We start from the raw sequence: 121733 nt of genomic DNA, 5'->3' as shown, positions 1-121733 counted from the left end.
ACCAGCATGAGCCGCCACATGCTATCCAAACATCCCACTCTGTGGGCAAACGCGGCAGGACAGGGTACCAGCAACACTGCCTCCCTTGGGTTCACCAGACTCACCACCAGACCTGCCTCAGCAGCAGCAGTAGCCCAGCCATTGCGTGGTTCACAACATTCACAAACATCAGACGACGCTGACACTGTCACTTTCCGGAGTAGTGCTCTTGAGGTCTCCCAGTCTTCATCAAACACAACAACCAACAGCCCTTCCGTGTGCAGCGCTACGGTTCAGTTGTCTGTGTTGGAGATGTTTGAGCGCAAGAGGAAATTGCCAGCAAATGACCCCCGGGCCGTGGCAGTAACAGCCAGCATAGCCAAGCTTCTGGCCTGCGAAATGCTGCCATATCGAGTGGTGGAGACAAACAGCTTCAAGGGCATGATGTCAGTGGCCATCCCACGTTACGTGGTTCCCAGCCGCTACCACTTTGCGCGATCTGCAGTGCCTGAGTTGCATGAGCACGTGGTCAGCAAAATAACCCGAAGCTTGAAGAATGCCGTTGCCTGCAAGGTTCACCTCACCACTGACACCTGGACGAGTGCGTTCGGCCAGGGTCGATACATCCCCCTTACCGCGCACTGGGTGAACCTTGTGGAGCCTGGCAGCGATTCCTCACCTGCTACGGCGCGAGTGTTGCCCACGCCGCAAACAGCTGCACTGCCGTCCCTCCCACTGGATAACAACAGCAGCACCTACCTCTCTGACTCCTTCTCCTCCAACGCATCTCAAAGCTGTACCTCATCCGGAAACGCTAACCCAGCAGCAGTAGGATCGTGGAAGCAGTGCAGCACAGCTGTTGGCATGCGTCAGCAAGCGTTGCTAAAGCTGATCTGCCTTGGGGATAAGCAGCACACAGGGGAGGAAATTTGGAAGGGAATAAAGGAACAGACGGATTTGTGGCTGGCACCGCTGGACCTGAAACCGGGCATGGTTGTGTGTGATAATGGGAGTAATCTCATTCGCGCTTTAAGGTTGGCTAAGCTGACACACATCCCTTGCCTGGCGCACGTGATGAACCTAGTAGTTCAGCGGTTCCTGAGGACATACCCAGGCGTGGCCGATCTTCTGTTGAAGGTGCGTCGAGTGGCCAAACATTGTAGAAATTCCAGTACTGCTTCGGGGGAACTCGCCAAGATGCAGGAGCGCTTCAATCTCCCCCACCATCGCTTGCTGTGTGATGTCCCTACGCGCTGGAATTCTACGCTGCACATGCTAGCCCGCTTTTGTGAGCAGAAGAGTGCAGTGGTCCAGTACATGACGGCGCAGTACCGAGGCGCATCCGGACAGCTGCCAAGCTTCTGTGGATCCGATTGGGCCAACATGTTGGACCTCTGCCAAGTCCTCCAAAATTTTGAGCAATCCACGTTGCTTGTGAGCAGTGACAACTCTTCAGTCAGCATTACCATACCACTGCTGTGTTTACTGAAGAGGTCAATGTTGAAAATCAAGGAAACAGCTGTCATGATGCAACTGGGGGAATCTGAAGGAGAAAACGATCAGCGTGATGGTACCAACATCAGGCCATCCGCCTCAGGGAACGCTGGCCCCAGCAGCTATGACGAAGAAGAGGAGGAGGAACAGCTGGAGTTGGAGCAGGAATTTCATGCCACCACTGACGAGGGCCAGAGCGGTGCACGTTGGACTTCCACAATTCAGCGCGAATGGTCAGCAGAAGCAGACCAGGAGGAAGGTGACGACTATAATGCATCACAACAACTATCACAACGCTCACAAGAGGATGATGAGGATTCTGGTAGGACTCTGGCACACATGGCTCAATTCATGCTAGACTGCATTGAACGTGACCCACGCATTGTGCGCATTCTGGACAACACCAATTACTGGGTTTATACCCTTCTGGATCCACGGTACAAACACAATGTTCCAAAACTGCTTGAAGAAAGAGTCAGACAGGTCAAAATGGAAGAATACCAGCAGGCCCTTGTGGAGACTTTAGAGAGGAGATTGACATCCTCCCCCTCCTCTAGCCAGTTGTACGCCGACAGACTGACTTCCGCAAACCCAAGACGACCAGGAGGGCAGCAAACAACGCAAGCCGCAGCTAGTGCCCAAAAGGGAATGGTATCAGCAGTGTCCTTGGAGTGGGAAAATTTTCTGACACCCATGCAGCAGCAGCCCACTGAACAGCAAGCGTGCAGATCCACCTCCAACACCGATCGCCTGGAGAAGATGGTCAAGGACTACATGTCAGATGACGTAGCTGTGTCGAACAATCCATCTGCACCCTTCAACTATTGGGTATCGAAGCTAGACACATGGCACGAACTGGCAATGTACGCAATAGAGCTGGCTTGCCCGGCAGCCAGCGTTATGTCGGAACGCTGTTTCAGTGCTGCCGGAGGCATCGTCACAGATCGGCGTATCCGCCTCTCCACAGAAAATGCAGACCGTCTGACTCAAATTAAAATGAATCAATCCTGGATTGGAAATGACTACGCAACACTCCAGGACCCCAACCAAGTAACATGACCAATGAACATCTGGGATGGTGTAGCGTTTCCGGTCCCTGTTTATTGAACCTCTCATCTGTATTACATTTATGACTACATGGTGGCAAAAAGCATTGCTGCTATATCCGCGCGCTTCTTGTCCTCATGCAAGGCCTGGGTTGTTGTGTCTCACAAAGCGTGGCCTTCTCCTCCTGCGCCTCCTCCTGTTCCATCACGTCTGCTGCTGCTGGGTTAGCGTTGCCGCGTGGTCCCTGTTTATTGAACCACTTATCTTTATTACATTTATGACTGCATGGCGGTACAAAGCATGCTATCCGCACGCTTCTTGTCCTCATGCAAGGCCTGGGTTGTTGTGTCTCACAAAGCGTGGCCTTCTCCTCCTGCGCCTCCTCCTGTTCCATCACGTCTGCTGCTGCTGGGTTAGCGTTGCCGCGTGGTCCCTGTTTATTGAACCACTTATCTTTATTACATTTATGACTGCATGGCGGTACAAAGCATGCTCTCCGCACGCTTTTTGTCCTCATGCAAGGCCTGGGTTGTTGTGTCTCACAAAGCGTGGCCTTCTCCTCCTGCGCCTCCTCCTGTTCCATCACGTCTGCTGCTGCTGGGTTAGCGTTGCCGCGTGGTCCCTGTTTATTGAACCACTTATCTTTATTACATTTATGACTGCATGGCGGTACAAAGCATGCTATCCGCACGCTTCTTGTCCTCATGCAAGGCCTGGGTTGTTGTGTCTCACAAAGCGTGGCCTTCTCCTCCTGCGCCTCCTCCTGTTCCATCACGTCTGCTGCTGCTGGTGCTGGGTTAGCGTTACCGGTCCCTTTTCGTGGAACCTCTTCTCTGTATTACATTTATGACTGCATGGCGAAAAAAAGCATGTTACCTGTGCAAAGAAACATGACATTTTCCACATTTAAAAGACAGTTTTTCCTTTGAAACTTTACAATCAATTTTCTCAAAAACTATAAGCTCTTTTTCAAATATTTTTTTCCTCTTGTACCCACTCCCAAGGTGCACATACCCTGATAATTTGGGGTATGTAGCATGTAAGGAAGCTTTACAATGCACGAAAGTTCGGGTCCCCATTGACTTCCATTATGTTCGGAGTTCGGCGCGAACACCCGAACATCGCGGCGATGTTCGGCGAACGTTCGCGAACCCGAACATCTAGGTGTTCGCCCAACACTACTCCCCACCCCCTTTTTATATAAAGCTAGCCTACGCCCATAATAAAGCAGAATTTACATACTTGGACTCACTGTGTCTGTGTGTCTCTTCCTTATTCATGCATCATATATTTGATATATTTCCTGACTAATTGGGGCAAGTGAGGTAAACCACAGAGGAGACTTAGAGTCCACCACGATCAACCACTGCACATGCACAGCCCTGGGTCATGCACTTCCTCGATCGCGCTTCAGTGGTGGGTAGCACCTGCACAGTTACAAGCCCTGAATAACAGCACATGCGTAGCAGCCCCTGGGTCGCAGACTTTCATTTTGCTGCAGCAGGACATTGGATTGGACCAGAAGGATGCTGACAGATTACTGGGGGCTGGAAGAAGCCCCAGGTAGGCTGGTAAGTAAAAATCCTGTAATCTTCCCATCTTAGGTTAACTTTAAACCAGGGGTGTCAAACTCAAAATACAAAGTGGGACAAAATTGGGACCAAGTCGTGGGTCAACGCCTATGTCTATTAGCCACCTCCCTCCCTTATAAAGTTCCCTGGTTTCTAATAGCCCCCCTCCCTTATACAGTTCCCTAGTGTCTAGTAGCCCTCCTCCCTCCCCTATACAGTTCCCTGGTGTCTAGTGGTCCTCCCTCCCTTCCCTTTACAGATCTCTGGTATATCGTGAACCCCCCCTCCCCTTTACTGTCCCCTGGTGTCTAGTGCTTTGTCCCTCCCTCCTCCATATCGCTTCCATGGTCATCTAGGGCTTCACCTCCAATATAGCTTCCCTGGTGATCTAGAGTGGGTCAAACACAAGGCAAAGTGGGGAAACCACTTGGGGGCCAAATTAAATGGCTTTGTTGGCCACATTTGGCTTGCGGGGCGGAGTTTGCAATGCATGCTTTAAGCAGTCTTAATAATAATGAGTTGCACTTTATAAGCAAAATTCTCTTAAGAATAATGTTAAAACAAAGCCCTGTTTTGATGTATAGACTCAACTTGTACTTTAAAGTTATAATTAATGCCCAGTCGTAATTTTCTGTAAATTTGTGGCTGATCTCAAAATTATCTGTTCAATGCAGTGCGATGCTGAAATCTATTAAAAATCTATTTGCCATATGTGTGTGGCAGGACTAGGTCTCTATCTTTTCGGCACGTCGGGTGGCCATTGATTAATGTATGTCCACCTTAATAAATTGTCATTATAAAATTATGGCCATTGTTTACAATGCCTCCCTTGAGCAAAATAAAGTTACAACTCTCAGATACACTGCCAGGCACAGCCATGGCACACCCTTTAGCTGTAGAACGTATAATCCTGACAGGAGCTCTGTACTCACCTAACTGGAATATCGGCTCTCACTCTGTAGAGAGCAGAAGAGCAGAAGATGATCTCTGTAAACACTTTATTGGACTAGTCTGGAGCTTGTTAAGGTGCGTACACACGCCGGACTCTTTCAAACTACGGGTCGTCAGACCCGCCTTGGGGTGGTCGTTCTTACGACAGTTCCACATTAGTACAGGCTGTCGTCAGACTGATTTTGACTGATCCGCTCAGCGAAAGGCACCATGTATGTATTTAGAGAGTATGGCCTGTCTAATTCCCCCTCATCTGTGACTAATCACAACTGTAATCTGATATCTCAGCTGTGTCAGCTGGCTGCCTCAGGAGAGCAGCTAAGCTAATTAGTAAACATGATGTTACTCCTATGCCTGCTTCCATGAAAGCAGGAAATAGACACAGTGCAGATTTATTGCAGGATTGTTATCAGCTGTAAGAAAGAAATGTTATTTAAAGGTTATTATACTGTTGCTTATCTTTTAGAGCAGAGAGAAACTTCTAGGTTCAGGTCCACTTTATAGTGCATATACATGCACAGAGATTCTCTTCAACAGGGATAGTGACTCAGTCCCTCGGGTGATAGTTCAGGGCCCAGTGCCGTATGTTCTGTTGCTATGAAGAGAAAAGGAGGGACAATGGCATGACCCACAGTGGAGCAGCTTCTGGCGAAGATGGGTAAGGAGGGGAACAATATGCTTAGCTAAGATTATCTGGCATTGGCAATCCTGATCTTTCATTGGCACATCAGGGCAGCCATACACAAACGTAATTCTTGGCAAAGAGGGCTTTGACTTGTGTGTACATTCCGGCCTTCAGAAGAGAGACCATTACCTTTAACTGGGAAGAGAGCTTAAAGAAAACCTGTAATTAAAAAAAAACCCACCTGGGGCATACTTACTTCGGGAGGGGGAAGCCTCTGGATCCTGAGGCTTTCCCCATCTTCCTCCATCCCTCCGTTGTGCGCTTGAAGCCCCCGACCACCGGAGAGGTAAATATTTACCGTGCCTGCCTCTAGCGCAGTTGCAGTACCGGCTTTCCACCGGGGCTCAGGCGGAAATAGCCAATCCTGATTGGGTCCACTATACTGTGTAGACGACTCACGCCTGCGCAGTAGAGCGGACCCTATTGGCCTTGGCTATTTTCACCTGAGCCTGATCGAAAAGCCCCTTCTGCACTTGTGCTGGAGCCGGGGAAATTAAATATTTCAGGCGCTACTGTTCCTGCGCCACAGCTGACAGGTGTGTTGGCTGTAGTTTCAGAGGAGCCAGCACTGGAACGGAGGGAGAGAGGAGGATGGTGGAAAGGCTCATTAGGATCCAGTGTGCTTTTTTTTTAGTTCCCGTGTCTCTTTTAAATAAAAGCAACACAGGAGGTGTCATATCTGACGTCCATTCAATAATTACTATTTACAAAGCTATTGTGGTGATCATCTATTTCAGATACATTCTAATCAGTGACCCAGAACAAGTATGTAGATATCAGATGTTTTAAACCAGTCTGACTTAGCGAGCTGCACTTTTATTACAGGTTAGAATTAGAAAATGCTACAACAAACAACATAAAATATATATAAAATCAACGTATAAAAAAATGCAATAGCAATATGGCCCTTTCACTTCAGGCTTGCTTTAAGAATTGTTTTGGGAGATTTTGTGAGAGACCATTGGAATATTTGTGAACTGGCATGCTAATAGGTTGCTTGTTTCTGGAAATGGTGCAAACCTTCTGTGTGTGTCCAAAGAGCGAACAGCTCAGCTGATGACAGTTCCATGCAGCTTCAGATAGTACTCTGACTATTGCCGGCTGTTCAGGATGAGGTGGAGTGGATTCTGTCAGGGTTAAGCTGGCCACTAACGGTCCAATTTCTAGCGAAAAATCGTTTGAGTGATCTGAAATTCTGATCGGATTGGTTGTAAATAATCTCCATTGGTGGACACAATCGATTATGAACGAGTGAAAAAAATGTCGCCCGAATGAATTTTCATTGAACGAAAATTTGGATTTTCTTGGTGGTCGTGATAGATAGGAAGAAATTATTGGTTAGTTGATGGTGTAGTGAACGATTTTTCGTCCGATCAGAATTTCTGATCGCTCTAACGATTTTTCACTAGAATTTGGACCGTTAGTGGCCAGCTTAAGAAGCTACAATTAATGTACATTTTAGACGTTTAAAGGTGGCCACTAACAGTCCAATTTCTAGCGAAAAATCGTTCGAGCGATCAGAAATTCTGATCGGATTGGTTGTAAATGATCTCCATTGGTGGACACAATCGATTATGAACGAGTGAAAAAAATGTCGCCCGAATGAATTTTCGTCGAACGAAAATTTGGATTTTCTTGGTGGTCGTGATAGATAGGAAGCAATGATTGGTTAGTTGATGGTGTAGTGAACGATTTTTCATCCGATCAGAATTTCTGATCGCTCGAACGATTTTTCGCTAGAAATTGGACCGTTAGTGGCCACCTTAACTGTCCAAAGAGATATAAAGGGTTGGCAGTTACAATGTTCTGCTTTTCTGATTCAGAAACGTTGTAGTGTCAAAAATCCAGATTATTGAAGAGAACCAGTAGGTGGCAGCAGAATTCCACAAAGTGTTTGAAGCAGTGAAAGGCGAACTGTGATTTTGAATATATATTCCCTCCTATACATTCTAATAAATCCTAAAATTAATCTGTAACGATCGGTGTCAGCACACAGAGAGAATCTGATTATTGGTGATCTGCAGTATCACCAAGAATACAGATTTATACCTGATTATTGATGATCTGCAGAATCACCAATACTACAAGTATAACTAACCTCTGGACACCTGATAAGTGTAAGTGTTTGGTGCAACAGTATATGAGCCTGCATCACCTGAGGAGCAGGTGACCCTAGACCGTATAATGAGTATCTCCTGGTAGGTTGGAGATACACAGAGAGTCAGTGATTCCCTGAACAGCTGTGAATCAGAATCTACTGCAGTCAAAGGACTCCTATGAGATTGAGTCCCTGACTGGATTGCAGGGAGGTCCCTCTAAGAGACAGGGAGTCCCTGCAGCTACTGGACACCCCACCGGGGGAGTGTCACAGGTAAAAGAGTCGGTCAGGCCAGGTCGGCAACACACGAGCAGATAAAGTACAGAGACAGAAGGCTGATTCGGTAACCAGGGACAGGCAGGGTTGGCAACAGGTAATCAGATATGCAAAGGTACCGAATCAGAGAGCAAGAGCAGAGTCAAGAAGGCAATAGGTCATAACAGATATCAAGCAGAGGCCTAGTCTAGAGTGTGAGGTCCGTGGTCTCAACACTCAGGGACTGATCTACAGAATAACACAGCAATGACACAGTATCCCTAATCTTGGGTGTGAGGTCCGTGGTCTCTACACCCTGGAACTGGTCTAAAGTATAACACAGCAATGACACAGTATCCCTAGTCTTGAGTGTGAGGTCCGTGGTCTCTACACCCTGGAACTGGTCTAAAGTATAACACAGTAATCTGGCTAAGTGTGAATTCCCAGGTCCACCTGGTTCTAACACATTGAAGGATCTGACTATGGTCTGAGTGCTAACACATAAGCATTTGCAACGGCAGACAACCAGCCACTGACAGACGAGAAGTATATATAGCAGAGCACTCCTCAGCGCCGCCCAGTCCCATTCAACCAATCACCTACTGCGCTGGGATCAGCTGATCGTCCTGATCAGCTGATCCCTCTCCTATTGGCATAAAGGGCCTGTCTGTTAGCGCGCGCGCGTAGCTCTCCATCTGTGTGCACTACTAGGCTCAGACAAACCAGACGCATGCCGCTGCGGAGAAACCGCCGGTCTGAACGCGGATTCAGCCGCCCCGCTGTCAGACCGCGCGGCGGTGTCTCAGCAATCCATTACAGTACCCACCCAACCCCCCCCCCCCCCCCCCCCCGATGAGTGGACTCCGGACACTTCCCACCAGACTTCCCAGGATGTAAGTCATGAAACTCCTTTTTTAATTCCTCCGCATGCATGCGGCAATCTGGCACCCAAGATCTTTCCTCTATGCCATTTCCTTTCCAGTGGACCAGATATTGCACAGATTTCTGCACTAAGCGGGAGTCCAGGATCTTTTTAATTTCATACTCTGGTTGGTTATCCACCAACACAGGGGATGGGGGGGGGGGGGGGGGGGGAGGAATCCACGTGTACTACTGGCTTCAAAAGAGACACATGGAATGATCTCACACCTCTCATACTGGCTGGGAGATCAATCGCGTAAGTGACATTATTGATTTTCTTGGACACTGGAAATGGTCCTATAAATCTAGGGCCCAGTTTGGGGGGCAGTTGTTTCAAGGCCAAATGTCGAGTGGACACCCACACCAAATCTCCTGGAGAGAACTTCCACTCCACAGACCGTCTTTTATCTGCCTGTCTCTTCTGGGTTTGGAAAGCTTTCCCCAGATTCCTCTTAACCATTCCCCAAATCTCCTTTAGAGCCCTCTGTCAATCCTCTAGGACTGGGAATGGTGTAGATGCGACTGGCAAAGGAGCAAACTTAGGTGACCTTCCTGTCACTACCTGGAATGGGGAAAACCCAGAAGAGGAGATTTTCAGGTTGTTGTGCGCAAATTCCGCAAACGGCAAAAACTTTACCCAATCGGATTGCGCATCTGCAACGTAACACCTGAGGAACTGCTCCAGGGATTGGTTAACTCTCTCGGTCTGGCCGTTGGTCTGTGGGTGGTAGCCTGATGAAAATGCAAGATCCATGTCCAACTGATGGCAGAAGGCTCTCCAAAACTTTGAAACAAATTGGACTCCCCGATCTGACACTACATTCTCCGGAATGCCATGCAGCCGGAAAATGTGCTGGATGAAGAGATCAGCCAATTCCTGGGCCGAGGGGAGTCCTTTCAAAGGGACAAAATGAGCCATCTTACTGAATCTGTCCACTACCACCCAAATGACCGTCTTGCCCTCAGACCGAGGGAGCTCACCCACAAAATCCATGGAGACATGGGTCCACGGTTCACTTGGAACTGGCAAGGGCTGTAAGGTGCCAACAGGGGCTTGACAAAAGGGTTTACTCCTTGCACACACTGCACACTCTCTTACAAACTCCTTACAATCTGTTGCCAATGTAGGCCACCACGCACATCTGGCCAGTAAATACTGAGTTCTGGTGGCCCCGGGATGACCAGCATTCTTGTGGGAATGAAACATTTGCAAGAGTTGTAAACGGAAAGGCAGTGGTACGAACATGACCCCATCAGGCTTCCCCTCTGGAGCATCCTGTTGGTAAGGACTCAAAGTGACTGTCCAATCCCTCCAGGTCTCAGTGGCTGCCAGAACTACCTTCTGAGGTAGAATGGTCACAGGGACTGAGGGCTGTACTGTTTCAAGTTCAAAACACCTGGATAAGGCATCGGCTTTGATATTTTTACTACCAGTGGTATATGTAATTACAAATCTGAATCTTGCGAAGAACAGGGACCACCGGGCCTGGCGAGGGCTAAGTCTCTTAGCACTTTCTATGTACTCCAGATTCTTATGATCTGTATAAACTGTGATAGTGTGTTCTGCACCTTCTAGCCAGTGTCGCCTTTCCTCAAAAGCTAACTTGATGGCCAAAAGCTCCCGGTTGCCTATGTCGTAGTTTTTCTCTGCGGGTGAAAATCTACGAGAAAAGTAGTCACATGGGTGGAGTTTGCCCTGCAAGCCTGACCTCTGAGACAATACAGCTCCTACCCCCACCTCGGAAGCATCAACCTCCACAATAAAGGGAAAGGTGACATCGACATGTCTCAATATAGGTGCGGAACAGAACAGTTTCTTTAGTGTGGAAAAAGCCGCATGAGCCTCTGGTGACCAGTGATGAGTAGCAGCCCCTTTTTTTGTGAGACTGGTGAGGGGCGAGATGATGGTAGAGTACCCCCTTATGAACCTTCTGTAGTAGTTGGCAAAGCCCAAAAATCTCTGGAGCGCATTCAGTCCAACAGGCTGAGGCCACTTGTACCCCAAGTAGGCAAACAAGGTTACTTCGAAGAGGCATTTCTCCAGTTTGGCATAAAGCAGATTCTGTCTTAAAGTGAACCTCTGGACTAAAAATCGACTCAGCAGCACTGAAAAGGCCTGGTGTTTCTTTAACAGTTTCACAGTATCAGAACTTTGTTTCTCTTATCCAAGCCTCATTTTTAGCTGCACAGAAGAAAACTGCCCGGGCTTTTTTCCCCTGATGCTGTGCAAAGCATGGTGGGATTTCTGATGTTGTTGCTCTCGTTCTGCTGTTTTGGTGCAAATTTTTTTTTTTTACATTTTGAATTTGCCATTTGAAGCCTAGCGTGTGCAGCTGGGAGGGGTGATCAGGACACAGGATAGTTGGAACTGTGTCTCCTGCTCCTTGTCACCTCCTTTCAACCAAAAAGATGGCTGCCCCCATGACAAAGATGGCAGCCCCCATGAATCACAAACATTTGCCTGTTCTTTTAAAACAGGGTGGGTAAAAAATTATATTACCTATCTATTCTAATTAACTGTTAAGCTTGAAGGTGTAATCTCCACAGTCAGCATACAACACATAAGCTGACGTGAAGGAGGTACACACACCAGCACAAGGGATCAGGATATCCCCAGTTTAGTGGAGGAGAGGACTGACTCCAATAGGAGATTGTGGTGCACAGAGCCGGTGCAGATCCGAACAGCCACAAACAACACTTTCGTAATAACGTCTCAGCGCAAAGTAGCGCTGAGCGCATAAACCAGGACTGAGGAGATCAGAACAAGTAGACAGAATGAACGCTTGCTAGCTAGCGGCTACTTAGCGACAGCAAGCGTCCAAAACCAGACAGACTGGAATGAGGCAGCCAATGCGTAGCGGCGATGGCGTGCCTCACAAAGACAGGACAGGATAGTCAGAAAATAGCAGGATCGAGATAGATGAACGTAACACAGATAAATATACAATAAGTATGTTTTCCTAGCGTATTACAATTACAGCTATCAATGAAACTATTTGTAAGGTCTGACTAACATATGTATATATCGGCAATGAACCGATATATGACATAAGCAGGAACGCTGACTAGGACTGGAGTAATACAGGGAACAGGACTCAGAAGGATTCGCTATCTCTTCGCAGAGATGAACGCAATCCACAAACAGGACCAGGAACAGGATAACTAGCTCAGCACGGGTGTTCACGGTACGCGCAAACTACCAAAACGTGCTGGAAACTGACTAACTGAACACAGGAAATAAACAGTTCGTGTACGTATATATCAGCGACACTGATGTATCAACGTAACACGAATACAAGGAAAATAACAAAATGCGCAAGTATGCGTATATATTGGCGATGAACCAATATATGACACAAGACAAGCAAGTAACAACTTCTAGAACAAGAGCAGAACTAGGAGGACTCGCTGACCCCTTCGCAGGAGTCAGCGCAGTCCACACGGACCAGGAACGAGGTGGGGCACGAGCAGAGTAACAGATAGAATCTGAGACTATGGTAGCCCATGAGACATTGCAGGAAGCAGTTCTTTATACTGAGGTCATCCAATGGGAGCAGACCTGCAGATTCCCACACAAGTGAATGGTAATTAATCACAGGCTGATAGCAGGAAAAGGCAGACAATGATATGCAGCCTGCAGGAAAGGGACTGCCCCTCCACTGCAGCAGACAATGTTTGTTTACACAAGAGCATGTTAAACTGTCATTAATTTCAGAGTGACTGCAGATGGAATCAGCAACTAGTTTAAGTGCAAACCAAACTATGCAAGAAAATGCATGTAATGACATCAGAACTGCTTGGGTTACAATACCACTGCAGCCAGCAGTAAACGCTGCAGGCATGATCATAACATTAACATAACTAATGTAACTTAATGACAGTATGTTTGTTTAGGCTGAAGTTCCCCTTTAACTTTTCTAGCACAAACTTAACATGCCTGCGGTGTTCAGAAAGATTGGATGAAAAGATCAGTATGTCGTCCAGATAGACTAAGACGAACTTCCCCAACACCTCCCTGAATACCTCGTTAATTAACTCCTGGAAGACAGCCGGAGCATTACACAACCCGAAGGGCATCACTAGGTACTCGTTATGCCCGTCGGCCATGTTAAAGGCTGTCTTCCATTTGTCACCATCTCTAATACGCACCATATTGTATGCACCTCTCAGATCTAGCTTTGAGAAAATCTTGGCGTTGGTCACCTGCGTGAACAAATCGTCAATTAAAGGTAAAGGGTAGCGATTTTTCACCGTGATCTTATTTAGGCATCTATAATCAATGCAAGGGCGAAGGCCTCCATCTTTTTTCTTTACAAAAAAGAATCCTGCCCCTGCTGGTGAACGGGAGGGACGGATGAACCATTTAGCCAAGTTTTCTCTGATGTATTCCTGCATAGCTAGTTTCTCAGGCCCAGACAGATTATAGAGGTGACCCCTGGGAGGCATACAACCAGATCTCAAATCAATGGGACAATCGAAGGTACGGTGGGGGGGAAGTTTATCTGCCGACTTGGGACAGAAGACGTCAGCAAACTTTGCGTATTGTTTTGGCACACCTTCAACCTGAATGCTGGTATTACCCATGGTTACTTTCGCTAAGCAATGATGATAACAATGGGTCGACCAGCTCATTAGCTGACCTGAAACCCAGTCTGTCTGAGGGGAGTGAAGTTGTAACCAGGGCATGCCAAGAATGATGGTGGAGGTTGCCATACGCAAGACCAGAAATTGCAGATTCTCCTCATGCAGTACCCCAACACTGAACCTCAAATTCGGAGTACGGGACAGAGGAGAGTCATCTACAGCAGTGACCAAAATCGGTTGGTGGTTGGTCCAATGGGAGTATAGGAATTCCCATTTTTTTTGCAAAGTCGTAATCTATGAAGTTAGCCACTGAACCAGAGTCAACGAAAGCTTCAGTGGTAACAGTCTGACCCTTCCATGTGACAGAACATGGAAGGAGCAAACGGCTGTCTAGAGGTAAAGACTGCGCGCCTAGGGTATTACCTCTGACTACACCTAGGCGGCAGCGTTTCTGAAACTGCGTCTGACAACCCTGATAAAAAACAATCTAACAGTGCAAAAGCCCCCCACCTAGCTGACACAGACCACTTTCTGAATTCAGCCGCATAGACTTCTACTGGATCCTTGCCTTGATGCAAGGTTTTTAGCTTCCGCTCAGCAGTAGAGGCAATGTCCGGATCGTCATAAATTATGGCCATGGACGTAAAAAATGCCTCTACTGATGTCAGCGCCTCGTGCCCTGTCTGTAGGCTATATGCCAAGTTTGAGCATCTCCTGACAGCAGGGTCTCAATAAATGTAATTCTCTGTGCCTCTGTTCCTGACAAGTTAGGTCTCAGTTCAAAATGCGACATTATACGATTCTTAAAATTCTGAAAGTCAGATGTATGACCAGAAAACCTTTCGGGTACAGACATACGTAAGTCTGTAACTGGAGGAGATTGCACTGAATTTACAGCCGTCTGAAGGACCTGTAAGGACCCAGATAAGGCAGAGATCTGGGCCTGCTGACCGTCCAGCACTCTGATGAAATTTTCCACTGAGGTGGTGAGTGTCTCAAGACGGCTGTTAAGTGCGTCCATTTTGTTTTTCAGGTCTGCCGTTCTGTAACGATCGGTGTCAGCACACAGAGAGAATCTGATTATTGGTGATCTGCAGTATCACCAAGAATACATATTTATACCTGATTATTGATGATCTGCAGAATCACCAATAATACAAGTATAACTAACATCTGGACTCCTGATAAGTGTAAGTGTTTGGTGCAACAGTATATGAGCCGAGATCACCTGAGGAGCAGGTGACCCTAGACCGTATAATGAGTATCTCCTGGTAGGTTGGAGATACACAGTGAGTCAGTGATTCCCTGAACAGCTGTGAATCAGACTCTACTGCAGTCAAAAGGACTCCTGTGAGATTGAGTCCCTGACTGGATTGCAGGGAGGTCTCTCTAAGAGACAGAGAGTCCCTGCAGCTACTGGACACCCCACCGGGGGGGGGGGTGTCACAGGTAGAAGGGTCGGTCAGGCCGGGTCGGCAACATACGAGCAGATAAAGTACAAAGACAGAAGGCTGATTCGGTAACCAGGGACAGGCAGGGTTGGCAACAGGTAATCAGATATGCAAAGGTACCGAATCAGAGAGCAAGAGCAGAGTCAAGAAGGCAATAGGTCATAACAGATATCAAGCAGAGGCCTAGTCTAGAGTGTGAGGTCCGTGGTCTCAACACTCAGGGACTGATCTACAGAATAATACAGCAATGACACAGTATCCCTAATCTTTGGTGTGAGGGCCGTGGTCTCTACACCCTGGAACTGCTCTAAAGTATAACACAGCAATGACACAGTATCCCTAGTCTTGGGTGTGAGGTCAGTGGTCTCTACACCCTGGAACTGGTCTAAAGTATAACATAGTAATCTGGCTAAGTGTGAATTCCCAGGTCCACCTGGTTCTTACACACTGAAGGATCTGACTATGGTCTGAGTGCTAACACATAAGCATTTGCAACGGCAGACAACCAGCCACTGACAGACGAGAAGTATATATAGCAGAGCGCTCCTCAGCGCCGCCCAGTCCCATTCAACCAATCACCTACTGCGCTGGGATCAGCTGATCATCCTGATCAGCTGATCCCTCTCCTATTGGCATAAAGGGCCTGTCTGTTAGCGCGCGCACGCGTAGCTCTCCATCTGTGTGCACTACTAGGCTCAGACAAACCAGACGCATGCCGCTGCGGAGAAACCGCCGGTCTGAACGCGGATTCAGCCGCCCCGCTGTCGGACCGCGCGGCGGTGTCTTAGCAATCCATTACATAATCTAAAGACAAGTGGGAAAAAAATTTGAATACCTGGCTGAAAGCATAAGGTATCCTACTTACAGGGCCAGCATTCCTGTATAAAAGGGCAAGCTAAACGGTCAACATCTATTTGGCTGCTGGTAGTGGCCATCTTTACTATCTGCTATCCTAATATGTGTAGTATGTGATGTTTACAAATGTCTTTGTTATTTTAGCACTTTTGCACTCTAGCACTTAGCACTATTATTTACCCCTGACAAAGTTTCTAATTAAGAAAACGAAACATGTAGGTTTGTGTATGGAGTTTGTAATGAACTTACAATGGGAGTCTGTTAGGACAGTCTTAAAGACTAGTAATCGTGTATCCCCAACCCATTGTTGTCACTGTGTTCTCTTTGGAGAGTAATTATGTTCCTATTTTAATGTGTTAATTAAAAGTTAATGTACAGTGTGTATGTACAGTGCTAAGCACACAAATAACTAGGCTGAGTTCCTTTTTTTCTTTCCCTACCTGAAAGAGTTAAACATCAACAGTTTCTGTCCGGGTCGGGACTGGGTCAAACTATAGAGTAACTATAAATAAAGAATTACAACCATAAATCATTTTCTGGTAGAAATTGGCTTCTGAGAGCAGGAAAGAAATCAATAGTTCATAGATTTCAGCTCAGGCATACTTCAATGAATGTGTCATTGAGCAAAGAAAATGAAACAGGAAAAACGTAGAAAACTATATTAAAATATAAAATAAAATTGTGGGATATCTAAAAAAGTCAATTTTAGGAGGAGGATAGATGCAATTGTTCATCTCATGAGCTTTTTTTCACCCCATGTTTCATTTAATCAATAAACTTAACAATTTCCACAAGCATAAGTGGATTAGCTTATATTCACCTAGTAAAGCATGAAGTACTGTACAGTTTAATATGCAAAGTTTTTGATAATTTAACCCTCTCCATTAATGACTGATGTCCTTTCATTATAATGCAAAACAAGGTCACCCTTCATACTTCAGTTAGAGTTGTGGCCATTTAATTGACAGTGATCTTTTATAATTTACAAAGTTGTCTCTTAGATGTGTGCATGAAATAGGGGCATGAGGAAAAATGGGCACAGGTGAGTTGATTGACTGTCAATCAACTCATACCCATAGGGTAGGGGCAGGTTGCATTGTTAAAGAGTGCCTAGTTCTTAGGGCCCCATGAAAATGTTGCTATTGGGCCCCATAATTTCTACTGTAGCTACGCCAGAAGGTTTGCCGATACCAGAGGCAGGGGCGTAACTAGACTTAATAGGGCCACCCTGCAAAAATGATAGCATGGGGCACCATGGGTCCCCAAACCCCATGTGGGCCACGTGATCAGGAGCCGGCGAATGGCAGCAGATAGTGTTCTGCTGTGAAGCAGCATCTGGAAGCAGGAAAAAAATTATACACATTCCTGCACAAAGTTTTCGTGAAAAAACAGGGAGGGTGTTTTGCTAGTTTTCAGCACTTTCAGTTGGGGAGAGGGAGGAGGAAGGGCCCCCAAAGCCTCTGGGCCCCCCCTGCGAATGCAGGGGTCGCAGGGGTTATTGCTACGCCCATGACCAGAGGTCAAATGTTTTGGAGAAACGGGGAGCAGGCATATACTATCACCAGAAGTTAGATTGGACCTCTCGGAAATAATCGGTTTTACCCGTCTATCTGAAGGGAAATAGCATAGTGCGTACCACGCATAACTCATGAGGAAAATTGCTTAGTGAATACTAAATCATTCATTACCAAGTTAATAACAAGAAAAACAGCTTAGAACCCTTATTAACCATACGAGGACCAGAGGTTTATACCCCCCCTAGTAACCAGGTCATTTTTTACAATTCAGCACTTCACAACTTTAACAGTTTATTGCTCGTTCATACAGCTTATAACCAAAATTAATTTTACCTCCTTTTCTTCTCACTAATACAGCTTTCTTTTGGAGATATTTGATTGCTGCTGTTATTTGTAGTTTTTTTTAATTAAACAAAAAATACCTACATTAAAAAAAAAAAAAAAAAAAATTATAGGCCCCCCCCCCCAAACTGTCCCTCAATTAAGATACACACACTACACTATACATACATAGACATATGCCTATGGTAGGGATTAGATTGTGAGCCCCTCTGAGGGGCAGTTAAGATATCAGTGCAATATAAATAAATTATCGTTAAATACTGAAAAAAAAACAGCCTACCAGTTTCGATCACTGGCTGGCAGACTGATCGCTGGGATCCCCTGCATGCATTGATGGGAGAGCGCGCTCGTGGGAGCTTCCATCAAATCTCACTCTTCGTGAGATGACACCTATGGCATCGCTGAGACCTGAGAGAGCTGCTGTCCCGCCGCCATCCTGCATTAGGCGGACGGGAAGTGGTTATAAATAGCAAGAAGTTTTGAATCAGGATGATAACATTTACTTATGGTTAACACAGTACAATACTCTACTTTTACTTATTAAAGATTGAAGATAAGTTTAGTGAACTGTAGCCACTAGTCATTGTAAAAGATCCTTGCCACTCGAGCTTCAGAGCTGGTAAACACCTTGTAAACTGAGGAGAGAGAAGACATCACTGCTGCTGCTGCTTGTCGTGTCCAATCCCCTTCCTTGATCAACACGGCTGCCTTTCATGTGTGCAGTCAGGGGCATAACAAGAAATCACTGTGCCCCCCTGCGAAAATTTGGATGCCCCCCCTTTGTAGGTGCCAAATAATCGTAATGCAGCAATGTTTCACTATAAAATAATCATAATGGGGCAGCAGTCACCATAAAATAATTGTAACGTGTGCAGCATTTCACTAGAAATGATTCGTAATGTGGGCAGTATTTCACCAGAAAATAATCGTAAAGTGGGAAGCATTTCACCAAAAAATAATCGTAAAGTGGGCAGCATTTCGCCAGAAATTAATCGTAAATTGGCCAACATTTCACCAGAAAAAAATCATAATGAGGACAGCATTTCACCAGAAAAGAATGCACCTGCAAAAAAAAAATTATCATTTACTCACCTTGCCCATTTGTCCCAGTTATTACAGTGTTTAAATTATGTTTCCTGACACAATTTATGGCGCCAATATTTTTTTTCAATTTGCGTCCATCACTATTTACAAGCTTATAAATGAAAAAAATAATAATAATATACTCTCTTGACATGCATATTTAAAAAGTTCAGACCCTTAGGTAAATATTTATGTTGTTTGTTTTTTTTTATTGTAATTTTTTTAAAATTAAAAATGTGTTTGGGTAGTTTTTGGTGTGGGAGGTAAACAGCTAATTTTAAATGTAAAGTAATGTAATTTATTTAATAAAAAATGTATGTGGGTGCAGTTTACTATTTGGCCACAAGTTGGCCACAGTCAAAAAAGTCCTGGAAGCGTACGATCACATTTCCAGGAATTAGAAAGAGACCTTCGTTTTTTCTGCGGGGGACTTAGATCGGTGAATGGGAACTATATTCCCATTCACTAATCGGGGGGGCTAACGGCAGGTGGCGAGAGTGCGCGCGATCACACGCCTCACGCGGCAGAAGCTGCACAGTCTATCTGCACGGATATATCCGTCCAGATAGAACAAAGTGGTTAATAGCTTGAGGAAGCGGGTGAACACCTAAAAAAGCATTGCCTGTTTGGTGCTTTTGATTAAAAGTTTATTTGTGCTGACTCTTCACTTTTTGGAACAGGAGGACTATAGGATAGCAAAAAACAACCTTAACTGGAAACTGACTGCCGCCAAAAAGGAGTACATCGCTAAGATGAGACAACCTTCGCTCAAATGACCCACAAACTGTCTGTAAAGGGGTAAAGGCCGCCACCAACTACAAGTTCCCCCCCCCCCCATTCCCCCAACATGCAACATCTAGCTCTGAGCTAGCTAAGGAGCTCAGCAGTTTCTATTGTAGTGTTGAAAACCTGGAGGTAACAGAAAGTCCTCTGACATCTACTGCCCACCTTTCAGCCACTGACGATTGTGCATCTGGTCTGAGCTCCCTCCCCCTCTTCAGCTGTATTTGAGACCGACATTCTATATCACTTGTAAACGTTGAACTCCAGGAAAGCCTCTGGTTCTGGCAGCTGGTCACCTTACTGGCTAAAAGAAGGGCAAAGTTCCCAAGTATTTCAAGAGATCCACTTTAATCCCCGTCCCGAAAAAGCAGGGAATCAAGGACCTCAACAACTACAGGCCCGTGGCTCCAATATCCGTTGTCATGACGTCCCTTGAAAGAGTGGTCCTGTCTACTTGTTACCTCCTATTTATCTCTAAGCCTGTATATGCCAAATGCAATTCCGGGCATGACCCAGTCGTGCTTAGTGAATTCAATTTGATTCTGATTCTTTAGCTGAGTTCCAAGCTGCAGGCAAAATAGGAATATATGCATCTTATTAATCATTTCTAAACTACACACGTACAGATTGACCTACGCAGTCTTTTGCAATCAGACGCTGTGACTAATTACCAAAACAACCTGTTGTAGATTTTATGTCAGATTTTAAAGGGATTAACTGGCAAAAAAAAATGGAACTAGGATTATTATGTGTTCTTTGAACTCGATGATGTTAATCATTGCTAATGCTAGGCGCAGCCTTGAAGTTTACAATCGTATTTAATATTAACATGAAACTCACAGCACCTAACAGGTTAACTTTATGGGAGGGAACAGTCCTATGGGGGGAGGGAACTAGAATAAATTCTCTATCACACAGTTGTATTGAGTAAGAAGTTACTCTTGTTGAAGCAGCTCAGGTATGTTAACAGGCTTAACTATAATATATGTTAACTATAAGGCTTAGTTCCAGGGGCGTAGCAAGAGGGGTTGCAGAGGTTGCGACCGCATCGGGGCCCTTGGGCCAGAGGGGCCCCAAGGGGCCCTGCCTCAACTGCAGAATTAGCTCTCTATTGGTCCTGTGTTCATAATAATCACTTCTATAGATACTTTGAATAGTGATAATCATTAACAAGCTATTTCCCATCCCCTTCTTGCACCTCTGACACTGTAGTTGACAACTTGCCATCGGCAGGTTTTAGTGCGCCGTATCAATTGTTATGTATAGAGTGCTTAGGGGGCCCCATGTAAAACTTGCATCAGAGCCCAGAGCTGCTTAGCTACTACACTGCTTGGTTCACATATACAAATGTGTCCAGTCCTGTCAGTTTGACAGTTGGCATTAGTTTTGTATGTGTTTCTATGGTGGTATTCACACATAAATCTATACATTTCCAGTACCGTCCTGTCCTGTCAGTTTTGAATGTGTTAGTATGTGTGTGTTCACACATAAAAGGTGTACATTTCTGGTCCAGTCAGGAAAAAAAAACTGATAGTAAACTGATGCAAAACTGACAGGACAGTACTGGACCAGAATTGTACAGCTATTTTATTGCTCAACATTTCTCTGTAAGCACATTTGTTTAACCTCCCTGGCAGTAAGCCCGAGCTGAGGTCGGGCTATGCCGCCGGGAGGATCCGCTCAGGCCCCGCTGGGCCGATTTGCATAATTTTTTTGTTACAACCTCCGATCGCCGCCGCTACCCGCCGATTCGCCACTATCCGTCGCGCCGCAGCCGCCCTCCCCCCCCCCCGACCCCGTGCACTGCCTGGCCAATCAGTGCCAGGCAGCGCTGTGGGGTGGATCTGATTGCCCTTTGACGTCACGACGTGGATGACGTCGGTGACGTCATCCCGCCCCGTCGCCATGGCGGGGGAAGCCCTCCAAGAGATCCCGTTCTTTGAAGGCAATCAGAGGGGCTGGGGGGATACCGCTGAGCAGCGGCTATCATGTAGCGAGACAAAAAAATAAATAAAAAAAAAACGTATTTGCTGCCCCCTGGCGGATTTTAATAAACCGCCAGGGAGGTTAAAGGACACCTGAAACTAGTTCTGTTTAGAACTTATATATGTTCCGCCCATTTTACATTGCAAAGGGGGTTAATAAACCATCGCTTTATTTATGCAGCCCTCCTGAAAAGTAATTAGAAGCCAAAACACTTGTATCTGGCTGAACAAACACTTCTCCTAACAGGATAGTGCTGAAAAGTTTAAGTTTAGAGGGTATTATTTCTCTGATTTCCAGATTTAACAGCACATCAAACTGATATGGCTGCTGTGCACAGTTCAGATTCACTTCATTAAATAAGAATGTATGACTCCGGGAAAATTCTATTTAACATTACTACTTAAACGACCACTCCAGTGAAAAAAGGAAGCAGTTAAAATCTTTAGAACTGACAGGTTGTGGGCTAGTCCATACACGCTAATGGCGCATAGTGTCTGGCGTCAGACGCTATGCGCCAAACTAGTGACGCTATGCGCCAGTATCGTGTACGGACAGCCGCCCGAAGGTTATGGATACCGCGCGGAGGCTGCTACAGGACAGGTAATGTATAAATGCACGCACTTGGGGGGAACATTTATACATTGGGGCAGCGGCGGTGCTGACTCAGCCGATTCCCTGAAGATTTCATGCTGAAATCGGATGGAAATCGGTCTGTTGTATATGGGCAGAATCAACAAAAATACAAATTTATCTCTAATCAGCTTTTCGATTAGAGATACATTTGGCTCTTTGTTGAATCTGCCCATAATCGTTAGGTCTATGGGCACCTTAACCCTGTCAAAGGTGATTGGTCATACGGGGCTCAGTGGCAAATTCATTTCACGTTTATCAAATTTTTTATTGATCTTTTGACCTCAACATGTCCAATCAATAAATTTCTAATAGCATTTAGAAGGTTTATTGATCTCATGGTAATTAGGAGCCATGGTACATTTTTCATTGATTGGGAAGGTGGATGAGTGATGAAAGATTAATGGCCACATATCCCTGTGCTGAATCAAGTAGTAAAGCAGTAGTTGGAAGGAGTTTGAATGAGTGAGGCAAGGTGGTAAACTATTTGATTTCCTATTAGGAAGAGATCAACCATTTGCCAAGCTGCCATCTACCAGCAAACTTAAAGGGAAACTGAAGAAAGACGTACATGGAGGCTGCCATATTTATTTCCTTTTAAACAATACCAGTTGCCTGGCAGCCCTGTCAATCTATTTGGCTGCAGTAGTGTCTGAATCACACCAGAAACAAGCATTTCAGCTATTCTTGTCAGATTTGACAAAAAGTCAGAAACATCTGATCTGCTGCATGCTTGTTAAGGGTATATGGCTAAAAGTATTAGAGGAAGAGAATCAGCAGGATAGCCAGGCAACTGGTATTGCTTAAAAATAAATAAATATGGCAGCCTCCATATACCTCTTGCTTTGGGTTCCCTTTAAGCTTGGGGTCCCCCTGCCCCTCCCTTCCCTCCCAGAAAGTCAGTTCCCCCAATGGTTTTTCCCCCCTTCACATGTAGATTAATCACTCACCTGTCCCAGGGCTACTCCACCCACGCTGTCTTCAACTATGCTGCTTGTCTCTCCTCCATCAGGAGCATATCATGTGTAACCTGCACAGGGTCATAGAGAAAAGGTAGGCAGTGTGGAAAGAGCATGGACCAAGCAGTGTTGGCAGAGCCGGGAAAAAGACCTCTAGCACCCAAGGGTGAGACACCATAGTGAGCCCCTCCATCCCTCCCACCTCAGCCGTCACACATTGGGCTTGATTCACTAAACCATGATAACTTATATCACGTCCGTTTTCGCGTGCATTTTCACATTTTTGCGCAATTGCGAATTTGCATGCGCAATTGTTTGTGTGATAATTCGCAACTGCACGCGATAATTCGACTTTGCACGCAAAAGCAAAAATGCGCGCAAAAACGGCCATGATATGAGTTATCACGGTTTAGTGAATCAAGCCCCTTCATTGCTATTAGACTAAGAGGCGCCCCAGGGCTCCCAAATGTTCAGCCTTATTTCTTCTATCTTATAAGTTCCCATACCTGTTCTAATGTGGTCTGTCTTACTGCAGCATTTCCTAGTTGCCCAGTGGCTGTATTATCTCTGTTATATAATCTAATTTTCTGTCCTTTGTCAGCTTTGTAGGGCTCAGGCACTCAGGCAGGAATGTGTTGCTCTGCTTATGATAGGATAAAAGTTATACACACCCTCTCCACGCCCCCTGCAGGCTCTGTGTGAGTCACAGACTGAGCTCCTCTCAGCCTATCACAAGCTGGTTAGCAGCCATGTCTTTTGTTTGCAAACTCTGCCTAAAACTGGCAATTACAAGCCAGGATTGCAGCAGGGAGTGTCAGAAACAGCACAGAGGGGCCCAGGAGAACATAATTAATAGAATGGTATGCTTTTTATTGTAAGAATTTTAGAGTACATATTCTGTTTAATGCAATTATCGTTAATACGGCAAAAAAAAAGCAGAGAAAAGGGCGCCCGATAAATATCATTAACAACATTAGAACATTACAGTTTTTGAAGAATGTTATCGTTTTAGAAGCTTGCAATGTTATCGTTTTTGTTGTATTATTTCGTTTGTATGTACAGATTTTACATTATCAAAGATATTATCGTTTGTGTGTAAATGGGTGTTTCTGCAGAGGGAGTGGTTAGGGTTAGGCACCACCGGGGGGAGTGGTTAGGGTTAGGCACCACCCGGGCGGCGGTTAGGATTAGGCGCCACCAGGGGAGTGCTTAGGTTTAGGCACCACCAAGGGAGGGTTCTGTGTGACAGTAGGGTTGGGTTAAGCTGTATTGTTAAATTACGTAATGATTTTTAACTTTAATATCTTTTCATTATATCTGCCGTCTGTTTTTAAAATGGAATGTATCGTTAACCAAGTTCGACAACAATGTTTATCGTTATTAAGATTTCGTTATCCACCGACGCCATTTCATTATTCAGCCCGGACCCTTTTTTCTTGGCGCCCTTTTTTTCATGCACGCGGAAACTGAAAGTTCCTTACTTTTTTACCCATAAGAATATGAAGTAAGAGCCCTTTAGGATTTTAGGGTTGCATTATAAACCTCCTACCCACAGAGGCGTCCCAGCCACCAGGCATGGACAGACGGTGTCCTGGAGCGCCGGGTGGGGGAGGGGCGCCGCCACGGGGGGGGGGGGAGAGAAGTGCCCACCTTCCCCCGCCAAACTGTGCGACCCCTGTGGTGAACCCAGTTTATCCCCGCAGCTCCCTGCTCCAGCCTTCCGGCAGGCAGAGCTACGGCAAGATGGCGTCCGAAGCCCTGTACTGGAGACTATTTGTGTCTCCAGTACAGGGCTTCAGGCGCCATCTTCCCATAGCCCTGTCGGGGGAGGCTGCGCCCAGGGAGAGGACTCTTGTGCAGGTGATTATAAATTTTTAGTGAAACGCTGCCCACATTAGCATAATTTCCTGGTGAACGCTGCTTACATTAGCATAATTTCCTGGTGAACGCTGGCCACATTACGATTTTCTGGTGAACGCTGGCCACATTACGATTATTTCCTGGTGAACGCTGGCCACATTAGCATAATTTCCTGGTGAATGCTGGCCACATTACGATAATTTTCTGGTGAACGCTGGCCACATTACGATTATTTTCTGGTGAACGCTGGCCACGTTACGATTATTTTCTGGTGAACGCTGGCCACATTAGCATAATTTCCTGGTGAATGCTGGCCACATTACGATTATTTTCTGGTGAACGCTGGCCACATTACGATTATTTCCTGGTGAACGCTGGCCACATTAGCATAATTTCCTGGTGAATGCTGGCCACATTACGATAATTTTCTGGTGAACGCTGGCCACATTACGAATTTTTTCTGGTGAACGCTGGCCACGTTACGATTATTTTCTGGTGAACGCTGGCCACATTAGCATAATTTCCTGGTGAATGCTGGCCACATTATGATTATTTTCTGGTGAACGCTGGCCACATTACGATTATTTTCTGGTGAACGCTGGCCACGTTACGATTATTTTCTGGTGAACGCTGGCCACGTTAGCATAATTTCCTGGTGAATGCTGGCCACATTATGATTATTTTCTGGTAAACGCTGGCCACGTTACGATTATTTTCTGGTGAACGCTGGCCACGTTAGCATAATTTCCTGGTGAATGCTGGCCACATTACGATTATTTTCTGGTGAACGCTGGCCACGTTACGATTATTTTCTGGTGAATGCTGGCCACATTAACATAATTTCCTGGTGAACGCTGGCCACATTACAATTATTTTCTGGTGAACGCTGGCTGCATTACGATTATTTTCTGGTGAATGCTGGTCACATTACGATTATTTTCTGGTGAACGCTGGCCGCATTACGATTATTTTCTGGTGATGGCTGGCCACATTACGATTATTTTATGGTGAACGCTGCCCACATTACGATTATTTTATGGTGAATCATTGCTGCATTATTATTTTATGGTGAATCATTGCTGAGTTATGATTATTTTATGGTGAAAGATTGCCGCATTCCGATATATTTTAAGTGAATCATTGCTGTGTTATGAATATTTTCTGTTGAAAGATTGCCGCATTACTTTTATCGTATGGTGAAACATTGCTGCGTTACGATTATTTTCATCAGGGGGCACCACGCCGGGGGGGGGGGGGGGGGCACAGGTTTTCTCGTCTGGAGTGACAAAATGTCAAGAGACGCCCCTGCCTGCCCATTTTTATCAGATGATAATAACCACCAATATTTGATTTGTTCTAGTACACATGACTTATAATATGTTTTTAGATTAGGTAACCCAGGTCCACCCTTGTTTTGCGGTCTGATCATAACTTTTGAAGAGGGCCTATGTCGTTTATTGCCCCATTTGTATTGATTTTGAGATTGTAAAAAGAAACGTTCCAGGACTAAAACGGGTAATGTCCGAAATAAATACATTAGCTTAGGCAATATCATCATTTTAAAGGACGCAATTCATCCAATCCAAGAAATTTCTACTTTAGCAATTTTCTCCAATTCTTTCTTTAAAATTGGAAGCCATGCTTCATAGTTTGCATCATATAATTTAATTGTGGGCTGGGCTGTGTTAACCACAGCGATTAACCATTGAACTGTAGTATTAGGTCAGGGATGCGCAGCCTTTTATCCATAATTTGTTTCCATAATTTTGGAACTACCAGGCTAGCAGCTCCCATTGTGCTTTCCTGTTTGCATGGTAAGTATTTAGTTATGCATATGTTTTGCATCTGTTTGATTACTGAGTGTGTATTTGAGCTGTATAAGTGGTGCACATGAGGTGAGAAGTCATTCAAATGCAGCCCATGTGGTGAGCGCTGGCTTTTTTTTCTGCTGTCCATATTGAATGTAAGTTACACATTTCTGCTTAGCTGCTGCCAGGGTTAGGATATATGCTTTTAACTTAGGTCAGATAGTGTAGGACATCTGCTCCGGAGAATTACCTCAACGTTGGTGCAGATGTCCAGTAAATTGTATTTTGCATTGTACTGTAGTATTAGGTCAGGGATGCGCAGCCTTTTACCCATATTTTGTGTTAACCAGACACCTAGATATTTTATAGCATTCGAGGCTCAGAGAAAATGAACAGAATTTGAAATCTTTTTCTCTTGGAGTCCTTTGAATATTGAAACCTAGCAAAAAGGATTTTTGAACATTTACTTTATAGTAAGACACATCTGCAAATCTGTCTAACTCTTTTTTAAGGGATAATAAAGAAGTGTATGGACTAGTCATAGTGATAAGTAAATCATCAGCGAATATGCCTAATTTATGCTCTACATCACCAACTTGTATACCTTTTATTTGTGGGTTGTTGGGAATAGCTGCAGCTAGAGGCTCTATACCCAAAGCAAAGCAAGCAAATATTATAGGAGACAGAGGGCATCCTTGTCTCGCTCCATTTTTAATTGTAAATTCTTTTGACCTCATTCCATTAACCAAAATATTTGCTGAAGGTCTAGTAGTGTATAATGCCGTAATGGCTGATTTGATAAATCCAACCAAACCAAAGTGTTGTAGTGTCTCTTCTAGATATTTCTGATGCACTGTACTCTATCGAATGCCTTCTCTGCATCCAAAGAGAGATCCAGAGAAGCTGTCCCCTCCAGCTCCACTACTCTGCCTCACTCCATCAGGTGCTTCCTATTTTTAATAAAACCCACTTGAACTCCTACTAAATGAGGGATAATAGATAGCAATCGTAAAGCTATTGTTTTAGCATATATATTTTTAAATAACTATTTAATAGTGAGATTAAACTATAGTTTGATATTACAGTAGCATCTTTATCTGTTTTGGGTATTGCAATTATAGAGGCATTTAACATAGAGTCAGGAAAAGAACCACTTTGCACTTCGTTATTGAAAATCTGAACCATTTAGAGATAACCAAGTCACCAAAGCATCTATAATAATTCATTTTGCTACACCATCAGGTCCAGGTGTCTTCTTATTAGGAAGAGATCAGTAGGAGAAACTGTAGGTAAACTCTATTCCTCAAGAATTCTATTAATGTTATGTGTGGAGGCGGGGGTGTTTCTAGCCTTTTTGTCACTCCAGGCAAGAAGTCCTGTGTCACCTCCACCCGGCAATCCTGTTGCATACTACCTTCCTGCTCTCCCCCAGCTTAGTGTGTAAATGCAGAGTATAGTGCGGCAGAAGCTGTGCTCTCACCTCTCTGCTGGAGACCAGTGCTGTGCTTCACCCTAGTGCCCAGCATCTTCTACCGCATGTAGCATGATTACACGCCAGCACTAGAGGGAGCAGAAAGCAAACAGAATGGTCGCACAGGCACAGCACTGGACTCCAGAGGGGAGGTTAGAGCACAGCTTCTGCTGCGCTATACTGAGCCTTTACACACTGGACTGGGGAAGCACAGGAGGGGGGGTGGAAGCAGATAGTGGGACAAGGGGAAAGAGAGAGGCACAAAGGGGGACAGAAGGAGGCACAGTGGGACAGAGGGAGACACAGAGAGATGAACACAGAGCCAGATCATCCACAAGGGCCTGATGATAGTCTAGGGGCCTAGTTTATGCTAATCCCCCCCAAAACTTGCAAAAAATCTAGGTGGCCATCAAGTGTGGGACCAAAGTTGTTGCTTGCTTAGGGCACCATTTCACTTGAATCCATCTTTGGAAGCACAGGGGGGCAGAGGTAGCACAGGGGGACTGAAGGTGGCACAAAGAGACAGAAGGAGGCACAAAGGGAGACAAAAGGAGGCACTAATAGATATACAAACACCCATGGGGCGGGGCCTCATTTGGGAGGCATGACTTAGTTCAAGGCATGGGGCTTAATCAGGGGCATGGCGCCCCCCAGAACCAATGGCACTCCAGGCAGACCTGTAATGCATATGCCTAAAAACGACCCTGTGTGGAGGGTTAATGAACTGAGTTATCCGCTCCAAAATTATACAAAGAATTATAATATTCACTAAACGTGTCTGCAATGTGCTGAGGGTTATATATCTATTCCATAGAGATAAGATTATTAACATATGGGATCCTGGCTTTAGTTCTTAGCTCCTTTAAATTGTTTGCATAATTTGCAGAAAATTGAGCATGCTCAAGGCTGACACTTGCTCATCCCCAAAAGGCAGCCAGTATCTGCCAGCAGTGATATGTGTCCCCAAAATCTGCCAGCAGTCCCCAATATCCATAAGCATTAATAGGTGACCCCAATATACACCAGCAGTCATATATGTCTCCAATATTTGTCAGCATTAAGATACCCCAAATATATGCCAGCAGTCATAGGTGGCCCCCAATATATACTTGCAGTCATAGGTGGCCCCCAATATATACTTGCAGTCATAGGTGACCCCCAATATATACCTGCAATCATAGGCATACCCCAATATCCACCAACATTCATAGATGGTCACCAATCTGATTTGACACACACATAGGAGGTTCCCAAGAAGAAATTATTGTATTTTTGCATAATTACAAGTGATTGCAAAATGACAGATAATTTTTTTTCGATTATAAGCTAAATTAATCATGAGTTTTCCAGAAATGTTGCATCATAATTGCATAATTTCAGTTATGCGAAATCCGAGCTCAACACCACACACCAAGCCAACATGCATACAGCTGTTTGTTTCTTGCTCCTCATCACTGCATGGCATGATTGATATAGCTTCATTGAATAGGGCTTAGACCAATACTATGGACTGCTATGAAAAATACTACTGTTCTTAAGAAGTACCCGTATTTTTCGGACTATAAGACGCTCCGGACCATAAGGCGCACCCATGTTTAGAGGACAAAAACCAGGGGAAAAAAAAAAACTAAACCTGTGTGCATCCATGGTGCAGTGGCATCTCGGAGTCCTTTTTCCCCCCAAGCTGTCCCCACCAGCTACAATAACCAAGCTTCAGTGCCCAGCTACACTAACCTCTGCTGCCCCCACCAGCAGACAAAGTGCCCTACACTAAAGCCTGATGCCCCACCAGTAACCTTACAGTTCACTACACTACATTACATTACACTAGTCCTCTATTCCCCCACCAGTTTCTACACATACATTACACTAACCCACCCCTGCTGCCCCACCAGTAACAGTAAAATTAAACTAATTTAAATTAAACAGTAACATTAAACTAATACCTGCCTCCCCACCAGATACAATGCGTACGTTAAAAAGGGGCACTGGGAAAAAAGGGCGTGGGGTTTTAAACGATAAGCATAGATAACGTTTAAAAATGAATTGTACTGTATTTCGTTTAAAATTAATGTTTTATAAAGTTATAAATCATTAAATAATGTGCATGAAATCGGCAATTGTAAAAACGTTAATCTTCCGTTTAAATAGTGAAACGTATAATAACGTTTAAAAAAAAAATTACTAACTAACCCTCCCTGCACCTACCCCTAACCCCTAGACCCCCCTGTTGGTGCCTAAACCTAAGACCCCCCTGTTGGTGCCGAAACCTAAGACCCCCCTGTTGGTGCCGAAACCTAAGACCCCCCTGTTGGTGCCGAAACCTAAGACCCCCCTGTTGGTGCCTAAACCTAAGACCCCCCTGTTGGTGCCTAAACCTAAGACCCCCCTGTTGGTGCCTAAACCTAAGACCCCCCTGTTGGTGCCTAAACCTAAGACCCCCCTGTTGGTGCCTGAACCTAAGACCCCCCTGATGGTGCCTAACCTAAGACCCTCCTTAGAGATCACTGTATTGTGTGTAGAATAATGTTTTAAAAACAGTAAGGGATAAAATATAGTACAATTTACGTTACATACTGATCGCTTTGTTTCGTGAATAATAATGTTTTACAAACACTAAGGGATAACTTTTAAAATAATGTTTTATTGAAATAGGAAACGTAAATCATCACAAGCAGTTATAAAACATGAAAAATCTTCGGGCGCCGTTGGTAAACGTTATTATTCTCGGGCGCCCTTTTTTCCTGTTCGGCGCCCAGTAAACGATAATTATTATGGAAGTGAATGGCGGCGCCCGATTTGTTCACTAGCCACCTGCGCCCTTTTTTACTGTTTCCAGCTACAATAACTAAGCACTTGTGATCTCACCTATCAGCTGTCCATCCATGCACTCCTTTCCTTTGATGTCAGCTGTGACGCGGCGGGGGAGCAGTTGCACAATCCCAGCATGCCTTTATGAGGGGCGATCTCAACAGGGGCTGCAGCGGCTGTCCTCCATGTATTGCGGCGGGGGGCCCAGAAAAAGAATGACCCAGGGCTAATTGCAGCAAATCATCTATTTGTAAATTAATCCGCCTCTGGCCAGCTCTCTGTGACGCCTGCATGCCCGTTCTCCATGTTGCTGAAATAATCCACCTCTGGCCAGCTCTCCAATGTGCTTCCAGGCCCGCTGTCCGAGTTCCTGCATGGCGGCGGCGGCGGCAGCGTGGCATTACACGGGAGATCGTAGCGGTAGTTATGACTTCTGATGCCTCAGTACTTCCTTATTTACTAGCGCCTCCTTATGACGTGTGACGCTCGTACGAAACTTGGACAGCGGGCATGGAAGCACATTGGAGAGCTGGCTAGAGGCGGATTATTTCAGAGGCTCGGAGAGCGGGCATAGAGGCGTCACAGAGAGCTGGCCAGAGGCGGATTATTACAGCGGCACATAGAGCGGGCATGGAGGCGGATAATTGGCAGCGTGGAACCGGACTGAGTGGCCGTGGAATTTAAATGACTACAGTGGGGGCACCTAATGAGGCTGGCGGAAGAGCGAGAAGGAAAGCTGATTGACATGCAGCAAACCACATGCACACAAATAGTAAGAAACTGTTTTGTGTTTTCTTTTCAAATCTGTGTACTACTTTTTTGCTGCCTTCGGACCATAAGACGCAGGGACTTTTTCTCCCCACTTTTGGGGGAGAAAAAGTGCGTCTTATGGTCCGAAAAATACGGTACTCAGAAATGTCCTAGGGATTTAAAAAAACAGCGTTTGATTTGAACATTGTAGAATGTTGAAAACAACTAAAGTTCATATGAGTGCAGTGAGTTTATAAATCACCTTTTTCCTGAACTGTGGACTATGAACTAAGCAGACACAACTTTACAAATGTTGTTTTCCTTTGACAGATACATTTTTCCATGTATTGGTATTTATTTACTGAATATCTGTATAATTCTAACAGTACATGTAAATTGTACTGGATATTATTATTATTGATTTAAATAACACCATCATCTTCCATGGCTCTGTACAGAGTGAAAACAAACATGCATACATAAAGATATAGACAATGGTGTACAGGAAACTACAGACACTGGTACAAAATATAGGAATGGTAGGCAATATATAACCAGGGGAGGACCTACCAAAAACCACCTGATTCACGTGATGCAGGCGGCTCAATCAGGGGGGAAGGGGGGGCATTTGGACATACAGTTTAGCCGCCTGGCGCCTGCCTCCCCTTCGCTCTACCGCCTGCTTTCCTGCCATTTCTAGCCTTTGTCACTCCAGGCAAGAAGTCCTGTGTCACCCCCACTGGGAGGGCAGAAGAAGGCACAGGAGGACAGGAGGAGCCACGCTGGTGGACTGAAGGGGGCACATAGGGGAACAGAAGGAGGAACAATGGGGGACAGAATGAGGCACAAAAGTGGGACAGAAGAAGGCACAAAGGGGGACAGAAGGAGCTACAAAATGGGGCAGAGGAAGACTGAAGGAGGCACAGGGGGACAGAAGGAGGAATAGGTAGATGGAAGGAGGCACAGGGAGACAGAAGGTGGAACAAAGGGGACAGAAGGAGGCACGAGGGGCCGAGGGAGTGTTGCTACTGCTGTGTTCCTACTGATGTGAGATCTGGTACTAGAACAAAGACGGCGGCGGCGGGGACTGCACCTGGAGAGTCGGGGAGACAGCACAGTGATGAGGACTGGTCGTCGCTGATCTAAGGTCTGCAATAGCACCCTGCCCCAGCCCTCAGCCCAGCCTCCACCATGAGTCTGACCCAGCCTGCACCCTGCCCACAGCCATCACCCTGCACCATGCCCCAGCCAGCACCCTGCCCCAGCCTGTACCCTGCCCACAGCCAGCACCATGCACCATGCCCACAGCCAACGCCTTGCACCATGCCCCAGCCAGCACCCTGCACCAGCCTGCACCCTGCCCCCAGTCCAGCCTGCACCATGCCCATAGCCAGCCCCCTGTACCCTGCCCATAGCCAGCACCCTGTACCCTGCCCCAGCCAGCACCTTGCCCCAACCTGCACCCAACCTCATACCTCCCAACTTTTGGAGCCAGGAAAAAGGGGACAAAGACATGCCCCTGCCACACCTTTAACCAAGCCCCAATTTTTCAAAACCACGCCGCTCCCCTATACAGTTTTCCGATGTCTTGTGGTTTCCCCCTCCCTCCTATGCTGAGATTGGCACAGCAAAGGGACGATAGGCAAGTTATTTAAAGAATAATCACAGCACACATATGTATCATATGTTTTAAAGGATATAAATGAGAGTAAACAGCACTACATGAAGAGTTATGAATATAATAAATAAGAAAATAAAGAATGAAATGTCCAGAATATTAACCACTTGAGGACCCACCCTTTACCCCCCCTTAAGGACCAGCGTTATTTTTTGTGATCTGTGCTGGGTGGGCTCTGCAGCCCCCAGCACAGATCAGGTTTCATGCAGAGCGATCAGATCGCCCCCCTTTTTTTCCCCCTATGGGGATGGTGTGCAGGGGGGGTCTGATCGCTCTGGTGGGCAGGCTAGTTGCGGGGGGGGCACCTCAAAGCCCCCCTCCGCGGCGACATTCACCCCCTTCCCTCTCCTACCTGTCCCCCCGGTGATCGGGGCTGCACAGGACGCTATCCGTCCTGTGCAGCCAGTGACAGGACGTCCCCTGTCACATGGCGGCGATCCCCGGTCGCTGATTGGCCGGGGATCGCCGATCTGCCTTACAATGTAAACAAAGCGGATTATTTCCGCTTGTGTTTACATTTAGCCTGCGAGCCGCCATCGGCGGCCCGCACTCTATTCACGGAGCCCCCCGCCGTGAATTGCCAGGAAGCAGCCGCTCGCGTGAGCGGCTGCTTCCTGATTAATCAGCCTGCAGCTGGCGACGCAGTACTGCGTCACTGGTCCTGCAGCTGCCACTTTGCCGACGCACGGTATAAGCGTGCGGTCGGCAAGTGGTTAAATACGCTATTTTTGGCTAAAAACTACACATATATAAATGTCAACACATTGCTGACCCCGATACAAGTGCATAACTAGTCCCAGGAATGTAAATGCATACAATCACACAACTAACCATAATTAAGGATCTTGTATCACAATACGGATTATTTATAAGAACAAAAGCATAGACAGATGCAACCAATATGATTGATACGTATAGGGTTTCTAGCCCTTCACTGCAAGCATATATATGTGCACACATACTGAAAGATGAGATTTCCACCTTTTTATTCACATGGTCTGCAACCAGATAGCCAGTGTAAAGATCACAATCTGTGTAAACTTTAAAAGCATTCCTTGCTGAAAGCCCGGTGAAAGTTTACATTGGACTACATATGAAGTGTGGGATGAAGTGTGAGGGAAGGAAACACAGTGTGATGTGAAGCATGTATTGTAGTGGTCTCTGCAGAGGCTCTGGGCAGTGAAACAGTTAACTGCCAACTCTCCTGCTCTGTGAAGAGGTTGGGACATTTGATCATTGCCCCGGGACAACATGACACAGCCTGCAAATTGTAGGTGTCACAGCGTGACAGTTGGGACATATGGTTTAACCCAGGCATGGGCAAACTCGGCCCTCCAGCTGTTATGGAACTACAAGTCCCACAATGCATTTGCCTTTATGAGTCATGACTGTGGCTGTCAGACTCCTGCAATGCATTGTGGGACTTGTAGTTCCTTAACAGCTGGAGGGCCAAGTTTGCCCATGCCTGGTTTAGCCACTTGCTGTTCCCAATGCAGTATATCTATGCCCTGCGGGAGGACTGCTCCCATTCCAGGGGTAAAGATATATGCCTCCTGCCGCATCATTGCTGTGCGTGCTCCCTGCTGTCTACCGCACTCTTTCACATCGCCACTGGTTAGCTGGGAGATCAATGAGTGGGAACGCAGTTCCCATTCATTGATCTAAGTCCCCATGTCAATGATCACCAGCATCAATGAGATGCATGCATCATTGTATTTAAGGAAGTAACACGTCTACGCATTACTTTCTGTTCGCGTACTTATAGTATGCTAATAGGAAATAATGAGCGAGGACATCTTGTGGCCAATTAGTAAAATTACACCTACATACATTTATTTTAATAAAAAGAGCCACACTTACATTAAAATTAACTCCTTCCATCCCGCACTTTCCCATAGTAGTTACCTTAGGGACTGAACTATGTATGTCAAAAGGGTATATTACTGTTCATTTTTTAATGATGGGCTTGTAATCAGTGATGGCTGCAAAACTGAAAAAATACACCTTTTTTTCCAAATAAAATATTGGCGACATACATTGTACTAGGAAAATATTTTAAATGTTGCAATAACCGGGATAAATGGGCAAATAAGATGTGTGACTTTTATCCAGAGTAGAACGTTTTATTTTAAAACTATAATGTCCAAAAACTAATGAATTTTTTCAATTTTTTTCTTATTATTCCCATTAAAATGTATTTAGAATAAAATAATTCTTAGCATACTGTACCACCCAAAGAAAGCCTAACTGGTGATTAGTAGTGATTACGTTATTGGTAAAAGAAAGGGAGGAGCGCTAAAAAGTGAAAAATTGCTCTGGTCCTAAAGGGGAAAAACCCCTCAGTGGTCAAGTGGTTAAAGAGGAACTTCAGCCTAATCAAACATACTGTCATTAAGTTACATTAGTTATGTTAATTAAAATAGATAGATAGGCAATACAATCTCTTACCCACCCGTTTAAAAAAAAACAGGCAAATGTTTGTGATTTCGTGGGGCGGCCATCTTTTTGGTTGAAAGGAGGTGACAGGGAGACACAGTTCCAACTGCCCTGTGTCCTGATCACCTCCCAGCTGCTAGGCAACGAGAACAACAACATCAGAAATCCCATCATGCTTTCCACAACATCGGGGGCTGTTTTCTTTGTTGGGGTGGAACTTAGCTTCTGTGCAGCTAAAAAGTAGGCTTGGGTACGAAAAACAAAGTTCTGATGCTGTGAAATGGTTAAAGGGAACCTAAACTAAGAGTGATATGGATTTTTCCTTTTAAAATATACCAGTTGCCTGACTCTCCTGCTGATCCTGTGCCTCTAATACTTTGAGCCACAGCCCCTCAACAAGAATGCAGATCAGGTGCTCTGACTGAAGTCCGACTGGATTAGATGCATGCTTGTTTCAGGTCTGTGATTCACATACTACTCCAGCCAAAGAGATCAGCAGGACTGCCAGGCAACTGGTATTGTTTAAAAGGAAACTTCCACATCCCTCTCAGTTAAGGTTCCCTTTAAGAAACACCAAGTGTTTTTTCAGTGCAACGGAGTAGATTTTTAGTCTGGAGGTTCAATTTAAGTTGCTGTGCACAGTGTACCCGAGTCGGTGCACTGCTTCTGGGGGCCATTTAAAGAGACACTGAAGCGAAAAAAAATATATGATATAATGAATTGGTTGTGTGCTATGAATAATTACTAGAAGATTAGCAGCACAGAAAATATTCTCATATTTTTATTTTCAGGTATATAGTGTTTTTTTCTAACATTGCATCATTCTCTAAAATGTGCAGATTACACAACACTCAGCATTCAAAATGATTCTTTCAGAGCAGTCTGTGAACTAATGACCTCTCCTCTGCCAGAGAAAAAGAAAACTGTTCACTTATAGTTAAGATAATAAAAGTCAGAAGACAGCCCTCTCCACGACTTTTGAAAGTCGTAGAAATGAATGGCTTTTTTGCATAGAGATAACAACTGGAGTTTCTTAACTCTTCCTGTACTGGAAACAATTAGACTGATGTATCTGATCTTAATGTTTTATTTCTTAGCTGTACTACACATACAAATCATAATATCATTTTTTTTTTTTCGCTTCAGTGTCTCTTTAAGGACTGTGCACTGTACTGAATGTTTTAGTTGTTTATGTTATTTATGGTTATTTGATATATTTTTACTTAGTCCAATAAAGGGCTGCTTTGGCCAATTGAAACTCATGTAAGCAGTCCGTGTGTTATTTCGGTTGATATTGGGATATACTGGTTATGTTTAATTATGTAGGGGATCATAGTATACCCTCATCATGTAGTTTTATGTGTTTGTTCTGTTATTTAGAATAGGATTCATCTTGTATTCTGACTAAAATAAATGCCTTTGAATGTGTTTTATGTTTTTACAGTTTTGCATGTGGTTACTTGGACACCACCATGGTTAAAAGAGTAGCAGTGATTGGTGCAGGTTGCAGTGGGCTGACCGCTATTAAATGCTGTCTGGATGAAGGTTTGGAGCCCATGTGCTTTGAAAGGAGTGAAGATATTGGGGGACTCTGGAGATTTAAGGTATTGTGAAGGCATTGCAAACTGCATTAGGTACAGTAAATATGTTTCACTTTCTTTATAATTAACCATGTTTTTTTGTTAAACAGCGGTCCTGTAATATTTCATAATAAAAATACTGGTATAAAAAACTGTCCAAATTAATCGATGGCCAACCTTTCACGCCAAAATAACATCGCAACTTAGCCGAAAAGACGCACCTCGTGTTGCCGCTGCAGTGCAGCTATACGGTGAGGCTTACAGTACAATGAAAGTATGCCACACTGCTACTGTAAGTGTATGCGTTACTCTGTTACTGTACTCACAATATGCTGTGTTGGGTTGCCATATAGCATTTTATCACAACATAACAAAGTTGGTGCCTGCTGCCAACTAACATATACCCTGTAGTTGCATTGCATGAGTGCAGTAAATTTAGTGCGCTGTGATGCAATGCAACGGACTCGGTGTGGAAGGGCCCTAAGGCTAGGCTCACACTGGGATGTTGCGTTGCACATCCTGCAAAAGCAGGATTGCAACGCATCAGAGAAGAAACATGGCGTCACCCCAGTGATAAAACTGCAGAAAATACCCCCACAAACACCAACATTATACCTCTGAGGGCCCTTTTAGACTTTCGGTGGTACACTCCGTCATGTTCCGCAAAAATCTCGCCACAGAAGCAGTCATAGCCTTATATGGCTATCAAAGTAATCGCGGTGCACCGGGTTCCACTGTGGCAATGCAACAGCTGCAGTGTGTTGTGTGCCGGACGGTAACCCGAAAGTGAGGCATACTTTCATTGTAAAATATGTCTGTATGGTCGCACTGCAGCAGTAACATGCGGTTTGACCTTTCGGGACTGCTGTGGTGGGCTGCAGAAAAAGTAAACCTAAGATGGAGGGGGGGAGTTATACTATGTTGCATTAGATTCAGTTAATCTAGAATTTAAAGTGTACCTGAGATAGGGTTGGAGGAAAAAAATTATACATACCTGGGGCTTCCTCCTGCCCCTTCTACCCTTGCCGTGCTCCGCCTCCTCCTGGTTCTATTGTAATTGGCCCAGAAAGTCCTCTGGTCTGGGGCCAACTACGCATGTGCGGCCAGGTCGCGCTCCTGTCACCGTGAGTGTTCTACACAGTACTACTGCAGCACGCAGAACATTCCCAGCCACAGGAGCGTGACAGGGGGGGCATGCGCAGCCAGGCTGCGCCTGCACCGACTGAACAACTTACCAGAGCCGATTGCAGAAGATCCAGGAAGCGGCTGAGGACAGTGATGGAGCGATCTGCCTGGAGCTGGCTGGAAGAAGCCCCAGATATGTATAATTTTTTCCTCCTACACCATCTCAGCAACACTTTAAAATCTGTAATTAACTGAATCTGATGCAATACAATGTACTGCCAAAGAACAGAATACACAAACCTTACCCTTATTGGAAGCAGTGCGCAGAGTGAATCTGCAGGCAAAATTCCAGGTATTCTAGTTTAACATTGATCTTTCAAAATCTCATCTCTCTCTCTCTCTATTGCAAGTTTTTCATCATTAGCATCATGGCCTACTAGTCTAATTAAGGGTTTATTTCAGCTACCGTATATATTTAAAGTGGTCTGAAACCCCGACATAACATTCAATAAAAATGTGTTTTCCTACATTTTATTATTCATATAGTTATCATATTTGATTTTGTGCATAAGTAATATTGTCTGTTTACAAATTACAAGTTTCCAAAGTGTGGTTTATCGTACCCTGAAACCTGCCATTGTATTTTATTCAAACTGCTTTTCATTATAAATTAACATCTTCTAATTAGCTGTTCTGAGCTGTTTGTGTGCTTGAAGCACAGAGAGCTTCACAGAGAGCTCCTTTTCACTTGTTAGGCCCAGTGCACACCAAAAACTTCTAGCAGATCCGCAAAACACTAGAGGTTTTTGAAGCAGATTTCAGAGCAATTCTAGGCATGTTTAGAGACATTTTCTAAACATGCCTAGCGTTTTTGTGTAGCAGATTACAAATATTGTTACAGTAAAGCTGTTATACTGAACAGCTACTGTAACAAAAACGAATGGAAAACCGCTCTGATCTAGCGTTTTTCAGAGCGGTTTTCCACTTTCCTATACTTTAACATTGAGGCAGAAATGCCTCAGAAATCTTAAAAATGCTGCAGCCCCCGAGTTTGTGTTTGTGGAAAAAACTAGCCCCTCTGGTGTGCACCAGCCTGTTCACGTTCATTAGCCAAGCGATTTCCCCCCGCACGCGTTTTAAAAACGCTTCAGAACCGTTTTGGTGTGCACCAGCGCACACACTGTGTTTACACACATGTATCAACATTGGAATGCAAACAAAGATACTGTTATCTCCAGTTTGGATGCGGATTTGAAGCTGAATAGCAGGGCAAAGTGCTTTGTTAAACCATTTTAGTGATGTTCTGCTAAAAAAGTAAAATTAATTTATGCCATGAGTATTTTGACTATTTTCACCTTGTGAAAAATTCCAGGGTGCAGGAATGTTTAAAAATTTGAGAAAATATGCTGTATATTTTCATTCAGACGGGCTTCAGCTTTCCAAGTACAGTCTTTTCAGTGTGTCATTTTAATTGATGTAGGCATGATTTTATTTCTTTCAGGGCGCATTCACAGTGGGATGTTATTGTCCTGCATTATAAAGTCATTATAACGCAGGTTAACCTACTGTAATGTTAAGCCTATGTGACATTCACAGTGCGATGTTAACGTTGCGTTATGGTAACTCACTGCTTGCAGTGCGTTACCTCTAAACGCAGACGTTAACGAATACAGAGAGGCATACTTTTCATTGCCTGTATGCTCCACTGTATCAACTGTATGCAATGGTAATGCAGCATTAATGTGCGTTACCACCTTTTTTTTGCGTTGCATTGTAATGTTGCATAGCGACTTTAATGTCGCATTACAACACAACGCCCCACTGTGAATATGCCCTCAATAATAATAATCACTAACGGACTTTAGAGTGTGAGGATGATGGGTAAAATGAATTTTAACGCATACTGCAGCTGTTAAGGCTCACCTGAACTGAGAGGGATATGGAGGCTGACATCAAAGTAGCCAAGCAGCTCGGGGTGACCAAAACCACAAGGAAATAATAGGGGACTAAAAGAGACTCAAAAGCCCTTCTACTAAAAAGCAATGCTTAGTGTGATATGCCTTCTTAAAACAGAAGGTACTGGTATTTGCGATAATTCAGCTTTAAGTGAACATCTGTGGTTACCCACAATGCACCTCTTTATTTTTCTTTAAACAATGATGATTGCCTGGAAGTCCTGCTGAACCTCTGCCTCTAAGGCCCGGTTCACACTTGCGGTTGTTTGCCAAACGGACCGGATGACCTGACCGGATCCGGACCGGATCCGGATCGGAACCGTACGGTTCTGATCCAAATCCGATCCGGTCAGGTTGCATCAGGTGTCCATCAGGATGCGATCCGGATCCGTTTGGCAAAAAAACGTTAAAAACAAAAAAAAAGTTGGGGGTCTGGGAGGTCAGCAGAAGGGGGACCTGTGGAATCAGGCCCTCTGCTGTTTAGCACTCACCTCCACCTGCGACATGCTGCCAACATCTCCGGATCCGGATCCAGCTGTGCTGCTCCACTCCAAAATGCTTGCCCATGTGTCCCCATCCAATATCGCCGCAACAATCCCCATAGGAAGTGGGGTAGAACATCTGGATTTCTCAGCCTGTGTGTTGTGCGCTCTCCGGTTCCCATTGGTTTGTATTGGCCGGATGGTGCAGTCCGGCTCCGCCCCGGATACGGCTGCCGGAGGAGCCGGATGAAAAAATAGCGCATGTTGGAACGGAGGCCGGAGTCCGGATCCGGCCCGGATCCGGTCCGGCTCCGGTTCGGCAGAACGGACGCATGTGAACGGACGCATAGGCTTTCATTGCTATGCCGTGCGTCCGTTCCGTCCGTTCTGCAAGCGGTGCGGCTCCGGCACGGCGATTCCGGAGGGCCACCGCAAGTGTGAACCGGGCCTAATACTTTCAGCCTGAACGTGAATGCGGATTAGGTTTTTCTGACTAAAGTCTGACTGGATTAGCCACATGCTTGATTCAGGAATGTCATTCAGACACTACTGCAGCCTAATGGCAACCTCCATATCCCTCTCACTTTAGGTGTACTTTAAATTGGATTTCAGCACCAGGAGCCCAGAACTGGTTGTCCTTGATGTTATAAACAAATGTTGACTGAGGTTATTCCTCCACACCTCCCATACTTTACACCCCCTTCCCTTGTTGGGGAAGGGAGAGGAGGAAAAAAATATTTTCTCCTTACCTCCGTTCCTCTCTCATTTCTTCTCATGCCTATCTGCACATACCAAAGGCCTCTTTTCTATGGGAGACTGAGCTGTGCACTTGTCGGGCAGTTCAGCCTCCTGGCTGCTGGCCACAAGCACCATTCAAATGCATGCAAGCGAGGGGTGGAGAACAAAATGTGAGTGTCATCTGCATGTAAACTGAAGGGAAATATGAGATTGCCTAGGGGGAGGTGTAAAGAGAGAGGAGTACAGGGCCAAAGACTAAGCCTTGGGGAACTCTAATGAGCAGAGGAAGGGTTGCCATTGAAAGAAATTTGGAATGGTTGGATAAATTGGTAGAGAACCAATGGAGATGGATGTCCCAAGATATGGAAGTCCCAACTATACTGTGCAGGGCGTAAACTACAAAACAGTGAATTTCCATTAGCATTGGGAATGGGATCTTACTGTACTTCTAACCCTCAAACTAACTATTAGGGCTTGTTCACACTGCAGACATTTTCGACTTTTTTTTGCCCACGTGCGGTTCTTAAAAATGCCCCCTGACCGCATGGACAATGAATGTCCATGAGAAGGTTCATATCAGCGCAGGTCGTGTGCTGTGCGGCTAGCAAAGCGGTGCATGTACTATTTTCAGGGCGATTCACCTCAATGGAAAGTATAGGAGAAACGCAAAACGCTCACAAAATCGCTTTGTGTAGTGATTGCGTTCGCGTTTTTAAGAATAAATACAATGTATTTATTATTTTCCAGGTCAAAGAGTTCACTTCCTGACTTCCGTCAGGGAGTGAATTACAAAACCGTTCGGAAAAAAACCCTTAGAAAACCGCTAAACACAAAAATGAATCACCCACCCAGGCGCCGGGAATCGGAAAAAAAGACACCTCAAAAACAGCCCAACGCGGACGGACATGCGAGCTGAACGCAATGTGAACAAGGCCTAAACACTAGATGAGTCACACATACTTAAAGAACTATCACTGCAAAATGTTGCATCACAGCTTTAAGATCCTTGATGCTGAAACAAACTTATTTCAGAAAAATCTGTAATTGATATGCAGTAGCAATATGGGGTGCAGAGGTTGCGACCATACCGGGACCCCGAGACTAGAGGGGCCCTCCTTCAGCCACTGTATTAGCTCTTCATTGCTTTTACATTTGTAATTATCAACTCTAGATGTGCTTTGAATAGTGGTAATCATTAACAAACTGTTCTTCTCCATGTCTCTGACACTGTGACTGTCCTTCGCAGCATTTGGTGCTCAAAATCAGTTGTTCTGTATAGAGTGCTTGAGGGGGCCCCATATAAAACTTACCCAGAGCTCCTTAGCTACTACACTGCTGCTATGACTTCAGAAAACTGATGTAAGACTGGTTGCAGACAGTGGGCCTGATTCACAAAGCTGTCATAACTCTTATCATGGTCGCGCTAGCGTTATGGTGCACATAACATTTTTTGCACGCAAACGCGAATTTGCGTGTGAAAACGGCCGCGATTTTGCACGCAAAAAACATCACACGCGTTATGGCGCACACAAAACGCTGGCGCGACCGTGATAAGCATTATCACAGCTTTGTGAATCAAGCCCGGTGTGTTATTGAGCACATCCTTGTTCTTTGCACAGATTAAGCTTATCATTTTGAATTCCTATTGAATATTGTTTGTTGCAGGATGTAGCGGAAGAAGAGCGAGCCAGTATTTACAAATCTGTCATCATTAATACATCTAAGGAGATGATGACTTACAGCGATTACCCAATACCTGAGGACTACCCAAATTACATGCATAATTCCAAAGTGCTGCAGTATTTCCGCCTGTATGTCGAGAACTTTCACCTGCTAAAATATATCCACTTCAAGGTAATCAGTAAATTCTGTTTTTGGTTGTATTTCTCAACCTGTAAAATCCTTTCTGATATGGTATAACTAATATTTACTGACTTACTTTTGTATACGGGTGGGTAAATAATTTCTTACATTAACCACTTTGCCACCGCAGGTGCGTATATCTCCGTCCATTTGCACAACCTTTAATCACCAGGGACGGAGATATAGGCACCTCCCGCCACTACCGCCGCTATGCGTGCTCCCATTTGCTCATGCGCGCGCTCCCGCGCTCGTGCACACCACCGCGCTCGTGCACGCCGCTGCCCACTCGCCCGGAGATCAATGAACGGGAATAACCATTCCCGTTCGTTGATCTAAGCCCCCCAGCAATGATCGGCTGCTTCTATGAGAAGCAGCACGATCATTGTGAAAAAAAAAAGTTTCCCAGCCTCCCTGAACTTCCTGCAAGCATACTTCCTACGCTTGCAGGACGCATTCACAAAAAGTTACTGTGGCCATCTTGTGACCAAATAGTAAAACTATACCCAAAAGCATTTTTCATATACATATACATAGTTTTATATTATAAATTAACTCATTACCTCCCACACTCCCCAATTATTTTTTTTTTGTAATAAAAAAAATATATATATACAATAAAAAAAAATACATAAATAGTTACCTTAGGGACTGAACTCTTTAAATATTTATGTCAAGAGGGTATAACACTGTTACTTTGTAAACTATGGCCTTGTAGGCTTGTAATTAGGGATGAACGCAAAACTGAAAAAAATGCACCTTTATTTTCAAATAAAATATTGGTGCTAAACATTGTGATAGGAACTTAATTTAAATGGTGTAATAACCGGGACAAATGGGCAAATAAATTTCATGGGTTTTAATTACAGTAGCATGCATTATTTAAAAACGATAATGGTTGAAAACTGAAAAAGAATGATTTTTTCCTATTCTCTCATTAAAACACATTTAGAATAAAATAATTCTTTGCATAATGTCCCACCTAAAGAAAGCCTAATTGGTGGCAAAAAAAATCAAGATATAGTTCATTTAATTGCAATAAGTAATAATAAAGTTATAGACGAAGGAATGGAAGGAGCGCTGAAAGGTGAAAATTGCTCTGGTGTTTAAGGGGTAAAACCCCTCAGTGGTCAAGTGGTTAATAAAGGACATTTATTTTATTTTTTTTCCTTTGCTTTACATTTAAAGGCTTTCTAAAGACAAATTAAAAAATGAGTTTAACTTACCTGGGGCTTCTGGCAGCCCGCTGGAGTCATCCTGTGCCTGCGCCGTCTTTCCGAGTCCCTCAACCGTGGTGACCCCCTCAATGCTGGCCAGTCACGGCCAGTCGGAGGCTACTGCCCATAGGTGGCCCCCGAGACGTGTGCACCCTGATCGTGCTTCTGCCACCGGGAGCGCTCTGCTCATGCACAGTAGCGATCATCATGTACTGCGCTTGCGCAGAACGCTCCTGACAGCGGTAGTGAAGTGAGGAGGCGGGTGGCCAACCAGCTTTTCACTTTTTCTGGACTTTTATCCACTATTATAATGTTGCTCCAGAGAAGTAACTTCATTCGTTACTCTTCAAGAAATGGCAAAGTGACAGTCTATTTTCTGCAAGTACAATCAGAAACCAATCCAATTTGTTTTAATATATTATTATTTTGGGCAGCCAACAATCACTTCTGAGCAGGGATGCTCATCCGGATCCGGGTACCCGGGTATCCGACCATTTTTCCGCTATCCGGGTCTGATCCGGATACCTGGGCCACTATCCGGATAGCACTATCCGGATTCTATCCGGATAACTAGCTGCATAATCGGGATACCCGCGGGTATCCGTCCAGATATCCGGATCCGGATAGTGTAACTAGTAAGGAGATGATTTCATTCAGCCAATCAGAGGGCTCCCAGCAGAAGCCCTAGCAACCAATCACAGAGGGGAACCCTGGCCAGCCCCACCTGACCTCATTGAGCCAATCAGAGGCCTACCAGCCTAAGTCCTGGCACCCAATCACAGAAGGGAACCCTGGCCAGCCCCCCTGTATAGCAAGGAGGGCTGGCATGATGAGACATATCGTCCTTTCTTGTGTGGCTGGCTGGTCACTGACAGACTTGCTCCAGTGCTGGCTTAGCAAGTGCAGTATACAGTGATAAACCTAAAGCTTTGAGTGCTAAACACCTTCACTACACTATTGTTCTATTGTGTTTTTAGCTAGCTTGTAATTGTTTGATTTCATCCACTCAGTTAGGTCCTGTCTGTGTCTGTGTAGGCCAGCAGGACAGTATAGGGAATAGGAGGATTACTGTGTTATTGTATTGTAGTTAGTACTGCAGTTAGTTGTTATGGTGGCGGCCTGGCGGGTACACACGGTGCGTTCCCGCACTCGATTTCCTGCTCAATTCCCGTCGACTCGATTATTTCCGACATGTCCGATTTGCGTTTCGATGGATCGTTAGGTCGATTCGCATGTAAAGTATGCCAAATCGACCTAACGATCCATCAAAACGCAAATCGGACATGTTGGAAATAATCGAGTCGACGGGAATCGAGCAGGAAATCGAGTGCAGGAACGCACCGCGTGTACCCGCCAGGCCGCCACCATAACACAGTGTGCACTGACTGTCCTCTACTCTGCGGTCTGTCACTCCATGCTGATTTGATGTAAAGTCCAACCCCGATTTTATTAAAGTAAGAGTACCCCACATCATCTGGTGACATCATCACGTATAAGTTGTACTATGTCTGCTGGCACCGGCAGCTGGGGAAGGGGCCGCAGCACTCAACCCCCAACCGCCACAGGGAGAAAAGTCGCAGCATCCCATTCAGGCCGCAGGAGAATCTTCACCTCCCCAATCTGGCCGCCACGGTGCCACAGGCCACTGCTGCTGATACCGCCACCTATATTCAACCCAAAACACAATTGCGGTGTCATTTTTTTGGAGGTGTCTGGGCTGAAAACTGTCATGTCCCAGTTGTGCGATCGACTTTGGACACAATGTGGGCTGCACGACCGCTGTCTGGAACCTAGTCCTGATGTTAATTAGTGTTGGGCGAACATCTGGATGTTCGGGTTCGGTGTGGTTCGGCCGAACATGCCCCTGATGTTCGGCATGTTCGAGCCGAACCCCGAACCCAACCCGAACATGTCCCTTTGGGGCCCCTATAGGGTCCCAGCATAAAGGGAGAGCATGCCCCGAGCGCAGGGGGGGGGGGGGGGGGTCGGAAATGCCCCCCACCCCTCCCCGCTAAGCTCTCCCTTTTGATGGTTCCCTATAATGTTAAATTTAAGCCCCCCAAAAGTACCTGAGGAGGAGGGCAGGAAGCGGGCAGCCAGAGATGCTAGGCGCTAGTACCATCTGGTACTTCCGCCCTCTCTTGACGCACTTCCTGTTTACATTTGAAGTCGCATCAAGAGAGCGCAGAAGTACCGCGATGACGCGAACGAGGGTACGCGTCATCTACATGATGACACGTACCTTCGTACGCGTCATCGCGGTACTTCTGCGCTCTCTTGACGCGACTTCAAATGTAAACAGAAAGTGCGTCAAGAGAGGGCGGAAGTACCAGATGGTACTAGCGCCTAGCATCTCCGGCTGCCCGCTTCCTGCCCTCCTCCTCAGGTACTTTTGGGGGGCTTAAATTTAACATTATAGGGAACCGGCAAAAGGGAGAGCTTAGCGGGGAGGGGTGGGGGACATTTCTGACCCCCCCCCCCCCGCCCTCGGGGCATGCTCTCCCTTTATGCTGGGACCCTATAGGGGGCTATGTTCGGCCGGACACGGCTGTGTTCGGCCGAACAAAGAAGGCCTGTTCGGGTTCGGGCAGCGTGGCCGAGCACCATCCCGAACACCATGAGGTGTTCGGGGGGTGCCGAACCGAACCCGAACAGGCCAAAATCCGGGCGAACCCGAACAGTGGCGAACACTGTTCGCCCATCACTAATGTTAATTGACAGCTTTTTTTTTTTCATTTTATGTCCACCAAATACTTAATTAGTATTTCCCTTTAAAAAAAAAACATGATGCTACATGCATCATTTACCCTAAAAACCATTTTAAAGCTATTTAAAGGGCACTTCCGGGTTTTCTATCTGGATACCTGAATAGGTCGGGTACCCGCGGGTAATTTGGTCGGATATCCGGATCGGATCCGGATATCCGCAAGGTCGGATCCGGATAGCCGGATCCGGATATCTGGGTACCCGGATCCGGGCGGGTAATAAAAAGCACTACCCGAGCATCCCTGCTTCTGAGTTCAGAGATGAAAGATATTTACGTGATACTGACAACGGCTAGATCTTTCGATTTTGTTGTCATGCATTTAAATGTCATTTTACATGTGCTCAGTTTTCTGGCTAATAGTCAACATAAACTGCCTCCCAACGTGACCAATACATGCAAGATGGGGTTGCAAGAAAATAACTAACTGGCTCATACACTGTTGCTGTAGTTAAGTAACTTCTGTTTTGTTCTGTTTAACGTGTAGACAGCTATTTGCAGCATTAAGAAACATGCAGATTTTAGTACCACTGGCCAGTGGAATGTTATCACAGAGTCAGAAGGCAAACAGGAAACTCATGTCTTTGATGCCATCCTTGTGTGCACAGGACATCACACACACCCAAACCTGCCTCTTCATTCTTTTCCAGGTATGATGCTACATTAAAAAGATAAATCCTCCCACAGATGGACAGATCTTACAGGGCTGCCACGAAGTTACAAGCGACCCACGCAACGGCTTGGTGCACCGGAATCCCAGGGGCCTCGGGCTGGGCTGCCAGGTGCTCCGTGGCTCCCTTCTGCCGTAGCTCACATGGCCCGATCCAGTGCCGAATATCACCACTCTTCTGCCAGTTAGCGTCCGGTCACTATGGTTACTTCCAGCCAGTGCCTCTAATGATATCAGAGACTCTGGCCAGAAGCAATCATGGTGTCCGGGGCTAAGCGGCCTGCAGGAGAGCGGTGCAATTCGGTGCCATGTAAGTTACTAATCACAACTCGGCCGAAGGGATCCACGGAGCACAGCACAGGGTGGGGGACCAGAGGTGACACAGAGGAAAACCAGAAGTGACACAGAGTGGGACCAGAGGTGACAGAGTGGGACTAGGTGACACAGAAGGGAACAAATGTGACACAGGGGGAGACAAAAGAGGCACAGGGGGAACAGAAGAGAACAAAAAAGGCACAGCAGAACAGAGGTGACACGGGGACAAAAATGGCACAGGAGGAAACGAGGTGACACAGAGGGGTACAAAAGAGACATGGAGAACAGAGGCAACATGGGGACAAGAGGCACGGGGAAAAGAGGTGACACAGAGGAGGACATAAGAGGCACAGAGGTGACAGTGTTCTGACTTAAGAATGGATTGAGGGTTTTTAATGGACCTGTAGACCCTATCTTGTTCGTTAACCTGTATTTTGTTAGTCACTTTATTAGGTATGTCTTGCTAGTATTGAGTATTACTGTTTTTGCCATCAGAACTGATTTAATTGTTCATGGTATTCTTCAGAGATTTTTGCTCCATATTGACATGACAGCATCATGCAATACCAGTAGTTCAGAGAAGTATGGTGAACTCCAATGTCACAGACCGCAAGGGCCGGTCCACGATCGGTCAATCGATCGGAATCAGAAATCCTCTCACACTGTCATTTTGCTCATCACGAAGCGTAACCTGACTTCGCAAGTTGATGAACCGACTAGCGGAGGCAGCGTTCGGACGCCAAAGGATTAACAACACACGTACAATTCAAAAGCAACCACCACCTGTGAGGCAGCACAGGACTGTAAATATTTTAGCACACTGTGAACACTGTAAGTTAACCCTTAGCGGTATACAGGGATCGGCGCCAGACCTGTTTATCTGTGGCCGATTCCAGCATACGAATTATAAATAGCGCTGTGCTGCGTAATATGTTGGCACTTTATAAATAAATAAATAAAAAGAAAAGAAAAGAAACCCCCACTCACCGAGACTAGCAGGAGCTAGGCGACTCAGACCCAAACAGCAAATAGGAGGAAAGGGAAAACTCTGCACAATGTCCACAATGAGATGTAAAATTCCAATTTTTATTGAATCAGGTAAAACCAGCACAACCGGACAGCTAACTGTAGCTACATGCACGTCACTAGGGGGTTGGATCCGGGCCACCACCCCAAACCTGTTGCCATGGATCCATTTTGGCCAGTCTCCCTCCCCCAGGGCCGTTTCGCCCGGTTTGAGCGGGCAGGAGGGAGCGCTCTGGGCAGAGCAGCGGGGGAGCGGGCCCAGGTAGTTACAAACTCAGCTTTCTCCGCGATCCCGCACGCAGCCTCCAGCTTCTTTCTATTTCCTCCCCCGGCGTCCATCCGTTGGTTACAGTACCTCTTGTGATAACATAACCGCATGTAATCACATGAGGCACTGTTACTAATGTATGGACGCTGGGGGAGGAAATGGAAAAAAGCTGGAGGCTGCGTGCGGGGATTGCAGAGGAAGGTGAGTTTGTAACGACCTGTGCCCACTCCTCTCGCTGCTGGAGGCAGCTACCTATCTAAACTATACTGGGGGAAACCTACCTATCTAACCTATACTGGGTAAACATACCTATCTAACCTATACTGACAGAACCTACCTATCTAACCTATACTGGGATCCAGACTAGTGTTGGGCGAACACCTGGATGTTCGGGTTCGCGAACGTTCGCCGAACATGGCCGCGATGTTCGGGTGTTCGCGCCGAACTCCGAACATAATGGAAGTCAATGGGGACCCGAACTTTCGTGCTTTGTAAAGCCTCCTTACATACTACATACCCCAAATTTACAGGGTATGTGCACCTTGGGAGTGGGTACAAGAGGAAAATTAGCAAAAAGAGCTTATAGTTTTTGAGAAAATCTATTTTAAAGTTTCAAAGGGAAAACTGTCTTTTAAATGCGGGAAATGTCTGTTTTCTTTGCACAGGTAGCATGCATTTTGCCGCCATGCAGTCATAAATGTAATAAAGATAAGAGGTTCCATAAACAGGGACTGGCAACGCTAACCCAGCAGCAGCACACGTGATGGAACAGGAGGAGGCGCAGGAGGAGAAGGCCACGCTTTCAGACACAACAACCCAGGCCTTGCATGAGGACAAGAAGCGTGCGGATAGTATGCATTTTGCCGCCATGCAGTCATAAATGTAATAAAGATAAGAGGTTCCATAAACAGGGACCGGCAACGCTAACCCAGCCAGCAGCAGCACACGTGATGGAACAGGAGGCGGCGCAGGAGGAGAAGGCCACGCTTTGAGACACAACAACCCAGGCCTTGCATGAGGACAAGAAGCGTGCGGATAGCATGCATTTTGCCGCCATGCAGTCATAAATGTAATAAAGATAAGAGGTTCCATAAACAGGGACCGGCAACGCTAACCCAGCAGCAGCACACGTGATGGAACAGGAGGAGGTGCAGGAGGAGAAGGCCACGCTTTCAGACACAACAACCCAGGCCTTGCATGAGGACAAGAAGCGTGCGGATAGCATGCATTTTGCCGCCATGCAGTCATAAATGTAATAAAGATAAGAGGTTCCATAAACAGGGACCGGCAACGCTAACCCAGCAGCAGCACACGTGATGGAACAGGAGGAGGCGCAGGAGGAGAAGGCCACGCTTTGAGACACAACAACCCAGGCCTTGCATGAGGACAAGAAGCGTGCGGATAGCATGCATTTTGCCGCCATGCAGTCATAAATGTAATAAAGATAAGAGGTTCCATAAACAGGGACCGGCAACGCTAACCCAGCAGCAGCACACGTGATGGAACAGGAGGAGGCGCAGGAGGAGAAGGCCACGCTTTCAGACACAACAACCCAGGCCTTGCATGAGGACAAGAAGCGTGCGGATAGCATGCATTTTGCCGCCATGCAGTCATAAATGTAATACAGATAAGAGGTTCAATAAACAGGGACCGGAAACGCGAACCCATCACAGATGGTCATTGTTTATGTTACTTGGTTGGGGTCCAGGAGTGTTGCATAGTCGTTTCCAATCCAGGATTGATTCATTTTAATTTGAGTCAGACGGTCTGCATTTTACAGTGGTGGGTGAGTGGTGTACTACTGTTCCCAGCAGCGACACAGAGCACAATGCTATACAGTGGTGGGTGAGCGGTGTACTACTGTTCCCAGCAGAGACACAGAGTGGCAGTAAACACAATGCTATACAGTGGTGGCTGAGCGGTGTACTACTGTTCCCAGCAGCGACACAGAGCACAATGCTATACAGTGGTGGGTGAGTGGTGTACTACTGTTCCCAGCAGCGATACAGAGCACAATGCTATACAGTGGTGGGTGAGCGGTGTACTACTGTTCCTAGCAGAGACACAGAGTGGCAGTAAACACAATTCTATATAGTGTGGCTGAGCGGTGTACTACTGTTCCCAGCAGCGACACAGAGCACAATGCTATACAGTGGTGGGTGAGCGGTGTACTACTGTTCCCAGCAGAGACACAGAGTGGCAGTAAACACAATGCTATACAGTGGTGGCTGAGCGGTGTACTATTGTTCCCAGCAGCGACACAGAGCACAATGCTATACAGTGGTGGGTGGGTGAGCGGTGTACTACTGTTCCCAGCAGCGACACAGAGCACAATGCTATACAGTGGTGGGTGAGTGGTGTACTACTGTTCCCAGCAGACACACAGAGTGGCAGTAAACACAATGCTATATAGTGTGGGTGAGCGGTGTACTACTGTTCCCAGCAGCGACACAGAGCACAATGCTATACAGGGTGAGCGGTGTACTACTGTTCCCAGCAGAGAGACACAGAGTGGCAGTAAACACAATGCTATATAGTGTGGGTGAGCGGTGTACTACTATTCCCAGCAGCGACACAATGACCGGGGGACCCTGGCTAGCCTGGCTGGAGAGAGAACTACCCTGCCTGCCTACCCAAAGCTAAACCCACAGACAAATGGCGGAGAAATGACGTGGATCGGGTATTTATTTACCCGAACCACGTGACAGTTCGGCCAATCAGAGCGCGTTCGGGTCCGAACCACGTGACCCGTTTGGCCAATCACAGCGCTAGCCGAACGTTCGGGTAACGTTCGGCCATGCGCTCTTAGTTCGGCCATATGGCCGAACAGTTTGGCCGAACACCATCAGGTGTTCGGCCGAACTCGAACATCACCCGAACAGGATGATGTTCTGCAGAACCCGAACAGTGGCGAACACTGTTCGCCCAACACTAATCCAGACCACTAGTAACACGCATGTAGCTAGAGTTAACTGTCCGGTTGTGCTGGTTTTACCTGATTCAATAAAATTTTACATCTCACTGTGGACATTGTGCAGAGTTTTTCCCTTCCTCCAATATCAGTTGTGTAGAATTAAGTGGATTCTACTGAAGTAGTGAACACACAATACAAGTGAGACTCTAAAGCGAGTCTAAATCCACTTTTTTAACTTGCATTCACGTCAAGCAGCATAATCCCTGCTAAACTGCTGCTATCCCGCGGCAAAACGAGGGGTTTATACCCCCCAAATCCCCTCTGCAAAATCCACGACTTTCTTTGTCGTGGATTTTGCTGCTCATGGAGGCAGAGCTATGAGCTGCAGCTCTGCCTCCACGCGCGTCAATCTGCCAGCGGATCTCCGCCTCTCCCCGCCCCTCTCAGTGAAGGAAGACTGAGAGGGGCGTGGAGAGGCGGCGATCAGCGGGGATTGACGCGCAAAGAGGCAGAGCTACAGCCATAAGCTCTGCCTCTATGAGGAAGCGCTCCCCGGAGACAGCAGAGGGGATTTGGGGGGTATAAACCCCTTGTTTTGCCGTGGGATAGCGGCGGTTTAGCAGGGATTATACTGCTTAACATAAATACAAGTTAAAAAAAGGGGATTTAGACTCGCTTCTTATAAAGCTTGATAAAATGGCTTTATAATGCATATTTTAGTGGTCAGGTGCAATGAGGCAGGCTTATTGTGACTGTGGCTCATGTTAACAGAATTCTGACGATGGAATCAGAAATTTGCAGTACTGGCTGGAAGCAAAGGTCAGGTTGGGCTACCAAAACTCATGTATGTAACCACTCTGCACATCCCCGATTAGCTAGAAGAACTGTGATTTTCTGCTCTAATAACCAGTTTAAATAATTTTGAAAAGCATAGAACAAGGAGTGGGATTGAGGATCATGCATTTTTGCTGTACGTTTTCCTTGTTAAAAGAAGAAATAATGCAGCTGTATGAAATAATAAGGATTAAAGTGAACCTGAGGTGAAAATAAACTGATGAGAAAAACAATTATATTTATCCTCCTACTTCTAAAAATGACTTTTTTTTTAAAGTATCCTACGGTTTTGTTTTATATTTAAAAATTCACAAAGCAGGTTGAAGGTTTTACTGTCTCTAATCAGTGACAGTCTATTAAGTGTCCTAGAGTTAGAAAAAGGTCAATAGTTCATGTATTCTATCTCTCCCTGCCCTCAAAAGTTGCATTCTGCCAGGAAAACTTGTATGGCTGTAATTAGCTTATCAGGGATGTTTACTACATACAAGGTACCGATAAGACAGAAGCTGTCACTTCCATGAATAGACATTAACTCTTTCAGGCAGCAAAATCAAACAAGTAAAAAAACCTTGTTATAAATATGTTTTGTACTGTACATACACATGTTTATCTCATCATGTCACATGTCGCCTCTGGTACACTTTAAATGCAGTTACACATTTTATAACACCACAGGGCAAGTCATTTTAACCAAATAAGAAAATGTTGCATGAGCATTAACATTCAGCAAATAAAATCAATCACTCTTTCTTATAGGCATTGAGAACTTCAAAGGTCAGTACTTTCACAGCCGTGTCTATAAATCTATTGAGCCTTTCAAAGACAAAACAGTAATCGTGGTTGGTATTGGAAACAGTGGAGTTGATCTAGCAGTGGAAATCAGTGCTGTGGCAAAGCAAGTGAGTATACTAATTCTTGTCAGCATAGGGTGTACCCTTTTAAGAGACGATCGTTTGTAGGAGAGAACACATAGAGATTTAAAGGGACTCCGAGCAGTGCAGAAACTATGAAAAAATGCATACCATTTTGAAGCTCTCTTTCTCCTCTTTCCAACGATATACAAACCGCCGCCCTACGCCTTTTAGTTTTCACAATTTTCGCGATCAAAATCGCGGCCGCCGTGATTTCGTTCGCGAAAATATGAAAAACTAAAAGGCGTAGGGCGGCGGTTTATATATTGTTGGAAAGAGGAGAAAGAGAGCTTTAAAATGGTATGCATCTTTCCATAGTTACTTATATTACACAGGACGACTTTTCCCCAAAGTCGGTGGCTCCATTCAGCTGCTGACTTTGGGGAAAAGTCGTCCTGTGTAATGCAAGCAACTATGGAAAGATGCATACCATTTTGAAGCTCTCTTTCTCCTCTTTCCAATGACACATAAACCGCCACCCTACACCTTTTAGTTTTCGATATTTTCGTGATCGAAATCGCGGCGGCCTCGATTTCGATCGCGAAAATCACGAAAACTAAAAGGCGTAGGGTGGCGGTTTATATCTCGTTGGAAAAAGGAGAAAGAGAGCTTCAAAATGGTATGCATCTTTCCATAATTTCTGCACTGCTCGGAGTCCCTTTAAGTGAACAATTTAACTATGTGATTTCCTAGGCTGATTTTGTGAGCATGATCACATATAGCTTCTGTTTCCTGCGTAGAGTAAAACCAGGAGTGATTACAGTTCACCGGGGCCTTGTAAATGAATGTACCTTACAACTGACTCTTTTGGAGGGACAGTCCCTCTTTTGGAAATCCCATGGTACAACTGCCTTAGTGTTGATGTGACTGCCTAAGCAGTATGCCAGAAAATGGGAAGGGGGGGGGGGGGGGGGTAGTACTTCATCCATGCACAGCATCATTGCATGTGCATTCATGTCACTCCACATCTTTACATCCAGAGACGGCAGAATATATGCATATTTAGCAAAGTGGCAGATGCTCTGCTACTCTTATACCATTGCAGTCAATACCTTATCCCTTCCTACCTACTAATAACACCTATACTGTCAATTTCACCCTGTGTTACAGGGTTCCAGGGTGCAGCAGTTGTCATGGCTCTGTATCTTCTGGTAATGAGAGTGTGTATCATTACTTAGAGGTACCTTGTATAGAATGATACAGCCATAGTTACAACATCTGCCTCCCGCCCCTCACCACACACACCTGGTAAATCACCCCAGAAGCCAGATTAGTGACAAGGCAATGGGGAGCCTAGAGTGTGGCAGGGGAAAGCGGTGCTTGGATGTGTTCAATTGGGCATTTCAAGAATCTATACTCAATGCCCTTCGCTAACTGTATTCTAGTTTTAAAATTGTTACTGCTTGCCTTTATAATACAGTAGTCGACTGTTTGTTCCGATGCTAGTTCAGGGGATTTTTCACAGAGTCCGCATTCATCTATATCATCAGCCAATCAGGATGCTGTAGAGCAAATACACCTCTACTGCGTGCTCCAATGTGAAAGTGCTGCAAATATAAACTGCAGCATGAAAGAAGGTGGAAATTTGAAAGAGAAGTGGAAGACCAAATGGCCTCATCGCACATACGCCTTTAGCTCATCACAGTAAGCTTTTCCTTGACTATTACTCCCTTCACCCCATGAGCAGACACCAACCTAGAAAGCAAAGAAGGGCTGGAGATAATAATGTGTATGCTGATATTAATTACAGAATACTCTAGAAGCTCAAGGTGACCCAAAACTACTAGGAAAGTATAGTGGACTAAAAGAGACCGTAAAGCCCTCCTACTAAAAAGCCAATGCTCAGTGTAGTTTGTCTTCTTAAAACAGAAGACATTTCCGATAATTCAGCTTTAAGTGAATGACTAGGGTCTCCCACAATGCATCCCTACTGAATATGCAAATTATCTCTTTATGCCCCTGAAGGCAGGCTTACATCCAGAACCGCTGGTGGATAGCAAGCCTATAGCTTATAAAATTTACAGAGCCACATCGACCCAATATGCAGACAGCCTGTTTCGTATTGTTGGTCATCCTCAGTCCATGGCAGGGATTGATATGGCTCTATGGGATATGGACTTGGACCAGAACAACATTTAAAGCTGAATCAATTATCTCAAATACCTTCTGTTTTAAGAAGGCAAAGTACACTGAATGTTTATTTTTTTGTAGGAGGGCTTCTCGGTGTCTTTTAGTCCCCTATACTTTCCTAGTAGTTTGGGGTCACCCCGAGCTGCTTTGGAATTCTGTTGTTCTGGTTGCACAAATTGCACAGAAAAATTCATTGCAGACTCCCCTTCTCTCCAACTGAATTGATTTGTTCCTGTGTGATATAAACATTTCTTCCCCTGGGTTACAGGTGTCCACTCTCAAGTGTGATCTTTGTTTTTAGACTGAATCCTGCCCTTATAAAAAGCATTACTTGTCATAATAGGGCACTGCCAGGTAACACTCCAAAGGGATCATGTTTGAGTTAAAACAGGTAAAAGGAGAACTGTAGTGAGAGCTATATGGAGGCTGCCATATTTATTTCCTTTTAAGCAATACCAGTTGCCTGGCAGCACTGCTAATCTATTTGGCTGAAGTAGTGGCTGAATCACACCAGAAACAAGCATGAAGCTAATCTTGTCATATCTGTCAGAAAAATCTGATCTGCTGCACGCTTCAGGGTCTATGGCTGAAAGTATTAGAGGCACAGCATCAGCAGGATAGCCAGGTAACTGGTATAGCTTAAATTGAAATAAATATGGAAGCCTCCATACAACTCTCTCTACAGTTCTCCTTTAAGGCTCAGTTCACACTACAACACAAAATGGCCAGTTTTTGCTGGATTGCAAAAACTGACAGTCGACAGAGCCTATGTTATTAAAGGGGTCTGTTCACACTAAACGTGACACAAAAATCTGAACTGCACAATTTTTACGGAGAGAGGCTGCATTTCCCATAGAAACGTGGAAACACATCTGCTCCAGACTCCGACCAAACGCTGTCTGCTCCAAAGAGGCCACTGTGATCCGGCTCAATGTGAGCCAATCGTTAGGAAAGTTAAAGCTGTACATATGTATGTAGATTCACATACGTCATTTTCTTTCCCTTTTATTGCACTTTATAAGGCATAATCTGCTTACCAAGAATGACAACATTAGATCACTACCATGGCAATTCATTTTCTCCAGGTATTTCTCAGCACAAGAAGAGGAGCATGGGTAGTGAATCGTGTTAGTGACAATGGCTATCCAATAGACATAGTTGTTTCCAATCGCCTTGGCAAGCTTATTCAGCATGTATTTCCAGGACTTGTTAACAGCTTGGTGGAGAAGAAAGCTAACTCTAGAGTTGACCATGTTAATTTTGGCCTAAAACCTAAACACAGGTATTGTTCTCCTCCTTCTGAACAAATAAATAGATATTTTAATATAACACAGATTGCTTATATCTATAGAGCAGGGGTAGGGAACCTTTTTGGCCGAGAGAGCCATAAACTCGACATATTTTAAAATGAAATTCTGTGAGAGCCATACAATATGTTTAAAACTAAATACAAGGTAATGTGTACATTTTATGCAAAACAAACACTTTTAAAGTACAATAAGTGTCTGCATTCTTTAATAACGTTGTTATGCAGTTGCTAATGGACGATTTCCGCACAAATGCAATCTCATTGGCAGATGCAATCTCATTGGCAGGCGATTTCCCCACAAATGCAATCTCATTGGCAGACTATTTCCCCACAAATGCAATCTCATTGGCAGACAATTTTCCCGCAAATGCAATCTCATTGGCAAACTATTTCCCCACAAATGCAATCTCATTGGCAGATGCAATCTCATTGGCAGACGATTTCCCCACAAATGCAATCTCATTGGCAGACAATTTCCCCACAAGTGCCATCTCATTGGCAGACAATTTCCCCACAAGTGCAATCTCATTGGCAGACGATTTCCGCACAAATGCAATCTCATTGGCAGACTATTTCCCCACAAATGCAATCTCATTGGCAGATGCAATCTCATTGGCAGGCGATTTCCCCACAAATGCAATCTCATTGGCAGACTATTTCCCCACAAATGCAATCTCATTGGCAGACAATTTCCCTACAAATGCAATCTCATTGGCAGACAATTTCCCCACAAGTGCAATCTCATTGGCAGACAATTTCCCCACAAGTGCAATCTCATTGGCAGACAATTTCCCCACAAGTGCAATCTCATTGGCAGACGATTTCCCCACAAATGCCTATCACATTGGCAGACGATTTCCCCACAAATGCCTATCACATTGGCAGACGATTTCCCCACAAATGAACTCTCATTGGCAGAAGATTTCCCCACAAATGAACTTACCAGACTGGAGTGACCTCCTGGACCTGGAGTGACGGCGGCGGCTCCTACGGCGGCGGCTCCTGCGGCGGCGGCGGCTGCTGCTCCTGCTGGCTTGTGCACTAGTGCGCTCCGAAGCAGTAGCTATGGGTGCGGCTGCCTCCGGGTCGCACGTCGTTGGGTCGGCTCCTCCCCCCGCCAAGCTGCCTCAGTTCCCGCTGGCTGCGCCGATGTGTCACACGTAACGTGTGACATCACTTTCACAGGCAGCGCCAGCATCAATCTGGGTCGGGCAGAAAAGGCATTCTGGCGCGGGAGGCGGTGCCGATGAAAGAGGCACACATAAGTACAAAGACCCGGCATGGAGGAGGGGGGCGGGGCCGCGGCGCAGATTACGGCGGGGCAGATTAGTAAACACAGGCTCTCTGGCCGCTCTGTCACACGTCTTTTAGCGAGCCAGAGAGCCATACGCAGGCATGAAAAGAGCCATATATGGCTCGCGAGCCATAGGTTCCCGACCCCTGCTATAGAGAGTGGGGACTGAGGGGACTGAGATAAACAGATCCAGTGGAATACTAAACAGGTGCGGGGAGGGGAGGTTGATAACCCTTCCATGGTGACATCTGGGCAGAAGCGATGAAGGACCTAGTCGATTAGTGTTGGGCATTCTGGGGATGCAGAAGGGATTGACTTCATTCCTTCCTCCTTTTTCATGGGCCCCCATAGAAAAGCTTCGGTAGACGAATTGGGTGAATTACCTGACTGGACAAATTAACCGGGCCGCCTAGTGGAGGATACAAGTGGTCTGGGAGGATGGCGAGGGACCAATGAACCTGAATGGGGCTGGAGGAAGCCCCAGATAATATATATATATATATATATATATATATATATATTCATATTCTCGGGGGGGGGGGAGTGGGTAGAGGGGCAACCAATGCATGCTGTTGCTACTTGGAAGCATGCCAGCCTTCTCCCCCTTGTCCCCTCCCCAATACATGCTTTGAAATGGGGAAAAAGAGGTCCTTGCAAGCTCCCAATGTATGCTCTACGCTGCAGGATAGGAGAGAGAGAGATGGCAAGTAGGAATGGTCAATGAGAGGACTGACATGCTTTGAATGTGGCAATGGCATTGTGTTGAGTCGGTTTCAAGACTTTCAAGTACAGCAGGTTAGGTATGAGTGAAGGGCTGCAAGTGTAGAATAGGTGCCAGTCGGAAAAAGTAGACCCCTGCAGGGCTTTACCTCAGGGCACTGAAGTCATATCAGCAATAGAGCTATAACAAGCATTTCTCATCTTGGCTTAACCATGGCAGAAAAGGTGTGAAGAGTGAGGAGGAATGGTGCCTGGAAAAAGAAGGTGATTTAGTAAGGAAACCCAACCTTGCTAAAGGATTTCAACTTAAGAAGAGTCAGGCAAGGACATTAGTGGATACATGACAAGTAGGTGGATTCCGCTACACCTCGGACACCAAGATCGTGCTGGAACCAGGCGACTTGACCCAAATATGCAGAAAAACGAAGAAAGTTCCGCACAGAATCTTGTGTTCAATCAAGTCCCAACTTTATTGATACAGGTAAAAAGCCATGGAGCTCCATGACTGTATGGCTTTTTACCTGTATCAATAAAGTTGGGATTCGATTGAACACAAGATTCTGTGCGGAACTTTCTTCGTTTTAGTGGATACATGAGTTGCCAATAAGGGACAACCAGATGAACAAGGTACTTTAAGCACACAGTAAAGCATTTTTATAGTAGAAGATAAAAAAAGGGCTGTAACAGAAATTTACATATCAGTGGAATAAAACTAAGCTTATATATGCTTTGTCTGCATACTAACTCCTGATGGCTCTTTTGAATTTGATACATGAAATGTTCTTGTACTCCTATTCATGTACAGGTTTTATAGTCAACATCCAACAATTAGTGATGATCTGCCCAATCGCATCATCTCTGGCAAAGTTCTGATAAAGGCGAATGTGAAACGTTTCACTGAGAGAGATGCCATCTTTGAAGATGGATCTGTGGAAAAAGACATTGATGTTGTCATTTTTGCCACAGGATACACTTTTTCGTTTCCTTACATTGATGAATCTGTCATTAAGGTGGAACATAACCAAGTGCCTTTATATAAAATGGTATTTCCTCCACATCTGGAAAAATCAACAATGGCTTTCATTGGTTACATCCAACCGCTTGGGGCTATAATGCCAATGTCTGAGATGCAGGCTCGCTGGGCAGCAAGAGTCTTCAAAGGTAAAAACGAATACTAGACAACTGGAGATTTGGCTCCACTCCACCTGTGTGAGCACCAACCCCCTGCCATTTCCTGGTTCCTTAGTTCATCTGTGTTTTGATATTTAGTTCATCTGTGTTTTGATCTTTAGTTCATCTGTGTATTTGATGTTTTTTTTTTCTTGCACTCACTGGAAGGTGGAGTAGTGGCGTACGTTAAAAAGGGGCGATGGGAAAAAAGGGCGCCGGGTTTTTAACGATAAACATGGATTACGTTTAAAAATGTATTTCGTTTAAAAGTAATGTTTTTAAACGTTATAAATCATTAAATAATGTGTATTAAATCGGCAATTGTAAAAACGTTAATCTTTCGTTTAAAGAATGAAACGCATAATAACGTTTAAAAAAAAAATTACTAAGTAACCCTCCCTGTACCTACCCCTAACCCCTAGACCCCCCTGTTGATGCCTAAACCTAAGACCCCCCCTGTTGGTGCCTAAACCTAAGACCCCCCTGTTAGTGCCTAAACCTAAGACCCCCCTGTTGGTGCCTAAACCTAAGACCCCCCTGTTGGTGCCTAAACCTAAGACCCCCTGTTGGTGCCTAAACCTAAGACCCCCCTGTTAGTGCCTAAACCTAAGATCCCCCTGTTGGTGCCTAAACCTAAGACCCCCTGTTGGTGCCTAAACCTAAGACCCCCCTGTTGGTGCCTAAACCTAAGACCCCCCTGTTGGTGCCTAAACCTAAGACCCCCCTGTAATTTTTTTCGTTTAAAAATAATGTAAAAAAAAAAAAAAAAGTAATGTTTTTCGTTTAAAAATAATGTTTGGGAAAAATATTGTACTGGTTTTCGTTTAAAAATAATATTTAAACATGTATAAATCATTAAATAATGTGTAATCATGAGAAACAGTAATAAAACATTAAGTCTCCGGGCGCCGCTTTTAAAACGTTAGTTTTCTCCGGCGCCCTTTTTTCCTACCGGGCGCCCATTAAACGATATTTATTATAGAAGTGAATGGCGGCGCCCGATTTGTCCACTAGCCTCAGGCGCCCGAATTTACTGTTTCCGGAGTAGTGGTCCAGGGCTTCTTAGGTTGGCGATCACTTTTGGGCTGTCGCTGCAGCTTTGGAGTGAAGCAGTCTTTTGAACCTAGTGCTGTACCATTATTGTTCCTGTGAGGTCCCAAGTCTGTGGTGCTCAGGAGGGGCGGGGAACTCTTCTCTGCCTGCTGCTTCTAGAGTGGAGTAAAGTAAAGTGGCGCAGACTTACTTGATAGTTTCATTTACCACATGTGTGAGTGACTGCTTCAGTTCCCTCTTGCAGTCTGTCGGGTGGCACTTATGTCCCAGGCGCTTCGTCTGGCAGTGCTGGGGAAAACCTATTGGAAGGAGCCAGGAAGCAGGGGTGGACATTTGCAAGGCTGGATTTATACGTTTTGTGCCTCTAGGCCAGCGGTGGCTCACCTATGGCACGCGTGCCGGAAGTGGCACTCTGAGCCTTCTCTGTTGGCACGCGTGCTGCTGCCTGCCACCGCTGCTATATTGTACATTTTTATTGTTTTTTTTTTTAACATTAAGCAAAATAATCTCCCCTTCCTTCTCCCCTCTGGAAACCTTGCATATTTTACAGCGCACAGAGGCAGGCAGGTGAAGGAGGACTAATTAATTTAGACCTGCCACCTCACTGCGCATTGATCCCTCCGACATTGACAATTAACTTGTAGTTCCGCCGGGAACAGAAGCAGAGCTGCTTCACTAGTCCTGCCGGCCCGCCCCCTCCACTCACACTGCTGCGGAGAGGTCTCCGTATTCTGTATCTAATCTCCCTTCATGATCTTTATGACTGAGGCTTCCAGAATGTTTTTTTATTAAGAGAAAGAGAACCTGTATTTTCTTCAAACTTTTTTTCTGCGTGGAGTGAGTGATTCACTGCTTTATGACTTTCCCTGACAGTCTGTAGCTGAAAAGAAAAAACAAGCGTGATTGCATGTCTCTCTCTCTCTCTTATTTTTTTTTTAACTCTCTCCCTTCTCGTCTCTCACTACTCTTTTCCTCTCACTACTCTCCTCTCTCTCAGTACCCACACTGTCTCTCACTAAACTCCCTCTCTCACAACCCTGTTCTCTCTCTCACTACCCACCCTACTTCCTCACTCTCCCGTCCAGCAGCATGCACCACCTACCTACCCTTCCTACTGGCCGCCCAGCAACAGCATGCACCTACAGTACCTACCCTCCTAACCTACCTTTCCTCCACCCACCTTGAAGCATATACCTACCCTACCTCCTGCCCGCTGCAGCTACTTACCCTACACATGCCTGCCCAGTCATAGCTACCTACCATCCTTACAGTCCACTCTGGTGCAGCTTAACCGCAGTCCCTCCCACCCAAATTGTAACTACCTACCCTTCCATACTGCCCACCCAGCAACAGCTACCTATTCTCTCTACTCCATTGCTGCAGCTACCTTACCACATTACCTACTTACACTGCTTCCTTTCCTGCAGCAGATACCTTATCCCTCTATCTACCCTCCCTCCCTACACTTTTTTCCCTCCAGGTGCAACTACCTAATCTCCCCACCTATCCTCCCGCCCAGCTGCAATTTCCTTATCTACCTACCTACACTCTGTTCTGTCCTACAGCAGCTATCTGATCTCTGTACCTACCCTCTTCTTCCAGTCACAGCTACCTTACCTCCCTCCATACCTACCTACGCTTTCTCTCCACAACCATTTAACCTCACCACCTATTTTCCCACCTAGCTGCACCTACCTTATTTTCCTACCTACACTCCCTACTGTCCTACAGTAGCTAACTACTCTCTTTACCTACCCTCCCTCCCTACCGCCCAGCCACAGCTACTTAACCTGCCTACCTATCCTTCCACCCAGCTACAGATGCCTTACCTACCTATCTACACTCCCTCCTGTCCTACATCAGCTACCTAATCCCTCTACCTACCCTACTTTCCATTCACAGCTTCTTTTGCTTCCTACCTACTTTCCATCTCTCTCTACCTATCCTCCTGCCCATCTGCAGCTACCTACTTCCTGAGATCTCAAAGAGGTTCAGCCAGGGTGGCATTCATAGGGGGGAGGAACTGGATGTCAGGATGTGGCAATTGCTGCTCATTTGTGGCGGTGACTAATGAAATTTAAATGTGGGGTAATTTCATTTGTTGGGGTGAAAGATACATTTTAAACGTGGCATAATTTCTGCAATTCATTTGTGGGGCTGGTTGATGCATTTTAAATGTGGGGTAGATGCTGGTTTTCATATGTGTAGGTAATTGCTGCTATTTTATATGAGGGTAATGTATGTATTTCATGCATGGGGTAGAGTGGCCTTTAACGCATTAGTTGTATTTATTTTTTGACTAAAAACTCAGGATTCAGTATAAATAGCCGTGTTGGCACTCTGTGATAAATATGTGGATTTTGGGTCGCAGTTTGGGCACTTGGCTTCTAAAAGGTTCGCACCACTGCTCTAGGCCAAGTATGTTGTGGATCCCCTTTCATGTACAGCAGAACCCTCCCATTCCATGTGGAGCCCACTCTTCCATGTTTATCATACATGAACTGCAGTTCCTTTGCTCCATGAACAGCTCTTTTGGTTATCAATTTCCCTTTTTCATGTGCCTTCTCTTTCACATGTAACAACCCCTCTTTTATGTTCAGGTGCACCCTTGGGTTGCATCCGCCAAAAGCATGCTTCCAAAGTACCAAATGAAAAGAATCTATATCTAAAATACAAAACTTTTATCAATAGAAAAAGACAAAAAAAACCCAGCTAATTGGTTGCCCACATACAAACAACAATAATTATAGCATACCGGTAATTCTGAAAGAATCGCTGTGCAGACAATTCTAGGCGCATTTGCCTATTTAAACATCCTTTAGGACAGCAGATGTATTGGTAATTAGCACTGAATACACATCAGCAGTTTCGCACACCGCATAACAATAATAATACAGTAGAGTCGCGATTATACTAAACTCAACTAACCAGCAGTCTCAACCAAGCAGCATAAATCACCGGCAGTACTCAGTGGTGAAGGGTAACTTCTTAGGCTGTTTGTGAACTCTGCTGTGCTTAAAGCCTGGGTTCCATTGCTCCCCCAAGATTAATATACTTTCCAGTACTGTATTGTAATATTAAATACAGAGTTCATGGTATGTGTATAAAGAGGGGTATAGTACTGTATTAGCTAGGCCTATTTTTAACATGGAGTCTCATGCAACCAGAAAGCACATTTATCCAGCATCAGCCGATCCCTATCCGTGCTGTTTAACCGAGACTCTACTGTAATATTAAAAACAGAGCTACCCTGCAGCCTGATAACAGTTTGTGGAAAGCAGTGTTCTCCCCAGGGCTAATTAAGTGGGCGGGCCGCCCGGCTGTTTTAAGTCCCCGCCCGCCTGGCTGAGGTGCCCCATATGTCAACTTGGGGGTGCCCAGCAGGAGTTTGCTGAATATTAGTAATGCGCAGCCGCTCGATACGGCGGCCGCCATATTGTGGGCGGCGCTTGCTGCTAGTAAGCCCTAGCCTTGCTCAGCGTGCAGCTATTAACTGAAGCTGAGCTGTTGTCACATCACAACCCCCTGCCCAATCGCGCAATACAGCGGCCAACTTGTGGGCGGCACTCGCCGCTGGTAATCTTCAGCCTGCAGCTATGAGCAGAGGCTGAGCTGTCGGGAGAACACCACCCCCTGCCCAATCACCTGGCAGGGGGCGTGTAATTGCATTCAAACAGCAGGGGGCCGGAGAGAGCTTGAGTAGCTCCGCCCCCTGCACGGGTAGTTTGAAAATGGTTTCCTCAGACTGGTTCGCTGGCTCCTGCTTTCTTTCTATCACCCAGGAGTTCCAGAGGAGCTGTGAGTGGCCCAGTATGATGATCTGTTTCAGCAGACCTAAGTATCATGTTTATGGGTATGGATTATTCAGCAGGTTTGTTGTTTGCTTTCGCTTCATTTGCTGACAGCCTGAACCCTGACAAGATAACATTAACTTGACATTCACATACGTTAGGAGCTCTCCATATTTGATGGTAATTTTCAAGGTGTGTGTGTGTGTACAGTGGTTGTACATTGTGTGTGTGTGTGTGTGTACAGTGGTTGTACATTGTGTGTGTGTGTGTGTGTGTAGTATGGTTGTACATTGTGTGTGTGTAGTATGGTTGTACATTGCGTGTGTGTGTACAGTGTGTGTGTACAGTGTGTGTGTACAGTGTGTGTGTAGTGTGGTCGTACATTGTGTGTGTGTGTGTGTAGTATGGTTGTACATTGCATGTGTGTGTACAGTGTGTGTGTGTGTGTGTGTGTGTGTGTGTGTGTGTGTGTGTGTGTGTGTGTGTGTGTAGTGTGGTTGTACTGTGTGTGTGTGTGTGTGTGTGTGTGTGTGTGTGTGTGTGTGTGTGTGTGTGTGTGTGTAGTATGGTTGTACATTGCGTGTGTGTGTAGTATGGTTGTACATTGCATGTGTGTGTACAGTGTGGTTGTACATTGCATGTGTGTGTACAGTGTGGTTGTACATTGCATGTGTGTGTACAGTGTGGTTGTACATTGCATGTGTGTGTACAGTGTGGTTGTACATTGCATGTGTGTGTACAGTGTGGTTGTACATTGTATGTGTGTGTACAGTGTGGTTGTACATTGTATGTGTGTGTACAGTGTGGTTGTACATTGTATGTGTGTGCACAGTGTGGTTGTACATTGTATGTGTGTGTGTAGTGTGGTTGTACATTGTATGTGTGTACAGTGTCTGTGTAGATTGTGTGTGTGTGTGTAGAATGTATGTGTGTGTGTGTGTGTACATTGTGTGTGTGCATGTGTTATTACATGTTGGAAGCAACACTTGCTTAATGTACGGGATGAACCGCTAGCCATCTTTAATGTATGAGATGTACCGTTAGCCATGCTTCATGTACCGGATGTACCGTTCGATGCCTTTCATGTTGGGGAGGTAGCATCTACCACACGTGAAATGGAAAAATCAGCCCCCCCCCTTAGGAAATCCAACACCACCCGGCTACTTTATCATGCCACCCGGCTGGAAAAAAATTCTGGGGAGAACACTGGAAAGTATGTGTAAGGATGGGGAAACATGAAGCCAAAACATCAGCATGTCAGCCAGGCAACGGGCATCTTTAAAAATGTTCCCTGTATATTAAATTAATTGATGTTGAAATTACCTTGAAAATCCAGATTTTTACATAAGTATGTTTATTTCAGGTCTAGCAAAACTACCACCTATGGGTGAAATGGTGGAAGAGATCAACAAGAGAAAAGAAGCCATGCAGAAAAGGTCAGATTATTCCTCAATTACTTGCATGTTTTACCTCTCTAAGGGATTATTATTTATATAATGCTTAGTGCTGAGCACACATTTCACATAATTGTAATTTTGAAATGACAATGCGTAATTTTGGGAACATTTGTGACTAATTTTGCATAATTACACAAAACGTGCATAATTTAATGCCTTTCATGACTTTAGCGTTTGATAGCAAAGCCTCCATACAAGCTGTCATCACAAAAATTGTATGTACAGTATGTTAAGGGGAATATTGGGAACAAGTAAAAAAATAGTTTTTCAAAAAGACCTTGATTTTAAAAATGCAAAGTGAAAATGGTTTTTAAACTGTCATTTGCCTGACTTTAAAAAACATTTTTCTTTGCATTTTTAAAATATATTTTTTAAACTACTTTAAGACCTCCTCACGCCAATGGGCGTGACCGCGGCGGCAGCCCCAGGACCGCCTAATGCCAATTGGCGTTAGGTCCTGGAGCCGGCTACTGAAGGAGATCTGCGCGCGCATCTCCTTCAACCTGTGCCCGCATCTCCTTTTCGGGGGGCGGAGCTCTGCCTCCTCTTCAGTCTCCAAGCGGCTGTCGCCGCTCGGCGTGATCGCCGTCTATTTACACAGTACAGCGCTACGATCGGCAGCAGCGCTGTACTGGGGACAGTCGTGTGACACGGCTGTCCCCCTGGGGGACAAGAGAGTGATCAGCTCTAATAGGCAGAAGCCTATGACAGCCAATCGCGTGAATGGCCGGCTGGAGAGAGGGAGGGGATTTCTAAAAAACAAACAAACACAGAAACCATAAAAAAAATTACAAAAACACAAACATAAATATTTATTAAAAAAAAAAAAATACAAGGGGGGGGCGATCACACGTGTGCTGTGTTGTGCAGCCCTGCAGCTTGGCCTTAATTATGACCTCATTACGGCAGTCTCGTGTGCTTTATGTACGCGAGACTGCTGGTAATGAGGTCGAAGCTGGAGGAGGACTTAGAGCTGCGCAGCCGCACTTGCGGCTGTGAGAGTTGCGCAGCCGCGGCCGGACCCGGCGGCCATCTTCAATGGGGCAGCTGAGGACGACCTGAGGGATCGGGTTGGGACGCCCATGAGCCTGGGTATTGCTTTACAAGCGTGGCAGAATGGAAGGGGGGATGCGGATGGCGTCCCCTAAGGGTCATAAAACTGAATAGGTATTTAACTTTTTTTACCATCTTTGCCTTGTAAGTCCTTTAACTACTTCCCAACCGCGTCACACCGATGGCCGTGGCGGCAGCCCCAGGACTGCCTAACGCAGATCGGTGTAAAGTCCTGGGGCTGTGTTTTGCAGGAGATCGTGCGCAGCCTGCGCGCGCATCTCCTGCTTAATGGGCGGAGCGGAGCTTTCAGTCTTCGAGTGGCAATCACCTTTGTGAGACTGTTAGACGGTGAAACCGCCATCTAATTAGGGTGTACATCGCTGTGATCAGCAGCAGCGCTGTACTGGGGACAGAAGTGTGGCACGGCTGTCCCCTTCATAGGCATAGAGGTGATCGGCTGTCATAGGCTGAAGAGAGAGAACAAGAGAGTGCATGTGTACACAAATACTATTATTTATTTATTATTACTTACACTTCATAATGCAAATAACAGCACATATTTGCCATTTACAGGCTACAGCCCTTTGTTTATTGGGGGCTTACAAAACATGAACCAGAATATAATAAACCATTAACTAACCATGAACTTCACTCCAAGTGCTTTGTCACATGACTCAAGCAACTGCCATAAGTTACCACAATAAAATTAACTAACCAATCACAATCCTCATACTTCAGTGGGAGACATTAAACAACACTGTCCTCCCATGCTAGTGTAAGGTCTTACCCTCAAAAAAGATCGGTGTCAGCACACAGAGAGAATCTGATTATTGGTGATCTGCAGAATCACCAAGAATACAGATTATACCTGATTATTGATGATCTGCAGAATCACCGATAATCCAAGTATAACTAACCTCTGGACACCTTGATAGTGTGAGTGTTTGGTGCAACAGTAATGACTTTGAGTAAGACCACCCGAGGAGCAGGTGGTCTTTGGCAGTACGGGCGATACCGCCTTTTGGGAAGTACAAAAACCTTCCAGCAGCCTGAGACCTCCAAAGGGCTGGAGTCCCAGGATGAAGGTAGGAAGGACCTGTGAGTGAGTGACACCTGAGAGGTGGATGTCACTAGCAGGTCTGGAGACTATCTCTTAAGGTGAGAGATAGCTCTCTTGGTCGGGCAAGCCAGGTCGGCAACACACAGACAGATAAGGTACAAAGGCAGAAGACTGATTCGGTATCCAATGCAGGCAGGGTTTGGCAACAGGTAATCAGATATACGTAGGTACCGAATCAGAAAGCAGAGGGATAGTCAGGAATGCAATAGGTCATAACAGATATCAACAATGCCTAGTCTTGGGTGTGAGGTCCGTGGTCTCTACACCCTGGAACTAGTCTAGAGTATAATATGATGGTACAGCATATTCCTAGACTTGGGTGTGAGGTCCGTTGTCTCGACACCCTGGAACTAGTCTAGAGTATAACAGAATGATGACAGAGAGTTCCTAATCTTGGGTGTGAGGTCCGTGGTCTCAACACCCTGGAACTAGTCTGAAGTATAACAGAATGATAACACAGAGTCCCTAATCTTGGGTGTGAGGTCCGTGGTCTCGACACCCTGGAACTAGTCTGAAGTATACACAATAATACGCAGAAGTAATCTGGCTCAGTGTGAATTCCCAGGTCCTCCTGGTTCTAACACACTGTTGGATCTGACTAAGGTCTGAGTGCTTCCACATAAGTGTTCGCAACGGCAGACAACCAGCAACTGGCAAGCAACCTGAATATATAGTTGCAGGACTCTGCCGCCCCGCCCGAGCCACTCAGCCAATCAGGAGTCCAGCAGGAATCAGCTGATCGTCCTGATCAGCTGATACATCTCCTGCTGGTATAAAGGTCCTGACTTCTGGCGCGCACGTGCGTAACTCTCCATCTAGGTGCACTAGGGATCCCAGCCGACTCAGACCTGTGTTTTCTGCGCGGGACCGCCCGTCTGAACGCGGAGATGCCCGCCCCACCGCCAGACAGCGCGGCGGCATCTCTGCCATTTATTACAGCGACAAAGCACAATGAAATAAGTGAACTGGAAATATGTAATTATCATTAATAAATAATAAAAAATGAGGATCTGATTTCTAAATGTATGGCCACCTTTAGTCTTGCTGGTAATTAAATTCTAATAGCCTTTTAATTGTTCTATAAGTTCCAGGAAGACTTTAGCTTGCATCTGGGTCAAACAGTCATATGCTTAGTTCCTGAGTTTTAGAGCTCCCTCCCAAGCCAATTTGCATTCGTTGTAGGTTTTGCTTTCATCAACCTGTACTCGCCTTGTTTAGGCGTGTTGGAACTAAGTTACCAAGAAATATATTTCACCTCTACATGTATTTCACTCATGTTAGCTTGACAACTTTTGCTCACATTAGGCCCAACCCAATTCACTTTTTCTTGTAGGTAATATTTTCACATTATAAATAAAATACCTTTTAAGTCACCAGCAAGCAAGATAATACTCAGAATAACGTTGACAGCACATTTTCACCTACTTTTTGGTAGTTTTTCAATTGCAGAGTGTAAAGGTTATTTTAAGCAAAAGATGAAAAATTATCTCCTTGGAAAAAACTTATTGGAAAAAGTGAATTGTATGAAAGCACACTCGTGAAAATGGATGCAGTATGGCGGAGCTTAAGGTGAACCTACACTAGTTCAAGTGATAATGCACAGCCCACTATTATCATGTAAAACCGACTTTTAACATTCGCAGGGCCAGATTTCTGGGAAGGCCACAAAGGCCATGGCCTATGGTCAGGGGCGTAACTACAACTCACTGGGCCCCAGAGCAATTTTTTTGGCCAGGCCACCCCTACCCCCGGCCAAGCAAACACCTACTTGTCAGTGGTCTCCCTTTGATGGTGCTAACAGCCTACTAACAGCCTTCTACTAATGATGTCTATAATGTTGTTAGTCTTTATCTAGCATAATGTGGCTAGAATGTGTGGGCAGCATGGTGGCATAGTGGATAGCACTCTTGTATTGCAGCACTGGGTCCCGGTTCAAATCCCACCTAGGGCACTATCTACATGGAGTTTGTTTGTTATCCCCATGTCTGCATGGGTTTCCGCCAGGCACTCCAGTTCCTCCCATATCCCAAACATGCAGATAACTTAATTGGCTTTCCCCTAAAATTGGCCTTAGATTGCGATGGGCATATGACTATGGTAGGATTAGATTTTGAGCTTCTCTGAGGGCAGCCAGTGACATGACTATGTAATCTTTAAAGTGCTGCAGAAGATGTCAGTGCTATGTAAATACATAATAATAATATGGTATGGCATTAGGCTGTGACTATGGTAGGATTAGAGTGTGAGCTCCTCTGAGGACAGGCAGTGACATGACTATGTACTCTGTAATGTGCTGCAGAAGATGTCAGAGCTATATAAATACATAATAATAATATGGTTGGACATTAGACTATGACAGGATTAGATTGTGGGCTCCTCTGAGGACAGTCAGAGACATGACTATGTAGTCTGTAAAGTGCTGCAGGAGATGTCAGTGCTATATAAATACATAATAATAATATGGTAGGACATTAGACTACGACTATGGTAAGATTAGATTGTGAGCTCTTCTGTGGACAGTCAGGGACATGGCTATGTACTCTGTACAGTGCTGCAGAATATGTAAGTGCTTTATAAATACATAATAATAATAATATGGTAGGGCATTGGACTCCGACTATGGTAGGATTAGAGTGTGAGCCCCTCTGAGGACAGTCAGTGATATGACTATGTACTCTGTAAAGTGCTGAAGGAGATGTCATCGCTATATAAGTACATAATAATAATAAGGTCGGACATAAGACTATGACAGAATTAGACTGTGAGCTCCTCTGCGGACAGTCAGTGACATGACTATGTACTCTGTAATGTGCTGCAGAAGATTGTCTACATGCAATTGTGGAAAACTGTCACAAATGTACACAGTGGAAACAGTACAAAAAGAGCTTGTACATGCATGCTGGATTTTTTTGGACATGCTAATTTGCACTGGGCAGGGTAGTAATGGTCAAATGAAGGTAAATGTGAGAAGTGCAGTCTGATGGAAAGTGAATATACATTTTCCCCTCAGATGAAAGAGCTGTTCCTCACCACATGCAGCATAGGGCTCAATTCACAAAGCGGTGCTAACCTACTTAGCACTTCTAAAGTCTTTAGACGTGCTAACCAGGGTGCTAAGTAGGTTAGCACTGGATTTCTCACCAGATCGCGCGCTAACTTTGCGCGCGTAAAGTTTTGCGCGCGCAAAGTCCTATGCGCGCTAAGTCCCATAGGCTTTAAAAGGCAGTTCGCGCGGAGCGCCCTGCTCTCTGTGCAGTGCGCAAGTAAAGTTTTAAGTGCATAAAGTTTTACGCGCGTAAAGTTCTGCGCGCGAAAAGCTGGTTTAGACGTGCTAAGGTGGTTTTCACAGGCATGCTAACAGTTAGCACCGCTTTGTGAATCAAGCCCATTGTGTATGGGGAACTATTTTCTGGTGGGCTACAGCCATGTGTCAGATCTGTGAGCAAATACACCTCTGATCAGGTTACAAGTTTTGTCCCCTTTCTAATCTTTTCTAATATAAGTTTTAGCATTGCAACCCCTTCCCTACTCTACACTTACTCTATACTTGCACACAGTTAGTAGCCAGAGAAGCAAGCAGCATCTGCAGCGCTGCTCTCTCAACTCACATGGAACAACGAGGTTGCACTCTCTCCTAGGAACTGTATGTCACACACAGGCTGTCTCCTCACTCTGCACAGCAGCATCAGGAAATCCTCCGACCTCCGTGCACACCACCACCAGCAGCTACTCCTCCCTGGCCGGAACTACAGATTAATTGTTGGGCCAGCCAGGGAGGCATCCATTCACAGCAGACTGGTGATAAAATAGTCCCCTCTCACCTGCCTGCTGCTGCTTCAAGATGTTAGCCAGGATCATTGAGAAAGGGAGCTTTGGTGAGGGTGGAAGAGGCTTTCTTCCAGCTCTGTTAATGAACTAAATGTTATAATAAAAAAAATATGTTTCCTGCTACCGGGATGGGGCCTCCTAGTGGCCTGGGGCCAGGGGTCGAGTGGGGCGTGGACGGCGTCCACTTACTATTTTCCTAGGGTGGACGCCGTCCACGCTGGCTTGTGTGGAGGGAGCAGCGCAGTGGAAGGAGAGCTGTGAGCAGCGGTGGAGAAGGGGGCCATCTCCCCCCCCTTCTCTCACCTCGGGGCTCTCCTTCCCTCGCTCTCCCCTCCACAAGTAATGTGCGGGCAGCCGGCAGCGGGCGGGACTTACCTCTCCTCGTTGCGGCGCCGGATCTGCGTGCCGCTGCTCTGGTCTGAACCAGACCAGACTTGCGGCATGCAGATCCGGTGTACCGACGAGGAGGAGAGGTAAGTCCCGCCCGCTGCTGGCTGCCCGCACATTACTTGTGGAGGGGAGAGCGAGGGAAGGAGAGCCCCGAGGTGAGAGAAGGGGGGAGATGGCCCCCTTCTCCACCGCTGCTCACAGCTATCCGTCTTCTCTGCGCTGCTCCCCTCCTGGGGGGGGGGGGACACCTGGCTACCTATTCTGGCACATATACCCCCTGACTACATATACTGGGGACATATACCCCCTGGCTACATATACTGGGCACGTATACCCCCTGGCTACATATACTGGGGACGTATACCCCCTGACTACATATAATGGGCACATATACCCCCTGGCTACATATACTGGGCACATATACCCCCTGGCTACATATACTGGGGACATATACCCCCTGGCTACATATACTGGGCACATATACCCCCTGGCTACATATACTGGGGACATATACCCCCTGGCTACATATACTGGGGACATATACCCCCTGACTACATATACTGGGCACATATACCCCCTGGCTACATATACTGGGCACATATACCCCCTAGCTACATATACTGGGGACATATACCCCCTAGCTACATATACTGGGGACATATACCCCCTGGCTACATATACTGGGGACATATACCCCCTGACTACATATACTGGGGCCATATACCCCCTGACTACATATACTGGGCACATATACCCCCTGGCTACATATACTGGGGACATATACCCCCTGGCTACATATACTGGGCACATATACCCCCTGGCTACATATACTGGACACATATACCCCCTGACTACATATACTGGGGACATATACCCCCTGGCTACATATACTGGGCACATATCCCCCTGGCTACATATACTGGGCACATATACCCCTAGCTACATATACTGGGACATATACCCCTGATTACATATACTGGGCACGTATACCCCTGGCTACATATACTGGGCACGTATACCCCTGGCTACATATACTGGGGACATATACCCCTGGCTACATATACTGGGGACGTATACCCCCTGACTACATATACTGGGCACATATACCCCCTGGTTACATATATTGGGCACATATACCCCCTGGCTACATATACTGGGGACATATACCCCCTGGCTACATATACTGGGCACATATACCCCCTGGCCACATATACTGGGGACGTATACCCCCTGACTACATATACTGGGCACATATACCCCCTGACTACATATACTGGGGACATATACCCCCTGGCTACATATACTGGGCACATATACCCCCTGGCTACATATACTGGGCACATATACCCCTGACTACATATACTGGGTACATATACTGGGCACATATACCCCCTGGCTACATATACTGGGGACGTATACCCCCTGACTACATATACTGGGCACATATACCCCCTGGCTACATATACTGGGGACATATACCCCCTGGCTACATATACTGGGGACATATACCCCCTGACTACATATACTGGGCACATATACCCCCTGGCTACATATACTGGGCACATATACCCCCTGGCTACATATACTGGGGACATATACCCCCTAGCTACATATACTGGGGACATATACCCCCTGGCTACATATACTGGGGACATATACCCCCTGACTACATATACTGGGGCCATATACCCCCTGACTACATATACTGGGCACATATACCCCCTGGCTACATATACTGGACACATATACCCCCTGACTACATATACTGGGGACATATACCCCCTGGCTACATATACTGGGCACATATCCCCCTGGCTACATATACTGGGCACATATACCCCTAGCTACATATACTGGGACATATACCCCTGATTACATATACTGGGCACGTATACCCCTGGCTACATATACTGGGCACGTATACCCCTGGCTACATATACTGGGGACATATACCCCTGGCTACATATACTGGGACATATACCCCTGACTACATATACTGGGCACGTATACCCCTGGTTACATATACTGGGGACATATACCCCTGGCTACATATACTAGGCACATATACCTCTGGCTACATATACTGGGGACTACTATACTCATGGCTACTTATACTGGGGACACCTATAGACCTGGCTACCTATGCTGGGGGTACCTACTTTGGGGGAACTGCTGAAAGATTATCTGCATTTTTGTGGAACCGCTGTTATGTATTTTGGGGAACTGGCTGCCAGATTATGTGTATCTTAGGGGAACGGCTGCTGCCAGATTAGTGTATTTTGGGGAACAGCTGCCAGATTATGTGTATGTTACGGGAACGGCTGCTGCCAGATTATGCATATTTTGGGGAAATGCTGCCAGATTGTGTATGTTTGGAGGACCACTGCTGCCAGATTATATGTATTTTGGGTGTTCCGCTGCCAGGTTTCGCATATTTTGCAGAACTGCTTCCAAATTGTGTATGTTGGGGGAACTGCTGCTGCCACATTATCTATTTTGGGGGAACCACTGCCATATTATCTGTATTTTGGAGGAACTTCTACCAGATTATGTGTCTTTTTGGTGAAATGCTGTCAGATTACATCTATTTTGGGGGGATACACTGCGGCAGAGCTCAAACTTCCCCGGCAGACCTTTTCCTTTTACATCACTGCTAAGGTCATGTATATTTGGCCCCACCCATGACCACGCCCACAGTATGTTTGACCACGCCCATTTTTTGGTTTTTCTAGGTGAGTCCACTCACTTCTTTTCCCAGGACTAGACCCCTGCCTGGGGCCCCACAGCAACTGCTATGCCTGCTATCCCTATTTCTACGCCACTGCCTATGGTGATAAAAAGCAGAAGGCACAGGACTTGGAGAAATAGTAGCAGTAGAGCATCAATGAAAGCAGGGCCTTTTGAACCAGGATGACAATTTTATGACATTTATTCATATTTGCAAAACAAGCTGTGTATCTCCTTCTGATGCTGAATGTATGTATAGTTGTGTGTTCTCATATCTTGTCAGTATACAGGAACAAAGTCTGAAGAAGGCTTATTAGCCAACAGTTCACTGTTTTTTCAGTAAATGGTATCATTCTGGTATCATTCTGTTTCAAAACGTCCTGCTGACTCATTTTAAGACCGGTCCTTCCTTGCCTTGCCATAAGTGCTAAATTGTCTCTGTTTAAAGGACACCTGATCTAAACACTACATCTATGCCAGCGTGTGTAATTTGGGATCCTTCTACTAACCTGTTCTCTGTTTTGGATGGGCTTTTCTCCATTGCGCTGCCCTGTCACCTGTTTGAGGCTCTGACTACAGCCAGTCACACAGAGGACAAAGAAGCAGTGTAAGCTCTGTCCACTTGCGTTTCTTGTAATTTCACTCTCCTGTATGGGTGTGCACAGCACTGGCACTGGGAATGTTATGGGTATGCATACTTGCCAAGTGCTGCTCATACATAAGCATCTCTGAAATAGGCATGCCCAGAACATTATCGGATGCTGTGCATCCAGACAGGATTGCAAAAATTACAGGGAGAACACAGAGCTAACACTGCTTTTTTTGTCATGTGGGGGGCAGAGCAGAAATCAGAGGGGAGCACATTCAAACCAGTGATTGCTAGTCAGGGTGGTGGACAGAATGTGGAGGGGGGGGGGGGGCACATCTAAACCTGCTACCAGTACATCTAAACCTGCTACCAGTACATCTAAACCTGCTACCTGCACATCATAAACCTTTTCCAATCCTTCTTCCCTTCCCCATGGGTGATCAGTGGTGGTGGTTGCTTGGAGGGTCATTACTGCCTCACACCAGAGCACCAAGGTGACCTAGAATCAGTGGTGGGGGGCAGGGCCAGTGCTAGCTCTTGTGCTGTAGCTCTGTCCCCTTGCCTAATTTCACTGTTATGTGATGCTCCATGTTGCTGGAGGGAATCAAAGTGTTAAACTTTGCCTGTCACTTTCATCCACATAGTGGGAGACGTGCTGGACCAGATCTGGCAGTGGTGCCCCTACCATCTTCTCAAATGTGCACACGTAATATTTATATTACGTACTGCAGCAGCGGTGGATGGGGCCAGTAGCAATCAGAGTCTGACACTTTGATTAGAGGAAGATCACTTTGCCGGATTTTACCGGCAACAACAGCATCTAGCGGCAGGCACATTTTCCTATCTCGGATTATATCCGACATTGGTGCTATAGGGGAAAATGTTAATGTCAGACATAGGATTGAGAAGGGTTAATCTGCTTTACTACGGGTGAAAAGATGTTCTGAATTATATGAAAATGCAAAGGGCTTGATTCACTAAACCGTGATATCACGGCCACTCCAGCGTTTTTGCGCGCGTTTTCGTGTGCAATCGTGAATTTCCGCACGCAATCGCGAATTATTTGCGTGCGAAAACTTGCAGTTGCAACACTAGCGTGGCCGTGATATGAGTTATCACGGTTTAGTTAATCAAGCCCATAATGTGATAGTTTGTGTGCAATTTCTGCATCTACACTAATTTATGTGCATAATTATCTACAAAATTAACACTAAATATGTCACTTGTACATTTAATGCAAGTAAATCATGAGATAAAGTGAAGTCAACAAAAGCATTCAAAGGCATTACAACCATTAAGCAAGTAATGAACCAACAACTTTGGTTTAATTATTGTGATATACTTGGCGTCAGCTTCACTTGTGCCATCCAGAGCTGTAAACCAACCATTAAAATTCTAGCAAGTAAAAAAGAAAAAATAATAATGATATTTTCTCTATTTACAAGTACATGGCGGAATATGAATAAAGTGCTTTATCGTTGTATTTTTTAACTGTTGTTTTTGTTTTTTCAAAACACCTCTTTCTTTAGGTATGTGAAGAGTGATCGCCACACCATACAAGTGGACTATATACCACACATGGATGAAATAGCAGAAGAGATAGGATGCAAGCCCAATATGAAGGACTTTTGGTTTTCAGATCCTAAACTGGCCTGGGAATTGTTCTTTGGCCCATGTACCCCTTACCAATACCGCCTGTGTGGACCTGGGCAGTGGAAGGGTGCCAGGAAAGCTATTCTAACTCAGAAAGACCGTATCATTAAGCCAACCAAGACCCGGGTCTTGGATAATGACATGACTCAGAGTTCATTTCCTTTTCATTTGAAGCTTCTGGGTATTTTGGTGATACTTGCTGCCATTTACCTTCTAATGTAACTAGGCTAAATTTGCAGAATATTGGCTGAAAATTTTCAAATAATTTGGCTGCTGTGAGCTTTCAGTAGCGCTATATACAGTACATGAATTGTTTCTGTTAGACATTCCTATACATTTCCATTTGGATCTAGTAAGGCTTTCTTCTCACTCTTGGTAACTGCATGATGGTATCATGTAGAGCCAAAGTTATCAACGTGGAATACATGTACACCAGGTGTTATTTATGTTTGGTTCAGGGACTATGTGGATTCAAAGCACAAGAGCATCTATGGAAAGTAATTATGCACAATCATTGAGTCCTTCTAACAAATATCTATGCATCAGGGTCCTTTCACACTGGTGCAGTGCACCCCACCGCAGGGTAATGTTAGTCTATGGGGCCTTTCATACTAACGCGGTGCGGCTTGGTGAGACAGAAGTGACATTTTCACTGCATCCCTGACGCAAGAGCAACCCTACATTACCCTGTGTCGGACCAGAAGTTATGTAAGTCTATGGTGAAATGTGTTAGTGAAAATGCCCACCATGCGTCTTACACGTCGGGCATGCACGGAAGCGTATTTTAGCAATACGCTTCTGTACACGTGATTGCTTCGGCCACAGGAACTGAACATCACTTCCTACTTGGCCGGCTGCCAGATGAGGATTACCGCATACCGTGTTTCCCCGAAAATAAGACTTTCTTATATAAATGTTTGCTCCAAATGACGTGGTAGGGCTTATTTTCAGGGGATGTCTTATATTTCTATCAGGAAGTGTCTCTCAGCAGATCATTTCCTGTTCCTTTGTACTGTGCTGTTCCTGGATTGGAAGGTATGCTGCTGTACTGATCAGGCACCTGATCCTGTCATCCCTACACTGCTGATAACCTTGCTGTGTGCTGGGATGACAGGATCAGTGCCCAATTGGCACTGCACCGCTGTGTCCCCACTTACTGGCTGCCTCTTCCTCCTCTTTAACTTTCGCTAGGGCTTATTTCTGGGGTAGGGCTTATATTTCAAGTATGCTTAAAATTACAGCTAGGGCTTACTTTCAGGGTAGGGCTTATTTTCAGGGAAAGAGGGTACTAACGCGGTACTCCCCGAAGGGCTGTTTTTGGAGATGCGGTGCCGCCAATCCACAGAGTGAAACCGGCCTCAAGGGGTACTTGATTAGTCAACCATAGTAGGGAGTCCTTGCTAAACCTAGACTTTAAAATGCAGTAATAATATTGAGAAATGCTGAACTAAAGGAATTACCTCTCATGTACAAATGCACCCATTTATGAATGCAGAAAAATGTGCATAATTAAAGGAATACTATCAATGCCCAAGTGTTCTAAAATTACAATGTACAAATAATGTCTAAGTAGCTGTGTAAACATTTTCCTACTTTTCATGTTAAATATCAGAGGCAAAAGCTTTAATCTATTGAAAGTAGGATTTAGCTATATTGGGACAAATCAATTGCAGAAGGGGTGTCTGCTTCAATTCACAGTCAGTGTTGCACATCAGACTACAGAGTATTTTTCTCTGAAAGCAAAAACAGTATCAAAAGCTGTGACAATTACAAATGTTACATTTCCTCTGCTCTCTTCACACACTTCAGTCAGAAACACAGGATACAGAAGCTGCAACCTGCAGCTGTAGAAGTTGGAGTTTTCCCTCTCTTCTGCTGTCAGTTTTGGCGTCAGTAAAGTTTGAAAGTATTTTGATAACAGTAAATAAAGAGGTTGCCAGTGAAATGTATACACCAGTACTTAGCAGCACTTCCCAAGCAATTCCTATCTCAATTGAAAAAAATATGTAGATCGATAGTGTTCCTTTAAGTGTTTTTTATTTTAGAGAAGCCCACATTAGTAGCATTTTTAATTATAAGCAGGGGCGTAACTAGAACTCAACGGGTCCCCATTCAAGAGGGGCCCGCTTAGGGCCGTTTTGGGGGGCAGGACGGGTCGCAGCATTAGGGGAGAGCATTGCACATCAGTGGGGAGGGGGGACAGTCTCCCCCCTCCCTCACCTCGGGCTCTCCCCTCTGCATTCCTCTCCTGCATCTGTTACTGGCAGCGGCGCCATCAGCGCATCAACTTGCATTGGGGCCTATAGCTCCTTAGCCATGCCACTGCTTTGGGGTATCACCATGGTTTTTGTTAGCCGTATTGTATTTCAGTATATCTTTTGTTTCTCTATGTAGTCACTTCAAAGTGTTTAACAAACTTATTTATAGCTTTGTGGTGCTTTTTTTTTTTTAAAGCTTTGAAATAAAGTTAACTTTTATTTGATATCTATTTATTTTGATCTCTATATGGTAACTATTCTTTGACCACTCCTTACACATTAATTCAAACAGTATCTTATTTTTTTCTGGACCTCATTACTATTTTGCATGCACAGCTCACCTGTATTTACTTTAGGTAGTATGCAATAATGTAGCCAGAGCCAGGACCGAACATTATGTCTGGCTGGTCAGCCTTGCTGGTCAGTAACCCAGCCCCCCCCCCCCCCCCCCAACCCATAAACAGTTTCAGGCCTGTTCACAGTCCTCAGTTGGGTTGCTGAGTATTTCTGCATGTCAACTGACTACCATACAATTCTATGGGTCTTTTCACAGTACTACATTGTAACTGATCGCAAGTATTCTAACTCGCTGAAAGTAGGCTTTATATTAAAGTCTACGTCAAGTCTCCATTGCAGTTCACAGTCATTAGAACCCATTATAACACGGTATTATGCAACTGCGATGCAATGCTACAAATCTAACATGCAAGCATTACCATATACTAACACTGATTCTCCCATAGGACTCAAAGTGATTAGGCTCTCTCAGATTCAGTAATTGGTAATAGGATGAAATATTAACACAACAAAATTATAATTCTTCAAATGCCTGACTGAACAGGTGGGTTTTCAGTCTGCATTCAAAGAGACTTTGAAGCGAGTCTAAACTCTCTTTTTTAACTTGTATTCATTTTAAGCACCATAAGCCCTGCTAAACCGCCGATATCCCACAGCAAAATGAGGGGTTTATACCCCCAAATCCCCTCTCCTGTGTCCGGGGAGCGCTTCCTGCTTGAGGCAGAGCTTAGGGCTGTAGCTCTGCCTCTTAGCGCTTCAATCCCCGCTGATCGCCGCCTCTCCCCGCACCTCTCAGTCTTCCTTCACTGAGAGGGGCGGGGAGAGGCGGAGATCCGCTAGTAGATTGACGCGCGTGGAGGCAGAGCTGCAGCTCAAAGCTCGGCCTTCATGAGCAGCAAAATCCACGACCAAGATATTGTTTAAACAATATTAGGCAGGTATATATTTGGGCACCACAAAAAAGAAATGAAATCAATATTTAGTAGATAGTCCTTCTGCCAAAATTACAGCCTCTAAACGCTTCCTGTAGGTTCCAATGAGAGTCTGAATTCTGGTTGAAGGTATTTTGTACCATTCCTCTTTACAAAACATCTCTAGTTCACTCAGGTTTGATGGCTTCCGAGCATGGACAGCTCTCTTTAACTCACACCACAGATTTTCAATAATATTCAGGTCTGGGGACTGAGATGGCCATTCTGGAACGTTGTACTTGTTCCTCTGCATGAATGCCTTAGTGGATTTTGAGCAGCGTTTTTAGGGTCGTTGTCTTGTTGAAAGATCCAGGCCCGGCGCAGCTTCAGCTTTGTCAATGATTCCTGGACATTGATCTCCAGAATCTGCTGATACTGAGTGGAATCCATTCGTCCATCAACTTTGACAAGATTCCCAGTCTCTGCACTGGCCACACAGCCCCAAAGCATGATGGAACCACCACCATATTTTACTGTAGTTAGTAGGTGTTTTTCTTGGAATGCTGTTTTGTTTTTCCTCCATGCATAATGCCCCTTGTTATGCCCAAATAACTCAATTTTAGTTTCATCAGCCCACAGCACCTTATTCCAAAATAAAGCTGGCTTGTCCAAATTTGCTTTAGCATACCTCAATCGGCTCTGTTTTGCTGTGGGCGGAGAAAAGGCTTCCTCTGCATCACTCTCGCATCTTCTTGTGTAAAGTGCGCTGAATGGTTGAACGATGCACAGTGACTTCATCTGCAGTAAGATGATCTTGTAAGTCTTTGGTGCTGGTGTGTGGGTGACGCTGACTGTTCTCACCATTCGTCCCTTCTGTTTATCCAACATTTTTCTTGGTCTGCCACTTTGAGCCTTAACTTGAACTTGAACCTGTGGTCTTCCATTTCCTCAATATGTTGCTAACTGTGGAAACAGACAGCTGAAATCTCTGAGACAGCTTTCTGTATCCTTCCCCTAAACCCTGATGGCGAACAATCTTTGTCTTCAGGTCATTTGAGGGTTGTTTTCAGACCCCCATCTTGCTACTCTTCAGAGAAAATTAAAAGAGGAGTAAAACTTACTCCCCCTTAAATACGCTTTCTCATAATTGGATTCATCTGTGTATGTAGGTCAGGGGTCACTGAGCTTACCAAGGTCTAAAGGTTTTGGAATAAAATGACAACAGTGCCCAAATTTATGCACCAGCCTAATTTTATTTAAATAATTATTGTGCACTTTCTGTAAATCTAATAAACTTAATTTCACTTCTTAAAGATCACTGTGTATGTCTCCTATATGATATATTTAACTGACATTTTTTATCGTATCAACCAACTATTTATACAGGAAAATCATGACGATTAACAAGGTTGCACAAACTTTCGCATCCCACTGTATATATACACACACATATACTGTATATTTATATATATTTATATTCTACAGAGCCGGGACAAGGTCCTCCAGCATGCAAGGCTGAGACACCAAAGTGCGCCCCTCCATCCCTCCCACCTCAGCTGTCACACACTGATTGTTATTAGAGTATGAAGTGCCCTAGGGCCCCCAACCTCCCCAACACCTTAATCTCTAGTTATCTGGCTTGCAGTCACTGCCATGTATGCCCTTTTCTTATTTTTTTCTGCTTCAAAAACAATAGGAAAATGACAGCTGAGTGAGTTGTGCGCCCTCTCCTAGGGAGCAGTGAAAAATGGCGCCAGGCACGGGCGCTATAAAAATGGCACCTCATTGAAAAGCATTATTAAACGATATTTATCGTTTTATACAGTTAAAAAATGGCGCCGACTGTCAAAACGTAATTTATCATTTCAAAACCTGCTTTTTTTGTCCTGCCTGAAAGATATTTATCGTTTTAAAGGGAACCAGAGGCCCCAGAAAAAAGATTTTATGCATACCTGGGGCTTCCTCCAGCCCCATACGCACGGATCGCTCCCACGCCGCCATCCTGTATCCGGCGGTACCGGGTCCCGTAGTTTCGGCCAGTCGGCGGCAGCACGCGGCCAATTGTCCGCATCACAGGGGCTCCCGGCATACCCTTACGCGTGCGGCTGCATACTGCGCAGCCGCACGTATAAGGGTATGGAGGGAGCCCCTGCTCATGCGGACATTTGGCCGCGTCCCCGGAAGTGCCGGGACCCGGTACTGGCGGATCCAGGAAGCGGAGGATGGCGGCGTGGGAGCGATCCGTGCGTATGGGGCTAGAGGAAGGCCCAGGTATGTATAAAGTCTTTTTTCTGGGGCCTCTGGTTCCCTCAAATTTGCAGAGAACGTTAAGAGAACAGTGGGAACAAGAGGAAAACATTTTTTTACAAAAAGACCTTATACTTTTTGAGAAAATCGATTTTAAAAGTTCAAAGAAAAAAACGATACATTTAAATGCCACCAGTCAAAGAGTGTGGTAAATATTTCCCAGCAGTTAATAGAAAAAGCCCCTTACATGCTAGCAACACCAAATTTACAGGATATGTTAAAAAGATAGTGGGAAACAATATTTAAAAAAAAAAAAAAACATTTTTAATTTTCGGGAGTGTGGGAAATCTGAAAAAAAAAATGACGTGGGGTCCCCCCTACCGAGCCTCAGTAACCCCTTGTCCTCCATGCAGGCTGGGATAGCCAGAATGCGTAGCCCTGGCCAACTGGGGCTTCTCACCCTGAGCCATACCAGCCCATATGGTCCATGGTATGGGGGGGCTCCGGGGGAGAGGAGCGGTCAAGCCTTCCCCTCTACCCCCGAGCCCTTGTCCAATCCATGGACAAGGGGCTCTTCCCCACCTCAGGTGCCCCAGGAGGAGGTGGGGGGCGATGACTCCCTGGGGGGGTTCATGGTGGCATCAGGGAGATGCCTGCCCCCTCCCAGGAAAAACAAAAGTTTGCTTTCCTAAAACAGAAAGAATTTGCGATAATTCAGGTTGGAGTGAGCTCGGGATGTCTCCCAGGCACCACTGCTGAATATATGCAACTTAACCATTGTACCCTTAGAAGCTAAACACACCTCCAGAACCGCTGGAATGCAATGATGTGTCAGCTTGTTAATATGTACAGAGCCATAATAATCCAACATGCATACAGACTGTTTCGGATTGTTTGATCCTCATCAGTGCATGGCATGGATTAATTTGGCTCTATGGAGTAGGGCTTGTAAATCCGAGAGGCACAGACTAACCAGCAAGCTCATGGTGACCCAGAACTCATTAGGGTGTGTAAGGAACATCTCGAGCTCACTCCAACCTGAATTATCGCAAATTCTTTCTGTTTTAGGAAAGCAAACTTTTGTTTTTCTTAACATCTTAGTAAGGGGGCTTTTAGGACCATTGTAGTCCCTTACACACCCTAATGAGTTCTGGGTCACCATGAGCTTGCTGGTTAGTCTGTGCCTCTCGAATTTACAAGCCCTACTCCATAGAGCCAAATTAATCCATGCCATGCACTGATGAGGATCAAATAATCCGAAACAGTCTGTATGCATGTTGGATTATTATGGCTCTGTACATATTAACAAGCTGACACATCATTGCATTCCAGCGGTTCTGGAGGTGTGTTTAGCTTCTAAGGGTACAATGGTTAATTTGCATATATTCAGCAGTGGTGCCTGGGAGACATCTCGAGCTCACTCCAACCTGAATTATCGCAAATTCTTTCTGTTTTAGGAAAGCAAACTTTTGTTTTTCTTAACATCTTAGTAAGGGGGCTTTTAGGACCATTGTAGTCCCTTACACACCCTAATGAGTTCTGGGTCACCATGAGCTTGCTGGTTAGTCTGTCCCTCCCAGGAAAAATGAGTATAGGGGTACAAATGACCCCTTACCCATTGCCATAAAGGGTTAAATGAAATAAAAATGCAACCATGAGAAAAGTCCTTTAATGTTCTTAATTAACCAGAAATACTTATGTGAAGGATAGCGGAATAGCCGCCGCGTGCTCTGACAGCGTGGCGGCTGTTTCTGCATCTAGTCCAGCGGTTTACGCGCGGCGACATGTGTCTGATCTGGTTCAGCCTTCATGTGCACACAGGCTGAGAAATACACGCGCGCGCGGAGAGGCAGAAGCTTTATGGGAAGCAGAGACGGATCAACTGACTCTCTTGGTCAGCTGATCCGAGGATGGATGCGGATTGGCTGGAAGGGACTGGGCGGCGCTGATTAGCGCTGTACTATATAACCACTGGTCCCTCAGTCTCACGTTGTCTGCCCTTGCAAATGCTTAACGTGTTAGCACACAGACCTCAGTCAGATCCTACAGCGTGTTAGAACCAGGACGGACCTGGGAAATCACACTGAGCTAGATTATTCTCGCATGTCTTGTATGTTATGCTTTAGACTAGTTCCAGGGTGTTGTGACTACGGACCTCACACCCAAGCTTAGGAAACTGTCTTAATGCTATGTTATGCTTTAGACTAGTTCCAGGGTGTTGTGACTACGGACCTCACACCCAAGCTTAGGAAACTGTCTTAATGCTATGTTATGCTTTAGACTAGTTCCAGGGTGTTGTGACTACGGACCTCACACCCAAGCTTAGGAAATTGTCTCAATGCTATGTTATGTTATAGACTAGTTCCGGGGTGTTGTGATTACGGAGCTCACACCCAAGACTAGGAATCTATATCAGTATTGTGTATGCTAGTTCCAGGGTGCTGTTACTACAAACGTCACACTCAGGACTAGCACAGTGTATCTGTACTACCTTAGCCCGCCACTAGGGTGTAGAGAGCCAGGACCTCTCATCCAGTAGGGCAAGTTGTTCTATTAGCAGCAGGGCTTAGTGCAACCTAGCCTAGGCCCCTCTCCTAAGGAGCCTTTGGCTTACAGGGATTCACCCTCAGCCTGGGGTGAATTCTCTCTATATTCTGATTTCCAGTTCCACTGGTGATTCTCGCTCAAAGTGTTACTGTTATACTATACACTCATATCTCAGGTGTCCAGAGGTTAGACATACCTGGATTATTGGTGATACTGCAGATCATCCATAATCTGGTGTATATCTGTATTACTGGTGATTCTGCAGATTGCCAATAATCAGATTCTCTCTGCATGTTGACACCGATCGTTACAACTTACCTGTACCTTTAAGAAAAAGTTCCCACGCCAATATCCTCGGGAGAGGTCCCACACTATAATCTGTTATGTCCCACGACTACAGTACCCTCTATCTTGCGATCTTCACAAATACTTACCTGTACCTTTAAGAAAAAATTTCCATGCCAATATCCTTGGGAAAGGTCCCACGTTATAATCTGTTATGTCGCACGAAGACAGTATCCTCTATCTTGCGATCTTCTGAAATACTTACCTGTACCTTTAAAAAAAAATTACCACGCCAACTTTCCCACGACAGTATCCTCTATCTTGTGATCTTCTGTTACATGTTGATTGAAGATCTCCGCGCGCACCCGCCGCCACCCACGCCACCCCCGCCGAACTGCTCTCAGCTATATAGTATAGCTGAGAGCAAAAAGCATCTTTAAATTTCGGCTCCAATGGTCCCCATTGGTTCCTTAACTTCCCTGCCGGTATGATTTCATGCGGGACACGGTTGCGGGAGTGTTTTTTTTGCCTTTTTTTTACCATGTAGCTAGCCTAGCACTAGCTACATGCTTCCCCCTTCCCTGCAGCGTCCGCCCAGCCCCTCCGATCCCCTCCGGCACATAATCTCAACAGGAAATCCCGTTTTGAACGGGATTTGCTGTATGGGCTTCCCCCGTCACCATGGCGACGATCACGATGACATCATCGGCGTCGTGACGGGGTCCTGATCCACCCGTCAGCGCTGCGTGGCACTGATTCACCCGGCTGCCAAGGGCGCGGCGGGTAGCAGCGGATCGGCGGTGAGCGGCGGCGATCGTATAGAACACGCAGCAAGCAAAGAGTCGGCGGCCAGACATTTTCCAAACGGCAGCAAAGCAGGGCTTAAAACGATAAAAAAATGTTATTTCTGATACGTACTGTTCCTGTGACTATGCCCAGTGCCTCGCTGAGAAATTGGGAAAGGATTTTCCAGTGTTTTATTTGAAGTAACTCCAAACGCAGGATTGCTTATAAACTCCTTATGAGGGATAAAGAGGCGGGTGGATTGGCAGCACCAAATAATAAAAATTATTATATAAGTATACAGCTGGCCAGGATGCTAGATTTAAAAAGGGAACTGTCCAGGGCCCCTGCATCTAAATGCTCATTGAAATTGTGGCCATGGTTGGAGGGGGAAGAGTGTGGCTTTGATAAGGTCTTTACACGGATTCCCGAGAATATCTATAAACTGTCTGTTATGATGATCACTTCTGCAGCATGTACTGCTGGCTGCAGTTTTACTGTAGATAAGCAGTTTTTGATTTCTTTGCGTGCATTTGCTCGCATAGTTTTGCCTGCGCTCACACTGAGCGTTGATTCCATCGGCAGTTGCTCTGAAGTTAATGACTGTTTAAGATGCTTTTGTGAAAGCAAACATTATCTGTTGCAATGGAGCTGCAATCCCTTTCTGGCAGGCTGCATATCATTGTCTGCCCTTTCCTGCTGTCAGCCTGTGTACTCAAACTGTTTATATCCTGTGTTCAGTCAGTCAGTTTCCAGCACATTTTCCGTAGGTTGCGCTTAGCGTGATCACCCGTGCTTAGTTAGTTCAGTCCTGTTCCTGTTACCTTGCGTGGATTGCACTCACTTCTGCGTAGAAGTAGCGAATTCTTCTGAGTCCTGTTCCTTGTATTGCTCCAGTTCCTAGCTAGTGTTCCTTGCTTATGTTATATATCGGTTCATCGCCGATATATAAATATGTTAGTCAGTCGTTTGTAGTTTCATTGATAGCTGTAATCGTAATACGCTAGGAAATCATACCTATTGTATATTTGTGTGTATTGCGTCTGCCTGCCTTGACTCTGCTATTTCCTGACTATTCGGTCCTGTACTTGTGAGGCACGCCATCGCTGCAATCGCATTGGCTGCCTCATTCCAGTCTGTCTTGTTATGGACGCTTGCTGTCACTAAAGCAGTGACTAGTTAAGCAAGCGTTCATTCTGTCTACCTGTCCTGATCTTCTGAGTTCTGGTTAATGCGCTCAGCGCTACCTTACGCTAAGCCACTAAGTGAAAGTATTGTTTGTGGCTGTTCGGATCTACGCCTGCTCTGTGCGCCACATCTCCTAAGGGAGTCAGTCCTCTCCTCCACTACACTGGGGATATCCTGGTTCCTTGTGCTTGCGTGTGTGTCTCCTTCACGTCAGGACCTGCATTATGTGCTGACCGTGGAGAATATACCACCGAGCGTAACACTGTCCCAGACATCTAGCCATCCCTTAACCAAACCAACCTTAAAGGCTCTTTATTGGATAATTTCAAAATGGCAGAAAAATACAGGCATCTCACCAATTACATCATTGAGGGACAATCCAGACTTCCCCCCCGGGTATGCAGAATAAATGGTTTCATAGGAACAAACTAAGTCTGGAAACCCGTATTATAAACTTAAAGGGTGATCGGACCTCGGGGATTCCTGGGATCGTAGAAACAACAAAACAAGGAAATACATGGAGATTAATACAAGCTTGTAGTTTTTTGTGGAAAATAGAGTTTAATAAGGGACTGATGAGGAAAGAATTAAACATATTTAAAAAACATCTATTTTTAAATATAGACCTGGAAAAAAACCCTATCCAAACTTTATGAATTTGTGAGATATACAGAGGGCTGCACTCTCCCCCCCCCCCTTCCTATTGTGCCAAATGGGAGAAGGAACTCGATCCACTCCTTAAAGATAAGTGGTCCACAATATGGTTAAATAATTGGAAAATCCGGGATCCTGGGCTTCAGCTTATTCAGTTTAAAGGCTCATACACACATCAGACCATAGTCTTTTGAAAATGAAAGATCACAGACCAACTTTACCACCTTCCATGTAGTATGAGAGCCATACCTTAACAGTCTATTCTATGGAGCTGAACTCCTCATCAGACAGAAATCTTTGCAAGATGCTGCTCACAAAGATGCTGTAGACATTCAAAAGATCAGTATATGCAAAAGATCTGTTCCTGCAAAAGATCCGTTCCTGCAAAATGCATTCATAGTCTATGATATCTGCATATCTCATACACACCTTGTTTAACAGACATTCATCTGCAGAGCAGATCCACCAGGATGGATTTTCAGATCTGCAGATGATTGTCTGATCTGCAGATGAATGTCAGTTAAACAAGGTGTGTATGATGATCTGCAGATCTCATAGACTATGAATGCAATTTGCAGGAACGGATCTTTGGCAGGAACAGATCTTTTGCAGATACTGATCTTTTGTGTCTGTACAGCATCTGTGTGTGCAGCATCTTGCAAAGATTTTTTTCTGATGGGGAATTCAGCTCCATAGAAAAGACTGAAGGTATGGCTCTCATACTACATGGAAGGGGGTAAAATTGGTCTGAGATCTTTCATTTTCAAAAGACTATGGTCTGATGTGTGTATGTGGCCTAAAACTATTACCAGATGGTATCTAACACCTACACCCCTCCAATATGTCAAGGGTGAGGTCAAATGCTGGAGATGTGGCCAGGGAGGAGGTACGGCTATGCATATGTGGTAGTCCTGCCCTGTAATTAAACCTTTCTGGCAGGAAATAGTAGATTTTTCTATCATTCTGTTGAAAGAACGTTTTAAATTAACAGCATCAGAGGCTATCCTCAGCTTTGCGGATAAATATGATGGGATGGGCTGGTGTTTTATTAAAGAAATTGGAACAGTTGTGGCCAAATCGATGATAGCATCAAATTGGAAAGGTTCCACCCTGCCAACATTGAATGAATGGGTGAATGGGTAAATAGGATGAATATGCTTTATGACGGTGATGAAAACATATGGAACCACCTTGTCAAAAATCTTGAGAAACCACTTAAATTGGGCAAGGCTTGATAGCCTCAATAATCAAAGGGATACTGTGCCAACCTTAGTAGATGTGGGGGGAGGTACACAAGACAGGAAACTGAAAATTGATGATTGGTGATGACTGTGGTAGATGTGTGTGGGAGCAGAGTGTATGAATGTCGAATATGTTAGATGAGGGAGGGGAGATGTATATGTTATATAACAGTAGAGATGGTTGTGTGGGGGTGTGGAAGTTGAGGGAATGAATGAAGAATGCTAGATGAGGGAGTGGATGAATGAATGCGGTAGGGGAGGTGGGATGGATGTAGTATGAGAAAGGGGGAAGATAGTTTTGTTTTAACAACTGGAGGGTGAAGTGCCTGAGAAGGTGCTTGTTGGAAGTAGAATGAATGGCTGTTAGTCCTACTCAAAATGATTTTTTTATTTTAGGCATAGATATGGTTTAATAAAGTTATAGAAACGTATAAACGCAAACCATGATGCAAATCACTCCCAACATTGGGAAGGTCCTGATGAAGCCAAGTTTTATGTTTGGGTCTGGGCTAATACAGCTGCTGAGTGTTTGCGAAAAAAATAAAATAAAAATAAAATAAAACAATAAATATCGTTCAGGCAGGACAAAAAAAAAAGCAGGTTTTAAAATGATAAATCACAAGGTCTGTGTAACGATTGGCCATGCAGATCGTGGTCGTGACTGGAACCTGACTGGCAGATCCACGATCTCTGCATGGCAATCGTTTTGGTTTAAACAAACTGGAAGATCACAATTGAAATACTGACGTCTGCACAACAGAGTAGAATAATAAATGTGTTTATTTACAAGAATGCACATACACATACAACCAATATGCATGCAATCGTACAAGGTGACCACTGTGACCCAATATCACCCTGACTAACTAACTAACATTTACAGTGAATATGCAAGGGCACAGGTCACACAATATATACATATACCAAATATCAGCACACAGGAATCTGGATCACACAAAATATACAGTGACACACACAATATGAGAATATATACAATAATACAAAATATACAGACACGTCTCAGCAGAATCAGCACACGGAAGAATAGTCGTACAAGCCAAGATCAATAACCAGAGAATACAAGGTACAAAGGCAGAAGACAGAGAATAGTCAGACTAGCAAGGATCAAATACCAGGAGTACAGAATATCAGAGCAGAGTTCAGGAGCACAGGACTGGATGGCCAGAGTCACAACTGCAGCGAGCAGACAAACGGAATGACCTAGCAATGTGCTGCTAGGAAGTCCGGCCTTAAATAAGCAGCACATTGCTCAGGTGACTGGCCAGAATCTCCCACAGTTCCATCTGCTGGTGAGCCGAGGAATTGCCCCGCTCCCAGCAATATGAGAGCCATCTGCTGGTAGACAGCGGAAGTCCACCTCAGTGCTGCCACCAGCAGGATGACACAGGCACAGATCCTCACAGTCTGCACCGTTAAAACGATAAATAGTGTTTTAAACAAATATCGGGCAGAAGGGGGCGCAATTATTTAACCGGTGCCATTTTTCACTGGACGCCTCTCCTATACTGCGCCATGCAGCTGAAACCTCCCGTGCCTCTGCCTCGGCCCTATATATATATATTAATGAAGGGTGGTTTCTTTTCAAACGTGGTGGAAAGAGAGCTGTGTGTATACAGAATCATGAAAAATCAGTCCAGGTACACAATATTTTATTAAACCCAGAGTTTGTGAATTTAAACATGAGTTGTGCACACCCAAGAAGCGAAGCGGAGTTATGAAAAAGACTTGTTAGGTAAGACCTGGATCAATACAGAGCTTAATACATAATGGCTTTACCACTGCCTTTAAGGGGATTACAAAAAATAAGATGCACACATGGATAAGCTGCTTAAATATTTAATTAACTATGTTAAACAGTCAAATGCAATAATAATTCTTAGATTTTAATTTGAAGTGTCAACCTGTAGTGCGTGCTGCCACAGCTAACTGGTGGTAAGAAAGCAAATGATGCAGCCGTACCAATACCTTATCTGTGCTATTATTTCCTAAAGAAGGGTTTTATTGTGTCTCAGTCTGTAGAGCTGCTGAAATTTGCTTCCGTCTGGATAAAGAGCTGTTGGTAGATTTGGTAGTATAAATATCTTAACACTATTAAAATCAATGGGGACAAATCTTGCGTTTTTGTTCTGGTCTCTATAGAGCAGGGTTCCCCAAACTTTTTCCGTCAAAGGTCAACATACTTCAAACTAAATGGGGTGCCGGAGTATACATGATATGATGTAGAAAACATTACATTGAAACTAGGTAGTGTACTGTAAACTATTACCTGTTTACACGTGCAGCCCTTTTGTCTCCTATTTATCCAAAGCATATATTATGCCCCCGATACAGCATGTGCAGATAGTAAAAAAAAACTATTTTCGCCAGACAGTGAAGCATACTCAGGGAGCAACCTGTCGTCCAATTGGACAGCAGTGTCATCTGATGCAGAATTGGATTGGAAGCCAGCGAATGACTGCTCGCTGGCTTCCCTGTGGATTGATGGTATCGGCACTGCTATTCTATCTGCGAGACACCAATATTTAACCACTTCACCACTGAGGGGTTTTACCCCCTGACCACCAGAGCAATTTTCACCTTTCAGCGCTCCTTCCATTCATTCGTCTATAACTTTATTATTACTTATCCCAATGAAATGAACTATATCTTGTTTTTTTTGCCACCAATTAGGATTTCTTTAGGTGGGACATTATGCCAAGAATTATTTTATTCTAAATGTGTTTTAATGGGGAAATAGGAAAAAATGTGGGAAAAAATTATTATTTTTCAGTTTTCGGCCATTATAGTTTTTAAATAAAGCATGCTACTGTAATTAAAACCCATGAAATGTATTAACCCATTTGTCCCGGTTATAAAACCATTTAAATTATGTCCCTATCACAATGTTTGGCGACAATATTTTATTTGGAAATAAAGGTGCATTTTTTTCAGTTTTGCATCCATCACTAATTACAAGCCCGCAGTTTATAAAGTAACAGTGTTATACCCTCTTGACATAAATATTTAAAAAGTTCAGTCCCTAAGGTAACTATTTATGTTTTTTTTTTTATTGTATTTTTTTTTTTTTTTAATTACAAAAAAAAAAAAAAAATTGGGGAGTGTGGGAGGTAATGAGTTAATTTATTGTGTAAATGTAATGTTTGTATATGTAAAATGCTTTTAGGGTGTAGTTTACTATTTGGCCACAAGATGGCCACAGAGTGTTTGTTTACATGCGACCTGTAAGCGTCCGGAAGGACGCTTACAGGAAGCAGTAGGAGGCTGGGAGACGCACAATGATCTCACTGTTTCTGAAAGAAGCAGCAGATCATTGCGGGGGCTAGATCAACGAACGGGAATGGATTTTCCCGTTCATTGATCTCCGGGCGAGCGGGCGACGGCGTGCACGAGCGGCGGGTGCGTGCGCACGAGCGGCGGGAGCGCGGACAGCGGCGGTAGCGCGGAAGGTACGGATTTCTCCGTCCCTGGTTTTTTAGGAGGGAAAAAAGGGGCGGAGAAATTCGTACCGCTGGGGGTAAAGTGGTTAAAGATGCAGTGGACCACATTTATAAGTAATACATTTGTGAGAGGGGGGCCGGTGAAAAAGCCTCAGGGGGATGCATTCGGCCCGCGGGCCTTAGTTTGAGGACCACTGCTATAGAGCAACTGTAGCAGCCAAATACATGGCGTGAGAAGACCCACATGTTTTCAGTGTTGCCAACTCATCCCTTTAATTACTGACACATATGAATTATACAGGTTTTGTGGCTAGGTAGATGCAGTTAAGGTACTGATTATGTGAAAGTAGCCCCAGAACCTGTATAACTTAGATGTGTCAGTAATTAAAGGGATGAGTTGGCAACACTGCATGTTTTAGATGCTTGGAAATTATCTGTAGCTATCATTACGTCTTCAAATCTTTGCACAGGAAATTGCTGTCTCTTCTCAACATAACTGACTTTCGTTTGTCACTAGACAGCTTTCTTAGATTTGTTTGAGCTACATCTGCAGAATGGTCCAATTCCAGAGTCACCAGAGAGCTTAGCCCTCAGACTTCTTATTAAAGGGACTCCGAGCAGTGCAGAAACTATGGAAAGATGCATATCATTTTAAAGTTCTCTTTCTCCTCTTTCCAATGATATATAAACCGCCGCCCTACGCCTTTTAGTTTTCGCTATTTTCGCGATTGAAATTGCCGCGGCCGCGATTTCAATCGCGAAAATAAAAAAAACTAAAAGGCGTAGGGCAACGATTTAGGTGTCGCCAGAAAGAAGAGAAAGAGAGCTTTAAAATGATATCCATCTTTCCATAGTTACATTGCATTACACAGGGCGACTTTTTCTGCTGAATGGTGCTGCTGACACTGGGGAAAGTGTCGTCCTGTGTAATACAAGTAACTATGGAAAGATGGATATCATTTTAAAGCTCTCTTTCTCCTTTTTCTGGCAACACCTAAATCGTCGCTCTACGTCTTTTAGTTTTCTTTATTTTCGCGATTGAAATAGCGGTCGCGGCAATTTCAATCGCGAAAATAGCGAAAACTAAAAGGCGTAGGGCGGCGGTATATATATATAATTGGTAAGAGGAGAAAGAGAGCTTTAAAATGATATGCATCTTTCCATAGTTTCTGCACTGCTCGGAGTCCCTTTAAGGGAGATAAGTAAATAGTCCATTTGGGATGCAGTACAGAAAGGCCTTGATCACTGACAGCACTGAGAGAAGCATGGGCTGGAAAAAACTCATTGTATACAGTGCATTCTGGGAGGGGTTCGTTGTTCGGCTGAATAGATTATTTCTAGCACTACATTTGGTCTGAAGAAGTGGTCTCAGACTCACAAAATGCAAAATCATTATTGTGGTAAGCCACCTCTCCTTTTTCATTTTAGTTGTTTTTAACTCAGTTTATTATATACCTCTAGGTACCTCTTAACCCCCCCCCCCCCCCCCTCCCCAGTGAATTTGTTAAAGTGGATCTGAACTCAGAACTTCCTCTCTGCTCTAATAGGTAAGCAACAGCATAGCAAACATTAAAGAAAACATTTCTTCATAACTGCTGATAGAAATCCTGCAATACATCTGCAGTGTGTCTACTTTCTGCTTTCATAGAAGCAGACATAGGGTTAACATCCTGAGGCAGCCAGCTGGCACATCCAAGAGAGCAAATTACAGTTGTGAGTAGTCACAGATGATGGATAATTAGACAGGTTAAACTCTCCTTTTGTCCTGTGCAAGAGTTCAAGTCCACTTTAAAGGACAACTGAAGTGAGAGGTATATAGAGGCCATATTTATTTCCTTTTAAGAAATACCAGTTGCCTGGCAGCCCTGCTGAACTACTTGGCTTCAGTAATGTCTGAATCACACCAGATACAAGCATGCAGCTAATCTTGTCAGATTTGACAAAAATGTCAAACTCCTGATCTGCTGCATGCTTGTTCAGGGTCTATGGCTAAAAGTATTAGAGGCAGATGTACAGCAGAATAGCCAGGCAACTGGTATTGCTTAAAAGGAAATAAAAATGTCAGCCTCTATATTCCTCTCACTTTAGGTGTCCTTTAAAGGCAATTTATAGAATCCCCCTTGCAGGCCACGTAGGCATTTGAGATTGAGAAGTGCAATATCTTGCTGGCCTCGCTACTGACATAATCCTGGGTGCAGATATAACCTGTTAAACTATTGATCTTTTGTTCTTCGTCAGACAATGGGTAAGATGGGTAAGCTCTATGAATGAAGACAGAAATAAAAAAATTTGAAGAAAGAATGAAAGGATAAACATGATGATCAAACTATTGTCAATCTAATTTAAAAGCACACTGGACTATCCCAAAGACAGCTAGCCACTGAAAGGCTAGACAGATTTCTAGATTTTAATGCATTTTTCAAACCCTTAGCTTCAAAACAAATTGCCATATTTTTCGGACTATAAGACGCACCTTTTCTCCCCCAAAAGTGGGGTGAAAAAGTCCCTGCGTCTTATAGTCTGAAGGTACAGCATTTGGACTATATGAAACAGATTGTGGTTCCTGTTAACAGTTGCCTCATTAGCTACTCTAATTGCAGTGCCTTTCACATTATGAGTGCACCCGCTGGAGATTGTGATTGGCGTGCGCGCATACTAATAGTGTTGCTGCTATTGACCCTAGCTGCGTCCACCTTCCACGCCCGCCAATTGGCTGCTGGCAGCAGACCCAGTGATTGGCTGTGCATTTCCCCTGGTGCGATAATACTGTTTTGAGCTACGGATGAGTTGAAGGGTGACTACAGCCCAGTTTGTCACATGGCACTGGGGATAGATGCTAAAGATTGTGTGCGCACACCAACCCGACACACGGAAGAGTCGTTCTGAGCCCTGGAGGAGTTTCAGGATGATCACCGCCCGGATTGTCACGTGGTGCCGAGGAAGGATGCCGGAGATTGCGCGTGCACACCAACCCGATACCCGCAAGAGTTTTTCAGAGCCCTGGATTAGCTGCAGAATCATGCACCAGGCCAGACTGGTGCACCAGGCCGACAAGGTGGTCGCCGAGGGCACGAGAGCGGGTGTGGGGGTGGTCGATGGCACTGCCCCGGGGAGTAGTATAGGGCTTTGGGCGCCATCTTCCTGTAGCCCTGCTCTCTGCCTGTCAGTGTGGGAGTTTCTTACCTGGAGTGATAAAATGGCTAGAGGTGCCCCTGTTCAGAATAGTGCATGCTGTACGTGGAAAAAATTTGATCATGACTAGAAATCTCATTTGAAGTATGAGGCTGCCCAGAACTGATAGTTAATTCATGAAGTAATATAGAAAATAAAAGGGAACCAAGCAAGCAGGAAAAATGGGAAGTTCTCATTGCTGGATTGTTAAAGCTCAATTTCAAGCTAAACTTTCCTGATCACATCTGAGGCACATGGCACATGGGGTGGCTTGTCCTTGTAGTGCTCCTGTGTGTCCATAAAGGTCTGATCACATCTGAGGCTTTAGGAAGAGAGGCAGCTGTATTTGGGGTGACTTGTCCTTTAAGTGCTCCTGTGTCACTATATGGAAGATACTTGAATGTGTCTTGCCCTGTTCTTTCTATATTGAGGCTTTAGGATTTGTTATAATAACAGTGATAAGCTTTAATTAGAGACAGCATGGGGAAGAACCTCCACAAGACACTCCTGGACCATGGACGCACCAGGCTTCGTAAAAATTTTTTCCTGGTTTTTGTTCTCTAAACCTAGGTGCGTCTTATAGTCCGGAGCGTCTTATAGTCCGAAAAATACAGTAATCAGTTGATTACCAGTAATTGTTTTAAACATAGCATATTTATTGTAGATTTATTTCAGTTTGATTAAAATTTTGGACTCTACAATAAATTATTTGACTGCATTTGATTAGATAAGTTATTACAATTAGCCAATTGTTCTTAAGATTATGCTGGCCACTAGTGTTGCTTGGATACCCCTGATCACGGATTTGAATAAATCCGACCACAGCAGTCCCAAAATCCGAATAAGCCATGATTGTGATCCGGATTTTAAACTCAACTAAGATTTTATCTGTGATTGCCTGTAAAATCCGTGATCACGGGTTCGTGATCCGGATTTGACTTTAACATTAATAGCAAAGCTCCCATACATGCTGCAATCACCAAAATTGTATGGATAAAGGTGATCAGTAGCTACAACTTAAAAAAAAAAGTTTTTTCAAAAAGACCTTATAGTTTTTGAGAAAATCGAATGTAGAGTTTCTAATGAAAAAGTATTGGTGATTAACCACTTCACCACTGAAGGGTTTTACCCCTTGAGCACCAGAGCAATTTTCACCTTTCAGCGCTCCTTCCATTCATTCGTCTATAACTTTATCATTACTTATCACAATTAAATGAACTATATCTTGTTTTTTCCGCCACCAATTAGGCTTTCTTTAGGTGGGACATTTTGTCAAGAATTATTTTATTCTAAATATGTTTTAATGGGAAAATAGGAAAAAAGTGGGAAAAATTCACTATTTTTCAGTTTTCGGCCATTATAGTTTTTAAATAATGCATGCTACTGTAATTAAAACCCATGAAATGTATTTGCCCATTTGTCTCGCTTATAAAACCGTTTAAATTATGTCCCTATCACAATGTTTGGCGCGAATATTTTATTTGGAAATAAAGGTGCATTTTTTTCAGTTTTGCATCCATCCCTAATTACAAGCCCATAGTTTATAAAGTAACAGTGTTACTGTATGTTTATGTATTTTTTTAATTGTAATTTTTTTAATTACAAAAAAAATGGGGAATGTGGGAGATAATGAGTTAATTTTTTGTGTATAAGTAATGTATTTGTATGTGAAAAATGCTTTAGGGTGTAGTTTTACTATTTGGCCACAAGATGGCAACAGTAACTTTTTGTTGAATGCGACCTCCAAGCGTCCTTCCGGACGCTTGGAGGAAGTACTAGGAGGCTGAGAAAGTTTTTTTTTTCACAATGATCGCGCTGCTTATCGGAGAAGCAGCGGATCATTGCGGGGCTTAGATCAACGAACAGGAATGGATTTTCCCATTCATTGATCTCCGGGCGAGCGGCCGGCGGCGTGTTTACGAGCGGAAGTGCACGCTAGAGCGAGCGGGAGCGCGGAGAGTACGGATTTCTCCGTCCCGGGGGGGTGAAAGGATGGAAAAAGGGACGGAGAAATTCGTACGGGTGGGGGTAAAGTGGTTAAATACCGCCAAAAGCTGCCGACTTTAGCAATTAACGACAAAGCCCCCTTACATGCTATAAACACCAATTTTGCAGGATATGTTAAGTAGAACAGTGGGAACAAGGAAAAAAACATTTCAAAAAGACCTTACAGTTTTTGAGATAATTGATTTTAAAGGTTCAAAGGAAATTTCAAAGGAAAAAAGTATACATGTAAATGCGGTAAGGGCTCGTTTCCACTGTAGCGGTGCGGAATCGCCTGGATTCCACCGCTGAAGAAATCGCATGCGGCTGCGTTTCCGCATGCAGATTTACCCGCGATTTCGCATGCGATTTCGCATGGCAAGGAGCCATGCGAATTTAACCATGTCACTGCCTGTGTTAAATTCCATTGGCTTTCATGCGAAATCGCATGCGAAATCGCGGGGAAATCCGCATGACAAAGCCGCATGCGATTTCCCTATAGAATACATTAGCGGCGATTCGCCCGCATTCCTGCCGCACGCGAATCTGCACGACCCTGTCGTGCAGATTTTCCCCGCAACGAAAAACGCCGCTGCCGCCGCACACATGGAAACAGCCCCATCCACTAACATTAAGTATGCGAATCCGCATGCAGTGCCCGCATGCGGATTCGCTATAGTGGAAACGAGCCCTGAATACATTAACTGTCATTTACCACATTTAAATGTATACTATTTTCCTTTGAACCTTTGAAATCCATTATCTCAAAAACTATAAGGTATTTTTGAAACAATTTTTTCCCCTTGTTCCCATTGTTCTACTTAACATATCCAGCAAATCTGGTATTTATATCATGTGGGGGGGTTTTGCTATTAACCGCTAAAGTCGGCGGCTTATCAGCTTTTAATCACGGTTATTTTTTCCGTGATCACGGGCCGAATACGCGAAATAACGGCCGCATCTGTGATTGAATTCCATGATCGATTCCTGATCACTGACTCGGATCACGATGTCGGCTATTGGAAAAATGCTCGTGATAACAGCAACACTGCTGGCCACATTGGACAATATGGTATGCTGATGTTTTTTATAGGATATATTTCTCCTGGAAATACTGAATGATCTTTTTTTCTTCTGTAAAAGCAATCATTTTAAAGTGAACCTGTACAGTATACAAATTCTGTGAAGTAATGTAAACCTGTAAAAATATTATACAGTATGTGTTGCCTTCTTTATGTCTGATTTCAGTGTTTTTATTCCTCCTCAAAGGACCACTATTCTGAAAATAAATAAAGAAATAAATACAATTCATTGTATATTTGATTCAGAATAAAAAGCTCTAAAAATGTTCTCCCTATGTCACTGCCACTTACAGTAGGTAGTTAAAAGCTGACAGGTTTTGGAATAGTCCATCTCCTCATAGGGGATTTTCAGGGTTTTGTTTATTTTCGAAAGCACTTGCTGTATGGCAGTTGCTCAGTCAAACTGCCAACACAGTGTTCAAGCAAATAGGGAGGCTGGCTGGTATCTTTGTGTAGGTCCTTTACACTGAATGCTTTTGTAAATGATAAAGATAATGCTGAGAACCTCCCCATGAGGACGATGGACTAGTCCAAAACCTGTCAGTTCTGTCAAGTTTATTGCTTACGGTAAGTGACAGCATCATAGAATAAACATAATTTACAGTGCATTTTTCTTAAGGAGAAATGTACAGTACATCTTATATGTATGTACTATTTACACGTGTTTTATATGTTAGAAATTTTCATGCCTTTTTAAAATTTCTTTATGAAGAATACCTGTCACGGATGGTTTCGTTGCCGCAGACCGCAACCTTGAACCGCCAGTGAAAAAATGCGTTTGCAATTGATTTTCTGCACCAAATGCAATTCACGATAGAATCTGGATTGAATTTGTAGGGGCTGCCTGGCAGCCCAGCCTGAGGTCTCTCCCTCTCACAGCAGCTGAAAAGCAACCTAAGTGTAGGATGCCTGTGAGTTGTTAATTAGCTAGGGACAAAAGGCCTGCCTGACAGGAGTGTGACTGTCAGGGATCATTTGGTAGCACATCAAAGGTTGCGTCCTAGCAAATCTCACTCAGATGATAATTGCCACACCAAAAGATTGCTTTCATCCAAGGAAAGCCAAAGGAAGCTAGCTTCACAGGGGTCCATGGAAGAGCTCATATCACCTACCCACAGTGGCACCACTGGGGAGCAGATTCAAAAGCAAAGGACTTGATTCACAAAGCGGTGCTAACAGCACACTGGTGAAAAGCCCTTTATCACGCCTAAACTCAGTTTAGGCGTGATAAGTTTAGGTGTGATAAGTTTAGGTGTGATAAGTTTAGGCGTGATAACTATAGCACCAACTGGGTTAGCACCGCAGTGCACAGCTGATCAAAAGTTTTGCGCTAGCAAAGTCTGGTGCACTTCGCATAGAGTTTAATGGCGCTGCTTTGCATGCGGGACTTTGCGCGCAATCTAAACTTATCTAAACTTATCACGCCTAAACTGGCTTTTAACCAGCGTGGTGCATTGGTTATCACGCCTAAAGTCTCTAACTGGGTTAGCACCGCTTTGTGAATCGAGCCCAAAGTGTCTTATGATTTTTGGGCTGTTATGAAGGTGCCGTGCATAGCACAGTTATGAAATTGCAGGAGTTTTACTCGTGAGAATTTGACCGGTATGCTCATATGAAATGCATGACACTAACCTGCCCAGTTATTGAGGTATTCACCTTCTCGGCGACAAGACCTGATACGGCCTTTATGAAATATGTCATACTAGCCAACCCGCGTCGTAGCATACGCCGCATCTATCTATCTAATAGAGTACGTGCCTCAACCTTGAAGCAAGAAGAAGTAGGCTTTCCATGAGAAAATGTATGCGTGCTCAAACACCAAGTTTAACCCTAGCAAGTCTGGCTTTGCAAATCCGGCCTAATTGGCTATTCATGAGGCAATGCTCATGCAAATATGCATTTGCTTTCGCATGCTAAACTATGCAGGGTCAAAAAAACAATACTGCAAAGTGCTCTCTCGCTGCCTGGGAACCACAGCAGCACCCCGGAGTGGGAGGCTGGGTGGTGCAGCCGCCCCCCCCCCCCCCCCCCCAAGCGTGGCCAGCGCTGGGGAGAGCCGTCCGCACCCACCTCCTAATATTAAAAACAGCCACTTACCTTAACGTCCATTGGGTTCTGCTACATGCGCATTAATTTTCTTATGGAAAGCATTTTGTGCAGTTTGTATCCTTTGGAGGCAGGTGGTTGATGGCTTGTGTTAGAACCTGTTCTATATCACCTTGCTTCGACACCATTAACTTCTTACAGTTGCGTCTCACAGACTGTGAGATCACTTGACTCTTCACACAGCAAGCAGGAGATAGACTTTTCTCAGGCTTCTTCAATGTTTACGTAGTTTATTCAGGAAACAGAAATACAGATAGATACATTCATCATATCCTAGCCATGCCAATCTTCATGTTGCATTACAAGCTCTTGATTAGACTTCCTGCTGAAGTCAATCAGGTACCTTCTTCCTAACTACGTTACACTACACTACCTACAGTATGTACAGCGTACATTATATCAGATTGCATATAGAATGAAAATAGAGGTTCCAGTCAGCCTTTGGATCTAGGGGGAAAGTCAGAAGCAAAGTGAGCTCTGATCGCCCCCCTCGGTTTTAATACCGACTAGGAAAGAGTTAAATGTGACATCATATTTGCCCTCCCCTAGACCAGACTATTGGTTGGGCCACCTCGTGGTGTCATAATACCCACCCACTCGATTAATAATCAATGAGGCATTTGACCTACATGCAGGAATGTGGATGTTTACAAAACATGGCTGATGTTTATTGTTCTAGTGGTGGTACATGCCCAGGTCAGGGAGACCTGCGACCTTGTTCAGAGAACAGCTTCTTGGTATGTTCTAGTTCTGCTGACAGAACTGCAGATTTTCTCTCTAAGAGAAAATCCCCTTAAAGGGCAGGTCTGCTCATCAAGCCTTTTTGACTAACTCAGTCCGAATAACTGAGGCCTACTTAAATTATAACAATCCCCCCTAAAAAGGCTTGACCCGCAGATCCCAGCTTCTGAACCTAACCGTACCTGGTTTCTTTTCTTTATGTTTCACTTTTCGATGTTCGTGCTCACACAACTTCTCTGCTCTCGGTGGTTACCCCTTGAAGAGAGAGAGCACGACCTCTTGGTCTTCCTGTAACCAGGCTCTCTAGGGAGGCCCTACTTCTAAGTCCCTCTATACCACATGCTCAGCATTTGCGTCACTTGCGTATCACTCACAAACTTGCATGACCACAAAAAAATGAAACTCGTTTGTTTGTTACTCAATGGAGCAGTGCCAGGTGCCTTCTAAAAGAACGCCTTTATACAATCAACTCCATCACCGGTACTACTAAACCTATACCCGTAACCCTGTATATCCCTTAATTTAAAAATATTGGTTCATGAGATTGTTTATGAGGCACCAATCTCTGGACCAGGTTAATTTGTTTTACGTAATTTTAACACGCAACCTCACCTGGATAATGATGCCTAAAGTTGTCATCCCCATCCAGACGACCAGTGGGTGTCGAAAGAACTTTGGAACTGCAGAGGCCCAGTCCGAGTGTCCCTGGAACATCACCGGAAACCTTTTCCACCAGGTAAGACTGGAACTCACCTGCTTATTTGTGTTCAACCTCTTTAAGATCACCTGGATCATGGTAAAATCTTACCTTTAACTTAGCGTACTGTTTGGTTAACCTTTGTAACAAAGTGTGGTCGTCTTGGGTCAAAACCTGTTCCCCTTTGTCCCATGTCATGTTCTCTTTCAGGATGGGAACTTCACGTGAAACTTTGAACTTTAGAGTTCTCTTAACAATTTGAGAAACAACGTCATCAAACCTGGATGACTGGATCCATATGGGATCTCCGCTCACCCAATATGTTCCCCTTGGAAACTCCCCCTTATCGGAACAATTATGAGAATATACCTTGAATGTATCATTAGACCTTATGTGAAAAAACCAAACCTTTCCTTCAGCCACCGGAACTATCGGTTTGGCTTCAGGGTGGATCTTTTGAATGGTAGCCTCGCATTCTGCGTTATTGAGCCCGCAGGCTTCTTCACTAAATTTGACTTGCCCCGGCCAACGCAGTACTTCTGCAAGAATTGCCCGCATGAGGACAACTCTACTTGTTTCACCTCCCCGTCTAGCACCAAAAAAGGTTGACCTCTCAGGTCCTGGTGTAAGACACGGGTTGAGGTGGGAACTAAGGAAGTGGCGGTGCCTAAAGGAATGTTGCACCGTTTCCATTTGTTCACCCAAACATCTCGAAGCTGCCATGCAAAAGATCCTTCTCCAGAAAAATCGATATACCTCCCCTTGTCCAATCTCAGTTGCACAGGATCTTTAAGCATCTCCCTGACAAAATATGCCCCCAACTGTCCTGATTGGACCTCTTCCCCCCTTATGTCCTGAGGCACAATATGTACCTGAGGTCGGGAAGACTGTACTCTCTGCAATCTTTCAATTAAGAGTACCTCTTCACTTACCCAACTAGCATGAGGATAAGTGGCTGCATATGGACTGTGTAATATCATCCCCTGTGGTGACCCGTGTGGTGTGAATGGGGTTCCCTGTGTTGGCTTTCCCTCCCCCGGGACCGCTCTCCCCACCCTCTTTGTCACCTGGAAATGTGGCTTGATCTCGATTTTTACTTCTTGTTTCGAGAACCACCAACCCTCGGCTTTCCAGCCTTTACGTGTGTATAGTTGTTTCAGAGGCACTCTCTGTTGGTAGCTCCAGAGTGTGATGTTGTCCCCTGCGTCTCTCTGGTAGGATAATTGACGCCTCCTGCTCGTTCCTCTCCAATCTGGAACCATCTCACTCTGCATAACCAAGACAAGGTACCCCTAAATCACACACTCCACCTTTTGCATGTACCCATTGTACTGCACTGTACCTTTTAACAACTCTTTGGATCGGTGCATCGATTCTGGGAGTGTGGCATTCAATAGCAGATTTACACTGCCATTCAATTCCCACTGCCCGCACACCTGACCCTTCAGACCTTTCACCCACCTTGTGCCATGAAATTTGTTTTCTCCTGGCACAAGTGCTCTTTTCCTCCGTCCTTGCATGGTCCATCTGTGCCAAGCGGAGGGAGGTGTGAAAGGATTAGTACCTTTGTCACCAAACATTAACATGCTTGGGCCTTGCATTCTCATTAACCCCTTATTATACATGAGAATGTCCTCTCTTCGTTCTCCTAGGACGAAACGGCAACCTAGGATCACCATCAGCATGGTACTCTTCATTATAAGAGCACCACCTTGGGAAAGAAAAACATTAGCAATTTGCACTATGCTTTGCTCAGTCAGTTTTTTTAGACGTTTTCCGATCTCAGGAATCTCGTGTTTTAGTCTCTTTCCAATTTCAGGAATCTCGTGTTTTAGTCTCTTTCCAATTTCAGGAATGTCGTGTTTTAGTCTCTTTCCAATCTCAGGAATCTCGCTGTTCTCCGAACTCAGATTGGCATCTGGAACCTTTCGCTTATCCGACTGACATCTCCATCTTTGCTGCCAGCACTGCAGCTGTCTCGAGTCCATATTGCCAAACTCCTGAAATCGAAATACAAACAAATCAATTCTTATTAATGATTTGGGATTCGCCCTGCGGCTTGTACTCTGTACACTTTAACTTGATCAATATATGCCGTAATTGATCTCGTTGCTTTATGGTTCTCATGAACTCTGTTTACTCTTATTGGTAGATTGGAGTTACAACCTCTCTCCCCTACCTAAGTACTATCCTCAGTACTTACCTGTTTAAAATATGCTCCCGCGGACTTCACCTTTGGAAGCTCGCTTCACCTTTGGAAGCTCTCCCCTCATTGCAGGCTCCTTCCACACCCCCTCCCTATCTGTACATACGCGGCCGTCGCATGCACAGATTACGGATGCCACACCTGTTGCTGCTTTGCAGGTGAGCCTGCAATGCTCTTACTCATTTCCGCATTAACTTATCTAGAACTTCATCGCGATACCAGCTCTGCTAGAGGTTCTGTGTGTGGTACCCTCTGATCAATGTTTGCCGTGCCACTACCTAAACTACAAAAAAAAAAATGGCTGCCTCCCTGCAGGACTAGGAAGGAGCACCTTGCACTTAACCTACACAGGGTTCAGGGCTAAGCATACCAGCGTCACATGCCTGTATGCAGATCCCTGACTGCCCACTTGGTAGGTAGTCATATGGCAAACACCGTACTGATACACTGTCACTCTGTACATGGCAATTCTTTCATTTGTATCATTGCCCCATGAACTGCTGTCAGTTCTTGTTCTTTGTGCTACAATTGATAGGAGCTGGAAAAAACACATTTGACCAATCAGTGGATGAAAAAAAAACGCACAAAAACAGCCCCAGCCCAGCATAGACCTCTTAGTCAAGCTCTGGCCCTGTCCACGACAAAAACCGGAAAAAAACGTTACCGCTCTGCAGCAGCGGCGACGGAAACCCGGATTGGTCCACTCCCTTTTTTCCACCTCCGGCACCCCCCTGATGCACTGTCCCCTCTTCCTTCTATTGGGAACTCATGCTGCACCACCCATTAAGGTGCCCCACTTATAGGAATAATCCCGTAAGCAACTTAGTACAGACACTTTCCTGCTCTGCACTGCTACGTGTGTCCCTGCACCTAGCTGGGAAACACTTCCTATCCGTGCTCATGCTAATCTTACAGTAATAGCTTGGTGCACGTATCCTGGCATTCCTATCCCTGGAATTCAGGCTATGGAGAAATATTCGGGATCCGAGATACTCAGTAGAATAGCTCTGTATTTCTACCCCCCTTCCTTTCAGCTGCTCTGCCCGGAGCCGCGAGCACAGCCTGACGTGATGTGGATCCCCCAGCCCCTCCTCCCCCCCTGCCATGACGTGTGGGAGCCATGACTCTTGGGGGCGGCCTCCCCTATGCCGCCATTTTGAGTCCTGGACTGCCAGCTAAGATGGCTGCTATCAATTTGCCGTAGCAACCACTTAATCCTATACACATTTAGGAGAAAAAACAAATTCAAACAGAACACACATTTTATGCATAATTACACACAGCATCGATACACAGTGCACAAAGATCAGCCTCAGCATTCCGTCACGTCTCAGCTGTAATCCAAACTGCAATCAGACATCAGGATCCCCAGAGACGTAGGAATCTTTCTCACTCTATCACAGACATAACTCAGAACCGCCCGAGCGAGCTATAGAACTCCAAACCACTTTAACTGTTACCATCCCAGCTAGAACCTCTTCTGAGACATTTATCAGCCGGAGCTCGCCACACAACCTAAAACAGATGCAGACATTGCAAAACATGTTAGCAGCACTGACTGGAAATGCGAGAAACTTGCAGAACCTCTCACAAACAGAAAGAACGCGCCAGAGTCTAGTCGCACTTCACCCATTATCTCAGCTGTAGCTATAACTTACTTTTAGAGCGACTCAGAGGCATGGCCGTGCATTCCTGTCTCCCCAGCTCCCCGAAGAAAAAAAAACATCCTTCTAAACCTCATGGCTCACAACTGTCTCACCCTCGCTTTCCTCTTCTCTCCCTTCCCTCTACTACAACAGACTGACACACAGCTGGCTTCTCTCTGCCGCGGGGGACCCCCCCCCGCCACATCTGGCTTCCTTCCCAGCCTCTGTAGAGAAGGGGAGAGAAGAGAAGAAAAAAAAACCCAATCGACATCTTTCCAGCAAAAACATGCCTGAGACAAATGCAGAGATAACCACTACGTAAGTATGCAACACAGGAACATTGAAACCAAAGAAAAAAATCAAAGCACATAAACTCTGAAAACTCTGAAAACAGCACTATGTATTTACATCGGAGCTGCTCCTATCCTCACCCCTCCCACCACGCACGGGAGAGATGAGAAGCCCGCAGCCTCTACGCTGCAATTAACACAAAACACAGAACACATTATCCTCTCCTTGTACAATAAAGATAATGCAATATAACAACGTAAATCATACATGCCTGATCTGCGGACTCTTCGCAATTCATCAGCATTCCACAACTTTTCTTCCCGCGAAACTTCTGTGGACTCCGGAACGTCAGGAGGGGCATCCACCTTCCCCCACAGTGGATCGATCTCCAGCGGCAGTTGCGAGCAGCCGTAGCCTCGGAGAGTTCCTTCCGACCCAGGTTTAGGCTTGTAACTGTGTGCACATGCAGTTACAGTGTAACGTCCAAGAGTTTCGCCGCTGATATTCTCGAATTGCAGCCGTGTGCTTGGCTCCCGCACACTCTCCACACCACTTATCAGTATCAGCTTGATAAGCTTTACAGTCCGCGTCTATTCCGCTTGTTTTGCTGTGGAATATCTTGAAAACTTCTACGGCCCCCGGCCCCTGTCTGCTTGTACTGCTAGACAGTGTTCAATCAGGGTTTAAAACGGCACCATTGTTAGAACCTGTTCTATATCACCTTGCTTCGACACCATTAACTTCTTACAGTTGCGTCTCACAGACTGTGAGATCACTTGACTCTCCACACAGCAAGCAGGAGATAGACTTTTCTCAGGCTTCTTCAATGATTACGTAGTTTATTCAGGAAACAGAAATACAGATAGATACATTCATCAGATCCTTGCCATGCCAATCTTCATGTTGCGTTACAAGCTCTTGATTAGACTTCCTGCTGAAGTCAATCAGGTACCTTCTTCCTAACTACGTTACACTAGACTACCTACAGTATGTACAGCATACATTTCCCGGGTTTCGGCACCATTGTTAGAACCTGTTCTATATCACCTTGCTTCGACACCATTAACTTCTTACAGTTGCGTCTCACACACTGTGAGATCACTTGACTCTCCACACAGCAAGCAGGAGATAGACTTTTCTCAGGCTTCTTCAATGTTTACGTAGTTTATTCAGGAAACAGAAATACAGATAGATACATTCATCATATCCTAGCCATGCCAATCTTCATGTTGCGTTACAAGCTCTTGATTAGACTTCCTGCTGAAGTCAATCAGGTACCTTCTTCCTAACTACGTTACACTAGACTACCTACAGTATGTACAGCATACATTATATCAGATTGCATATAGAATGAAAATAGAGGTTCCAGTCAGCCTTTGGATCTAGTGGGAAAGTCAGAAGCAAAGTGAGCTCCTTCAGCTTGTCCCCTCTTTAATACCGACTAGGAAAGAGTTAAATGTGACCTCATTTTTGCCGTCCCCCAGATCAGACTATTGGTGGACCCACTCGTGGTGTCATCATACACACCTACTCGATCAATAATCAGTTGTCCATTTACAGAGTTATTTCTCCCGCCCAGCATGGGTATGTGTAAAAATACACCCCAAAACACATTATACTACTTCTCCCGAGTACGGCGATACCACATGTGTGGCACTTTTTTGCACCCTAACTGTGCTAAGGGGCCCAAAGTCCAATGAGTACCTTTAGGATTTCACAGGTCATTTTGCGGAATTTGATTTCCAGACTACTCCTCACGGTTTAGGGCCCCTAAAATGCCAGGGCAGTATAGGAACCCCACAAATGACCCCATTTTAGAAAGAAGACACCCCAAGGTAATCCGTTAGGAGTATGGTGAGTTCATAGAAGATTTTATTTTTTGTCAAAAGTTAGCGGAAAATTGATTTTTATTGTTTTTTTCACAAAGTGTCATTTTCCACTACCTTGTGACAAAAAATAAAATCTTCTATGAACTCACCATACTCCTAACAGAATACCTTGGGGTGTCTTCTTTCTAAAATGGGGTCATTTGTGGGGTTCCTATACTGCCCTGGCATTTTAGGGGCCCTAAACCGTGAGGAGTAGTCTGGAAATCAAATTCCGCAAAATGACCTGTAAAATTCTAAAGGTACTCATTGGACTTTGGGCCCTTTAGCGCAGTTAGGGTGCAAAAAAGTGCCACACATGTGGTATTGCCGTACTCGGGAGAAGTAGTACAATGTGTTTTGGGGTGTATTTTTACACATATCCATGCTGGGTGGGAGAAATAACTCTGTAAATGGACAATTGTGTGTAAAAAAATCAAAAGATTGTCATTTACAGAGGTATTTCTCCCACCCAGCATGGGTATGTGTAAAAATACACCCCAAAACACATTATACTACTTCTCTCGAGTACGGCGGTACCACATGTGTGGCACTTTTTTGCACCCTAACTGCGCTAAGGGGCCCAGAGTCCAATGAGTACCTTTAGGCTTTACAGGGGTGCTCACAATTTAGCACCCCGCCCACTTGCCAGGACAGTTAACAAACCCCACAAATGACCCCATTTTGGAAAGAATACACAGCAAGGTATTCCATGAGGGTAATGGTGAGGTCATTGAAAATTTTATTTTTTGTCACAAGTAAACGGAAAATGACACTTTGTTAAAAAAATAAATTAAAAAAAAATTCTGCTAACTTGTGACAAAAACTAAAATCTTTTATGAACTCACCGTGCACCTCACATAATACTTTAGGGTGTCCTCTTTCCAAAATGGGGTCATTTGTGGAGTCTGTCCTGGCATTTTAGGGTCTCTGCAATCATTACATGTATGGCCAGTATTAGGAGTTTCTGCTATACTCCTTATATTGGGTATACAAGTAATGCACTCTGGGATGAAAGGAAAAATGAACGGCAAACATACCTTGCTCCACATCAATGGCAGATCTTCCTCCACATCAATGGCAGTGATAACCTCAGGAGAGAGACACCCCGTGCCACCCTGCACTCAGGGTGAGCCACCAACTTATGTGACTGGGCCTCAGAACTTTAGTATACAGCATTATGCCTGTAGGATACAGCAATATGCCTGCCAATAGAGATGACTCTGTGTGGCATTAAAGCATCATCATAGGCCCAAATCACATATAAACCGGGGGTGTCCACACTCAAGGGAAATTCAAACATGCCGTCTTATATCGCCAACCCAGGACAGATCAGCAATATCAAGCATGGAAACCGATCCTTCTTCCGACTTTTATGCTTACCCGTTTGGTTTTCAAGCTTACCTTTCCTCTCCCTGCGACAATGTGCAAAAGACCACTGAGTGTGTGCCTACTCCTGTGTCTGGAGTTCCCTAGGTTCTAATAGTGTACCTGCTCGTGGTACCTCTCAAAACACGGCCCTACGCATAGGCCAGGCTGGTCAGGACAGCGGGGACAATAAAAATTGGTGTCATTCCTTCTTCCAGTCCTGCTGCAGACACGACAACGTTTTCTTCGGATGCGTTGACCTGGGGCACACGGAATCTGATAGGCGTAATGCCTACCATGCAGTCGGCTAGTTGCATCTGGGGGGGGGGGCTGGCACCTCCTGGATACAGGATGTCCAGAATGATCTGTTCCTGAAATTGGAGGAAAGATCCAGTTCTCCCAGCCTTACTGTAGAGAACAAAGCTGTTGTAAACTGCCAATTGAATCAGATAAAAAGACACTTTCTTATACCAGCGTCTTGTTTTCCGGGTAATTAAATAGGGCGCTAACCTCTGGTCATTGAAGTCCACCCCTCCCATGTTGACATTATATTCGTGGACGACAAGGGGCTTTACAATGACCTTAGTTGCCCGTTGAATTTGGACTGTCGTGTCTGTGTGAATGGTGGACAGAAAGTAAACGTCCCTCTTGTCCCTCCATTTCACCGCGAGCAGGTCTTCAGTACGCAAGGCGGCCCTCTGCCCCCGTTCAAGTCTGGTGGTAATGAGCCGTTGGGGGAAGCCCTGGCGACTAGGCCGCGCAGTGCCACAGCATCGGATTCCTTCTAACTTTAAGTGCTGAAAGAGAGCCACACTTGTGTAATAATTGTCCACAAAAAGATGGTACCCCTTCCGGAACAAGGGTGACACCAAGTCCCACACAACCTTTCCACTGCTCCCCAGGTAGTCAGGGCATCCGACCGGCTCCAATTTTGAGTCTTTTCCCTCATAGACCCTAAAACGACATGTATAGCCTGTGGCCCTTTCACAGAGCTTATACAGTTTCACCCCATACCGGGCGCGCTTGCTTGGGATGTACTGTTTGATGCCAAGGCGCCCGGTAAAGCGTAAGAGGGACTCGTCTACGCAGATGTTCTGTTCAGGGATATAAGCATCTGCAAATGTTGAGGACAGGTGGTCTATGAGGGGCCGAATTTTGTGGAGCCGGTCATAAGCAGGGTCTCCCCTTTCATGACAGGTTTCGTCGTCGTTGAAGTGCAGGAAGCGCAGGATGGACTCAAATCGTGTCCTGGACATGGCAGCAGGGTACAAGGGAACATGATGTACTGGGTTCGTAGACCAATACGCCCGCAATACATTCTGTTTCATTAGTCCCAAGTGAAGGATAAGGGCCAAAAAGATTTTAATGTCGGAAACTTAGACTGGTTTCCACCCGAAAGGCTGGGCATACATGCTCTCCGGGTGCTCGGTGATGAATTGTGTGGCTTTACGGTTGGTCTCAACCACAATTAAGTCCAAGAGAACCTGGGTGATGAACAGCTGCAAAAAGTCTAGGGCCGTTCCTAGATGAGCTGTCGCCACCTGGACTCCAGACTGGGCAGTGAAAGGGGGCACTACGGGTGCGGCGGAATCAGGGGATTGCCAATCTGGTTGTGCCAGCACCTCTGGGAGTCTATGGGTACTACGGGCCCGTCTTCTTCTTGGTGGCTGCGACGGGGGTACTACTGCACTTGCCACCGTACCAGTTTCAACTTCCATGCTGACGCTCACCACTTCGCCAGGGTCTACAGAAGTACTGGTACCAAGTCCAGGAGATGCTGCGCTGCTGGTGCCTGCCTCACCAAGAAAACTATCAACAGCGCTAGCACCACCCTGCTGCCCTTGAGGCGGATCCTGCACCACCTGCGGTCTAACGACTTGGGGTCTGGTACGCCTGGCTCTAGCCGGGACCATAGCCTCGTCATCACTTTCGGTCAGGGAACCACTGCTTTCTACAGGATGAAATTCGGACCCGGAAGATTCGACGGATGATTCTTCCCAAAAGAACTCATCCGACTGGTCCATGTACCTGTATACCTCGTCATCGGAAAGCCCCCTTCTTGCCATTGTGAATTGCTAAATTTATGGGGTTTTCCTCCGAGACTACCCAGAAAAAAAGAGCACCTACCTAGCAAAAAGGGAGTATTTGAGAGGTATTGGGGTTGGTGGGAAGTGGGGTCTCAGAGGCAATCAAACAATCACGGGACAATCAAATACAATTACAGCACAATCGACTCCAATCACAGCACAAGCAAATCTGATGCACTCGAGAGGTGGTGGTTGGGTGTGGTGGGGGGGGAGGGTATGGTTGGTGTGGTGGGGGGGGGAGGGTTGGGTGTGGTGGGGGGGAGAGTAGGGTTGGGTGTGGTGGGGGGGAGGGGAGGGTTGGGTGTGGTGGGGGGAGGGTGGGGTTGGGTGTGGTGGGGGGGTGGGGTTGGGTGTGGTGGGGGGGAGGGTGGGGTTGGGTGTGGCGGGAAGTGGGGTCTCAGAGGGAATCAAACAATCACGGGACAATCGAAGCCGATCACGGGACAATCAAATACAATCGCAGCACAATCGAATACAAGCGCAGCACAATCAAATCTGATGCACTCGGAAGGTGATGGGGGGTGGGGGTGGTGGTGGGGTGGGGGTTGGTGGGAAGTGGGGTCTCAGAGGCAATCAAACAATCAAGGGACAATCGAAGCCGATCACGGGACAATCAAATACAATCGCAGCACAATCGAATACAAGCGCAGCACAATCAAATCTGATGCACTCGGAAGGTGATGGGGGGTGGGGGTGGTGGTGGGGTGGGGGTTGGTGGGAAGTGGGGTCTCAGAGGCAATCAAACAATCACGGGACAATCGAAGCAGATCACGGGACAATCGAATAAAAGCGCAGCACAATCGAATACAAGCGCAGCACAATCGAATACAAGCGCAGCACAGTCAAATACAATGCACTTGGACGGTGATTAGGGGGGGGGGGGGTCTGAGGGCGATTTGAGGGGGTGGGGGGTTGATCAGGAGCCCGCACGGGGCAGACTGAGTCCTGATCTGATGAGAGGCAGACACAGGGGGTTACTGATCGCAGATCAGTTAGTGATCGCTGGGGAGGACAGATGTAAACAAAGAGCAGGGGATGTAATCAGGAGGGGGGTATGAGGGCAATCGAGGGCCTGGGCAGGTGATCGGTTACCCCCGCGGGGCAGTTAGGGTCTGCTCTGATGGGTGGGGGTGCTGAGGGGTGATGGACAGGTGATAGACAGGTGATCAGAGGGGGATCAGAGGGGGATCAGGGGGTAAGGTAGCTGTATACAGATGTATACAGTATACAGGGGGGTAGTCTGGGATGGGGTCTGGGGGTGATCTAAAGGTAGGGGGGGATCAGGGGTGACTAGGAGGCAGTTAGGGACCTAAACTAAGGGGCAGCGTCGCTAGTTAGTGGCAGGTGGGGGGGTGGGGGTTTTGCAAGGGTGCTAGGCAGGGGTCTGCTGGGGTGATCAGGGGGGTATGAGGCCTGGGGTGGGTGATCAGGGAGGCTGAGGGCAAAAACAACAGTGTGCTGAGTTACTTACGAAGTGGTTCCTCCTCGCTAGTGGTCTCTGCAACAATGAGACCACGAGGCGAGGAGGAAGCACGTATAAGGCACTTTGTTTACCTAACAAAGTGCCTTATACATCCTGATTGGTTGCTTTTACGGATTCCTCCGCTCGCCGGCTCTGCTAAGTGGCCGGCGAGCAGAGGCAAAATGCCGGGCTTCCGACTCCCGGCGGAGGATCGCGTCACTGATGACGCAATCGCTCCGCCCATGCCCCTACAAGGACCGCCGCCATTTGTCAATACGGCGGTCCTTGCGGGGTCCACTTCCCGGCCGCCAATTGTATATACGGCGGTCGGGAAGTGGTTAACCTTTGTAACAAAATGTGGTCGTCTTGGGTCAAAACCTGTTCCCCTTTGTCCCATGTCATGTTATCTTTCAGGATGGGAACTTCCCGTGAAACTTTGACCTTAAGAGTTCTCTTAACAATTTGAGAAATAACGTCATCACACCTGGATGACTGGATCCATATGGGATCTCCGCTCACCCAATATGTTCCCCTTGACCGATCCCCCTTATCGGAACAATTATGAAAATTTACCTTGAATGTGTCCTTAGACCTGATGCTAAAAAAAACAAACATTTCCTTCAGCCACCGGAACTATCGGTTTGGCTTCAGGGTGGATCTTTTGAATGGTAGCCTCGCATTCTGCGTTATTGAGCCCGCAGGCTTCTTCACTAAATTTGACTTGCCCCGGCCAACGCAGGAATTGCCCGCATGAGGACAACTCTACTTGTTTCACCTCCCCGTCTAGCACCAAAAAAGGTTGACCTCTCAGGTCCTGGTGTAAGACATGTGTTGAGGTGGGAACTAAGGAAGTGGCGGTGCCGAAAGGAATGTTGCACCGTTTCCATTTGTTCACCCAAACATCTCGAAGCTGCCATGCAAAAGATCCTTCTCCAGAAAAATCGATATACCTCCCCTTGTCCAATCTCAGTTGTACAGGATCTTTAAGCATCTCCCTGACAAAATATGTCCCCAACTGTCCTGATTGGACCTCTTCCCCCCTTATGTCCTGAGGCACAATATGTACCAGAGGTTGGGAAGAATGTACTCTCTGCAATCTTTCAATTAAGAGTACCTCTTCACTTACCCAACTAGCATGAGGATAAGCGGCTGCATATGGACTGTGTAATATCGTCCCCTGTTGTGACCCGTGTAGTGTGGATGGGGTTCCCTGTGTTGGCTTTCCTTCCCCCGGGACCGCTCTCCCCACCCTCTTTGTCACCTGGAAATGTGGCTTTATCTCGATCTTTACTTCTTGTTTCGAGAACCACAAACCCTCGGCTTTCCAGCCTTTACGTGTGTATAGTTGTTTCAGAGGTACCTTGTCTTGGTTATGCAGAGTGAGATGGTTCCAGATTGGAGAGGAACGAGCAGGAGGCGTCAATTCTCCTACCAGAGAGACGCAAGGGACAACATCACACTCTGGAGCTACCAACAGAGAGTGCCTCTGAATCACACACTCCACCTCTTGCATGTACCCATTGTACTGCAATGTACCTTTTAACAAACCTTTGGATCGGTGCATCGATTCTGGGAGTGTGGCATTCAATAGCAGATTTACACTGCCATTCACTTCCCACTGCCCGCACACCTGACCCTTCAGACCTTTCACCCACATTGTGCCATGAAATTTGTTTTCTCCTGGCACAAGTGCTCTTTTCCTCCATCCCTGCTTGGTCCATCTGTGCCAAGCGAAGGGAGGTGTGAAAGGATCAGTACCTTTGTCACCCAACATCAACATGTTTGGGCCCTGTATTCTCATTAACCCCTTATTATTCATGAGAATGTCCTCTCTTCATTCTCCTAGGACGAAATGGCAACCTAGGATCACCATCAGCACGGTACTCTTCATTATACTAGCACCACCTTGGGAAAGAAAAACATTAGCACTTTGCACTATGCTTTGCTCAGTCAGTTTTTTTAGACGTTTTCCGATCTCAGGAATCTCGTGTTTTAGTCTCTTTCCAATTTCCGGAATCTCGCTTTTTAGTCTCTTTCCAATCTCAGGAATCTCGCTGTTCTCCAAACTCAGATTGGCATCTGGAACCTTTCGCTTATCCGACTGACATCTCCAGCTTTGCTGCCAGCACTGCAGCCGTCTCGATTCCATATTGCCCAACTCCTGAAATCAAAATACAAACAAATCAATTCTTATTAATGATTTGGGATTCGCCCTGCGGCTTGTACTCTTTACACTTTAAATTGATCAATATATACCGTAATTGATCTCGTTGCTTTATGGTTCTCATGAACTCTGTTTACTCTTATTGGTAGATTGGAGTTACAACCTCTCTCCCCTACCTAAGTACTATCCTCAGTACTTACCTGTTTAAAATATGCTCCCGCGGACTTCACCTTTGGAAGCTCGCTTCACCTTTGGAAGCTCTCACCTCATTGCAGGCTCCTTCCAACCCCCCCCATCTGTACATACGCGGCCGTCGCATGCACAGATAACGGATGCCACACCTGTTGCTGCTTTGCAGGTGAGCCTGCAATGCTCTTACTCATTTTCGCATTAACTTATCTAGAACTTCATGGCGATACCAGCTCTGCTAGAAGTTCTGTGTGTTGCACCCTCTGACCAATGTTTGCCGTGCCACTACCTAGACTACAAAAAAAATGGCTGCCTCCCTGTAGGAAGGAGCACTTTGCACTTAACCTACACAGGGTGCAGGGCTAAGCATACCAGCGTCACATGCCTGTATGCAGATCCCTGAATGCCCACGTGGCAGGTAGTCATATGGCAAACACCGTACTGATACACTGTCACTCTGTACATGGCAATTCTTTCATTTGTATAATTGCCCCATGAACTGCTGTCAGTTCTTGTTCTTTGTGCTACAATTGATAGGAGCTGGAAAAAACATTTGACCAATCAGTGGACGAAAAAAACGCACAAAAAAACAGCCCCAGCCCAGCATAGACCTCTTAGTCAAGCTCTGGCCCTGTCCACGACAAAAAACGGAAAAAAACGTTACCGCTCTGCAGCAGCGGCGACGGAAACCCGGATTGGTCCACTCCCTTTTTTCCACCTCCGGCACCCCCCTGATGCACTGTCCCCCCTTCCTTCTATTGGGAACTCATGCTGCACCACCCATTAAGGTGCCCCACTTACAGGAATAATCCCGTAAGCAACTTAGTACAGACACTTTCCTGCTCTGCACTGCTACGTGTGTCCCTGCACCTAGCTGGGAAACACTTCCTATCCGTGCTCATGCTAATCTTACAGTAATAGCTTGGTGCACGTATCCTGGCATTCCTATCCCTGGAATTCAGGCTATGGAGAAATATTCGGATCCGAGATACTCAGTAGAATAGCTCTGTATTTCTACCCCCCTTCCTTTCAGCTGCTCTGCCCGGAGCCGCGAGCACAGCCTGACGTGACGTGGATCCCCCAGCCCCTCCTCCCCCCTGCCATGACGTGTGGGAGCCATGACTCTGATCCTCCCCTATGCCGCCATTTTGAGTCCTGGACTGCCAGCTAAGATGGCTGCTATCAATCTCCCGTAGCAACCACTTAATCCTATACACATTTAGGAGAAAAAACAAATTCAAACAGAACACACATTTTATGCATAATTACACACAGCATCGATACACAGTGCACAAAGATCAGCCTCAGCATTCCGTCACGTCTCAGCTGTAATCCGAACTGCAATCAGACATCAGGATCCCCAGAGACATAGGAATCTTTCTCACTCTATCACAGACATAACTCAGAACCGCCCGCACGAGCTATAGAACTCCAAACCACTTTAACTGTTACCATCCCAGCTAGAACTTCTTCTGAGACATTTATCAGCCGGAGCTCGCCACACAACCTAAAACAGATGCAGACATTGCAAAACATGTTAGCAGCACTGACTAGAAATGCGAGAAACTTGCAGAACCTCTCACAAACAGAAAGAACGCGCCAGAGTACAGTCGCACTTCACCCATTATCTCAGCTGTAGCTATAACTTACTTTTACAGCGACTCAGAGGCATGGCCGTGCATTCCTGTCTCTCCAGCTCCCCGAAGAAAAAAAAACATCCTTCTAAACCTCATGGCTCACAACTGTCTCACCCTCGCTTTCCTCTTCTCTCCCTTCCCTCTACTACAACAGACTGTCACACAGCTGGCTTCTCTCTGCCGCGGGGGACCCCCCCCCCCCCCTGCCACATCTGGCTTCCTTCCTAGCCTCTGTAGAGAAGGGGAGAGAAGAGAAGAAAAGAAAACCCAATCGACATCTTTCCAGCAAAAACATGCCTGAGACAAATGCAGAGATAACCACTACGTAAGTATGCAACACAGGAACATTGAATCCTAAGAAAAAAAAAATCAATGCACATAAACTCTGAAAACAGCACTATGTATTTACATCGGAGCTGCTCCTATCCTCACCCCTCCCACCACGCGAGGGAGAGATGAGAAGCCCGCAGCCTCCACGCTGCAATTAACACAAAACACAGAACACATTATCCTCTCCTTGTACAATAAAGATAATGCAATATAACAACGTAAATCATACATGCCTGATCTGCGGACTCTTCGCAATTCATCAGCATTCCGCAACTTTTCTTCCCGCGAAACTTCTGTGGATTCCGGAACGTCAGGAGGGGCATCCACCTTCCCCCACAGCGGATCGATCTCCAGCGGCAGTTGCGAGCAGCCGTAGCCTCGGAGAGTTCCTTCCGACCCAGGTTTAGGCTTGTAACTGTGTGCACATGCAGTTACAGTGTAACGTCCAAGAGTTTCGCCGCTGATATTCTCGAATTGCAGCCGTGTGCTTGGCTCCCGCACACTCTCCACACCACTTATCAGTATCAGCTTGATAAGCTTTACAGTCCGTGTCTATTCCGCTTGTTTTGCTATGGAATATCTTGAAAACTTCTACGGCCCCCGGCCCCTGTCTGCTTGTACTGCTAGACAGTGTTCAATCAGGGTTTAAATCGGCACCATTGTTAGAACCTGTTCTATATCACCTTGCTTCGACACCATTAACTTCTTACAGTTGCGTCTCACAGACTGTGAGATCACTTGACTCTCCACACAGCAAGCAGGAGATAGACTTTTCTCAGGCTTCTTCAATGTTTACGTAGTTTATTCAGGAAACAGAAATACAGATAGATACATTCATCATATCCTAGCCATGCCAATCTTCATGTTGCGTTACAAGCTCTTGATTAGACTTCCTGCTGAAGTCAATCAGGTACCTTCTTCCTAACTACGTTACACTAGACTACCTACAGTATGTACAGCATACATTATATCAGATTGCATATAGAATGAAAATAGAGGTTCCAGTCAGCCTTTGGATCTAGTGGGAAAGTCAGAAGCAAAGTGAGCTCCTTCAGCTTGTCCCCTCTTTAATACCGACTAGGAAAGAGTTAAATGTGACCTCATTTTTGCCGTCCCCCAGATCAGACTATTGGTGGACCCACTCGTGGTGTCATCATACACACCTACTCGATTAATAATCAATGAGGCATTTGACCTACATGCAGGAATGTGGATATTTACCAAACATGGCTGATGTTTATTGTTCTAGTGGCGGTACATGCCCAGGTCAGGGAGACCTGTGGCCTTGTCCACAGAACAGCTTCTTGGTATGTTCTAGTTCTGCTGACAGAACTGCAGAAATGGCGCAGCCGCCCCCCCCCCCCCCCCAAGCGTGGCCAGCGCTGGGGAGAGCCGTCCGCAACCACCACCTAATATTAAAAACAGCCACTTACCTTAACGTCCATTGGGTTCTGCTACATGCGCATTAATTTTCTCATGGAAAGCATTTTGTGCAGTTTGTATCCTTTGGAGACAGGTGGTGGATGGCTTGCTCCGGTGGTGTGAACCCTGGAGTGAGTGCGCCTGTCCTCCCCCCCCCCCCCCCCTCTGGAGTGCTGTATGTGATCCAGCCCTAAGCTCTAAAGCTCGGGGTGACCCATGCTTCTCTCCTTTCTCATGTGGTGCCCCCAAATTAATGCGCATGTAGCAGAACGCAATGGACGTTAAGGTAAGTGCCTGTTTTTAATATTGGGAGGTGGGTGCAGACAGCTCTCCCCGGCGCTGGCCACACTTGGGGGGGGGGGGTCGTCCACGCCACCCAGCCTCCCCCTCCGGGGTGCCGCTGTGGTTTCCAGGCAGTGAGAGAGCCTGGGACCCTGCGGTCCCCCCAGTTGTATAAAAAGGGGGCATT

The 121733-nt window shown here is 45.5% G+C and overlaps 1 protein-coding gene across 5 annotated transcripts; it reads left to right on the top strand.

Moving 5' to 3' along the window:
• Positions 1-3503: 3503 nt before the first annotated feature.
• Positions 3504-83727, top strand: LOC137521115 (flavin-containing monooxygenase 5-like). 5 transcript variants are annotated; one of them, XM_068239929.1, is made up of 9 exons: positions 3504-4091; positions 37450-37609; positions 43551-43739; positions 48214-48376; positions 54510-54652; positions 57880-58076; positions 60923-61278; positions 67495-67567; positions 78825-83727. In XM_068239929.1, exons 2-9 carry the CDS (start codon positions 37478-37480, stop codon positions 79168-79170), a joined length of 1599 nt encoding a protein of 532 aa, XP_068096030.1. In that variant the 5' UTR covers positions 3504-4091; positions 37450-37477; the 3' UTR covers positions 79171-83727. The 5 variants fall into 5 exon arrangements, with proteins under 5 accessions (XP_068096030.1, XP_068096028.1, XP_068096032.1 ...); XM_068239927.1 differs by lacking the exon at positions 3504-4091 and adding an exon at positions 5036-5117; XM_068239928.1 differs by lacking the exon at positions 3504-4091 and adding an exon at positions 20536-20574.
• Positions 83728-121733: the final 38006 nt, after the last annotated feature.

Source organism: Hyperolius riggenbachi, chromosome 6 (assembly GCF_040937935.1).
Source record: "Hyperolius riggenbachi isolate aHypRig1 chromosome 6, aHypRig1.pri, whole genome shotgun sequence".
Classification (NCBI taxonomy): Eukaryota; Metazoa; Chordata; class Amphibia; order Anura; family Hyperoliidae; genus Hyperolius; species Hyperolius riggenbachi.
This window is presented reverse-complemented; position numbering and strand designations above follow the sequence as displayed.

Excerpts from the sequence above, each read along its gene's own strand:
- LOC137521115 (XM_068239929.1), top strand. The coding sequence starts at position 37,478 with ATGGTTAAAAGAGTAGCAGTGATTGGTGCAGGTTGCAGTGGGCTGACC. Across the intron at positions 48,377-54,509 it reads GCCTCTTCATTCTTTTCCAG|GCATTGAGAACTTCAAAGGT; the intron begins GTATGATGCTAC and ends TCTTTCTTATAG. Across the intron at positions 67,568-78,824 it reads AAAGAAGCCATGCAGAAAAG|GTATGTGAAGAGTGATCGCC; the intron begins GTCAGATTATTC and ends CTCTTTCTTTAG.